The sequence below is a fragment of the Cimex lectularius genome, unplaced genomic scaffold, assembly GCF_000648675.2.
Source record: "Cimex lectularius strain Harlan isolate CLEC.00 unplaced genomic scaffold, Clec_2.1 scaffold6, whole genome shotgun sequence".
Lineage (NCBI taxonomy): Eukaryota > Metazoa > Arthropoda > Insecta > Hemiptera > Cimicidae > Cimex > Cimex lectularius.
In genome coordinates, this window is record NW_019392677.1 from 1,477,890 (window position 1) to 1,606,503 (window position 128,614).

Here is a 128,614-nt window from a genome sequence, read left to right on the forward strand (position 1 = left end):
TAGTGCTGTGACCATGAGAAAAAACGTTTCTGATCATATTCTTATACATACTAATATGTATAGGGCACACATAAAATAAAAAATAATTAGATAATTTTAATACAGATTTCAAATTTTTCAATTCATTAAAAAAAAATTTTAATCGTAAATCTTTTTAAATTTATGTATAATTATCCCCTTTGTACTTTGCTGTGTGTGGTATTTGTCATCGGGAAACCGTTAAATACGTAAATGTTTAGTTTTTCATTCAAAATTTGTTTACCTTGCCAGATATGGTTTTTAACTTAAGATTCAATAGCTTAAAATAGATTAAGTAAAATTGTGTCTTTTCTTGTACCTACTGATACCAGTAGAATGATGTAATATTAAAAAAATTGTGATTTTTCAAATATTTTCTTTTCTCGTTTTCTTGTTCGTCGTTTGAGATCTCTATAAGACGAGGATGAAATGAAAGTTTATTTTTTATCTTGATCCACTCTATTCCACAGACGTAGATAAGCAAAAACACGCTTTCATAAAATGTAGTCTTTATTTATTTATTTTTTTAACAAGGATCGATTTCGAGTGCTGCCCGCTCTCTCTCTCTTCAGATGTTATGACTTAAAAGTATAAAAAAAATCAACAAATATTAAAAATTATGTTAACACTTAATAAAAGAAACTTACGTGCCTAGTGAAAATGAAACAGTGAAGGATACAATTTACACAATATACAATATAAAATAACAATATTATCAATAAATGATAACTTAGATATCAAGATTTATATATATCATTTATAATATGAAATATTTATTAAATAACTAATAATATAAATAAGAAGAATAAATAAAGTGAACGAGACGTCACTTCATAAACAATGCTTTTATTGCAAGATTCATACATTTTTTCTTCGAATCGTTATCTCGGTTGGGCGCTATGAAAGATTCACAATGTCCATTGTTAGAACCGTGAGTGGGAGATTTGTTCAGCTCTCAGATATCTGCGACTTACAAAAGACAAGGTCGTAGATCTCCCACCAGGCCAACACCTTGTTGCCATAGATCGTTCACCTGATGCCAGCTAAAACCTTATGAAATACAAGGACGGCAGAGGGAAGTCAAGGCAAAGACGGAAAAAATGCCCGACCGAAAGTCAGAAAACAAAAGAAAGCTTTATAATCTAGAAACTCGTTGACAGATTATAAATATTATCAACTTATGTCGCATTTATCGCAGACGAAATATGAGAAAATTGTCGACACTGTTGCCAATTTCCTCGTTAAATCATTCCCAGTATCGCTGAACGGTAGCGTTTCAGGGAGAATAGAATAAAGATTAAGGAAAGATTTGCACAAACATATATAAACGTGAGAAAGAAGACTGATAAAGAGAAAACATGGATCTCCATTATATAAAATCAAGTTCGACTCTATAAGTTACTAACAATTAACAGCGGGGGGGGAGATGAAGAAATATATACAGATATAGTTGAGTTATGAATATATGTGAGTTAAGGATATATATATATATANATAGAGAGAGAGAGAGAGAGAGAGAGAGAGAGAGTGACCTGAGACGGATGGATAGAAAGTTAGATCGATGGATAGATAGATAGATACCGTCGGAGAGAGGCAGAGAGAGGGAGGGGGAAAGAGAAAGGAGTGAGTACAAGAGCAAGATAAAAGCAAAAAAAGCTTAAGTGGCAGAACGAAGTAGAGAGACTGAACCTGAAGAGAAAGAGAGAGGAGGAGGGAGAAAAGGTGAGAGAGAGAGTGAGAAAGAGAGAAAACTAAAAGTGATATTTACAAGGAAAAACAACTCAGGAAGAAAGGTCACAGCAAGCGACTAGTGCTCAACAGGTTTTACATCTACACCTAATTAATACACACTAGTTAAGCATTTAAAACACCGCATTTCAAAACATAAAATGGCAATATTACTTTTATGTTAAACACAGTTGTAACAAGGAAGGAGTTGACGTTAGTAATATCTGTCAGGTTTGGAAGTAGGCATGTATGCATAACATTTCCCTGCAATCAGACCGAAAATTCTAGCGAACTGACCTAGAGAAAAAAACAAAATGTAGAAAATGAGTGTAACATAGTTTGGCTAAGATGGCCTTGCCATTTCAGATATTGCCAGATTGGTTTGAGCTGAAGGACATCAGTGGGTACATCAAACTCAGAGCAATATAAATAAGGTTTATTTCCTGTTGACAAAAAATATCGCCTATGAATTTTCTTTTGTGAAAACGTTGCAGGTCCATAAATAAACATTAGGCAGCCTGTTGTTTAATAGTATTGATTATCTTTGTTCCTGGTATCCTCGCTCTACTTAAAGGGCGTTAATCGGTTCTGACAAGAAGTAGACAAATTTCTATTCGCTCAGTTTGTAAATGTTTAAAATGTTATGCAAAATTTATATTTGAGCCTAATATAATATATCAATTTCTTTTTAAATTTATCGTTTTTGTGAAACTTAAAAATGGTTCTTATGAATGAAAATACGAAAAAAATATTGTTGTTGTTTTTATTTGACTATTCTGTTTGTTCAGTTTTATGTTTCTTAGCTAAAATCACGATTTCCGGTCTTCTCACTGGTTAAACCTCTTAAAAAACTTATGCCATACCAACCAAGTGGGAAACAGAATAAAGCTCATGCATTACCTTTGGTGGCAGTGCAATATATTATAGTTGGTGCTTTTAGCACTTTGTGGTAGTTACGGATGGCGGTGCTATTGATTCTCAACTTTGTACTCAACAGCTTTGTAGAGAGAAGGAGATTTGCAATTAAAACGCTTCGGTCTGTTCGACCAGAATGAAACAAACTGTAGCAAGGCAAAGCTTCTTTTAAAGGTTTGACCCAGCAAATATTTGCAAAAACAATCAAAATCCTCAACTTTCCCCTAACACATATTCATACTTAATATTGTTAAAAGGTTATAAAACGTTAAAAAAGTTTATTGAAGTTACAAAGAAATTGCATGTTAAACTGTTTTTAGGAAATTGATTTTTTCAATTTAAACATTTTAAATTTTAATTTAGATATTTCATTTGCTAATTTTTCTCACTTTCTTTCTCCCTCTTTCTTTCTTTTTTACTCTTAATCTCATCTTTTCTCCTTTAATATCTCTTTCTTTTTCATACTTCTATTTTCAAGCTTTCACCTTCTCCTTATTAATTTTTCACACTCGATTTATATATCTCCTTTCATCGCTCTCTCTTTGTCACTCACTCTCTCTCTCTCTCTCTCTCTCTCTCTCTCTCTCTCTCTCTCTCTATCTATCTATCTATCTATCTATCTATCTTTTCTGCCTTAATATCTTATCTTTCTTATCTATTTTATCTTATTCTTATCATTCTTTGCTTCCTTTCTCACGATCTTTATTCCATTTTCACCCTATCTATGTTTTCACTCTCCTCCCTCTCCCTTTTCATCTCTCTCCCTATTTTACGTAATCTCAACCTCTCTTCTTAGTATCTCTTTCTTTCTCAAGCTCTCACCCTTTCTTTATTTTTTTTTTTTTACACTCGATCTCATTCATCTCTCTCCCTATCTCTATCTACCTATCTCACTTCATCTCTTTCTCTCTCTCTCGTTCTCTTTATTTTACGGAATCTCATTCTTTCTCTTTTCTACCTTAAAATGTCTTTTCTTCTCATGGTTCTTTCGACAAAATTTCCCTCTTTCCTTTCTACATTACTATCTCTAGATCATTCATTCTCACGCTTTTTTTCTCATTCTCTCTTTCTCCCTTTCTTTATTTCACCCTCGATTTATATTCATATTATTCATCACTTTCTTCTCTGTCGCTCTCTTTCTCCCTCCTTCTCTTTCTCTCTCTATCTCTCTCTCTCTCTCTCTCTCTCTCTCTATATATATATATATATATATAACTGTAACAAACAAATTGAAATGAACGAGAAGGAGGTGATGGACTTTGGAACTCGTGGGAGACAAAAGTGCTGAAAGGCTGTGGACAGGAGGCATTCCATGGGGAGACGGCGAACAAACCACCTCGAACGTAGCTGCTTCAACTTGGCTTGTGAAGAATCATCTTATGAGAAAACATCAGGAAAACAGCATTCATCGTGTGAGTTATTTCCTATTCCATATTTCCTTAATTTTATTCCTTGGGGATTGCGCATACATAAATATTATGAATTCATTTATTTTTAACAACAGTTTAAATACTTCTTAATTATATTTTAATTTTTTTAATATTGTTTCAAGAGTAATTGATTTTATTTTTTGTAAAGATTTAAGTTTGAAGATTCAATTTTAAAAGAAGGAAGAGTGTAAATATAATTTAAAAAAGAAGAAATAATTGGAGAGAATAAATTCTGTTTCCCTTACAGTGCCTTTTATTTTTAATTTTTTCCCTTTATTAAAATAATGGTATAATAAAAAAAAATTACAATTATTATTGTACTTGTTAAAATTGTATTTTAATTGTTTCATAAAAAAGACCTTAAAAGTCTAACATAACTATATATATAAAACTATATATATCTTCATCTCTCTATCTCTGTCTACCTATCCCACTTCATCAATCTCTCTCTCATTCTCTTTATTTTACGGAATATCATTCTCTAATATATCTTTTCTTCTCATGGCTCATGGTTCTTTTTTCAAAATTTCTCTTTTTCTTTTCTCCAATCCTATCCCTACCTCATTCATTCTCATGCTTTTTTCTTTTTCTTCCTTTTTCACCCTCTATCTCTTGAACACTTTCTCTATCTGTCGCTCGCTCGTCATCAGTGTGTGTAATGCATGGTAATACATATAAAAAAATAGAGAAGGAACATCGTAATAGAATTGTCAGATTTCTCCATTTGGAGAGTAGCGAGGATAGGCCGTCCAAAGTAAACGGTAACAACCAATTTATAAGTGGCTAATGCAAGATAATTGGTCCAAGATAATTTCCAATTAAAAGGGTGTCCACTAAATCGACTCTGTCCACTAGAAAATTTCTTTTCGCCGTCCCTTTATAAACCATGTAGAAGAAAAAAAAAACGGTCAAGCGCGGCGACCGTGAGCGTGGTTGTTCGAACGTACAGTAGAAAGGTGAGCAGTGAGGTGAGCAGAAAGCAAGGGTGGCCGGGTTTGTCGGTTATTTGGTGGGGAGCTCCCCACCAATCCGTCTGCGATCCCCCTCCTTCAAGCTTCACCGGTCGCTGATCCATTACGACGCTAAGTCCAGTCGAAGTTCCGTGGCGGGCGCTTTCGAACCCGGGATTTGAAGTTGTTGCCGTTTTTCGAGGACGTCACGTTGTTCAATCGTCCACCGGAACCAGATTGGAATCGAGCCGCCCTGGGCGAGCCAGTCTTACGTTCGGAGAAGCGATGCCTCACGCAGCATCCGACCAACAATCAATACCAGTACCGGCCGGCCTCTTGCCCTAGGTAACCCGCCCTTTACCTCGCTAAACAATTTACACTTTGTTCTGTCATTAATTTTGCCAAGTCGTTAAACCAGTTGTTGGATGGCGTTCAATCTCGCTGCGATGCACATCCCAAGAGTTATTTGTATATAATTTTTTCTTCTGTTGATTGAATAGGGTCAACGGTCGGGTCCCAACGAAACGGTGTCGAAATGACGCCAGTCCCAACCTCTTTCACATAATTGTCTTGATTTTTATCGTTATTTCAAGTCGCACTCCATACTTCAAAAATAACAGAATATTATCCCAATATTCTTGTTAAATTTCTATATTGTACGCTGAATCACACGCTTCTTTTTAAAATTTCTGTGGACGAGGTTTGATTACATATTTTCACTTTTATGCTAGGTCATTGTCATTAAATAGTGACAGAAAATTTCCCAATTCTGAGAAAATATTTGTTAGAACTGATTTGGTAAATAAAATTTTGGCAAATTTCGCCAATTCTTTGCGCCCTGCATATTTCACAATTATCAGGATATTATTCCAGTATAGTCTATATGTAAGGTGAATCACATGCTTCTATTTAAAATTTCTGCGAACTTGAGGTTTGACTACATTATTAATAAAACATTTACAAACGTTCATTGTTATTAAAAGCAAGTTGATAGAAAATTTCGTATTTTTTTTTTACAAAATATTAGTTATAATTGAAGTGTTGACAAATTTTGCAATCAATTCACACTCAATTCTCCAAAAATATCTGTATGCTTTTCATTTTTCTCGTCAAATTCCTAAATTTGAAGTTGATTTCACATTTTTCTTTTAAAAAGAGTACTGTGAACTTTGGTTTTGTTTACATTATTAGATACAAATTCATCAATAATCATTATTATTAAAATTTAGTATCTCTTAGAAGAGAATTGTTAGAATTTATTTGACACATGAAATTTTGACCGTTATCGCATTTAATTCATATTCGTTACTCTCAAAATATAGTACGTTTATTATTTTTATTTATTGCAATACTGCATTATAGATCGTCCTAAATTATTTTGTGTTGACATCACAATTACGAATTACTTACATTTATTCTACAAAATGTTTGGCTTGCTGACAAAAAGGAAGCTTGTGTGTTGTCATTGATATCATATTGCATAGTAGTAATATCTGTTCCGATTGCTTTTTATATCTTTATTCAATCCATAATAAATTCTTTTAGCTACTATTATAATATTATTACCATTGTGTGGTGTTTAGTGACAATGTTTATAAATCCCAGGACCTGAAGATGATCCCAATAAAGATCAAAACCTTGGCACGATAAAGAAAATGTTTTTCTAAACCCTACGTCACACCAGACCGCATCTAACGATTTCCAAATAATTATTATTGCCATTAAAATTCTACAGCATTTTTTTACGTTATTATTTGCGTAATTGGCCAATTAGGGGAAGCGAAGACGCCTAAGCTGTTCTTTTTTTTCATTTTTATGCAAATCCAGTGTCAACAAATTTTCGAAATATTGCTTAGAATAGTAGGAATTTAGCTTTAGTTTATTATTTGGGAACATTGTTGATTTAATTGGTGAATTTTGAAAGATTGGTGTATTTTTCCTTCGTCTTAATATTATATTAACATTAATTAATTAAGTTATAATTTATTAAATTTTGATACATATACTCAAAAAGGGAGAATTTGTCGTCAAACAGAAATTGTTGGCTGAGAATCTCCATGTTCAGGCTCGTTCAGTTGTGTAAAGTCACAAGGATGTTTCTTATGCAGGCAGTAGGTGGGATCAAAGGTTCTCGTATCAAACGTAGACGAAATAACTGACAGCTTAAAACATAATTCCACAACATTTATCTGTTATTTGTAGTTTGATCGTCTCAAACATCTATTATCAACGAATTTGTCTCTCAGACGCAGTCTGTCATCTTCAGGAGTTTATTATTTAATACACCAATCATGGCCACAGACTTCTCGCATACCAGTATTTCACAATTTGTAAAATTGGTGCAAATTCACTGGTGTGATGGTCAAATTATCTGTAGTTCGGCAACAAAAGAAAATAAATTCTTAACATGTTTTTTGTATTAAAAGAAGATTAATTAGCGAAAAATCGACTTGAAACTTATTTTAAATCTTAATGAATCTCGGTTTTAACTTTAAAAACTTTTATCCGATATTTTTTTCGTAATTGATCTTAGTTTTAGCATTTTTCTCAAAATTCTCATAGAATTATTTCACTGCTTTCGTGTTAATTTAGTATATCCCTAAATTTTGTACGTGCTCGCAAACTAATTTAAATGTAAAACTTTAAATCAAATTTGTCGCTTCTGATTTTTTTCGAATATCACAAAAATAGTGATAACTTTGAAACGACTCCGCGGATTTACAGGATATATTACATGAACGTACAACTTATATCTAATAGCATAAATTGAACTGGAGATATAAAATAAAATTTTCGATGGGAGTTTGTTCATTTCGTTCTTATTTTTTTCACTTATTATGACAAACATTGTAAACATGTTGATCTAATCTGAAAGAATAGAATGTCAACTTTGAACGGTTCTAATAATGTTGAAGTACAAAGAAAATCCAGAGCTACATTCAGCGAATAAATAANAATTATATTCCTTTTTAAAAAATAAACAAACAAACTCAAAATCTTCGAAACAAAATATAAAAAAATCTCAATCAAAATAATCATACAAAAAAGAATTAAAATATTTTCTTTTGCCAACCTGTTAACGATAGTTTATATGAAGTAGACTCTACGACTGCCTTCAAGCTACTACACGTTATGGCGAAAGCAGCGCTAGTTTTTCAAACTATTTGGCAAATGAACTATTTACATTTTTATATAATACAAATCGAAATAACAAATTAATAAAATTTTCTCGACTGAACAATTTAAACAAATAAAAAATAAGATTTTTTTCTAAATAAATTATTGTTTGTTTGAAAATTAATAAGGTTTACTTCATTGTTAATAATAATAATTTAACTTGAAAATTACAACATAACAAAAAGATAAACAAAAAGTCAATTGAATAAAAATTGTCGTGAATTTCATGACAGTATTTTTTGACTTTGAAAATTAGTAAATTAGTATTTAAGTGTTTTAAAGGGTGGTTAAACCGAATACGATTTTTTGTTTTTGAAATTCACGTTTTTTGACCAGTTTACTAGAAGCATGTTTTGATTTTGGTAACCACTAAGAATCATGATTGCCCCATTAACTACTCATAAATGGTACGTAGGGCAGAAAAGGGCTGAGCGCGCAGGACTTCGGAATTGGCAGCAGATGATCCTGCCGCATGTTTTCCCGTATTCCGAGATTGGGAGGGATGTGTGGGCGCCGTTCATCCTCCTGCATGGGGTTAACATCAGATAAACCAACGGAGACTCCTGAAGCTTTGTAACTTTATGTTATAAATTATACCTAACGTCTTTCCATAAAATATTTATTATTTTCTTAACCTACTTAGAATAACGAATAAACTAGGTGCCTTAATGTGCACAATAAATTTAGAAAACCACATTTAAAAAAAATTATATAAATTACTACAAAATTACTCTTTATTATTATTATTTTATATCTCTACTTCTAGCGCGAATTGAAACGAACGCTCGGACACGTGTCTAATATTTTTCAAACTAGTATCATCATAAAAAGTTCCTTTAAAATCGGGTAATCCAATGTAAATGTACTCCCCATTTAAATAGCAAATCTAGCTTTGATTGCGGCAGGGAATTTGTCCACAGTTCAGACAAGCTGGGATGTGGAAAAATCAAGGATGGGTTTTAGTGGGACAATGAACACTGTTCATTTGAAGCAATAATTGACTTACGGATATTATTGCTAATCTGATTTCATCATAAATAAAACTATACAATCATCACCCTTTTTTACTTTTTTTTAAGTGATGATGATTGATATTCTTAACACAACTGCACAGCCGAATTTATTTTTTAGGACAAGGTTTGGCTTACACAAGGTGCCTTTTTTAACTTGCGCTAGCAGAGTTTACGAATTTTTTGAACAGATATAAAAAAGTGACCAATGGTAACTCCCTTTATAATTTTGCGTAGATATAAAAAAATGAGAACCTGCATTTTTAAATATTTTTTCTGAAACTAGATTTTGCTGAAAAAAATGTGTAACACAATGCCACCAAATGTTAACAAAATTACGGAAATTTCCGGGAATCATCATAATCATTTAGACAGTTATAAATTGTATAAATAGTTATAAAATATCAGTTTTTTGTTATTACAGATACAAAGTCAAATCGTAAACACATTGCACATTCCACGATATGTATATAAATAAACTATATACATATATAATAAATAAATAAATAAATAAAAACCTCTTCTTAACAGCCTCTTATATATATAGGCATTTTTTAAAACCAGTAACAATTACTTAATAAATAATATTCTTTTTGTACATAAATATCACAGGCGTTTGACTAGAAAATTGTGTTTATCACGTTATCAGGTGGGAGCTATCACCTAATGATAACAATCATTTCCCACAATTTTTAAAAACAAGATCTTTTTCTAATACATTGATAATTCTATGTTATCACAGCCTGTTATAATATATAAATAAATAAATAAATATGTACGCAAGTATTGTTACGATCTTTTGGGAGAGACCTTATCTTTTTCTAGGATCCCACTGTACATCACACTTAAATTATTCAAATCTGTTTTTAAATTACAGGCCATGTTGTCCTGATGACTAGATATCATTTCCCTCAAAAGTCTACGTCCTGTATTTTGTTCAGAAGCCACAATTTTGACTCCATCGAAGTCAAAATTATGTTTCGTAGCGTGTGTATGTTTGGATAGTGCTGTTCCCGGCCTTTCTTCATCATTGCAATCATACTTATGTTGCCGCACCCGTTCGGATAAATATTGTTTTGTTTGGCCGTACAGTGGGACATTGTGCACATTTAATGCGATACACTACATTAGATTTTTGTAGTAGAGGTTCTTTACATTTAAGTTTTGTGTAAAAATTCTTACCTACTTTATTGTTAAATTTGTAAACAATTTTTACATTATCTATTTTTCCTTTCAACAGTTTTTTTAACTTGCTTGATGTTCCAGCTACATATGTAAGTTTCCGCTCGACAGTTATATTCTCAACCCTTGTTGCTCTTGTCTTGTTTTCCATTAATCTATTTATTAATGATCTGGGAAAACCATTGTCTATTAACATAGAGCGCACTTTTTCCTTGTTCTCACTATGGAACCGATCATCACTCAATTTCAGAGCCCTGTCCATGAGGTTAAAAACTATGTTAGATTTCATTTGAAAGGAATGGTTGGATGAGAAATGTAGCATCCTATCAGAGCTGGTTGGTTTCCAATACCAGTTAGTTATTAATTTTCCATTATCTCTAATGACAACTACGTCAAGAAAAGGAAGTTTCCCATCCCAATCAACATCTCATGAGGAAAACCAAGAAAATCGAAACTTGCGTTGAGTAAACATTATTTATGAAATGTCCTTAATTTTTTAACATTTTCAAATAATCCTAGAGCCGTCAATTTTGGATGTGTTCTCAAGTTGTGGTACTAATTTTTCTCAGAAAAAAATCTAGTTTCAGGAAATATTTAAACATGTGGTGTTCCCATTTGAAATAAAAAAGTGACGTCGATATCGACGATACTTAACGTTTGAAAAAATTTACGACCGTTTTGGAATCTGCGCAAAAATGTAAGTTCAAAAGATAAGGAAAACCTGCTGTCACATGTTGATAAAGACACCTTGTATATATAATGAGAGAAGTTGAGACAGCTGAGGTCATCGCCGGCCCTCTGCGTGTTTATTTGTAGTGTTTGTACTTCTTTTCCTGGTCTTTCACGCCTATTTTTCAACCTCAGCCATTTGAGCGTCTCAATCTGTTACTTACTTTCTATTTTTATATGGACACTAAATCGATATCCTAAAATGCTAGCCTCTCGCTTGTACCTCAGGTATATATCACCACAAACATAGACGTCTGGTCACATTCACTCCCTTAAGTACTCGCTATTCCTCGGGGCGTGGTGGAACCTATCCCATTCTCTCTAATAACTTGCTTTTACTCTGCAGATATCACACACTTTCTCCGAGCGGGGTTAAACAATCCCTTCTTTTCAGTTAATAGATGACAATCATTCCAATAAATATACACAACACCTAGTACAAACATATAAGTCTGGATTTACTCTCCCAGAGTACTCGATATTCTTAGGGGGATTTGAATTATAATCGACATAATTTTGTGTAATATTTAGTGATGTTATGTAATGATTTAAAGCATTTGATTTGAAAGTATTTGCACTCACTACTACTAATACTCTGATTAAATCTAAAAATTTTATATTATGTACATCATTGTACAAATTATTATTCATATGTTATATGAATTTGTATAATTTAAACAATGTTTGTAAATCCCAGGCCCTGAAGATGTCTCAGTAAAGATCGAAACATTGGCACGATAAAGAAAATATTTTTCTAAACCTGTATCACATCAGACCGCATCTCACCATCTCTAAAGTAATGATAGAAATAATTGTTCAATTTCTCGAAGTAATATGGATTTGTAGGAAATTTTTTGAGTTATTCAGTTTTCCCATTTAAGTAATCATTCCACTTGAAAATTAAAACGAAAGAAGATTTTACTCATTTTTTAATATTATAAAAATTATAAATTTTTATTATTATTAAACTGTTTTCTCCCTAATTATCTCACTTAATGAAATTTGTGAAAGTTCAATTTAAGAAAGTTTGTAATTAATTTTTTTATTAGTTGACATAATTATACTATATTTATAACACAATTAACTAATTATCCAAATTCTTAAATGCCAATCACGATTACAACCAGCTTCTTTATCGTTTATTTATTTTCAGGAAATATTGGCTTTTTGGATCCTATTGTTGGACTGAATTGTTGGCGGGAATTTCGTTGTTCATGCTCTCTGGGTTGTTCTACACCTCAAGGATATTTTTTGTTGTCGAGTGGGAACAACGTCTAGGTCACAAACGGTGTTGAAATGATAGCCTGTCCGAACCGTTTTATTTACCAGTTTCTATTCCAATTTGCAGAACTGTTGTTAGTGTAAAATACTACATAACTTTATTTGTCATTTATTATTATTGAAATGCCTGTTGGTGTTGTTTCACAATTATTACGTAGCTTCTCATCCGTAATACATGTAATCCTTCTTAACTTATACATTGTACTAACTCTGAGGACTAAAGTTGATGTCACCGTTAGAAAATTTGAAAAAAAAATGATGTAGCATATAATATTGTGCTCGTGCAAAAATAACGCAAGTTTAGAAAAGGCAGTCAAAATTTATTTTTCTTTTTTATAAAATTAAGAAAGTTTATTCGAAATATTTTCCGTCAAAATCTGTTCATCTTTATCAACATGTTAATAAGGCTTTTTATTCCACTGACATACAAATTTTCGACTCACAATAAAGTTTTGAAAGGAGTTTTCTGCTTCACCGCGTTCTCTAAAAATTTTATCCCTCAAGAAGTGATCAAAATGTCTACAAAAGTAGTAGTATGTTAGCGAGATGTCGGGTGAAAATGGATGGTGCGGCAGTAAAGTTGCATATCCTAAATCCTTGTTTCCGCAGGGTTGACATCGCGACATGTGGCCTGGCGTTATCGTGAAAAAGAATCGGCTCCTAATGGTTTACTTATGCTGGACAACGACCGTGCAGTTTCACTGGCATTTTGTCAATATTTTTCTGCTGTCCTAGTTTCCCCATAATTCAGCAATAGTGAACAACTCTAGCATTACATCGCCAAAGAGACACCATAACCATTTTTTGGGGTGCAGATTTGGTTTCGGGAAGTGTTTTGATGCTTCATCCTTGTCAAACCATTGTGTCCTGTTATCGTACAGAATCGTTTCTCATCGCACGTGATTATTCGATCGAGAAATTAATCATTTTGGTGGCGTAACAGAAGAGACGTGCCAATTTCAGTTTCCATTTCTTTGGGCTTAGGTTAGTTCGTGCGGTACCCACTTGTCCAACCATTTTACCAATTTGCTCCAGATGTCCAACAACGGTTGAGTGGTCAACGCTAAGCTTTTCCGGAATTTTCCGTGTTCTCTTACATGAATTTCTTTCAAAACCATGTATCATGATTATCTTCATCAACGTTTTGAATTGGTCGTCGTCCTTCCTCGACCTTCTCTGTCTTCGAGATGGAAATCTCTGAAACCATCGCTGCACCGTGCATTCGCTGCTTCCCTTCCCCCAAACTGCATTGATGTTATGCACAGTTTAGCCCGCACTTCCCCAAGTTTAAATTTGTATAAATCAATTTGACGAAAAACTGGTTTGGATATATTTAATTTCGCACGTCATCACTCTTATAAAATTCAATATAAACTAAAATGTTTTGTATAAAAGGTAATAGTTAAAAGTATTTATTATAATCCATAAACTAGATTTTCGGATTTAGCTTTGTTTGTTGTGATTGACAAACACATGGGAAAATAAAACTAATTTTCAAAACCTGCATTAATTTTGCACCAATCCAATAACCAAGAGTAGACTTGCGGTTTGCCATTCATTTCTACATTACGTAGTGTTTAGATCCAACTCTCCGTTTTTTTGCGTTCTTTGCATGTGATAAACGTATTTTTTTACTAAGGATTTGTTCAAAAATCTCACTAATGTGTTTTTAAATGACACATAATATTATGCTAATCGTCAGTTTGTATAATTCTCTGCATATAGAAAGTTCATTATTGCAAGCTTTTAAGTGATTTTTAAATGGAGATTGCCCTATTACGTAAAATAACTATAGTTTTTGACGTATTTATATGTATGAGGTTCAAATTAAACTATGCCCCTTGTTTTCGTTCTTTGCACTTCTACAGCATAAAATAGTAAAAGTTAGTTGTTTTCGTTCGAACTATAAAGATTATTTGCTAGCTGTTCAATAATTTTGAAATGTACATGCTCTCAAAGACAAAAAAAAAAAATAATCAGAAATTCAAGATTTTAATAAAAATGATTTAATTATGATGGTTTCAAAGACAAATCACGAAAACACCGGAAAATCATTTAGTTATCGTTTAAAATTTAACCATTGTTATCAATTTTTTCTATTAATTATTCATATTACTTCCTCTGGCTTTGCAGAGAGCCTTATGTCTCCTAGGCATCGAATAAACACGCGATCGGATTTCTTGCGAAAGAGTATCCCGTTCTTCTACAAAACGGTTGGAAGCTGTTCAACGTTGGAGGCGGTGAACGATTTAAAACCAGCCTCTTTATCATAATCCCATAAGTGTTCTATGAGATTCATGTCAGGAGAACGTGCTGACCAATTCATTGTAGTAATCCCTACATCCTCCAAGTAATGGGTGACAACATTTTAGTAACACATTTCTTCCGTTCTTAAAATAATAAGTAAAAAATTTATCTGCCATAGGAAACAATATCCCGTGAATATTAGAGATAATTTTCAACCTAATTACATTCTAATAAACGTATTAAATAAGTTGGTGTGATAATTTATTAACTTTAAAGATTGTTCCACTTACATAATTAATCATGTAATCAATGTGAGAACATACAGCCTTATCTCGCGCCAAGTATTATGAGCAAAATACAAGAATGAATTATTTAGGACGTACGTATAAGAAATAACGCAAATTCGCAGATATCTCGTTGAGTTTGCGGAAGAAGCCCTAGAAATAACGTTTTCCGGGATAAATCAAAATATTGTACATACACTTGCTTCCAATTTAATGAAAAAGCTCTTAACCTTACGTTAACTAGAAACGCTCATTTGTCAGGTTGAGCGATTAGTTTCATCTAAGCCTCACATCGGTTAACGGGGTAGGATTTTACACCAAACGTTTCTTTTTACTTTATTAATGATTTAAAAATGATGTACACTTCACTAAAGCTCTCCGTCGCCATTTCAATTGTCGTCGAGAATCCAAACCGATTACACGACATTTGAAAAATGGCAAAAGGAGGGAAAACTCATAAGGTGGGGTTGAGATGGGGAGTTGATGTCCGAGTGGATCGAGGTCACGATAGCTCAAGTGGTAGAGCAGCGGCTCATCTAGCCGAAGGTCGTGGGTTCGAATCCCTCTCGTGCCATTAACTTTTTTTCATCTCAACTAAAAACCTTAATTAATTGTTTCTTTTTACCTTGTTTCTCATCATTTAGTAACAATAAAAACACGTAAAACAAAACTTAATTGGAATAATAAATTTAGGGAAGAGTACAGGTAATAAAATGGAAAGTATAAAATTTCCGATCCAAGAAAGAAATGATTCACGACAGAAATATGTACTTTTTTGATAACGCTTCTAAGCCGAATTACGTGACTAATCCTTCTGTTAAACAATTTACTCGGGCGCGATAATCATTCTTTAAACTCAAAACTGATCGTTGTTCTAAAATCAAATCAAATTCTCTCACAGAAGAACACAATCGCTCTTTTCAGGAGGCAAAAAACTAGAAAACCGGGTTTATGCTACGGATCTATGAGTAAATGAATTTAAGTAAAAAAATATTTATTACAATCATATGTTTTTTTATTAAAGTAAATAATTACTATTGTTTACTTTATATATTAATGTTTTCTTAGGTACAAGCGGGTTATCGATTCAACCAGAATTTTTAGAAAATTTAAGTCGTATAAACCAACAAAATAAATATTCACAAAAAGGATTTTATTGCCCCTGACAACCAATCTTCTCATGCTCTTTGGCGACCACTTCAATTTTTTCAATTAAGGAAGTCCTTAGATTAAAAGTATAATTAATTGTTTACTTAATGTTTAGTAATAATTTCTTGAGTTGCCTGTCGTCGCCTAGGGAGAATTGGTCAGTAAAATCCTGTAAAAACTTGGTTTTTGTACTTAAATTATTTTATGTATTACTTTGTTTGTTCACTTAACACACACCAACACGCGAAAGTGATACATAAACTGCTTCTCCTCTGGAAAGAGAAAATGAGGAAGCAATATCAATAGACCATCATAAGTAGGTATTTTTTACCTTTTTGTATATTATCGATCAAAAGCTGTTAAATAAGTTTTGCTCCACATCGTTTTATAACTATAATATTTATCATTTTTGATAAGTTCAGAAAAAGCGTTTTTTTCTGTATGGTTGTTCTTTATTTACACACTGACAGTTTTTGATTGCAGTAATTATGACAATTAAAAATAATAAACCTTAAAGATTTGCTTTTCTACTGTTTTCTTTACGATTCTGCAGTCATGTTTGATAAAAACATAGTGAGAACTGAGAAAAGATTGGCCAAGATTTTTCGGCTGACTGAAGTTGACTTATGACGTCATTATGACTTCTGTTGGTGGATTATAGAATATCGAATATTCCTAAGAATAATTATTGAGAAATCGCGAGATGCGGTCTGGTGTGTTTCAGAAAAACAGTTTCTTTATCGTGCCAACGTTTCGATCTTTATTGAGATCATCTTCAGGGCTGAATAAAGATCGAAACGTTGGCACGATAAAGAAAATGTTTTTCTGAAACCTACATCACACCAGACCGCATCTCACGATTTCTGAATAATTATCGATTAACGGTCACTAATCACCACACATTCCTAAGAATGAACAATAACCGACATTACTTTGTGATCAACCCAATTCGTTTTCATTCTCTTTTGTTTTGTAAGTCTGGAAACCACAAACAGCAATTTTCTGTCCTTTCCTGATCCTCTACAAAAGATAGTAAAGGTGCTGGAGAGTTGAGAGCTTGTAGGCAGGTACTCAGTTTCAGAGAACAAATGTGTTAACTGGAGCTTAGAATTATGTGGCTTGACTTGGACACGTACAAAATAACCAGAGGCTAACGAACTGAGCAAAAGTCAGATGATACCAAGTGAAAATAAACATACAAAAATACATTATACTAAAACATAAGAAAATAAATAAATATATTATTACAAGAAATATCGGCTTAAAACAAGATTAGGTTGTTTAAGCAAGTCAAAATACCTTGTTTATATATTTTGGGTGAGTGCAGTTGTGCGAAAGTTGTATATATTGATTTTTCTCTTGTTAAATTGATTGAAACAAGATAAATATGAACAGATTTCGATGAATTAAGTACATCAGGTTTGATGCGTGATTTTATGTAATTTTATTAGGATCATAATTTTTTTAAAATCTGGACGAGACAAATAAAAGTCGCGATTACTTCCGAAGCCTTTCACAAGCAATTTTCTTCTATTTATAGCAACATAATATAAATATAGTATTGAACTATTATTTTAAAAAATCTATCAAATTTGGTTAGATGGAATCCATGAGAGATTGAGCTCTATGACAGAGTGGCTGAGTTGCTCCGTGGACGGACAAGAAGAAGAGCGGTGACAACGCATCGGACTCCCCCAAGGCAACCCCCCTTTACTCCAAAAATTAACGCATTTGTGCTGAATTAATATCACGCAGACCATCCAAACTGCATGCTACTGCCAACGTCCACACCCCTGTCAATCAGCGGGGGTACCTGCAGTGACCCGAGGCTTCCAGAGGTGCGCCCGCCGAGCCCCTCACTCCAAGAAGCTTAATACACCCCATACCCAGCTGGCTAGAGTGATCAAGATTTTGAACAATAATTTAGTGATTTGTAAGAAGGTAAACACTTGTCTTCTAGAAAGGTCACAGAATTTAACACACAATTAATCTGTACCACGGTATGGTCTTGATGAAAAAAATTCAGTTCTTACTGCCAAGCTTGCGACCTATTTTAAGGTCATCATCAGGGAAAAAACAATCGTACATATAACTGCCAATCGACATAAATAAGTTGTTAATAGGTGGTTTCAAATTTCTTTGAAGACCGACTCTGTCCCAACATTGTCAAGGACTCAATTTGTAGATGTATTTACGATTGTTTTACCTGATCATGACCTTAAAATTGGTCGCAAGCTTGGCAGTAATATTTGAATTATCTTTTCATCAAGACCATACCGTAATCGAGATTATTTTCGAGTAAAAAAGTGGTCGATACATATATCATTTAAAACATATTTCTCTCTTTACGGTGACAAATTCCCTACAGTTTTTACAAAGATCAGGTGATTCTCTAGCCATTAGGTATCCAGAGTGAACCTACAGTGCCTTATTCTCAGACGAGTTGAGTTTGTTTAGTTAAATTTGTTAAAATCAATTTGCTCGAACCGGTCCCAGGTGTGTCAAGGAATTTTCTTGGCCTAGACCTGACCTGGTTGAGAAGAACCAGGAAACAATCCTTAAATCTTGGTTCAATTATTCAACATGATTTAATGAAATTTAGACGTATTTATTGAGGTTTTCTTTACCGTCAAAATTTAATTAAAGTAGGCAATGAGAAATTTTTCGCCTGGGCCTGAATATTTTTACGCATGATTCCTCCATGAATGTTTTAACGTCAAGCTAACTGATTAACATAACTTGGACTAATTGGCCATGACCAGGTCAAATTTGTTTCAAATCGCTTGAGAAGAATCTACTCCGAGCCCAAATGTGTAATTAACCCTTTACACCGTTAACCTTTCGCCCTAGTAAAAGAGGCGTATGTCCCCGATAAGCTAGGATTCTCTAAAACAAGTTTCATTTTAGTTTATATGTACTTGATAAACACAATCTTATGACATAATATACAATTTTTGAACAATTGTATCTAACGATAAAAATGTAAGTATTAGGTAATGTACATACTTAGTGCAAACAGTGCAAACAAATTAAAACCAATATAACCTTAAATTATACGGGGTCAATTTTACCTACTAGTTTAGCAAAATTATCCCTTAATAGGCCAAATAAAGAAAGTTCACGTGGCTGAAAATCTTTCACTCAAGTTATTTTACGATGTCTGCCGGACCGGACTACGAGATAATGGACCCTTGTCAGCAGTTTTGTTATTATTGATCATCTCCTGGTCTCGTCTAAATTCACGTACCCTTTACATTCACAAAATTTTCCCACAAAAATGGTTATTAAAAAGTATATATTGAAAGAATCGCTTCTCAGACGATTGGCAAATAAAGTTCGATATTGAGAAGGGCACACAAATGACAATTGATTTACGCCAATAAAAATGCAATACGAACTAGTATACTTTATTTTAACAGTAAAATTATATCATCCTGAGTCATCTAAGGTGATCCTGGATAATTTTATGATTATCACATACAGTTTTTATAGTGTCTTACGATAATTAACTCGCATTGTGTTATAATTTTTATTGGTTATTAATTCGACAATATTTTCCAAATTGTCGTCAAGTATGACGAAATCCTTTTAGTACTAAGCTTTATCGGATTCTCTTTCAATAAACCAACGTTGTTAAAAAATTAAGCTGAAAAGTACAAATTCCTCACGGAAGAAAACATGGTTAAATCCTTAGTCAACATTACTTTTGGTTTTATGCTCTTTCGTTGATATAATTTATCATTGTTTAAATTTGCTAATTCCTTATTCCGCAACCTTTATATTTCAATTGGTATCATAAAGTACAACAAGAATGCCCAAGGAAAATATTTTAATTGGCGATCTTCTGAGGAAAGTGACACCTTCCGATTCAGGCAATTCTATTATGAGATTACAATCATGGCATTGTAATCAATAATGATCACACACAAGTTTTGAACAGCGTTATTTGGTAAATGAAAAACTTGTAAAATTGATAAAAAACCATCCTTTCGAAGTACAATGTTTACAACCTTAACGTTGATCCATTTTCTAGGTTTTGTTTTAATGATCGTTTTTATGTTATTTATAGTTTTGCCTATGATCCTATACACCCTGAATTCACTGGTGATATTTCAAGAACATAATATTTTTAAGGTATTTGGAGCTAACTATATTTTACAGGAAGTGAAATTTTATTTTTCTGCTTTTATATCCTTTTTTGACGTTTTGCATGCGTCTAGCGAAAAGTTAAACTTATATTTCACTAGAGCTTGTATTGTCATTGCCCAGGTGTTTGACAAAGTAACCTCATCTATCATAGCGACCACCACTGTGGGTTAATCAACGTGCAGAAGAAGTGTAACTTCTGTAAAACATCTTGCCTGCCAATGTATGTCTTAGGTCCCATCCTCTATATTCCCATTCCCCAATATTCTTACCGACCCAGAAACACAGCCGATGGCATGGTTATCCTCAATACTTCCAAACAACATTCTATCCTTCAATCTCACCTGCAAATATCAACTCTGGTAAGAAGCGTATGAAAGTAGTAACCAGTTTAATTTTACTCAAAAACGTATAAAATTAAAATATGATAAATTTGAAAATTCCCCACAATTACCACGTAAACGTCTGAAAAGAATGTGGATAAGAGACCTCTTAAATGAATAATCACATTTTATTAATCCAGAGCGACTGCCAATGGGTTGCTTTCTTTATAACGCCCGTAATGCCACAAACAGAAAATATTCAATCTGCTGGTTGTATATAAGAAATGTACAGTTGTTAGAAATAAATGAAGTTAAAAAAATGGCGTTAGAAAATAAACTTACCTTTTCCCAGTCTATTACCAGACAAAATCTGTACTTGCAGATGATTTAACCACGTGGTTCTTAAGAAGCAATCTAAATTAAACTGGATACAACATTTGTTTCCTGTGAGTCAAACATGCTCAAAATTTTTAAAGAACATGGACTGCGTATTGTCGTGAAGTACGTCTAAAATCGATGAGTCGACTAAACCCGGAGGGACAGGAAATACAACAGCGATTATGAAGCGGGACTTATTCTCCCTACCGAGTGTAAATGACAAGTGAAAAGATACTTTAAAATATTTCCGAGGCAGCGTCCCCGTTGAAATTTGCATTGGCTCTTTTAACCAGGCAGTTCTTGAATAGAAACAGCCCTTTTCCCGTTGAAATAAAACAATTCAGCTTACTGCGAAACTTTGCCGTGTAAAATACAAAACACAGGGGTTGAAGTCATAAAATGTACTGAATTTACATACAAACCGTTTTATTTTATTTTACAATTTTAATGTATTTAAGGACGACAGTTTAATAATTTGCAATTAAATTAATAATAATAACCATAAGATAATATATGGCAACAATTCATTAATAATCATTGGTCCTTAGCAGCATGAAGTTTTGGAAAGCTAAATGGAAAATTTAGTAACAAAATAGACGCTATAATCACAAAAACTGGTAAGGCTATATAACTGAAACCATCCTAACCGACATAAAAAGGCAGGCAGTTCATGAATGACAGACCAAAAGCAGTACTACTTACCACGAAGCAATACAAAACGATCTAAAAAAAAAAATTAAGAAGAGTAATTAAATGGATCATATCAATTAGCAGTTAGCAACCATTCTTGATCTCCCAACTTTACATAAGGCCTCCTTGGCGAGCCATCTCCGCTATAGTCGACTGACGGGATTATAGTGATGGATTGGACTAGAGGGTTGGGGTGAGCTTATCGTGGGACTTAGATAATGACAATTTGGTGGGGATTAATTAATTTACCAAGAGTATTTTGAGGTCGTTGTGGAGGGTGGTAATAGAGGAAGAAAGAGAGAGAGAGAGTGAGAGAGAAAGAGAGGGAGAATGGGAACCGTTGACTATGATTTTGAGAACAGAATTGGAAGGATAGAATTCGTAGTATTGTTAGGTTTAGCGGTCCCCCATAGTTGAACCTCTTTGTCCAAAGCGGTTTCTGCAATACAGTTTTTTGGTTTCCGTACGAGTAGTTTATAGAGACACCCGAAGCTCTTATTTAGTTCCTGTCTTTTCATTTGTATGCCTTGTTTTGTGAGTGAGTCAAGGGCCGAAGATCGGTTTTAGGGTTAGGAATGTTGATGAGAAATCATGAGGGTGTAGTTGGGACCTTTGAGGTGTAGAGGTGGTACAGGAGTACAGGAACGAACTTGTAATAGAGACTCGATTCTCACAGGTAGTTGTTTCAGCACTGAAGATGCCGAGAAGTCAGAGCATCTGACAGACCGAAACGGCGACGATAGGCAGACGAAAATGAAGAGAAACGACGAAAGGAGATTGCTAGATCAACAGGGAGACTGCTAGATGAAATCTCCCAATGGTTTTTGCTTCGAATTTTTACCATTTTGACGGCTTTACTTATCTCTCACATGTTTGACTTGTCATCTCATCTAGCCCACTATTGAACTAAAAATAACAATAATACTTTAAGAATAAGATGATCTCAATAAAGATCGAAACGTTGGCACGATAAAGAAAATGTTTTTCTGAAACCTACAACACACCAGACCGCATCTCACGATTTCTAAATAAATATCGATTAACGGTCACTAATCACCACATAATACCTTAGGTATTTTCTACCGTTAGACTACTTAATAATAATATTTTAAAAAATCAATGTTGTAACTCTAAATTCAGTATAACTGTTTAAAAAACAGTTTAAAAAAACCTTTATTGTGTGTAAGTCCTGTGAATAACTAGATAGGTATTGATGGACAATATCATAAGTAAGGAAACTTGCATAATCGTCTGTCTAAATTTGATAAATATTCAGTAAATTCAAAAAAGCCTTGAAAACTATAATTCCTAGACTTATTAACTACATACACTGTATATACACTTTTAGAAAATGTGTAACGTGACAGAGATTAAGGCCAACATTGTGTGTTGCCAAATCAGAGGGCATCGAGAAAGAATTCAATATACAAGGGGATTGCCTACAATATTTAAGATTAGTGGTGGTTGTTTTTGCAACAGTTTGTATTTGTAATGAATAAATAAATTAAGAGATGTTTTGTATTGTGACTATTAATAAAACGCATTCATTACTATTATTAATTATGTTCATTTATTAGAAATTAGATCATTGGAATTGGATTACTCATGAAACAAGTTTTAATAAATGTACAATCGACAGTTTTGAAAAATAATGAATTGTTGGTTTTTGTTTTGCGGTTGGTTCAATGAATAGGTAAATGAAATTAGTTACAATTACGACCTGAATCTATATTGTCGCTACCGCTTTCAAATAGCTAGAAAAGTTGTCAATATTTATTGCTTTTTAAAGAATCGCCAATAAATAAAGACGAGTTCTTCAGGAAGTGAATGACGTTAAGGAAGAATAAAAGCATGAAAAGTAGAAGTGAATTGTATGTGATTAGCATGAATGAAGCCGCATAATGACAGTAGTCCCTGTAATGACAGTTTTTTTGTAGTTTAGTTTGTTCGTAGAATAGGCAACCTCTCAACCTCTGACGTCCCTTTTTTGAAATAAAATATTGCAAACCTACCAGTATTTTTGTTCTAAGCATTCCATGCTGTAAATACTGGCCTCAGGACAATTTGACAATTTGTTTGTAAAATTTTACTGCAGAAACAGAACACGTTCACGGTCGATGGGGCTTGGCAAGAGATCAAGTCCAGAAGTAATTGCCGGATGGAAAAAAGAACACTATACCCTGATTTTCTGCCGCCAGTCTCAAGTCATGGCACGACTTTATTTTCGTAATTTTCTACATGAATGCTGCGCCCATGTAATACATAAAATTTAAAATGTTCTAAAAATAGTTTAATTTTTTGTAATGAGTTCCTTGAAAGTTTAAATTCATAATATACTTAGATGGAGGCCTAGAAAGATTTATAATTATACACCTTTTCTATTGCAAGTATTCATGTTCCTAATGTGGAAAAAGATGCTGTTTTGAAAAAATGGTGAAAACTGATCTGTAAGGGTTTATAATTTTAACATCATACCATTTTATCACAAGTACTCATACACATTGCATACAAAAAAACCTGGTTTTTGCACGAAAAATGGCCAATTTTTGAAATGCACATTTTCTCAGCCTTGTAAGTCAAATACCTACGCTAGGCCTCATTAAAAAAAATTACGCTGAATAAGACGACTTTTTTAAATGTTTTCCTAGCTTCAGTCATTCATCACCAAATTCACAAATTCGGGAACATATTACTTCTTGCACTTTTTACGAAAACTTCAAATTGAGATGAGGAGCCAGGAAATAGCTCTGTAGCGCGACTCCCAAGCAATCGATAGGACATTTAATAAGCTTTCTAATTGGTCACCTTTCACCTTTTTCAACCTTTTTCGAATTATTCGCAATTTTTGATGGTACATGTAAAACAAAAAACGTGCTCATGGAAAAAAGGGATCACTCTCTCTAAAGTAAGAAGGTACACGTTTATTTGTTTTACGTGTACCACCAAAAATTGCGAATAATTCTTCTAGTTGTGCATACATAATTTACAAGATGCTTGCCCTTTTCCCGTTGAAATAAAACTATTCAGCTTATTGCGAAACTTTGCCGTGTAAAATACATAACACGACAAGGGTTGAAGACATAAAATGTACTGAATTTACGTACAAACTGTTTTATCATCGGGCAAATTGGAAGGTGACCAATTGAAAGCTTATTAAAATTTTATAACGACTGCTATACGGCGCTGATTCAGGTCTACACATCCTGTTACAACGTAAAATTTTCTAATAAATAAGACCTAGTGCAGATCTGTGACTTGAAAGGCAGAGAAAATATGCATTTCCTAAGTCCATTTTTCCAGCAAAAACCGGGTGTTCGGTTTTTTAAATGATGGCCAGCGTATTTGTGTATTCTTTATGAGCAAATTTGCAATCAACGGGTGGTTTAGGTCTTTAACATTGCCCCGTGGCTTTCTCACGGGCCTAATTCGTTCCACGATTCTCTGACGGTAACAAGACTTAAGCGGATTAGCAGCGCAGGCTACGGATTATGCAGATGGCCAAACGCTTGAAGCAGGCAACTTAATATATTGAATTACAAAAGTGCTAAACACCACCCTACATGTTAAAAGCATACAAACACTCGTTTAATTTGAATATAGGTTAAGGGTAATCCGCAGGATTACGCTTTCACGGAACAGGTTGTCCTTCAATACCAATTGGTTTGTTTGGTTTGAAAATGTTCAGTTACCAATGTTGCAAGCAACGAACACACTCTCGCGCGCGCGCGCACGCACCCACACATACTTATTTTTTCCCACATCTTCACTCATTTGTAAATCATTTGCCTACGCCATTTTCTTAAGAAACAATGAAGTGGGATAAATGGTCAAGGATTTTCTAGGTCCTGCTATTCATGTCACATCACACACATGCATTGTAAAAAGTTTGACGAATAAATATGTAATTGTAACGATGAGCTGGGTTATCGACCTTCTGGAAACATGAAGTTTTTCGGAGGATCTACGGAAAAGGTCAACACAGAGAAAACAAACTTCCTTTCAGTTTCGCCGAGCTTTCGACAGTTTTTCTACTGTCATCTTCAGGGCCTGTTTTATTATCATAAAAAAAAGAAAAAAAAATTAAAAACATGAAAAAACAATTGCACAAAAATTGTGATAAAATAATTGTGCAAAAAGTGTGCACAACGTTGTGCCCACGACACTATGTTCCTTTTTATTTCCCCATTAAGGTTAAAGTAAGATATATCAAATTTCCAATTTTTGTGCAATTGTTTTTTCATGTTTTTAATTGTTGCTTTTTACATGATAATAAAGCAGGCCCTGAAGATGACAGTATAAAAACTGTCGAAAGCTCGGCGAAAACTGAAAGGAAGTTTTTTTCTCTGAGTTGACCTCTTCCGTAGATCCTCCGTTAAAACTTCAAATATGTAATTATCTTCGTCTTCAGGTCAACACATCTGTTAAAATCACCCGAAAATGGTCTTTTGAAAGAAGAAGCTTTATACGTGATACCACCACCACTATGTCTGTTTGAGACAAAAACAATTATCTTTAATAATATTCAACTACATAATTTACAAGGTTCACTATATTTCCACATCGGAAAACGTGTCAGTACCAACTATTTTGAACAAATCATAAATGTAATTTTCTTCGTGGAAAATTTTCAGTAATGAAAGGGTTGTACCATTCCCTTTTTATATCAAAAGACAAATAATAAAGACTCTTACATTTCTGTCAGTAACGACCAAGAATCAACACCCAAGTTTATTTTAAATTAAACTTTCTCTTGCAAAATAAAAATAACTTTTTTATTCCTGAATTAAAAATAAAATAGAATACCGATAGGCGATAAATTCATTCTTCAAAAGATTTGATATTAACTGTAGATATCTTTCATTTTTTATCATTAATTTATATAAACCCAAATTGCACATGCATGTACATGTGAACATACAGAGTATTGCTTATCATTCGCATTCCACTGGCAATTCCAGCTTTTGTACTTTACAGGAAGGCCTCGAGAACCACCCACTCTGGGGGTATTGGAAGTCCGGAGTCAGACCTGTCACAGCTAGGTTATTTCAGCGCCCAATGCGATCAGTTCCTAAATCCAATCCCATTTACACTATCATCACTGTGCTTAAATACTTTTTTTCTTATCTACATACCATTCACACAGTACTCCTCCTTCACCCTTTAACAACTAACCGAATAGTGGGTCCGTACTCCGTGGGATACTTAGTATTATGCCATCGAACCCCTCCAACGTTCGTTCACACTAATATTGAATCGCTACACACGCCAGGGACTCAAAACAATCATTACCATATGCAATAAAACCTTGTTTCCTTACGAATCGGAATAGAGGACCCAGATACTCGCTGCTGTGCTCAAGTACAATTCTCATATCGGGTGGGTTTCCTGCATGCTCTTCTATATCATCGAGCAACCTTTCTCTACATGCCGGGATACATAAGCGATACATTGTTTTGTATGAATAGCCAATAGTTGCTTATACGAACTTGTTTTGAATTGATTTAAACTTCTAAATAATCTATAATATACAAGAAATTGTAAAAAAAATCCGTTGCTTGGACGTCAAATATAATCTCTGTCCGTAACTCTTGTGTTCACCTTTTGTTCGTGTATTAAAAAAAAAAATATTGAAAGATTATAGGTTGTAGGGTTTGTTGATCTTTGTCTAAATTGTGTTTTATATTATTATTTTTTTTAACATAAAAATGGCAAAAATGATTCCGGCATTAATTATCATATTATGCTGTTTTCGCTGTTTTTTAAAAAAATGTTGTGCTGTAAAACAGTAATAATAATAACCCGTATATTTTAGCGGTTAAAAATGACCAGGTGAATTATTTACTAATTATTCTTTTAATCTAAGGTCTTGGTTGAGATGAAAAAGTTAGTGGCACGAGCGAATTCGAACCCAAGACCGAGTAGATCGAAGTCACGATAACTCAAGTGGTTAGCTAAGCAGCGTATTTAGCCGAAGATCATGGGTTAGAATACCGTTGAATATTAATTGGAATAATTAATTTGGCCGATTATGTCTGCTAAATTTATATGTATTAATATAATAATTAAAGAAGTAGTCACTTCCCTAACAGTTCCCCATGGCCACTTTATAAGTTGCTGAGAATCAAATCGTAATTACACGATATTTTAAAAATGGCAATTCGAAAGGTTGTAGGTTAAGATAGGACCATAGATAATTAATTGAAATAGGTAATAATAATGAACAAAATATGTTTTGGAAGGGTTTTTTTTTATTTTTGTCTGTGCGACTTTAAGAGTTAGAGTTTGTTGGGGTTGGGGGAGTAATTTTAAAAACTCGCGTTGGTTAGAGGTTGTTAAAAAGGAGTCCGTGGTCTTTCGATCGATAACGAATTAAACTGTCAACAACGAAATTAACCCTTCGGCTCTACACGACGTCTGAATTACTTAAAATTGATCTGGGCCCAAAATGAGAAAAGATGGGCTTGTACGCGACAATTTATGCCGGCCTTGATTTATGCCGGCCCTTATTGGCCAAATCGGAATTTTTGACGGAAATTGAGCGAACCCCGTCCGTCGGTTTCAGATAAATAATTGTGTTTAGAATTAATGTAAACCGGGTTGAACCGAAATTAGAAGGGAATCCAATATGTAAGAAATGTCTTGTTTACAATACTACAAAGAAAAATGTACTAACATATGTCTCTTTTTTCATTTATTTGAGTATTTTATAACTGCATATAAAATTCAACAAGCAAAAATTACGTTATTTACAATTATGTACTATACACATGCACATAACACAATATTTTATGCATATTCACATGTATGGCGTGATTGATTCGAATGGCCACTATCCAGTGAAAGTGGCCGTAATTGGCCATTATGGCGTGAGTCCACAGCTGCCTCTAGACTTGCCGAAGTTACAAAATCAGATGGTCGCGAGGCCTGCTGCGTTTCAGTCTTTTATGCGGGTTGGAACGGAGGTCGGCCGGTTGGGAATTATACTTTCTCTCTTCGAAAAAATTAATAACATGAGATATTTTTCCCTATGTTCAAAAAGCATAATCAATCAACGCTAGATAACAATTTGATCTGCTGTCAGAGGAACATGGTCCTCGTTTCGAATCCTGGACGCTGTTTACTTTAGCTATGAAGCAAACTAGTGGAATTAACAACAAAACACATGAAATGCGTTTTTTTCCAAACTTTGTGCCATAATTTTGTCATTTTTTGACCAATTTAAAATCCGATTGCATCATTGTTTCCAGCGTAAAAACCCTTCGAAATGATGTATCAGCTTATGTAGAGGTCGTATTTAAAATTTTGAGGTTTAACTGGGCCAGAGGTATCCTGTATAATTTTTATTCAAAAAAGGAAAAAGTTTGAAACGACTGAAAAATATTAAATTTGTATTTTTTGTTTTTTTGGTAGCGTCATTGGTTCAAAAGAAATTTCCCGGCCAAATAAAAAGGACACCCTCTATAATTGATACAGGGTCCGTCAAATAACGTCAAAATACGTCAGGAGGTCATGTCAAATTGGACTAAAAAGTCATTATAAATACATGAGGTATTTGACTTTTCAGATTACTTCCTTGATTCACAAGTTTGTTCTACAATGTCCTCCTAATCTCATCCAATAATGTTAATCCTACTTTAAATTTAATTAGATACTGAAACTTTTTATTTAATCTTAAGAAATCCATTGACAAAATTATTTAGACGATAAACTTTTACGAATTACCAAAGTTCTTATCTTAATTTTAAGTAAGATTCTCTTAGTTCTGTAAACACTCACAGCTATGGTACTTTCAGAAAAGAAGTCGCTCCTACAATTGCACTAAGGGGGGAGACTTTTTGCCACAAAAAGAATGTTGCTAAAAATGTATGCTTGATGAGTAAAAAACCTGGTGGAACATTCCCCACGTATGAAGCGAAAAGATCCATAGTAGGGCCATCCGCAAGACTTGGAGTATCGACAGAAGAAGTACTGTGCAGACATTGCCAGGAAGACCAGGAAACCGCGGAACCCGTTTTCTATTTTTGGGAAGACCTATGTAGGTGCAGATTCTTGCAACTAGGAGGGGAAAAACAGCAAGCAAACATCTACAGTGAGGAGCTACTGGCAAGGCTTTGGAGATTAATGAACAATCTAAAGCTGGCCAGTGAGTCATATAAACGAGCACAATATATTTAGGTCGAGGCGCAGAATGCCCTCTAGCCACCTATTGAATCCCTATCCTTATTGTTGTAATTAAATTTGCAGTATAATTAATATCTTTCAATTAATTAAGGTTTTAAGTTGAGATAAAAAAGTCAGTGTCACGAGCGGGATTCGAACCACGATATTCGGCTAGATACGCCGCTGCTCTATAACTTGAGCTATCGCGACTTCGATCCACTCGGACACTAACATCCCATCCCAACCCCACCTTTTGAACTTTCCCTCCTTTTTTGCCATTTTTCAAACTAAAATTAATAGTTGATGAAAAATGGGGCTTTATGGAAAAAGTTGTGAAAGATCGAAGTGACATGAAAAGTTAGATATCTCGAATACAATTTGGAAGCAGACTAGGGTCAAAAGGACTTTTTAGGTCCATTTGACTCGTAGAATAACTTTCTTGGGTGTGTTGGGATCGGGGTTGAAGTCCTATTTCACCGAAAAATTGAACTATTGTTTCCTCTTGATCGAGCTTTCAACCATCTATGATGAGGAAGAACGCATGGTTCTTCGAAGTAAGATAAAACTTTTCACAATAATAACCTTTTGAATTATTGACGTTTGCTCACGGGATAAGCTGTAAATGTATTTTTCTATTTTTATCATCTTTCTTCATCTCTTCTCCTTTTTTCTTCCAGAAAAGTATTTTAAATTCAGCTTGTTTTCCACACTCTCTACCGTCAAGTACGTATGTATTATTTAGTAAAATTGTTTTTATGGAAATGAGCCTCTAAAAAGAGATGAATGTTGCTTTTTTTTGTGTAAGCTGATGTCAAATTAATATCCATGTTGTGTATGATCTTTCGAATAAAATAGGAAGGAATTGCATTAATATATTGTACATCGAACCATCGATCATTGGCGGTGTTTATTCTCTCGCCTTAAGCCCTTTCCTTCGACCCGGGGCATGGACTGCCCACAGAAATAAACAGGATGAACATTCTATTCTAAAAACCTAAATGACCTGCCAGTCGATTGACCAAGGGGGGTGTTTTTCGAGATTGTGCGTCTGGAGTTCAAGGTTTCATGCGGACCTGGCGTCAGCGTGATTTCTTAGCTTGGCCACACCCATGACAACCCCTCACCCAGGTGAAATTGGAACTCTTGGCTATGTCAGTCCAAGAACTGAGCTTAAATTATTTCGGTTAAATAAACAAGCCGGAGAGGTGATTAATAAAACCTATCTTTGGGAATGTGACATTTTTTCCATTTTGTTTAAGTTTTTTAATAATGAAGTAAAGGATAAAAATTGTTCATTATTTCGAAAAACAATGCAAAAGAGATATTGTCTTGAAGTAAGGAGCGATCATTTTGGACTACCTATCCTCGTCCCTGTTTTGTATTGGCTCGTCGTGAAAGGTGAAAGGCGTGATTGTAGACGTCGACAAGTAATGTCAACACCGACATACTCCTTTCACCTTTCACGGAGCACATATAAAGAGAAAACAACTTCTTTAGTGAACAAAACCAAAAATCGAACAAACCCATTAGCGAAAATGGATAAAAGCTAATATTCCCCAAATGACCGGAAATGACCAAGCTATAATAAAACTAGCTATTTTCAAACCGAGTCCATCGTACACGGTTAATAAGGTTAATAGCTCAATTCCTTGGACAGATTGTGGTTTTGCTTAAAAAAAATGCTTAAACTATTATTATTTTCAACATTCCAATGAATAAATGTTTTTGGAAAAGAAAGAGGACCATTGCTAGGAAGAGATAGACGTCTGAAGGTGCAAGATCAATAAAAGAGAGGTGCGATTCCTTGATTAGTTAAAACAAAAGTTACTTTCGATCCACCATAGTCATCGATTCTCCAAAATTCATGTTGCAGTTGTTCGGAACCCAACTCAGAAAGGCCAGAACGAATTTCGGTACAAATCCGTTAGTAGGTAACCTCACTGAAATTTCCAATGTGACTGCTTTGTTGCTTTTTACTGATAGAGCATGATAACCTCGGCGTAAGTTTAATTATTTTCATAAGCTGCAATTTGAAGGAGTTACTGTGTACTATTTAGTTACGGCTTGCTGGAAGGCTAGCTTTAAACATTTTTACAGGTTTATTTGACTTGACCTAAGTGGTTTAATTGGCGAGTTGTACTTGGCTTTGTTGAACCGAATTTGTTTGACATTGACCAGTTCTATCATAAGATTGACCTCGTAGTAGTACTTTAACAGCTTCAACCTATCTACAAACTTTATATTCAGACTGAGCAGCAACTTCAGAGGCTAATGAATGACCGAAGAAAACAGAGAGAATAGACGACCAATACGAACAAATTTACTACATCTCATAATTGCATCTCCCAAAGAATATCTCAGTAAAATGTTAATTAAAAATTGATAACCTTGTGTGCAATTTGAGACATAATGCAAATTTTCCAATTGTGCAAAGTTAGGAAATAATTTGCGCTGGTTTTATACATCAAGAAAACATTTCATTTAGTAAATCTGTTAGTTTGGCCAATCGAAAATAAATACCACCATGATTTAATTTAATTTATCTTCCTTACGGTGTGACCGGAGTTTTAGAAGTATTTACGGCAATAGTGTGTGTTTTCCTTTCTCTTTTCTTATATTACAAAAGATAGCCTTTTCTTGTAGATTCAGCAAACTCCCTACTTGTTTTCTCCTTCTGCGGTGTTGACAGAAGTTATTAGAAGACAAATATTTAGGTTTTATCTTTTGAAAAACATAGCAAGGCGCCCTAGGAATTTCAACCAAAGAACCGAACTATCTTTTTTTAATCTATTACGAAAAAATATTAGCAGATTCATCACTGAAAATAAAATTTACGTATTATTAATAATAGAAGGTACTTCCTGTAACACGTATTCAACTAAGTAGAATAATTTAAAATTAATCTAAGTCTATTGGGTGTTATCCAATTAATAATCAAATTTTGTAATTAGCACAAATTTTTGTCACAACCACAAAATAGCGTGAGATGCATGATCCAATTTGTCATCACAAATGATATAAACCAATTATATAATCAGAAATCAATTAAAAGTACCAATTTAAATCTCTTTTACAGAAAAAAAAGATACCCGATTAAATGAAAAACGAAAAAGTCAATTTTGCATTGTTGAATTTTTTTTCAATCCGCGTACCGTGGCGTTGGACTGTCACGAAAGGCCGGAAGAGACGATAGCTCTTGAATATTGATGACCCTCTAGACCGTAACCGAAAAATATATTTTGAAACGTGTTGAAAGACAGGTATAACAAAAACATATACGACTGGAACCCACCAAGAGGGTTGTGAGAGTCTAGACCTGAGACTCTGACGTGTTCAAGCCCTGGGCAAATCCCATTAGAACGATGGCTTGAAAGTGGTTTTACACTATTTTGCACTCCTTCTTTAGAGAAAATTTTGATTTTTTATGTTTTGATGTAAAATGAAGCTTATGTACAAATCGCCAGAAAGGATTTATTATAAATCCCCGTACACTGTTGCACTTTGCAAAATAAACCAGCTTTTAGGCTATAAATCAATTCAGTAAATTGTTACACAATAAACAACAATTTATTTTTCCCCTATTTTTGCTGGTATTAGGTTTATCAGACCCGTCATTGCAGTTTCGTGAATTGTCACTTGACGACTGCTTTTTGAAGGATAGACAGTTTGTTCTCGTCGAGCCTCGCTGTTCTCTTCGGATCCACGGAAATCTGCTGGCCCTGTTTAAAGTTCTCGGCTTTTTTTTCTTCTTTTTATACCGTAACAATTGAACCTTTTCTGGTTTCTTGAAATACACAATATGTATGGGTAAAATAAGCGATTGTTGATAAAGGATATATCTAATTTCTTATATATTGAAATATTTTCAATAAACCAAAAAAAATAGTCAAAATATGGACCATTGTGATCCATTGTCAGCCCTCCTTCAGCCATTCACATATACAATGGTGGTATTGTACCTTGGGAAGGGTGTCCATGAACAAAGTGGTATTGTACCTTGGGCTGGCTGTCCATGAACAAACCAGGCCATGGATCGAAGTAAACCTAAAAATCTCGCCAAGCAATGTATAGACTCCAGAAGGTCGTGGCGATCCCGTGACGATTCTCGAACGTTTTCGTGGTTCTAACGGAAATGTAAGCAAAGGACGAGCGTTATTTTGCTGTAATTCCTTTATAGTCAACGAAAACTGGATACCGGTGATACAATTTTGCGCACGTTCATTCAAGCTATTGGTTCCTTCGTAGTTTTACTGTTTTTTTTTATATTGACCCATTGTAGCAACTGGACAAGATGTTTGACCACGATCTTTGTCCACTGGTATCGTGAATTTCCTTCTGTCCCATGTACTATTTATTGCATTTTTTTCTAGCATTTATATAGTTAATGATGACTATGACGACTAATGATGTTAGTACATTGTCGACTTTAAACTACCCAGAACGCGAGTAATTTGGTCTTGTCAATTCTCACTGTTTCGGCTTGTCCAACGTAAATGATCCTTATAATAATAAACTGAATGAATAGGAAAACCAAAATGATCTGACACGATCAAACTGAAGGTTTAACCATTTCTGGAGCTGTTAGTGGTTGAATATTTTCACTACTGTCCTAATACGATGAGAATTTCGTATACAACCGTTATCTTTCTTTTTCAATACAATTGAAAAAAAGCAAGATTTAATAAACATTAGAATAATTATATTATAAAAAGCTAAGATTGTTTAATTATTGCGAAATATTAAGTAGAATTTAAGGGTTTCCAGGCCTAGAACATATGGATTTGAGTGCATTTTTTTGTATACGCTGTTAGTACTGTTAAAGTAGAAGTAAGTATTAACAATTTAAATATTGTTGAGATTTATGTAGATAATTTTGAAACAATGTGATAAAAGCAAAACTTGGACTTTCGAACATGATAAACAGATTATTTTTTCGCAAGAAATTTAATTCACAACCGCAGTTAACTCGAAATTTAATATGTTTAATGCTTTCGGAAAAGTTGAAAATCAGTCTCGAAAATGTAAAAGCGAATGATTTTTTTTTCATCTAAAAAATTCAAAACGACGTGAAATCTCTGAGTCGTGACACACAATTGAAATCTCCGTGCGATCTGCATGTGGTTATGAACCTGTAATTTAGTTTAACGATCATTTTGGGTTTGTCTATCTTGCCGTGTTGCTCTACCAGGCATGTTTCGGCATTTCGCCATCTTTACCCTGGCCCAACACGGAAGATGGCGAAATGCTGAAACGCGTTTCACAAGACAACATAGCGAAGATAGGCCGACCGAAATCCAAGTCACCGAGTGTTGCTTAATGTACTAACTATAACCTGGGTTGAAATCGAAGAAGTCCCCGCAGCCTGGGATGGGATTTTATGCTGAACCGGCATAGGGTCACCTAAAGGGTCCGTTTTCACTCGCGGACTATTGAATTAATAAATGATCCTATGCCGTTCAGCATGAGTTCGCGATCTCGCAGACCAACACCCCATTACCAACTTTAGGTAAAGATGTACTTAATTCCTTATCCCATGTATTCTCATTCTATCAAAGCCTTGGCAAACCGAAAATTTCCAATATTTGGTGTTTTTTTTAAATTTCAGTTTAACACTATTGAAGAAGTCAAGAAGTGATAAAAGATTATTCAATAAGCCAACGCTGTAAAAGTTTAAGCTAATCGATCAATCAGCGTGATTAGACTTTGTGAGGTGTTTCATTTCACGCTTGAGTTGCGATTCGATAAAAAAAATCTAGAAAGGGGTGTGAAAAGCTCGACTTTTTTTCCATCAACGTTGGCTAGACTGTTTTCATAACGGGGAAAAACGATTAAAGTTTATCAGGGCCGTTTTAACGCCTCCTTTCAAATAGCTGACATCGTTAAACCACTAGGATCAATATCTGTATAAAGGTATAGAGATTACGACTTGATACCATTTATGGGCAAGTTAGGTGGAAAAGTGGGTAAGGCACCCGCAATAGTTTTTCTTCTAATTTCCTTGAAAATATAAAATTTGATCGTATTAATCATTTGTATTGCGCTGAAGCAGATTAAGGATGCCAAGCGAACTATATAAATAAGAACTGACTAAACTAAGTAGCAGTAATATTCTTTAACACATATCTATCCTTGTATTTCAATCATTATAAACGCCATAAAAAAATCATTTCATTTCACGGCCGTGTTGCTTTACCTCACTACACGCTCCATTTCCACGATTTAACAACAAATGTCTTAAAAAATTAAAGTGCACGTATAATTCAACATTCAGTAATCAATTAATTATAATAAATAGTAATATATAAAGGTAATATAAAAATATTAGTTACAATTAAAAAAAAAATGTCACCTGCAACTTTAGTGCAATAAATAAATTTGTTAATTTATGGTAACACATCCCCGCACTGCACACTTTCGAGCAAATCATTGAAGCAAATCCCTAGGCAATAACCGACCTATTTCCAGGTAGAGTTAATGTGGAATGTTGTAGGGAGTTTAGGTGTACATAAAGGTCATTGTGGAATATCTGATACAATTTATGTGCTTACAAGATCTGAAAGAGTGAAATTTGGAGGTCATTGTGAATGATTTTATTGGATACGTAGAGGGAGCATTAAGGATTTTTGATTTGAGAGACTAGATGCGGGATGAAATGGAATGTTTAGTTTGGCCTCAAACTTCCACTTCTTAGGTCCATATCGGATGAAATCAGTTGTTAAGGTTTAGATATGATCGTTGGTCGGGTATTATCAGTAAACATTTATAATGGTGGTTCATGTCTTGTCGTTTCAGTCGAGTGTGTGAATTCCACCTCAGTCCTTTATGAATAGAGTCCCAGGTATTCATACAATTTCAACAGTCGGTCTCGGTATGTCAGTCAGTCGTAATGAAGAGTAAAGTAGCTTTTTTTGTGTGAAGAGACTTGTGCACATTTCCTTTCGTTCACTTCGATTCTTCATTTTGCGCTACTAGTCTTCTAATGGAGTGAGTGACTTTGCAGTTAGGAGCTTATTACGTTTGGTTGGAGTGAGAAGACAGGCATGTCGTCGGTAAACGGGAAATGTCTGTGTCTGGGGAAGTAGAAATTGTCACCAGTGTATATTGCAAAAAGGATCGACCCAAGGATACTTCCTTGGGGGACTCTAGATTTTACTGGAGTATAAGAGGAAAGTGTCATCAAGGCAATACCGGTCTGTCAGATTGGTTGGGAGGTAAAATTGGGAAGAATCTTCTTGAGCTTTCACATTTAACCCGGGTGCCCTACTCAGTAGAAAGCTTGGGCTGCGTGTAGGACCTGAGCAGTACTGATTTCCCTCAAGAGAAGCGGCAATCTGTCCAACACACGGTGAATCTTTTCCACAGTCAAGCGAAGTGAGACCGTAAGGTTTCGGCATGGTAAACACTAGGGATTAATGTTTTAAGGTGAATCTGAAGGATTTGGGTTAGAATGGAAAGGAGATTGATGGGACATAGGAGCTAGAAAGTTTTTACAGTTTGTTAACAAGTTGTTGGATTTAGAAATCACTGAAAAAGAGAAGCATGCAGAGTAACCAGTTACCTATCATATTACATATTTGTTTCATATTGCATTAACTGAAGGTTAAAAAATATGAACGTTATTTGTTTTTAATGAAAATATTTGGCTTAAAGGAAAGTACAATCACAATTAATTATTGGTAAACTCAAAAAGATATTGAAACCTCATCACCATCATCATATTATTTAACAATAAAGTAGTCAAGTATCAAATTAGCTGATAATTCACGTACTTTGAGAAAAGTTATTAATGGTTTTCCTCAGGTACTTCCACGAATAAAGATTATCCGCATTCCTATTAGTATGCAGGGTTTCGTTGTTTTACACATGTTAAAGTTCAAGTTTTCATATTATTTGAGTTTTTAACCAAAATTGGATCTTTGAGAACCAGAACGACATATATTCGTTCAACATAACCAGTCAGGAATTAATCTCTATTTGAATGCGAAACAATATAAACTCTGGCACACCCGTTTTACCTTGGCACAAGGCAAGAAACGTTTCCCCATGCCATAACCCATTGTGTCGTCAAAATAGACCTCACCGTTGAAAGTTTGATGAAACGAAAACGATTCGAGTTTTTTAGAAATATTTACTCCGAGGGTGAAGTAGACTGCTCAGTCTTATAATACTTGCAGTGCTTTGCAATGTTAATTTAGAAGTGATTAATTAGCAAGCAAGATTTATGTAAATTGTTCGAGAATGATCGGCCGCAGCAGCTCACGTTCCTTAATAAAGGTTATGAATAGTCTTGACTATACTTCCAACTCTCAAGTCTCATTTTAAAATTTTTATTTAAAAAAATTAAATAAAACCTGTTTACAAACTAGAAAATAATCCATCGCAATCGATAAAATGATTAACAGTGTTTTGAATTGAGTATACTTAATATATTTATGTAATTTCATGCAATTATTATTAAATTACATACAATGTTTAATAAATACAGGGTGGTCAGCTTGCATTTACGTGACAGTTCATGTAAAGTGGAGTAGAATGCTGTATACCTTATGGTTTTATCTCAATCCTATCAAAGTTACGATTTTTTTAAATGTTTATTTAAGAAAAACACGTTTTTTTATTTAAAAAAACCTGAATTTTCTCCACTATAAAGTAAGTTTTCCAAATTGTTGAACCACTTTTAGATCTAGCACCTAATTCGTTCACTTTTGTTCTAAAAATTGCCAGTCTACTTACAAAATAACTGCATAAACATTGTGAAATTTGCGAAACGTCAATTTTGGATCAACTTCTTTAAACCGTACCTACGTTAGATTACATTTAAAAAATTTTTTTTTTACATTTTTTCTTAATAAATAGGCCCTGATGATGGCAACATAATGTTGCCGAAAGCTTGGTGATCCCAACACTTCTGTCTTTCTTTCACCTAGTAAAGACCTTAAAGAAGATATTGAACTCTACGTTTTTAAAAATGTCAAACCAGCTAAAAACGTCAACATTTTATGAGCTTTACGAGGGTCCATTCCAAACCTCGATTATTTTTGGATGGAAAATTAATGTCGGAAGTTGGGAAAACGTTATCCGTGATATTGGGGATAAAATGTATGGCACAAGAGTTAATCGAGCACGTAAATTAATAATTAGGAAACACACAAATTGTTCTTCAGAATAAGAACCGGATTAACTCTCTAATCCAAACAAATAAATTCATCCATTAATCAAATCTAACCGTTTTGTCGACCGTTGGTAATCTGAAGGTCCTATTTAAGTCTATATAACAATAAAGTTTCGATTTTATGGAAAAATTAGAGAAAAATAATAATGAAATATCCATCTGTTATTTTTATTTATTTATTTTATTATATAAGATTATTATATTTTTATATTTATCTTAACATTTTGTGGTTGGTTATTTTTGTAATAATAAAATCAGCAGTTCAGTTCAAAGCCAGCTTCTCTTCACCTGATCTATAACCATAGCATAGATGGTTATCTATTCGTTTAATCCGGAAAAGTGGCTTACCGCTTGGAAAGTTTTCAAACGCATAATTTATGGAATTTTTCGTTCCTTAAACTACGAGGCGGGTTTGTGGAAAAGTGTGCATCCAAAAAATATCTTTCTTTAGTAATTGAACGCCGTACTTCATAACGTTGGCCAGGAGCGAAAAACAATAAAGCTTCCGGCAACGTGTTTGCTTCACATCCTTCGTATTGTCTCCACCTCTTAAACCGAAGGGGAAAATTAAATTACCCTTTCTTTCAGTCGTCCGACCAATGACTTGTGGGTCAAGCTGGTTAACCCAGCCCAACAAGATTACCTTTTAAAATTACGGAATACATGGTCTCATGCGCGTTAGGATGAACAAATCAAGGTACAGATTGTTTGGAACAAATTCAAGTAATTATTCTGTGCCTTTAATTATTTACCTACTTTTAAGTTAAACAAAAAAACCGACAAATTATTTGGATATCTAGGCAAAAAACATACTTGATAATTTCTGTTTTTAATTTTTTAATTATATCAATTAATGCGCAATAGATTACGTTTTTCTAAAGCAGGGGAACACACCCGACGCAACGCAACGCGACGTATCCCGACGCGTTGTCACGTTTTGGCAGGGTTTGCACACCTGTTCTACGTCAAATGCACGCCACGTAGTCACACAGCGAGTATCACAAATCATTATCATACGTCACAACGTCTCTTTTGCATTTAATGTATTATTATGAGCAAAACAATGTAATAAATTATTAGTTGACAGGTGTTCAAACCCTGCCAAAACGTGACAAGGCGTCGGGTTACGTCGCGTTGCGTCGCGTCAGGTAAGTCCCGTTTATACCCATATTTAAATTGGTTTTGGCCATCATTCAGGAAAACTCAATGTCCTTCCCAATTTTACTTGGGAGAAATGGCGTTAGTATGGACTAAAGATGAACAAACGGAAAAATTTTGCCCTATCCAGTGGTGTGAAGCAAGGATATTCTCTGAGTGCCCTTCTTTTCGCCCTTTATAACATTGACCTTGGGAATTAGTTGGAGTATGGGGCGAAGATTTGGAACTCAATAATCGAGATTTTACTTTAGACTATCGTCGCTGATAATCCACTTGCTCTACAAAAAATTTAGACTTACTTCAAGAATATTACACTAAGTGCACATTATTGGTGAATGTGTGTGAACTTTCGAGTTTTCAAATTGGAAGCAGGTGACAAAGAACTGAGGGTTGGGCAATTAACAAGGAAAACACCGACATTGTCAGCGAGTATCAATATTGTCTATTATTGACTCCTATGCTTTCATTTAAGAAACACCAACGGCAGAAAGTAACGCCAGCAAAATTTGTCATGAGTTCAATGCTGTATTGTCTGGGTGTATGCTAAAGTTGCGACGGTACAGTGTTTGTAAGAAAGTTATTTTGGCTACTAAGTAAAACCCATGATTACATTATTCACTTGGTATCTATCTACACCATGAGCTTCCATATGAATTATATCGTAACGTTGCTAATATGGCAGATTCTTAGTGGAAACCATAAAAAGAACAGTTGTCTGTGCAAAAATTGGTAATCTAGCTGAAATGTATGTTGTTACCAATAATTTCAATCCCTTTCAACCTAAGGTGCAAGTGCGACAAAGATATTGTCCGGGTTCAAAGAGGAAAAGAAGCTTCTTTCGGTTGAAGAGCGGTGGCTTCTGAAAACTATTCATTTGGCAGTGGACTAGCTCCAAATGTGAAACGTGCCAGTCCACTAAGGGAACGTGCAATGGATTTGTACACCACAAGATGTTTGAGCTTCATAGAGAACTTGTCACGTTAAACATTAAGCCTTAAGGATACATTAAGGATTAAGGATACTGATGACTCTGATTCCTGTAGATGTTTTTGACTATGATTGCTCTTTCTTTTTTAGGTGATAGTTAAGAGAGCAGTGCCCGGTAAAGAGACATACAATTGTCCTTCATCTTCCCTTTTGAGAGATTTATAAATCTCTGAGCTTGCCTCTCACCTGCTTCTGTTCAGTGCTTTTTTTTCTCAAGCCATTTTTCCAGTTATAACTTACACTTGTCAAAAATTGTTACTTTGAAACGAATCTACAATTACAGAAAGGTCGAATATTTAATAATGTCTAACGTAATAATAATGGACAATAATGTCCAAAAATATTTAGTGATAAATGTGAATTTTTATCTTTCACTGGATATACTGAAGTACATACTTAATTATTTACTTTGTTTTCAGAATATTTTTATATATATAGAACCTTTGTTAGTTAGAGAAGGCTTTTTTTTTTTTTTACTCGAGGACATGGCTCAGTATTCAACACATTTGCATTCTTGACAATATGGGCAATTGTGATGATGAAACACTATTGAGAACTAATTTTAACTCGTCTGAAGTACACGTTTAAACTACGAATAAGCTGTTATTTCATTTAGTTTTGACTATTCCCAAATTGTGTACTTTTTAAGATTTAATCATACTTGCTCAAGTTTTTCACATATTCCCATGCTTTTTTTCGTTTTGGCGCCTTTATTGTAAGCTAACGTTCAATTTTTCGTTGGTTCGATTCTGAGTACAATAAATCGTGAGCCTGCAAATGAGAAATATTACCTTTGATAAAATAGATATAAAAGCTTCTAGCGAGGTTCTACCATGATAATCGATAGTTACTTATTGTTTAAACCATCGAAGAGAGCCCATGATTCTATTTATTCATAATATTGACTTTTTCCGGAGTGAATTAAGACTTTTTCAGTTTTTCCCTGTCCGGAAAAATCATGTTTTCACCCTTCAATGTTACAAACCCATCTAAAGATTTTGAAGTATATGTATAGTAGTATATAGTAGTATTGTATTGTACTTTGTAAAAGGAAATCCTCGTTTCAAGGAGGACTTGTTTCGAATTTAACTCTATCGGCACTCAATAACAGTGTTGAAATTGTGTTTCACAAATACTTAATGTTAAAGAGAAAATTTAGATCTGGACTGGTCTTCTCCGGATCTTAGGATTTGGGAACCTTTTCTGATTTAGGGTAATCCACTTAGCCACCCTTTCATAACCGTGTTTAGAACCAACCCTAAAGGGGACTTTTAATCAAGCCGTATTAATTTATCGAATTAGGAAAATACTGAAAGCCGGGTCGCTATTAACCGGGACCTGGCACGTCATGTTTTATATCAAGTTTCTTTCAAACAGTTTGGAATAAACCTCGTATACATTTTCATTTTAATTTTGACCGGCTGAGAATATGGTAATAACAAAGAAACTGATTTTTTCCGGGTTTAAATCAATTTAAGAGACCCCATTAATTTTTCTCTCTTGAATATTCCTCCGTTGGAACCCGTAGCCTATTTATTATCTGGTAACAAAAGGGTGACAACAGGCCTCTCCAGTCCCAATAAATCCTCGCTAATTACAGCTTTTTAAGCCTGTTAAGCTAAATAAACCAAAGTTAATTATCACAGTGCGTTCTACAAATGGGTGAAGATCAAATTTGGCTAGAGTATCAGATTCTTTCAGCGGAATCAGCTGTAAATTATATACATAAATATATTTACAGCAGTTTGCTATACAGATTCATTGATTTCTATTGATCTGGTAAAACAGGGACGCTTATCGATAATCATGTTCTCCTGGCATAAATACTTGGAAATTAGATCCTGAAAATAGAATTAAAAAAATAAAATAAAAAAACTGCCCGACTGGTCCAAATATTGATTTATATATATTTTGTTATGTTATTTGATCTAGTTATTAATAAGTATTTCCAAGCCTATCCAGCTAATGATACACTGTTGGTTGTATTCATCAATCAATTGTAGTCATGAAAAATTAACAATGGAATGATAATTTATTCAGTACGTAAAATTTTGTAAGTTTCCAGAATGTGACTAATGACTGAAGTCTAAATGATGGAGGATATGTAGATCAAAAACCTGTTGGCAATCAATGTTTCTTCATGGAAAGTTCCGATTAGTCAGTCGTTTTCTGAAAACTTTGAGTACAAATATATTTGTACACAGACGTGACTTAGACGTCGAAGAGGATGGATCACGAGATTACTTTGTTTATTTTTGTCCGAACTCGAACATCGAATGGAGCAAGGAGTTCTGGACTATTTATTATATTTGTCATATTTATTATATTTAATCCATTTTAAGTTCTTATTATATTATTTATTCTATTTATTTATAAATTATTGAGTTATAAATGTTCATGAGTGTGCGGGATCCGGGGGACGATCGTCCGGAAATATATAATGAAGAACCGATGACAACTTTTTTTTACGAGGGTTCGCAACAGCAGAGTTGAAAAAATGCCCATTTGTAAGAGTGTCGGGTTCGAATGCATGGCCGCTGGATTCGAACCCAGGACCAACGCTTAAACCGTTTCGGCCACCGACGCCCCCTCAACAGATAGAGTCCATATGTAATATTTATAGAAAGCCTTAACCAAAATGTGGGCAAAATGCATGCAATGAAAGTGGGTAGAATATAACCCAATCAAACTTCAAATATAGTAGTGCGATCATCAACATGGGCAACAAAGGAAAACCAAATACAAAGGAAAATTTAAGACATATACAGTAGCAAACGCTTTAGTCAATTTCGGTGTGTTAAAAGATCACAACTTGACGGCCTTCATTCTTCATCTATAAAAGGCAAGTGGTAAACGTAGATACGGATTTGGCGGAGAAAGAAATACTATCAGAAATTAAAACAAATATTCCCGTCAAAAGTGTAAAGAAAACAGAAAACTGATGTATTCGAAAAAGTAAAAACTAGGCCCTTGTATCGTAACGTTCGAACCTAACGATTATCGGAATGTGTATCCTTCTACGGAGTAAGATGTCGAGGTGATCCGTATATTTTCCCTGTGAGAAAATGTATGAAATTTTTTTCGCTATAATCATTTTAAAAATCTATGTCGTGCTAAAAGCAGATGTTAGGTGTGTGGACTGACGCATGGTGAAGATGAGGTCTGTTTACGCATTGTAAAACGGAGAACAGTAAGGGAAACCATAAAGCTTCGGATAGGTCTTGTCCAGAATATACAAGACTTTCCTAACATAAAAAAATGCATTTTAATTAATTAACATTTTAGTTATCATGTGGGAGGTTATTACGTTGGGAGTTGAGCTTCTCCATACTAAAATTGTCGACTGTTGTCAAACTAGGAAAAACTTCTTATATTTAAAAAAACTGAATCGATAAAAAAAATAAGATTAATTATAATTTTGTCACAATAAAATGAAAACAACTCACTTATATTTATACAAACAATTAAGTAAACAAATTAAAGCGTGATTAATTAAGAATAACGTACGTCTTATATTTTTGGATATCTTCTTTTCTTCAAGACAAAAATATAATGATTTAAAAACAAAACTTTTTGGTGGACGCCAACAGACGCAATCCGGAACAGAATGACTCTGCTTAGGGAATATATGGAACTATGTCGATATACTAAAATGCTAGCCTCTAGTTTGAACCTCAGGTGCCAACTACAGAATAGGCACAAAACATATAATAAATATATCACCGGACACATACCTAGAAGTCTGGTCGAACCCATTCCATTCTCGCCAATAACTTACTTCTACTCCCCAGACGTCACAGACTCACCCAGAGTACTCGATATTTCTCGGGGCGGGGTTAAACAACCCCCCTCCTTTCACGCCAATTTATTATATTCATGGCTATAAATTAATATAAGCACATACCCTATACAGATATAGAAGTGGTCACATTCACACCTCGAAGTATATTCCTCGAGGCGTGGCCCAAACCATTCTCGATAATAACTTACTTTTACTCTCCAAAAGTTACTCACTCACCCCAGATAACTCGAGCTTCCTCGGAGCAGGATTAAACAACCCATATTAATTATAGTCCTATGTTCCTGTTGAAGGGTTAAAACGGACTTATTCTGTAATGCAAAGTTACGGAATATCGGTGTTTAGTCAGTTTATAGGATAAGTTCAATTAAAAACGGGCATGTATAGGCTCAGAAACGACTTGACCGAAGAACCTTTCATTCCAGAAGGCCTCAGGATACAGTTGGCCAAAATGATATGATGGGTGCAGTACGTGAACTCGTACTGGAATTATTGAATTATTTGAAATATGAAAACGAAACCTTTTCAGGGTTTGCTGATACTTATTTGAACAGATGAGTAACTGACATGGTTAATTCAGTTTAGAATCGATCATTATTCATTGTTTATAAGTTTATTCTTAAAAAATTAAGAGATAGTAGTATTGATGCGTACATGACTAGTATGTGAGTGATTGTTGATGATCCATCGTTCATGCACCGTTCAACCCATTCGATTGACGTGTCGATCCGAGCTACGATGGTAAGCTGATTTTTAGTGCATTTATGAATGTAGCTCGAGGTGGAAATGATGCCCCACAAATAGGATTGTATGAAGACCGGATCACCGTCATCGTTCTTGCAGGCAGAGACGTTGGTCGCCAAAACATTAAAACATAGTTTGTCTTTAGCGCTTGAATCCAAGTTATGGAGGTTGAAGAATTGGTGGCAGTCTTCCCAAGAGCTGAGTGTCACGGCTGCCTCCGTTAGAGTCGTATTAGAATCGGCCTTTGCACTGTTCTGCCCGTAGCCGACGACGCTGAACGTCATGTTTAATGTGATGTAAGTCTGCAGGTCGTCCACCGTGTTCTTCTTGGGCAGGTTGATCGGGGCGACATTTTTCAATATATTGAAACTATCCTTCACTCTGACAACTGCCAGGTTGTAGTCGTAAATGGTCTCGCGTGCTCTGCACTCCGGGTGTAACATGATGTCCAGTATAGGGAAGTTGACCGCGTTCTGGTAACGGTCCTTGCAAAGTGCGCAGATCAAATATTCTTGGACCCTTTTACGGATTTGTATGTTCTCTTCTGCCGAAAAACATTGACAGCTGCTCAAGACGTGAAAATCGCTTATTATAGCTCCACCGCATTCGTGGTCTTTATGGGTGTAATCTGTTACGGATACGGCAAAAGGGTAAAAATCTATTTCAGTTGGAACACTCGCATATAAGCCGTTCGCAGGTGCCCTTAATACTGCACATAAAAATATTCCTGCAAAAGGCAATTGATTCATCAGTTTTTGCTGCTTTGCAGTACAAATTCACTCAAGTAGTGCGTATTATCGAGTTTGGATATTTTTAATGAAGAAAACCTGGTGACTGCTTCTTTCTCAATTTTGAAACAGCAGTAAATATCCTATAAATCATCTGTGTAATAGTGGACACATCGATAATTTCATTACGATTGAATTGCTACAATTATACATCAAAACAGCTGAGTAATAGATAGTTACTCATTTCTGGAAAATAATATACTTACATTGCGTATCATCTGTAGTTTTGTAACTGTAGAGGTGTAAAGAGAGTGCCAGTGAAATGGATTGTTTTGTTGGATTGTGTAATTGTATTTACCGGTGGTTGGCTTGTATTTAGTGGTACAATTAAAGGTTTTATGAGAAACAAATGAAAAAAATTAAGGTTGAAGTTTAAGATGGTATATTGATATAAAGTAATTGTAATTAAGAAACGAGGAATCGAGGGCTATCTACGCCAGGAGACAAAGTACAAATCGGCTAGTTCTCAAGGTGGGTCAAAACTCAAATTCTTTCTGGCACTGGCAAGGGGTGCTTGATCTTGTGAACGTTGAAGCATACAAAATTCACCTACCCGCTTGCTTACACGGGGGAAACATTATACACAATGTAGTAGACTCTCGATTAACCGAGATCCGGTTATCCGAGTTTTAGGTTAATAGAGTTAAAATTTTCAATCGATGTTTTCGGATTAAACTCTGTAAAAACCTCGGTTAACACCTAGTAATCCGATATTTTAAAAAAATTAAAAGCGCATATTAAATATGTATGTAAACTAAACTAATAAAGCCATCGTAAACCCAGTTACGATAATATCTGGTACTGGATTTCCTAGATTCTCTGTTGAGTATTCACAGACCACGTCCGTTTGTTGGAGGTAATCTTTTTCCCAAATTGCCAGATCTATTTTACGACACTTTGCCACTCAAATCACTCACCAACGTCCCATTTCAATTTTGAATTTGAAAAATGGCAAAAAGTAGAGAAAATTCGAAAGGTGGGTTGAGATGGGAAGTTGGTGTCCGAGTGGATCGAAGTCACGATAGCTCAAGTGGTAGAGCAGTGGCGTATTTAGCCGAAGATCGTGGTTTCGAATTCCGCTCGTAACACTGACTTTTTTCTCAACCAATAACTTACACAAAGATTAATTAATACAAAATAATTTATACAAAATATTACTGCCTAAAACATCTAACTTTAAAGAAACGGAGCGTGTGCTGCCTTCTTGGCGGTTGAGACGTGATTGCACAAGTTGACGACTTGAGAAAAGGCGCAAAATTGCAAAGGCGACCTGTAAACACTGGTGCTCGTAGCAACCGAAAGCGTAAACATTTGGTTCCCGTAGCAACGGGACGCGTAAACTTCGTTCCCCGTGGCAACGAGACCAAACAAATTCTAACTTAAAAAGAAAGTTACAATTTTAATTCAGACGAAAACATTCTCCAACCCAGCTTTTTAGTTTTCTATTCTTTTATGTGTTTTCTCTTTTTATTTCAGTATAAAATTAAACATTGATCAGTGTACGTAAGTGAAAATGGCTGAGCGCGAAACCAAACGAAAACAGGTTTTGATTTCAATTGAAAAAAAAAAAAAAAAAAACTGGCAATTAAACGAGCCGATGAAGGGGAGAGTTTAAGGAATATCGCTGCATTTTATGGTGTCTCAGAGACGACTGTAGGCGATTGGCGTGGGAACCGTGGAAGCATTCGCGCTACAATCGTGTTCAACACGGCCGACCGGAAGTCGATCATGCCTCCGGAGTGCCCATTGACGAATGAGGCTATCTTTTTGTGGTTCGTTCAACAGAGGAGCAAAGGAATAAGTTTTTCTGGTCCGATTATCAAAGAAAAAGCCATGATATTAGCTAAAAAATTCCCCACAGAAACTGAAAAAATTCAAGGGAGTGAAGGTTGGTTATCCCGGTGGAAAACTAGATACGGCATTCGACAGATAAACATTTCGTGAGCGGAGCTTTTTTTGGTAAATTTTTTGATTCTAGAAACGCACTTACTTTTGGTATAAATTGTTCATTGAACCATTTTCGAAAAAGGTTAGAATCCATCCAGGCACTTTTTTGATCTTTGTAAAAAACTGGCAGATCAGTGGGATTGATATTTTTTAATGCTCGTGGTTTTGCCGATTTACCTATCACCATCAAAGGTAGAAGGTGATTGCCAGAAGCGTTGGCACAAACCAAAACAGTTATTCTCTCTTTGTTTTGTTTGTTACCAGACAAATCACCCTAAAGTTTGCTGGCCAACGTCTTTGACGGTAAATTTTAAAATTTAGACCTGTTTCATCGCAGTTATAGATCCGGTCCAAACAATAATCTTCTTATGTGAAGAAAGAATTTATTTCTTCACAGAAATTTTCAGCAGCTTGTATCCAGACATCGTTGGATGATTATTTTTAAAAAATTTAAAATTATAATAAGTGTTGTGTGGTTTTCTCTTATTTCTTTTTTTTTAAACAATGTATATATATATGTATGTATGTATGTATGTATGTAAAAATAAAAGTAAAAAACATTAAAGATGGAGAAGGTGTATTAAATTATCATAACGTAGCGGGAATAGAAATCCCACAATGCTTAGTAAAAATTAAAAATAATGAAGCATTTTGTAAAATGTACAACTCAAAGGATACTAGCATTAAATTAACAATAACACCAATCGTGGTAAATAATCTAGAAGACTACGAAATTAAATCACGGCATACTGGTTCAAAAACTAATAATAATTTTAACATACTCGGAACAACAAAGAAACAAAAATTAGGTTTAGATCATGTAAACACAAACAATTTTAAACAACACTGGGAAAAAATCCGCACAGAACATATGAACACCGAAGAAAAAGAAATGATTATGAAACTGGTGGATAATGGACATATTTTATGAAGAAGGTACGCCACTTACATTTAGCAATAAAGTAAAGCACATCATACGTACAAGGGACGAAATTCCCATATATACAAAATCGTACAGATATCCTGACGTTCATAGAGAGGAAGTCAATAGACAAGTTAAAACAAAAAATTATCAGACCTTCTTATTCTGCATGGAATTCACCAATCTGGATAGTTCCAAAAAAAATTGGATATGTTTGGAAGACAGAAATGGAGAATAGTAATTCACTACCGGAAACTGAACGATAAAACAATAGATGACAAATATCAAATTCCTAACATTACTGAACTACTCGACAAATTAGGGAGATGTCAGTATTTTACCACCAAAGATTTAGCATCAGGTTTTCACTAAATCGAGTTGGATGAAAATAGCATTCAAAAAACGGCATTTTCAACAGAACAGGGCCACTATGAATTTCTTCGTAGCCCTTCGGTCTAAAAAGTAGTCTACCAACCTTTCAAAGGGCAATGGACAACATACTTCGAGGCACAAAAAATGCTATAGTATATTCAGACGATATACTAGTATTTAGTACCAGTCTTAAAGAGCACATGGAAACGTTAAAGGAAGTTTTCGAAAAACTTAGAGGTGCTAATTTTAAAATACAACCGGACAAAACGGAATGTTTAAAACACGAAGTAGATTATTTTGGTCATGTCGTTACTCCGGAAGGTGTTAAACCGAATCCAAATAAAGTACGAGCTATCCAAGAATATCCCCTTCCCAAAACAATAAGAGAAATTAAAGCATTCCTCGGTCAAGTCGGGTACTATAGGAAATTTATACCCGACTTTGCAAACATAACGAAATCCCTTACACACTATCTAAAAAAGGAGCGAAAATTAACATCAACGAACCATCTTATATTAACAGTTTCAATCTTTGTAAAAGTATATGAATGATCCAATTTTAAAATACCTCGATTTTTCTCGTCAATTCATATTAACGACCGATGTGGCGTTGGGCGCAGTTTTGTCCCAAAATTGTGATGGAAAAGAATTGCCTATAGCTTATGCTAGTAGAACTCTCTGTGAGTCTGAAACAAAATTGTCGACAATAGAACGAGAATTACTTGCAATTGTCTGGTCAACAAAATATTTTAGGCCATATTTGTTCGGTAGGAAATTTGTTATACAGATCGATAACAGACCATTACAATGGCTGTTTTCTATGAAAGAGCCGAATTCTAAATTATTACGTTGGCGACTCAAACTGGAAGAATACAATTACGAAATTAAATACAAAACAGGAAAAGAGAACAAGGTAGCTGATGCTCTTTCGAGAATAGAATTGAATTACATGAAACCGGTGACGAAGTAATAGACGAATTAATTAGAGACTTTTATTTACAAAACCCAGATCTCGAACCCGATAGATTAAATTTTGAAAACGAATCTAATGTAAATCTAGAAAATGAATCCATCGTGGTCAATGTAGATGAACTTGATGGAAATGTAGATGAAAACATCTATGATGACGATGCGACGGTATATTCCAACGGAATTGGAAATACGGTTACGAATATACCGATTATTGAGGGTCCGGTTAATTTCGGTAAAAATCAAATAATAATTTCAAAAGTCGAATTTAATCCGGCAAAACCCAAAATTATTAAGTTGTTCGGGAATTCAAAAACAAGAATAAGGGTCAAATTTTCAAAGAACGATTTCACTAATGACGTTATTAAATTTATAAAAGAATTCATCGTGCCTAAAACAGCATATTGTATTTCGAGTCAGACTTATACGAAAAATTTGCGAAAGTAATAATGGAGGTATTCACTTATTCAGAACTAAAGTTTTTTAAATGTACAGAAAAACGTATCGACGTTTTAGAGGAATCCGATATCAATGAAATTATAGAGAAATATCATATTTCAAAAACAAATCATAGGGGCATCACGGAAACGGAAAGTAGAATTAAACGTATATATTATTGGCCTAATATTAATAAGTCTGTACAGGAATTTATTAATAGATGTGAAGTATGCCTTTTAACGAAATACGATAGACAACCCCTGAATTTAAAGTACAATTTGACTGCGACACCAAGCAGACCTTTTGAGATTGTTCATATTGACACAATTACGCTAGAGAATAAAAAGTTTTTAACAATAATAGACACTTTTTCTAAATTTGCTCAAGCCTACAAAATAGAGTCGAATCAAGCCATCGAAATAGTGAATAAATTAATAAATTTTTTACATCGTACCATGTTCCAAAGCCTATTGTGTCAGATAACGGGCTGGAATTTAACAACAGTCTAGTCAGGGAATTACTATCGCTACATAGTCGAGTTGCATTTCACAACTTCTCAACACACGGAGTCAAACGGCTCTGTAAAAAGATTTCATTCTACCCTCATCGAGCATATCCGATTTTTTAATAATCAACAAGAATTCATGCATGAAGATATCGAAAACAAAGTAAATTTGGAGTATAATCACTCGCTTCACTCAGTAACAAAATTAAAACCTATTGAAATTATCAGTGGGCATTTACAGAACGAATCTATTTTTAAAATCAATTTAGAACAACAAATTTTAAGTAACTGTCAGTGATCATAAAAAGAAAATAGATTTGTTATATAAAACGATCAATGAAACTTCTTTAGCCCATAAAGAACTTATTATCGAAAAACGAAATGAAAACAGAATAGAAATACCAGAAGTAAATATACCGAACGAAGTTTTTGTGAAAGTCAAGCAAAACCAGTGTGAAAAGCATCAGCAAATAAAAACAAACGAAAAACAAGGCTATAATACAAAAAAAAAAAAAGCCAAACAGAGAATAAATACAAAAAGGAGAAAATAAAATTCATAAATAAGAATCTAAAAACTGCCGAAATCATCCCAAGTCATCACAACACAATAGACAAACTACACATATCAAACATTAAAAGACCAAGAAAATTAACAAATTCTCGCGACATTCCAGGTTCTTCCCACTCCTCTTCTGGACCATAACCAGAGGAATCAACATAATTGATATTACAAACGGCATTGGCATAATTCCTGTAAACCTTGGATTGGCAAAGTTGGAAATTTCTGAACATACTTTTATACATTATTTTAGACTAAGGGAATTGTTTAATCAATTAGATTATTTGGAAGAATTTTATAACCATGTATCGAGGATTGTCTACTCTATGAACCATGCCAGTCTACTGTTTATTGGTCAAAGCCTCAGCTTATGGAGTCTTCACATGGTATCGTCAGCGGAGACAACCCTTGGCCATAGCAACCCCTATCAATCAGCCACCCCCGGGAGCTTTATTTGGGCATGGAGGAGTTACGCCTGCACAAAACTATTAATTNTATATATATATATATATATCCAAAATAAACATCTTTTTGTGTAAAATGTGTTTTTAATTAATTTTAATTTCATTTTTTTTTTAATTCGGATTATCCGAGGTAGGTCTGGTCCCGACCACCTCGGTTGATCGAGAGTCTACTCTAATAAATATTAGAATAAAAGAGACTTTTGAAAAACTATTTGTCATTCGTTATTTTTTCAGCGTCCAAATACTGTTTAAACCATATTTTCAGGAAAAAATAACATTTTGATTTGACTTTAAAACAATTTATCGAAACGAAAGTGGTATTAGTAGGCTAATGCACTCAAAATGATTAAATTTGATGAAATTAACAAAAAAATGAATTCGCCAACACTGTTACATGTTGCACGTGGCAAGGGATTTGGCCGTTGTCTGTATAAGAATTTAACTCTTCCTTATAAAGATTTAATTCGTAGGCCAAAGGCTTCACCAGTTGCGGGCCCCGTTTTATTTATTTAACAGCTTCGACCCATGTTGAGGGAGGAAAAACCGTCGCTTTACATTCTTTCACCCTTCTAAATAGACTGGCTTTGTTGTTAGCTGTAAATATTTCTAGAAAAACAATTGGAAAACTCAGTGTTTACTCCTGAATTTAAATTGTATTTTTGTTTTTAATTTAAATTAGTTTGTTTGGTCTCGATGCGTCGGGAACGAATGTTTACGCCTCCCGTTGCTATGGAAACCAAATGTTACCTCCCACAAACGGACAAGGTCTCTGAATACCCAACACTAGACTTGGTTGTACTCGTCGCATAACAAAATCCGTAAAGAATGATTAATTACCTTTGAAATGTGGTTGCGTCATCATGTTTGCTGTTTTTTTTCTCCATCATAGAAAAATTTATGTTGTATAATGGTTATCGGATTTAAATAATTCTCCGTGACCTTTAATGACAATCTATTGAAGAGTTAATTGTTCTGACTATGCCACACGCGAAAAACACATGGCTTCACTGTCCCTGCGCAGTTACCCAGATGTTACAGTCATTAACGGATCCGCTTCATAGAGATTGGTCAGGATTACGTTTACCTAGGTTTTCGTAGTAAATGCATGTTACTGTTTATCGGAATTTCCTTGATTTAGCAGGAGGGCTCAGCCTGTCGAATGAAGGTTCTCTTGTAAAACAGGTATTAATCTACCGAAATTTTAGATTTTACATAACAATTTCTATTGGTCTGTTTATATGGATACTACAAAACACTTTAGTTATTAAAGTGTTAACTTTTATAAGTAAAACAAAACCTTTATTTTGTGCGTGCGTGTGTGTGTGAGATAGAGAGTGAGAAAAGATAAAAAAAAAGTGGGTGGAAGAAAGAAAGCGCGAGGGTGAGAGAAAAAATGAGAAGCGGAGAGAGATAAAGAGAGAGAATGAGAAAGAGGGAGATGTAAAGGGAGAGAGAATGAGAAAGAGGGAGGGCGAGATAGAAAGAGAAAGAACGAGAAGTAGAATAGAAGGGAAAGAAGGAGAGAGAGTTTTATTTAGAATAATCTAGCATAAATACCGGGGACTCGTATTTTGTTGTTTACTTCAAAGTAAATGTATTTTTATATTCGTCATAATTATACTTATTTTAATATTTTTTGTTTATTTTTACCGAGAACAGAAATTGACGAGTTTTAATTTTTTAAAAATTGTTATGATTGTTTGAAATAAAATTACTAAATCACCGGAATCATTTAGTGGTAGAATAAAATTTAACTAACATTATGATTATCTGGAGTTTTGGTGAATTTTCTTTGAAACATCATAACTATGTTTTTTATTAAAACTCGTCAATTTATCTCGTTTAATTTGCTTTGCATTAAATCAAGTGTGTTGTAATAATTCAGCAATAAAAATGTATTAGTTTGAAGTAAACAACAAAATACGAGTGTCCAAATTTTTTTTCATTGTGTATATTTTTGCATAGAAGCAAAGAACTCATTCCAAACCTTCTGTATGCATTTTTCAGTATATGCACAAAAAGAAAACAAACACCCGGGCAGTCTGTTTACTCAATAACTACAAAACCGGGTAAATTATTCACCAATATTGGCTGATCATATTGGATTAACTTAGAGCTGACGGTCTGTAAGCGAGAAAGTTGTAAAACATCCAAGTCGAAGATGAAAACATCTTAATATCGAATTGTTTGTCAAATAAAAAAGTAAAAAATACATAAATCATAATTTTGTTATTATAGTGATTAGTGTAATTATAATAATGTGTGTAATAATAAATAATCACTATAATAACAAAATTATGATTTATGTATTTTTACTTTCATTACTTCGGTTTTTTTATATATCTTTTCTTTAACGGTTTTTACAAATTCAGCCATCGATTGCTGTTAGGTGATATTTGGTTTGTAATAAAACATAAAACAGTCGACAATTTGATTGTTTAATGAAGTAACACGAGATATCTCGTGAGTTTAGAAAATACATACAATTTTATTACAATCTCAATGAAAAGATTTTTCTTATAAGGATTTATCTTATAAGTTCTTATAACTTTAGCCCGATATTTTTGACGAATTGTCTTTTCTATTTTGAATTTCATTTACAGTGTCAATGGCTTTCTTGACAAATCGATCAACCATTTACGTAACAGATCGATTTCATTTAACAATGCATTAGCAAGGAGGGTTTTTCTTTTTCTAGCCTTATTACTTCTACTTTTGTGACGGTGGTGAAAAAGCTCAAATAAATGTCGATGGGCGAGGCGGAAATAGCCTTCTAATAAATAAAAGTTCCAAAATAGTTCTCAGTCTTAACATTTGTAGTAATCGTGTCATGTTCGTAATTGTATCGGTCTTAAGCATTGCTAATAAATATATACTGTTCGTCAAAAATATCGCAACTCATAAATCTCGATATATTTTAGTTTTTGACCTTAACGTGTTCTTTATATTTATAGTAATATTATTTTTGTTACATGAGAAACACTGGGCCCAAAAGAAAGGGGTCAAGGGATCAATCACGTGTTTCGTATATTTTGGTTTGGCATTTTTACCCTTAATTTTAAAACATAAATGAGTATGAAAATAACCCGACACAGTAAACGCTCTTTAAAAAAATTAATGAATTTCTTGATGCTTTGAAGATTTTTGAATTCGTTGTCCTAGTGTTAATTATAAGCCTTCCCTATGCTGACGATGTATTCATTCTGACCACATCTTTATCCGCCTTTCAGAAACATATTGACCTTTTAAAAATTATTGCTCTCAATGGAACCTGGCAGTAAATTTTAAAGAAATCAAAATCTTTTTCGCGGAGCTGCAGGTTCTTTGGCTCTAACACCTCACCTCAAAAAAAAATAAAATAAAATAAAAATTAAAAAAAATAAAATTATTCGGCAAAATTTGCAAATCAATTCGGTCTGGTCGAACCGCTCTCAAACCCTTCTATTAATATTAAATTATTTTAAATTCTTACTTTAAATTATTAAATACTTAATATTAAATTTTAAGGTTTTTAAGGGTCGACATCACAAGTTTGGGGGATATCAGCGGTTCGATTTAGTTGAATCTTTTCAACATTTTTTAGTCGTAAATTATTTCACTTTTCTCACTTCTGCGCTCTTTCAGAATTTTGCGTTCTCTTTTCGAAGACTAATACTTTTGAGTATGGGGTGCAAATACTACTTACAAATTCTAGTATGGATCGAACATAGATAAAATATTTTTTTAAGTATTTCAGGAGATGAGAGAAATTGCATTAAAAACTTAGTACGCTAGAAATTCCATTTTGGTATTGTTATCCCCCAAGTCTTTTTCAAATTATGCAGAGACCAAAGAACTGCCATCAATTTTGTAAAAGAGGGTCTTTACCACTCAGATGAACAAAACAGCACTTGACGGAGTTAAAATGTGTTTAGATTAGACCTCAAAGTAGCGACCACTCACAAATCTTATAAATGTTCATTTGGAGTCTATGGATTTGCGATTATTTTGGTATGATCATTGATTTCACGGTGAATTTTGCCATATATATCATTAATAAAACAAAATGAATGTAATTTGACCTAGGGATAGGGATAAAAGAGGTGGCCACAAGTGCTGCACCTCGACCTGAATATATATATATTGCGCTCTCCTGTTTTTTATAACTAACTGGCCAGCTTCAGGTTGTTAATCAACCTCCATAGCTTTGCCAACGGCTCCTTAAGTGTTGCGGTTTTACCTGTCCTAGTTGCCAGAACCTTCACAGATACACAAAACGTGTTCTGCTGTCTTCCTGGCAGTATCTGCTCAGTGTTTCTTCTGCCTGTACTCCCATTCGGTGCATATGCTTTGTTAAGTGGCAATGTCCTGTCAGCAGTCCAACCAGAATCATTGTTCGGTTGCGGTTGCCTTCCAGTAATTCCTTTGTAAGTTTTGCGGATGGCCCTTCTAATCTGGTTAATAGATAGCTCCTCACTTTTGCACCACTTGTCAACCAGATTGAGGGCTTGTTGTATACGATCCATCACGATGTCTACATGGCAGCGGCCCTTTACTACTACGGCAAGGTCGTCCGCATATCCTAGAGTAAAATCCCTCTTGTTCCAGCATTTGTAGGAGTTCGTCTATCAGCGTCGTCCACAGTAGATGTGAGAGAACTCCTACTTATGGCCCCAGGAGTGATCTTTGCGAAAACTCCGCTTTGCACTGGATATGAATTAGAATATACTTGATCAACGTCGGCGTTAAAACTCTTGTCTAAAAGAAATTTAAGAAAGCGGATTCCAAGCTCCTCCAGTTTGTAAATTAAGAGACCCTCGGAGAAATCAAGGTAGATGATATCAGTTGCAATATTTAGTTGCAAAATTTTGTGCTGAGTTTGATATTTTGCACCATGTGAAACGGAACGTAGTAAGAGAAATAATGTCAATGGCCAATGATTAGTATTAATCCATAAAAAACGTTAACCTTCTCTAAATGGAATAAGCTTTTACTTCATTCCTCAATTTACCAAATATGAAAACCATAAGAATCAATTTTATTAAAATTTATGTACATATACATGTATAAATCCTTTAACGATAGAAATGCCACTATTTGTATCAAGTTACAAATAATGTTGTATCATTTTAAATTTATTTATTTGAAGGCTCCAAAAAAAAAAATGAACAAAATAAAAATGTTAAAGCGAAATCGGTAATTACACCAGGAATGGTTTGTTAATATTTAAAACTTTCGATTAGTATTACCAACAATTACTATCCTAACAACAAAAGTTTTCAGTCGTTAAACTTACCGACAAAGGGTTATTTAGGTCGAACAGTTATTTGCTATTTTCTATGTACATAAATGACGATAGTTCGTATTTAATTTCTTGCTGGACATAGTTTCATAAGGAAAACCACATTTTCACACCGCAACCGCAGAATTGATCCCCCCTTTGGATTTAATCGGAGTTGCTTAACCCGGGGCGTTCCCCGATCATAATTTTCCTAAATTATAACCCGGCGAACTCAATTTAAGTTGGACAGGGTTCCTTTCATGTTGGCGGACGATAATTTATTCGGTAACATCGTTCTATTGCATTATAGATATGGCAATACGAAATTATAAGTTTTTATAGCCCATGCTGTGCTATTCTGTTGAGTTCGTAAATTATTAAATACCTTGAATCAATTTTTCCGGAGGTTATGTTTTTTTTTTTTTGCAACTGATCGATGTGCTTTGTACGTGTGAACGTTCCTTATATGCCTTGTGTGTTTTCAAGGTAAATAGAAATAAATTATTTTAAGACAAATGGAGAATATTTAAATCTGTTTGTAGGTATGATTCACAGTACCATTTCTTGATTTTTAGTAAACCTTTTAAGATGAGTCCAGATGATCACGTGATGATCACAAATCAAGTGAATAAGATTTACCACTGATTTATTTCTCTTGAAATGAAGTTGACGTTTTAACCTAGCTCTAGTGCCTGTTGATTGAAAAGTAAGTTTTATTCTTTAAATATCAAAATTTGGCTTCTAGTTCCTTCACGTCGTTTTTTATTTTTTCATTAATTCTGAGTCAGCAGTCCTATTAGTTTTGATAAATATTGATACGATTTATCTGTCCAAATAAGTTGCGAAGTGTTTATTTTGGTTATCAAACTTCTTTTGACTCTAAGGCTTTGTTTTTGATGCGTAATATGTGCAATATATTGTGCCCTTTGAGGGCTATTGTATCCCCCATTTTGTACCTATAGCACACGGGTGAGTCCTAGTTCATCAAGAAATTTGATTAGTAGGCCCCGTTTTAGTGGTTGATTTTCTTCTACGGTTACGTTGTAATCCGAAACACTTAATCTTGCGGGCAAATGTAGCGCCAGTTTCTTAATAGGTGCGTTGGTGTCTCCTGCTCCTTTACAAAATCTGCACGTGCCATGTTGATTATTAAAATTTTCCTGAATTGCCGATTTAATATCAGTGTCCTGTTAAGAATCCTGTTAGGATTCGAAGTTTTTCCTGCTTTCTTTAAGCATTCTGCTGTTTGTTTCTTTAAATCAGTCTCTTTCCTTGTAAGGGCGTCCGATCTCGTTGCTGTTTCTCTTACATGCCCTGAGACCCAGCAGACCGTAACTTTATTCTTTTAACTATTGGGTTGTCCGGAAAATAATGCAGGATTTTAAGTTTTCNATTTTGATTAAAGAACATTGCTTTAAAGTAACTAGTTTCTTTTTTTTTGTTTAATACCAAAATCCTGCATTATTTTCCGGACAACCCAATACAATTGTTTTGTGTAGTTTTGCAATTCAGCACCATCTTTGAGCTAATGATGTTTGAGCTTAGTGATTTCATGGCTGCTTGGTTAATTGACATAATATATGATTTTGTACTATGTTCAAATTGAACTAAGTTCATATCTCACTTACCAGAACTTCAGACTGAAAGATACTGGTGTATTTTCCATGGATTCGGAGCATTTGGTACCAGGACCGAACACACAGATAGTGACATTCTCAAAGATGGAGTCGTGTTCTCTTCTATTTCTCAATAGGAATGCGTAAACTCCAAAAATATTTATCCTCTCCATTGATTCAAATCAATGTTACTAATTTGGAAAAATGTAGTGGTTAGTTTTTTCAGCAATTTAAAAAAATATACAATTTATTCGAAATGACTTTTGTTTTTGTATCTTGAGGTTAGATCTGTGCCTTCCTGGGAAAGGCTACAAACCCGCAAGATTTTTCACAGTCCAGTGAACTTGATGTAGCTATTTTACTCTTGGTTAGTAACTATCACCTTATTGACGGTAAAACTACATTCGTAGAATTTAAAGCACAACAACGCTGATTACTTTGATAATAAATAATATTTGTCTATTTATCTCTTGATTATATGTTCTAAAATTTTTGTCAATTGTCCTCAGGGAGCAATTATACGATGCTGGGAGAAGAATTCTTGGTCAATTATGAATTTAATTTAAAATAATTTTTTATTCGTGTTTAAATTACAAAACTATCGATGATTCACAGAGCTTGATAGCTTTTTTAGTGAATGTTCAGTCTGATTTATTTTCGCCTTAGAGGATTTTTCAGAGAGTTTTTCCTTGTCACTGATCGATAGTAATGATCAAAATATCATGGGGGTGGCGAATTTACGTTCTTGGAGTGCCGGCCGAAAAGGCTTTCACCCTTATTCGTTCCTCATCCGTAAATATTCTCCCCCATTATTAGGGGGATGACGCAAATACGTTTTGAGGAAAATTCCTAATGAAGATTGAACTCTTGTTTTCCTTCGTGCCGTGGTATGATTGAATATGCATTATGCCTTTTACCCCCTCTGTTTTTTGATCAAATGAGGTGTTTTCCCATCTTGGGAAGATTGAAATGGCAGCTTTGACAATAGCATAAAATTTAGTACTTAAGACTGAAATTGAATCTTCAATTTTCTTATTTGTTTGTATGTGAAAATGTATGTGCAAAATTTTTTGAAATACAATTACAACTCATTTTCCAAAAATACTTTATGAAAAGTAAAAATTCTAGTTAACAATGCTCACTTTATTAACAAAACTTCTTTATTTTTCAGATTTTGAGCTATGCTGGAATCGCCCAATTCCTGATAAAAGCCATGTGAAATAAATGTGAGTAAAATTTTTAACTAAAGATTATTTAACCACTTAAGTGGTGTGGTACACAAAATACACACATAAAATACTGATAAGGATTGGCTTTTTTTAAATTTAAATTGTATAAAGTCCAGTCATAAACAGGTTTGATAATTTACATTTTCTGTATATCCCAAAATAAACAAAATTAACATAATGTGGTAAAAGACATTATTTTGGAAAAATTGTTAAGGTAAAACCTCAAAACCTGCGCACTAACAAGGCGTTATAGAGTATTCAGTACAGATTAGACTATCAATAAAACCAGAGCACTGTCCATAGGTGGCCCTCGGAAGATTTGATTCAAAGAACGAGGGAGGTTTTACTTTTGGGCCAAAAGCCCGCGAATGTATCCGGCATGTAAGGAAGTATATGTACGAAATGTATCATCTAATTGAGGGGTGAAATTCCTGGGCTCTATATAGAGAGCGGGTTGGTAACAATATCACCCGATCGTGCTTGAATATCTGGGTCTCCTGTTCTGTTTTTGGAGGAAAAACGGTGTTTTATTGAATACAGTACTGATAGTTTTGTGTCCCTAGCGTGTGTTGGGAGTGAATGTATTTATTTGCGTGGATGTGAAGTGTGAGAGGGTCGATGGTGGAATGTTGAAGTATATACCGACCCGTCTTAGGTTAGTTATATAACAGGTGTAAAGGGTGATGGAAGGATATCAATTACCCCACCTCCTTGGATGAATAGTATGATAATAGGAAATAATTTATGTAAGAATGAGTGTGAATGGGCCGGTGGACCGGAGAGTGATAGGCTCAACTCTTCACATGTACTATGTATGAAAATGTATGTACAGACATGTGCAGATTTGAGTTTATATAAATCCAAAAAATATAACAATAAAATAACGACATCAATAAAATAATAATAACAAAAAACAGCAATGATAGATAAAAACAGAATTAACTAATGCATAAATAAATACATAAATAAATAAACTTAAAGGAGGTTTAACTTAATGAATACAAAAGAATACATGACAATTAAGTAATTTATAGTATTTGGAATGTGACTAGTAATATGATATCACAGAAATTATGCTTGCATTGGTATGCGGCTTTAGTGATATATAGGGGTTTTGGCGTTTTCAACTGGGCAACAAGGAATTAAAAAGATAATTCATAAAAGTAAAAGCGATTTTCAACTAACGTAGGTTTATCTTCAAGTGAAAACATAAAATTGGGCACATTTGAACCGGAATCATTGTGGAAGAATCTTTTGTTCTCGGTGTTTTGCCGAATAAGAACTTCTCCCAAGTGGGATATAATATAATTTTTAAAAAATTTGAGTAGACAAAAGGGGTAACCAAAAGACAGTTTGCCTTTCAAAAATAACAAAATCACAACAAATAAAAATCACAGACGATTGTCTATAGTTTCATTTTTATGCTTTGTTGTTTATTACCTCTTAGAGGAAACGAAATTCCCCTTTACCTTGGGTAGATCCTGTGCTTTTTTTTATCATTTATAATCCAAGTTGAAACAACAGTTTTCCTTGCCCACTATTGAAAAAAAAACCTCTTTGGGTCCCAAGCTTATGAAGTTAAATAAACAGTAAAATCTTTCATTTTAAGTTCATTTTAACTCTTATTTGTACTGTGTAAAGGCAAGGAGATAAAACGAAGTATCCTCTTTATGGCCAATCTCTTTAGCTAATTTGTCCACATGAGTCTTGCGTTGATTAACTAAAAAAATTGCAAACATTATTTTCTTAAATAAATTGCTGTTGTGCTACCGGCAAAATATGATTACGACAATAATTTCAGCAAATTCTTGTCTTTTACGGCTTAAATGTCGTTTTGTATTATGTTAAATAATATATCCAGCTTTACTGAGATTATCAAAGTATTAAACGCGCAAATCTATAATGTTTGTTATTTATTGTATATTTGGACCTTGGAGGTTTATCACCGATTTGCTGTCCGTGGCGTACTCTACCTAGCCCGAGTTTACATACCCCGTTGTGCGGCTGGGTCTGGGTCATCTCAGCCCACCATATAAAAATATAATCTAGCAACAAAAACACCAACCACCTAGTTTTTACACGAAAATATGGCCAACGTTGAAAACGCATATTTTCTCAGCCTTTTAGGTCACAGACCTCCTCGAGATCATATTTCAGAAAATTTTACGCTGAACAAGATGGCTTTTTAAATGTTTTCATAGCTTCAGTCATTCACCAGTAAATTCAAAAATTCGGTAATATGTTAATTTTTGCACTTTTTACGAAAACTTAAAGTTGAGCTGTTAAACCTATAGCAATCGATAAGAAATTTTAAAAAGATTTCAATTCGTCACTTTCCACGTTGCCCGATTACTCAACCGTTTTCGAATTATTCGCAATTTTTGGGCAAAAAACGTGGGTTATGTGCTCATGGAAAACACTGCTGTACTCAAATTGTTCCATCTAGGAAATTTATGAAATCCTGTCAACCCGTCCTTCTATATTCGGAAAGTAAAGGGCAAATCGCAATGAAATGCAAAGTAGCTCAGGCTTAGTAAATCTTCCTTAGCTTCTAACCATCTACTAGAACTTATTTTTTTTTTTTAATTGTTTTTCAAACTTTACTTATTTTTACCCAACAAGATTGCATATTTCACATTAGGGTTGGGCTCTTTATACAGCATGTAGTGATGAGAGTTCGCAACCCTGGTCAGTAAATTCTTTTTAAGCAATCCTTTACTAGCTGCTATTGGGTTGTCCGGAAAATAATGCAGGATTTTGGTATTAAACAAAAAAAAAGAAACTAGTTACTTTAAAGCAATGTTCTTTAATCAAAATAATTTCCCATACTCTCAATACATTTCTCCCAACGTGTTGGTAACTTATTAATTCCGTCTGAGTAGAATTCAGAATTTTTAGAATTGATAAAGTCAATAAATGCATTTTCCAGTTCCGTTTGATTTTTGAATATTATGTGTTGTAAGTAGTGGTCCAGGTGTCTAAAAAAATGGTAGTCAGTAGGCGAGAGGTCCGGAGAGTAGGGTGGGTGAGGCAAAGTTTCATAGCCAAGCTCCAATAATTTTTGTGACGTTACACGTGACACATGTGGTCGAGCGTTGTCATGCAACAAAATGGGCCCTTTCCGATTGACCAAAGAGGGCTTCATTACTGCCAATTTCTGATGCATGGTATTAATTTGGTTACAGTATGATTCAGCATTGATGGTTTCGCCAGGATTTAAGAAGCTGTAGTGTATTAAACCAAATGAAGCCCACCATACCGTAACCATTACCTTTTTTTGATGAGTTGGGGGCTTTGGAAAATGTATTGGAGCTTCTCCTTTGTCGAGCCACTGTCCAGAACGTCTAGTGTTATCGTAGAGAATCCACTTTTCGTCACATGTAACAATTCTGGCCAGAAATGGGTCATTTTTGTTTCGACAAAGAAGTGATGCACAAACATCAAAGCGCTGATTTTTTTGGCGATCGTTTAATGAGTGTGGAACCCAATTTTCGAGTTTTTTCACTTTTCCAATCGCCTTGAGGTGGTCAGCGACGGTCGTTTTACTGACTTTGAGTTGCTCTGCACCCACCACTGATCGCAGAACATCATCATTAAGAGAGGAAGGCCTTCCACGACCTTCTTCATCTTCAAGGCTGAAATCTCCCTCCCGAAATTTTTTAAACCACCTTTGCACAGTGCACTCATTAACACAACCCTCGCCCCAGACTTGGTTAATGTTTCTAGCCGTTTGGGCTCCGCTTCGGCCGAGTTTAAACTCGTAAAAGAAAATCGTACGAAATTCTCGCTTTGACATTATAAGGATGACTGAATTATTTCCAAGTAGCGGAATGCTACAGAGGTAAACAAACAATATCATTTGGAAGAGGATTAATAAGTGTTGACATTCTACAAATGAGTAATCCTGTAAACGTAAACAGAATATTTTATATAGATTTTTTTTAATGAAAACTTAAAATCCTGCATTATTTTCCGGACAACCCGATATTATCAAAACTGACTTTGACTTATTTTGGGGTTACTAAAACCGAAACTAGAGTCAAGAATAGCACTAGCAACATAATGTTTTGGTGTAAAGTCTTCCATGCCTAAGTCTTCTTTCATACTTCGTGCGCCTTAATCAGTGGTAGCATGTAGGATGGTAAAAATTATATTCGAACCGTATATTTGAAGTGAGTTATGATAATATAAGCGAATAGTGGATGTGGCTCAGTCTCTAATAAAATACTATAGATTGGGGATGAAACAAGGAAGATTAACAGTTTACGGACAAAAACCATTGAACCCTTTCCACAGCAAATATTAACTCCCAAACTTGCGAAGCGTAGTAAATTATGGAATGTTTTCTCTTACATACAATCCTAACCGTCTTTTGTTTAACTAATCAACTACAAGTCCTGCAATTTTTATTTCTTTTACGATAAAACAAACTTTTTCTCTCGCATATATATTTATAATTATCAAGTCGCGTCATTATTAGGCCGAGTTGGTTTTGTAGAAGTTAGTTCAAATTTTGAACGAGGTTCCAGTGAAATCTTCTAAGCTGGTGCAACGTCCCTGACGTGACCAGAACTAACCAATATCTTTTATACAATAAATACGCAAAGTTCATGTATTTCATGCAAACCCTTGTAAATTTTTTCAAAATTTTAGATATCACATTCTATTATGTAGCTATTATGAAACTGATTTTCTGATCTTTTTTTAGTTCAAAACAACTATAATTCATCTTATACAACATATGATAGTCCAGTCCGTTCCATTAATATTTCACAAAAAATAAGCTTTTTATACCAAGCATGTATACTTTTATATAGAAATTTTACTATTGGATCAAATGTTTTATTTCTTATTTCAATTGTCTATGATTCCTGTCCGTCTATTCTTGCTTTTTGTGTAATCCAAGAAAAGAAGTACGCCGATAAGACTAGTGTTGATACTAGTAAAATGAGTTTTTATGTGTCCACAAATAGATCTGTTATTGCAATAGCAGTTTTTCCCGCTAATCTTTTAATTTAGCGACTGACTGTTTTGCATTTCAATTAGAAAAATATTCAATAGAGAAAACAAGCCTTTTTTCATACGAATTATGAATTATCATTCTTTTCGTGCGAATCGACTTTTCGTGTCTGAATTAACCTCACCGTCGACTCAGAGCGAGACCTGTTGCCAATGTGTTGGGTCGATACTGGAAAACGCCTTTTTCCCGTCTGGAAGGAGCCGTTATATAAACATAGCAGGTCTTTTAGTTTTCAACCGAACACCGTGAAAAATAAGCGACGAAATGTTTGTTAACACCATTTTTTTAAATATAACAAAAAATGTTAGTCCAGCATGCCTAAAGTTTTGTATTCAATTAACCATATAAGTTTGATTTGAAGAAATCAAGTCAAACAATTGTCTGAATTAATCTCACAGATGGGACCAACCTATCTAGAATCAACAGACGTCTTACAAATCGTAAATAAGCGCTATTTTTAGCTGTTCCTAGGCCAGAATTAGACAACAGCAGTCTGCGGTACGGCAAGCCATTTCCGTTGAATCCATCAGTATTTTTAAATTTTTAATTTGCTCTTTTTTTTACAGTATCGTGTAATCTCTTCAGTTTTATCTAAATATATCGTCTGTTTTAATTTCACCATATATAGGATCGATATCATATCTCCAAGTAATCCTATGATTCAATTAATTATATTTATTATTGGAAAAATGAAATGTACATTCATTCTCAATGATCTTTAACCTTGGGAGTGAAATGTATGTTTTGTATAATGTTTATTTATATTTCTTCCGATTTATGTTAATTTATATTTCTTCCGATTCGGTTAGTCCAAATTTATTCATTATATTAAACCATTTATGTTTAGTGGTCTAATTGACCATATTAATAATTTCAATTAATTATTCTTTTTATTTAAAATTTATGTAAGGTTGAAAACGTTAGTTAGAGCAGGATTCGAACCTACGAACTTCTTACGTTGTTGCTCTAAGCACTTGAGCTATCGTGACCTTTATTCATTATATTGGGCAATTTGGTGTATATGGGACCTTTACCCTTAATAAAAAAGTTAGAACCTAGAACTCAACTTGTAAAACTTAAACAAGAACTGGCCTGAGTGTCGAAATGTTCAAACAATACTCTATTTTTCTGACAAGCAGATTGTTGTACTTTCCCGTGAGATCAGGCGATATAAGGACCACACTCCGTACTGATAACGCTTGGGCCGAATCAAACATAGCTAAATTATTTTCAGATCATCAACAAGATTGACTCCACAAAATGATAAACCTAACGAGAATCGCCGGCTTAACTTTGGACCTGACTTAAATATCCCTATCAAACTTCCTCTTCCAACTTTCTCAGTGAGTGACTATGTCGTGGTTTCAGTGTAAAGGATGTCATCCTGGGCAACTCTCTCCTCCTTTAAGCGTTTACTCAATCAGACATACGATACACTATTAAACAACTAACTTCTCGAAAAGCTCTAGGATATGATTTAAGTATTACACAAATATTACAAAACTACACAATCAGCATAAATGGAAATCTCTTAACACAATCTTATCTAGATATTTGGTAGTTGTAAATAACCAATAAATGAAATTTTAAAAAAATCATTCGCAATGTTAGTCTTTTTTTAAAACATTTTTTTACAACCAAACAATTGAGTTTTTCGTCGATCAGTACATTTTTACGTTATAAAAAGTGAATGGCTAGACTTGGAAAAGGTATAATGCGCCTGTGAAGTTTTCTTAATGGTTGGTTTGTCTGGGCCGTTGAGATTTCCGGCGTATTAACATTATCATGGTTCGCAAATGTTTCTTCATAACAATTTCAATTTGCGTTATCTAGACAGTTGGTAGGTTGTGGTCAAATCCGAGGCTAAACAGCTTCGACGTCTGGTCACTGAGTACCAAGGTTTGTAACCTCGTCAACTTTACCTTTATTTTGCATAGAAGTCCTATTCCTTTTGCCAGTCATGTCTTGCTACTTTTTTTAGGTATGCCTTCACTGAAACTTCCCTAACCACTATTTCTCCAATAGCAATGGGGCATTTTGTGCGACATGTAGTGCCAGTAACTTGTCGACCTTGTTGAAGCGTAGCGACCTGGTTAATGTAAACTTCAGTTTTATTTTCCTTCTTCTAATAGGTCCTATATTTTCTCTATTAATTCGGTTATTTTGGCTCTCTGTTTTTTAGATTTCAGAAAGAAATAATTCCTTAAAAATTTCTTAAACATTTATAAACAGTTTTTTCATCAAAACTTTTTTTTTTTTTTTTTTTTTTTTTTTTTTTTTTAAATTGGCCTTATGATCTTGCATATTAGCCATAGTACGAATTCTTGAGTGTTCAAATTGGGGGTTATCGGGAAAAAAGGGCCAGAGGCGTCGGTGGGAATCGTACCCACGACCGCGGCGTGAGAGTCTCTCATGCTAACCACTCGGCTACCGCGGTCCCCCAAAACCAGTTTTATGGAGGAAATTAAACATAAACATTAAATATAAGCATTTTAACAACTACTAACCCACTTTTAGTAAACTTTGAATTTAAATCGAATTTCACGAAAGGAGATATTCCTTGCAAAACATTTTAATTTAATTTAAAAAAGTGTTTTTGTCGGAAAATTTCCGTCAGTTATTGACAGATCAGGGATATAATCAAATTAGGGCAAAACGCTGACTTTTCCGTTTCTAGGAATTATTCCTGCGTCAACAGGGAAAATTGAGCACGAGCGTTGACTTGTTGCAACATTGCTTTATTACGGTTGAACAATGCGGGACATTTTGCTGTTAAAGCACCTAATCTCAATCGACCTGTTGAGTCAATTGTCCTCAAGTAAGCTTAAAGAGAATAATAAAATTTTATAGGTCGTTTTCTCCAAACCTCGATCTACTTTTCACCGCTTGTTTAGATGATTCCTCCTCAAAATAATCCTTTGATCCATAAATGATCATATCAATTATTTTAACTAATTATCCTTTTTATCTAAGGTTTTGGTTCAGATGAAAATGTTAGTGTACCGCTAATGGCACCAACGCTTCCATCTCAACCAAGGCTTTAGATAAAAATAATAATTAATTAAAATAATCCTTTAAGTTTAAAGAAATAAACACGCCAATGAAATTACTCTATGTGTAATTAAAAATTACAAACTCTGAATGCTGATAAGTTGGAAGTATATTTTAGGTCATGCTAATGAATTCCCACCTGTTAATCGTAATTTCCCTTTTTCCGTAGTCTGAATAGGGTGCGGCTGTTTCAGAGTTTCATCAATATCCATTCACTGACTTTTGAAAATCAGATTCGTATTTATTAACCAGTCCGTTTGTTTCAATGGAAACCGGTGGAATGTGTGATTCTTTTTTATATGTTTCTCCCTTATTTGAATGTACCTTCTAATTTTTAACAGGATATGGGATTAAATACGGTTTCAAGCTTTCCGGGACTTATTTTAAAAAGAGAAGCAATTGATTTAATCATAACCTCGGAAATGACGCAGATGTCTAGCATTCCATATATTTTTTATACTTTTTACTATTTTTATACCAGGCCTTCCGTTCTACTAATGCCTTAAGATCCGACTCTCGCAGGCTAGATATCATTAAAAAATTCATGGGAATGGACCCGGCTTGGTTATCAAAACTTAGACAATAAGTCTCTTGAAGCAAGTCCGTTTCTTAGAGTCCATATCAAATTTCAAATCCGCCGGCTCTTTCCAGTCAGCTAAGTTTTCCTATTACCAAGAAAATCTTCACAGAAACTTTTATATTTGACCAATTTTTCCTTTTTATTCCGGTCGATTTTATTTACTTAATATTCACAGTAATGGGCTCATTAAACTACATGACGAAAGCTCCAAGCAGCCTATTAAAATACTTAAAACATATAAAAGAGGATGATGAATGTATTTGAACGATTTGACAAGGATCCGGGTTATGTCTGGTTCTAATTCAAAAATTAACTTTCATGAGCGTTTGCTGATAATATGGTTGTAGATTAATAGTTCTATTCTATTGTTACAGATTAGAAAAACTAGAAATTCCGTTTAAAAGTACGCCTACGTACAAATGCATGCAATACTCTGAAATTTAATGCAGTCTTTGAATAGCTAGCTAATAACAGAGAACAAACGAAACACAAGACGAGTGGCAGAAAGGTAGTGACTTAATATAACAAAGGGTAAGAGTGAGAGAAAAGATAAAAAGAGGATGTGGAATAAAGAAAAGAGACAAAGTGAGAAACAGAGAGGATAAAGAAACAGAATGAGTCAGAGGGAGAGGGAGATAAAGAGAGAGAATGAGAAAGAGGGAGAGGGAGATAAAGAGAGAATAAAGGAGAGAGAGAGAGTGGGAGCGAAAGAGAAGAACAAAAAGAGTCTGTGTGAGAGGGAGAGAGAGAGTGAGAGAGAGAAAGAGTGACAAAGAGGGGCAGGCGGGAGGGCGCGCGTGCGCGTGTGTGTATGTGAGTGAGTTAGTAAGATTGAAACGAGGTGATTAAATTTTGTACATTTTCGGAAAGTTCCTACAAAAAGTATGCCATTAAGGACATTTTTGTAATTTTTTTTCTTTGTCTATGATATCCTATAAATGTAATAAATTACTTTTTCACCGAAATCTTGCTGGTCGATGCACTTGAAACGAAATATCCATCGACAGTATGGCATATAATTGTTATCACAGTCACTTATTTTCCCACGGTGGAAGCTAAAAACGTTTCATTGTTTAGGCATCAACTTGGTCTAAACACAAAAAATACTTCCCTTAATTTAAAAAAAAAGCAAAAAAAGGACTTCAAGATTTACATAATAATAGCTTCGTCTTATTCATTTTTTAAAAAGCAAAAAGATCGCAGATGATGATTTCTCCTTTCTCTTATCGCGGGAACTGGGGCTTGGTGCCAATGTTGTTTGTTTTTATCTATGTTATTTATAAAGTTAGATTGGCTGATGTTTTACGGAAGCTCCCGCAGTATATGGAACAAGGGAAGTTTTCATTATTAAGTTAACAAATATTAAATTAATTGGTCAAAGAATCGATAGCCAACAGTATTGCCTTTTTAACGTAATAATATTATTCACACAAATACGATATCAATTGATATGTAATAACATTATGGCAACATTTGAATCAGAAGTGCTAAAACCGTCATTTTCGTGATTTGAGTGTTCGTTAGACATCAATTAAATATTAGATTAATAAGAAATATTGATTTAAATTAAATTTACCTACATAGGAGTTGATTCTATATGTTTATTTTTATTCATTTATTTTGTAAAATCAATACCGATGCATTAGAAAAATAAAAGTTTNATAATTAATAATTAAATTATGTATAATATTCACGTTCATGTGTTAAAATGAGTAATATGAAACACTTATTTCATATAAGTATAGGAAACTATTAAAAGAATGTTATAATTTTTCTGGATGGCAGTTGCCAGGGAGTTGATCTAATTTGACTCAATTCTATTCTTTTTTCCGTTTCATTTAATTGTTTTTGTGAAAAGTGGTTTTTAATAAAAAAAATTACTAATAATATTTGAAAAAACCTTTTGATGAAACTTTTTTAATTGATCATCATCATTGGCTAGGACTAGGGAACAAAACATTTCTTGAAAAATAGTAATTGTTACCTATAGACAAACTTGATTGTTACTAGATGTAATAATAATTACTATACTAATTAGTAGTAGTGTATACAATGACCCTGAATATACCTATTGACGGATTGTTTCTTTAGCAAGCATGGGGGAGAAAGGATACTTGTCGAAATTGGACATTCTCGATGTTGTTGATCGAATGTAATTTGTCTGATAGGAAGTGTATTAAGTGAATTACAAACCTTGCCCTTTTAAAACCAGAAAACATTCTGATGATGCTTTTTGAAATGCATGCAACCAGTTATTTGGGAATCAATTCGAAGATTCATAAAACATTCTTACTTCTGAGGGTTGTTAAAGATTTAATTATAATTCTATTGTTTAGATTCATTTTTCCAATTTGTTCTTCCATTTTTGGAATTATATTATACTGTTAAACTAATTATTATGTTTGTCAGACAAAATAAAAGACAATATATGACCTACAATGAAATCCTTACATGACATTTTTCGTTTATAATTGCCAAAAACTTTTTTAAAGCCAATTTTAAATTATTTTAATATCATTGAAGTAATTCAATAGTACGACAATATGAAATAATTGTTTTATTGTAAAAAAAGCAAGAAGGCAGAGAAGGAATGAAAGAGCAAAAGCGCGATGGTGGGACAGAAAGTGAGAGAAAAAGAGAGAGAGAGAGTGAGAGAGAGCAAGAGAAAGAGAGAGAGAGTGTGTGAGAGAAAGAGAGAGAGAGAGAAAGAGAGAGAGAGAGAGAGAGAGAAAGAGGGAAAGAAAGATAAAAACTATGATGGAGAAAGAGAGAGTGAGTGTAAATGAAAAGGAGGGTATTATTACAATAATTTAAACATTAAAACAAGATTAGGACTAGAAGTTAATACATTTGTGTTTGAAAATATATTTTGTGCTTGTTCAAATGGACTCTTTGTGCGGAATGAAATGTTGACTGCATGGCAGAATCACAGAAATGATGTGGTCATGGAATCTTTTTATCGAATGATAGTCGTTGGAACCATGTCGACGATTGTTCACGTTATCGAACAAGCAAACGAAAAGGAAATAATAGTTCGATTTTAAAATTTCATACAGTTAACTTCAATTGACAATTTCTTTTAAAAAAAATTGCCATCACTGTAAATCGCTTTTGAGAAAAAACTTGTTTAATAAAGTTAGAAAACCAAGTTTTGTTAGTGAGACGTAAGGAGATGCAATGTCGTTCACTATTCGTGTATTCTGTGCATATTTTTTTATCAATTCACCTTTTACTTTTTCTTAAAACTATGGCTGTTGCCACTAAAAATGCTAATAAGAGGTTAATAATGTAGGTCGCAACGAGCTATCCACCCAATGTTTTGTTATACAATCCTGTAAGAATTGCTGATGAAGAAAGCATATTTTCAAATTTGGCTATACTCGATATCAAGAATTTGACGAAATCTCTGAATTTTGATGTTTTTATTTTCTCTGTTCGCTTTTTTCTCTTTTTAACGTATGATTTATTTATATTTCAATATCTTTCTTCTCTGTGCTTTGGACACGCTGTTTACTAGGATTGTAAATTAGATCAATTATCTACGTCCTTGGTTTAAAAAGAACGGCCTAACACTCAGGCAGGTAAATTTTATAACCTTGTACAATAGACTCGTTTTACAACTTTCCTTTCTTTCTATAAAGTCCTTTTAGGGCTTTTAAGAACTTCTTTAGATTGCTATTCGAGAGATCGATAGCCGCCAAGTTAACCTGAACTTAGCCTCAGATTTGAAAATAATTTGTGATTCTAATAAACAAAGCTTTTTAAGTTTGGCGAGATTGTTAATCAACCAAATTCAAATTTCGAAAACACGACCCGGACTTTCCCTCTTTTCTTTGTTGACGGTGTATGCTATACTACGCGTGAATGTTGAATCAATCAGGAGTTAATGGACGAAAATAAACAAAATAACTCTGAACACTTCTCTAAACTCAAGTATTGCAATATCCCAATATGAGCGGTTCTGGGATAGCTCTAATCTATACTACACTTTCTACCGTCGCAATTCAATCTGTGGCTTCAAAGATCCGGACCGGAGGGGCAAAACGGATGAACCCAGTGAATAAGATATCCACTATTTCTAAATCTTTTGTCATACATTTTAAGAGTTATTGTGTAACTTTCTTCTTAGGTTTAATAAATAAACAAGATAAATTTAATGCATTATATTGAAAAATATTACACAAAATAAAGGATCAGGACCTAGGTTATTTCCTTGGAGTACACCAGCGTGTACCGGGCAACTACTAATTTTGGTGCGTAATCGAGTGCATACTCTATACATTTCCATTATTTCTTAATATATTTAGGTATTGGTGGACGTTTCTACCGTAAACGTGGAACGTTAACTCAATATGTGAACTGGCCTGCCTCATAATTCTCCGGTTGAAGTGGTTCGGTAAATCATTACGGCCCAATGTAATCGGTAGACCGCCCAAACCATTCGGAGCGTCAAACTTTAGTCATTACTCATGAATATGAAACAACCATTAGTAGTAGTAAACCGTAGGTTTAACAGCGTCAGACGTAACTTCGATACTCCAACGGTAACGAATTTTCCGCTACAGAATTCTCACGGGCTACACGGCAAATTGGACATTGTTTAACTATTTGAAATACAGTCGTTTGTTTTAGATATTCGAAAATGTCGTCTAACGAATTAAGTATTTTAAGAACTTCGAAATTATTATATGCACAATAATTCTTATTATTATAACCAACATGATTATTCCAACATAACTACATATTTTTTAGGTCATAAATTTAGTTACTTGAATGTACATTATAGAACATTTACACATCCCTATAAATTATCAAGCTTTGGTGGACTAGAAAGTCGGTACAATTTTGATAATTATTTTAAACGCAAGACTTACTGTGTATTCAAATTATCTCTGGTATAATAAATATCAGTCTTCAATATTATAAGTTTATGTTACAATCCAATTAGAAGAAATAGGCCGATTAGAAAGGTTAGATAGAAACAACACTACAAATTAACCTTTTTATTAAGAGGTTGACTAAAAGAATTAGACATAATTTTAGCTTTCAAGTATAAAAACTAAAGTTTATAGTTTCAGAAATTCAGAGAGGATATAGTGGTTTTCAGTTGTTTACTATCAATTGTTTACATATTTTAATTAATTAATCCTCCACTTTTGTTTATAATGATGAGCTCCCCAATCCATTACAACTTTTTGAATATGAACATAAAAACACGTGATTTTCGCGTAATATCCCTTTATGCGTTTAAACGAGGTCATTCGGCAGTTGATTTGCTAAGGTTTCGGAAGTGAATGGAGAACGAGCCCCGAGAAAGACCTCCAACTTTAATTGACAATGATGTTCTTAAGCTTCAGGTGGAAGAAAACCACTATCAAACAGTTAGAGGACTCACAGAACAACTAAATGCTACCTTGCTACCTTGTCAAGACAGTTAAAGAACACAGGAAAAGTCAAAAAGCTTGATCTATGGATCCCTCATGAGCTCACTGAGTGACAGCAGTTAAAGCTCCTTGAGACATCATGCGTTTCGTTGCTAGCCAGGAAAAAAATCGAGCCATTTCTTGAGAGAATAATCACTTGAAATGAAAAATGGATTGTATATGTCATTAAGCGTCGGTCAGGGCAGTGGTTAAACATAAAAAAAAGTTGGTCACGAGTTAGCAAAAATGTGTAGAAAATGAAGATGAACAAAATGATTTTGTTTTTATATAGCAGTTTTACTAAAAATCTGTACCTTATAAACGGACATTTCATGTGAAACAACCCAATATAAATGACCTGATTTCCTAAAATCAATGTACTACATCAATTGGATATCCTTTCGTGTATTGTCACATTTTATGGCCAAACCAACAACTAATTAAGAATAGAATATCCGGTCATATTAGGTCATATTATGTACGTAATAAAGTCATTATGGTTTTTCTTCTGTTGTGATTCTGCCTTCAAGCTCACATCTTTGACTTACTGAAGGCAGGCAGTTTCTTGGTTCATACTTAAACTTTCCTTATTTGGACTTAGGGTTGTCTGTGTCTTTCATTACAAATTCTAATTTGTACTGAGAAAAGGCAAGGGAATATAACGAAGTATCCTCTTTACGGCCAACCTGTTTAATTAATCTGTACACATTGGGACTCGCGTTGATTAACTAAAGCAAAATTGCAAACATTATTTTCTTAAATAAATCTCTGTTGTGCTACCGGCAAAATATGATTACGAAAATAATTTCAGCAATTTCTTGACTTTATGGCGTAAATGTCGTCTTGTATTATGTTAATTGGTTTCTCGTGTTTGTAATACCGTGCTAAGATAATAATTGTGGCTTTACTGCACAAATAAAATAAAAGTATAAACATTTTGTTTACATACTTTGTAAATGTGCATATCTAAATTGCCTGTTATTTATTGCATAGGGTTGAACCTAGGGTGTCACCTCAGGGGAGTTCACCTACCCCCTTATTTGGCTAGGTCGGTATCTTCTTTAAGCCAGATGCCCTGGAGATCGAAGCTTCTTAACCATGGGGGTTAGGCTCCAGGGTCTTTGGACAGCTAGGTCATTTCAGCCACAATGCGTGGAAACTATATTCTAAACTAAAACTAATTAATTTCTATAGTACAGTCCCACAAATAAATACATTTGTACATTGTGTATTCCTTTTGTATTGTTTTCCATTATGTGTTTTCCTTCTAAGCAACGTGTAGAGATTAGTGACCGTTAATCGATAGTTATTCAGATATCGTGAGATGCGGTCGGGACCGCATCTCACGATATCTGAATAACTTCTAAGCAACCAAGAATGCGAATAAAATATTTCTGTTATTTATTTTTATTATTTATTTACAGATATTTTTTATCTCAACTAAAAACCTTAATTAATTGAAAGATATTAATTGGTCAAGCGGACCACGAAAACTAGTGAATTTCTGTTATATTCTATTAATAATTAAAGAAACCTTTTGAAATATTTTATTAAATTATAGCAAGTAACCAGTATAATTAATCATATATTATATTTTTAATAGAAATCAATCTGAACAGAATTTCTTCAATTTTTCTACTTTAAAAATAATGGAAAGTCTCATTTGCAGCTACCTTTTGGAAAATTGTTCGAAAATTTTACCTATAAAGGGATTCGTTTAAGTAATAGGATTAAATACATTTAACGTGATCATGAAAATAACCAATGTCTTTTCATGAGTAACTTACGAAAAGCTCAATCTGTCTAATGCTTATGTATTACCTCACATCCCGGATAAAATACATCATACTGAAAGTAACAGATGTCTTTTTGTCCACCCTTCTTCGTAGGTCTACAGAGGGAAACTCGGAATCCTATAAAGCTTCCATGGGATTGGAGTGAGATCTTTATGAGGGGCCATTCGCATAATTTTGGAATATGTTTAAACGGATTTAAGATAGACGCGGAAGCATAGGTTTATGATTATAAACTAGAATCGGGCCTTATTTATTTCCTTTTTTCTATACCCTTATAAAACTTTCTAAGCTTGTTTGGTTCGTGAACCTGAATGGGAAAACAATCTGAAGCGCTAAATATTTTAACAACTTAAATTAAAGCTTTTAGTTTGAACATCTCCAAAATATATAATATTAAAATAATTGATTTGTCAAATATGGACGGTTATTCAGTTAATTAGCCGTTTCCGGCCCGCTTTCCTCGCTCTTTTATTAGTTCATTGAGAACTCGCCCTTCTTCTTTGCTTGTCAAAGAAAGAAGAAAAGAAGCATCATAAAGGAAAGGATTACAAAGTGTTTGACAGTTAGAGCGTGGTAGGTTATCTTTTCTACTGTCTGTTGTTAATGAAGCAGTGTTTTCAGCTTGATGCTAATTGTTTTGACAAATTTCTAAATCATCTCTAAGTCTACTTCACAATGCTATTGTACTTAACGGCTCCACAACGGTTGCTAACCTAGTGCTAAAAGGTTTAACACTAAATCCGACGGTCAGATTAATTGAAAATAATATTATAATAACTTTTTGGCGAAGAGTTATGGGCAAATACCGGATTTTAGTAAGCTATTGTTTGGAAAAAGCCTTTTACCCGAAGGAAATGAAACCAATGCCCCTTTAAATTGGATTTTACCTTTTGTTATCCTTCCCGCTGAGAAATTGTTGCTAAACGCTTCAGGAAAAAACTCATCGAGGAGGTATTTATAATCCTACAGTATTAAATCCCTAGAGGTAAAGCCCTTGGATTAGTGATGGAAAGAGGAAATATCGAAATCATAATCCGTTTGTTCATAATCTGAGTCACGTCTCAGGATAACAGAATTATTGCACAGGCTAAAAGACGATATCTTCTAGGATTTCATTTTCCTAATGTTTATGATTTCAACACTCAAAGGGCCCGAAATACCCATTTTTACTTATTAAATAAACAGGAACCCAACGTGTTAACTGTATACTAATTATGCTTGTAACTATTAACAAAATCCAATTTTCATTCATTGGTCTTAAAATAACTTCATGATGTTCGTTAACTTATTTTCTTATCAATAATCACTAGGGCTGTTGACACGGTGCTCATTACTTGAGGATAAAGGTCCCGGGTTCGAGTGCAGTGGCCTTGCATAGATAAGAGATTTTTTTTAAAACACAGAAACACGTGGGCTGATTGGACCTCTGCTGTTGCGAACTCCCGAAAAACAAATCACGTACTCTATGTTTAAAAAGTTTAATAATTGGAAATTACATTGCTAATTATTTTAGCATAATATTTTTCTCCCAACAACTCTCATATTCTTCTTTCAGCCCAGTTCTATTTGAACATATGATAGAAGATCATCATAAAATGGCCCTCTCCTTTTGCTCGATGATTGGGGTTATTATGGGATTAACAACCTACGATCAACCTCAATAATATGGGAAGAGTGTCGTCTTTTGTTACTTCCTTATTTTTCCAGATTGGGAATCTTCTTTGTAATGTTCAAGGAATTGGACGGTAGCTAACAGTGCTAAAAGAATATGTCAATGTTAACTGGATTTTGTCGTAAGATGGTATTACGAATACCAGTCTCATCGGAGTCAAATTCTTTCAATTTTTTATATTTAACCGATAAACATGTTAAAGGATTTAATACAAAAAAACTGGAAAATTCTGTAGAAAAATGATATACAGGGTGTATCAACTTCTACACTTCACCCATTTAATTCGGAAACAATTAGCATTAGCAAAAAATGGTGTTATACCAACCCCAAGTTAATTTTGGCTAGGAATCGCGTAGTAATAACAAATTTAACATAACTTTCTCATCTAGCTGCAAAATGACACTAACTTCGATTATAGAGCTCATTTTATGCCACTTTTTCTGATAGGAAAATTTTGATACGATCGACCGTTTCTGAGTTATGCCCGACGGAAGGCGCGTGAGGGGTATGCTTTGTGTAACAGCAAGAGGCCCACCCCCTTTATTAAGAAAACGATTAAGATTAGCAAAAAATGGTCTTGTACAAACGCCAACTTAATTTTGGCTCAGAATCGCGTAGTGGTAACAGATTTAACATAACTTTCTCATCTAGCTGCCGTCGGGCATAACTCGGTATGGTCGATCCTATCAAATTTTCCTTTCAGTAAACGTGGAATAAAATACCGAATTGTATTATCAATCAATTATAAATTCATATCATTATGCTATTATCGAATTTTTACAATAAAAATATGGAATTCTCATTTAAAATAACAAAGTTAGGGTCAATCCTTTTTAAAAAAATAGTTCCTACTCACAGCAGTTGTTTTGCAACGATCCGGATTTCGAGCCCTTAGCTCATCATGAGTTTGAAGGATTTCTACAACCACGTCTCTCGACATATTTCATTTCTATTAAGTTAGTGTCATTTCCCAGCTAGAGGAGAAGGTTATGATAAATCTGTTACCACCGTGCAATTACTAGCCAACATTAACTTGGGGTTTGCTAAAATTAATCGATTCCGAATTAAATGGGTGGACTATAGAAGTTGTACTCCCTGTATATTTTTCTCTCATTTCCCTCGCGACATCTTCTTTTTATTTTTATCTCTCTCACTATTTACTTATCTTTCTATCTATCTATTTATCAATCTATCTAGTCTTCTCTGTTTTCCTTTTATTTAAAACATTTCTGTGAAGTTCCATCTTGTAATATTATATTTTATTACTCTGTTCTTTTGATTACTTCGAGATTTTGTTTCCTACCTCTTTGGTCTTGTGTCTTTTCCTTGCACGCGCCCAGATTTTACTTCTGTTGAACGAGGAGGTTTTCTACAGGAAATTTTTAGCGCTTTCGTGACCGGCTAAAAGGCCCCTCGATCGCCCAGAAAATGTCTTTGTGAGAGAACGATCCGCGGACATGCGAGGTCGGAGAGCAACAGTTTTCCCAACGCGATTTTCGCCATATCCGACCCATTCTTAGGGCCGAGCCTTGGGAAAAGTTAAGTAATACAACTCGGACTGCAGTAAATTAACCCCATTTCCTACAATTTGGAAGAATCTGCATCAACGGCTATCAGTAGTATCGCGTTTCACCCGGAAATTTCCTTGTGATTTCCTTTGCCGTATTGCATCAGGAAACAACGTTATTAGGTTTTATAAGCCTTATAAGACCAAAACAATAAAATTAACTGTCAAAGTTAAAATTCTTTTCATTATTTTCACAATTTTCATTTCTTCCACATTCGTTGGATTAAATTATTGATTATTGATCAATAATTAAATCAAAATGATACAATAGATATCAAATAAGACTGTAAGAACGTTTTTTTAAATAACTTAATTTTTTTGTTATATTACATATATCTTTATTACGGATTCTTATTCTTTCTGTCAATTTGTAACAGAAGCTCCCTTTAATTTTCTTTATTATTCTATTAAATTATGTTAAAACTTATACTAACTACATTTCTTATTTTGGTTATTTTTGTGTTACTAAATGCATTGTGCAAAAATTTTATATTTTGAGATTTCTCCGTGTGGTCTGCCATGTGATGAACCTGCAATTTGTTCATTACCGAGTATTTTGGTCTGCCTATTCTCGCTGATTGGTCTGTCAGACGCGTTTAGGCATTTAGAGCATCTTTAGTATGTCTGAAAAACTGATCTGTAAATTCCAATCGAAGATAAAAAAATGTGAGATCTCTCACATAGACAAGGAAGATGGTGAAACTCGTCGGACAGGCCAACTCAGTGAGGAAGGTCAAATCAAATTCAATTTCACTACATGAACATTCATGATGTTTGAATACACAAAGTATGATGATGTCGAAAGAAGACTTAGGAAGTGGTGGCTTTTGTTCCCCAAGCACTGCAGCTTTCTGGCTTATTGTACTTTCCTAGTTCCTTAGTTTAGTCTGTCGATTCAATTCATCAATTAATGCTAGGTCATCGACTGTCGTTAAATCGAGGTTAAAAAATTTTTATTTTTGGTGTATTAATTTCAGTGGATAACGTTAAAACAAACGTGTTCTACGAATACGACGCACCATATTCTAATTTGGTACAATTTAGCAAGATAAATCAACAAAATACTGTTTTTTGTTGTTGCATATTTTAACAAACATTCAGTAAACAAAGAATGTCAGGAAATGGTCAAAATTTGTATTTGACCTCATTCTCCTGATTTTAGCGTTATAAAACCCTTGGACACCGACTTTTACGGAAGTCGGTAAAATTCCTAGTGCAAGCTCTAACATATTTTTCAAAATCTTGTGGACCGATTTGTATGATTGATAATTCTTTGTAAAGAAATTCTCAAGTGCATTTTATAACTTTATAAAACATTAAAATCGGATTATTTCCATAAAAACAAGGTTAACTTCTGGCAAATCATTTTGAAATTTTATGCATTTTCTTATATTAATATTTTACTTTTGTATTTTAAAAAATATTATTTTCTTAATATTTTTATTTTAAAAGATACGTTCCTCTTATTTCAAATAGGCTGACATTAAAATCCTTTTAGCCGTTTCAGATATTCCGATAACGACTTCTCCAAAATCGGAAAAAATTTAGGGGCCAAAAAATCGATAAAATTAAATACGAACAAAAATTTATATTTAGGCGGCTCTGGAAGTGTTAAAACGGTGTGTTTCACGGAAATTTTACGACCTAGTTTATTGAAAAATATTTTGTTTTTATACATTTTATAGTATATTCATAGACTTTGATAGCTTTTACTATATTTTTATTGCAATCTAGATTAAAAAATTTCGTCAAATGATATATTCATATAGAGCAAGTGGAATGGCGAAATAAAAATTATTGTAAAACGGAAAATTTCGACTTTTAAAATTGTTTTTTGAAACCATGGCCTGTTGACAAGAAGTTGCGGTTATATGTCCGATATTTTGGGGTTTAGAATCACCAAAAAAGGTTTGGTCCAAATCTGCCCAAATCCAAACTTGGTCGCCCCATTGTCAGTATACTTTTTAATTATGTTTTTTAAATTTATCTATAGCTTATATTTTCCTTAAAAATGTCAATGAACAAAAAAAAGACGATTGTAAATATTTATTTTAAAAAGTGCCCTCTTTTTTGCCTCTTAGTGTTTAAACTTTTCTATTTCAAATGTCAAATTTATATTTAGATGTAACCTATTTTTTTATATCAAACCCATATAAATTTCTACATAAATTGTTAAAAAATATTTTAATATTTTGAACCTATTTATTAATCAGTGTGATAAGGGTGATCTTCATGCCCTATGGCAATACATTTATACTGTGTTAATTTCCTTTTTTTTTTTTTTTTTTTTTTTTTCAACTGTTATAGTTACCAAATTCTCCCAATTTGACTAATTTTGTTCAGAACTTACATTAATTAGTTGAATTGTTAGAGTTTTGTATTCGTTAATAAATAATTTCTCATCCAGGGCTGCATTACTTTCATTTAGTGGACGAAATTTACTGCTGTCATTTTATGGACGAAGCCCTGGGATAAATAATTTAATTCAGGTCCTGACTTACTGCGTAGCCTTTGACAAATGTTATTCGGAAGAGAAATCCTTTTTGATTGAGTTTCTGCGGTCTCAATTCCGGAGGCCCTTCGGATTCTGCGGTCGGTCCCGAGGGTTATTGACTCAATTTCGAGCACAAACTCCCTTTTACCAACTCCCCGAGCTTTCTGTGGTGTTATTTGTTAAATTAACCGCGTGCACGTGCTTTTTGGGAAAATGACAAATACCCGATATCATACTTTCCTTTAAAAAATAAATATGTAAAAAATAATAAGATTTGATTTTTTTTTATTTCATGTAAATTTTTATAACTTTGCCAATCTAGATATTAAACTATCGAAATAACAAAAACCAACTCTTTTACGTTATGTTTTTTGCTATCTTTATCGTTATCATGTAATCAAAATGTTTATTGTGCACAGAACATATTTGTTCAAGCACCGTTATTAAAGGAACATTTTTTCATGTTCATCTTAGGTCGTGGTATCATGTAAGCAATACGTTATGCGTTTGACGACAATTTACAGTTTTTAGATACACGGATAGGTACAAAACCTTTATTTAGTAAAAAGCATAGATATGATTCTTTCTAAAGAGCGAATGCAAAAAATTAAAATTGGCGGACATAATAATTGTCGTTCAAGGTAGTGGGAAAATCGCATTCTGTTACTAATTACTAAAAATGAGAAACAGTCAATGGAATGATCTCAGAACAAAATGTCAAATGTATTTAAGCAGGTGATTCGCATTGCGATATTTTATGAATGAATTGATCTAGTTGTTGATTAGTTTCCTACATGACATTCTTAATGACTAATAGAGCATAATGACCTTCGTCGACCGGGATATCACGTCCTGCCTTTAATTTACCGGCCTCGACATATGTTTAAATCTAGTTTTAATTAATTATTTTTTTACAAGTATTGGTTGAGATGAAATAGCCAGTGCCACGAGCGGGATTCGAACACACGACGTTCGGCTCAATACGCCGCTTTTTCTAACCACTTGAGCTATCATGACTTAAGTTCAAGTATGAATTATGAATATTGGATACATATATGGATTTAAATCTAATATTGATGAAACACCTGGTCTAATTGAGAAATATGTTGTCGTTTGAAATTTCGTATTTGCGAAACGAGTGTTTAATGTTTGTTTAGATTGAGAGAGGGTTTATTAAAAGTATGTTTTCTGCCGCCATTAAAATCTTCAGGTGCCTTTCTTACCGCAGTCCGTACTTATTTTCTCCAACTGCTTCCTTGTCTTTTCTAAATCGTCAATCTGGATCTGGTAGATGGACGGGTCTGACCAGGGGGATTTCAGCCCTTCGGCCAGTCGCAAGGCCATTCTCCCGTCTTTGCGTTCGGACAGAAGATCGGACTGGCTTTGGATCTTCAGGCGGTCCGCTTTACTGGAGTGAGGTGGAATCTTGACACCGGGGATCAAAGAACTACCGCACCCTGTTCTCGTGATGCCGGTGCTCGTCTTGGCCTCTTCGATATCCATGGCCTCGCCGACGTCGTCGTAGGAAATCGCAGCGGCCACGCTTGGACGACCCGCCTCGATCTCCATGTACTCGTCTGGAACGTCGATGTCCATCGGAGGATCCTTCCCTCTCTCACCGGGCCAAAACATTTCTGAAATTTCTGCAGGTTGTATTTTTCCATTTTTAATAAAAAATACGACAGAACGATCTCTTATGTACTTACAGCAATGTATGATTTGTTTGTAAATTTAGGCTTTTGATCTTAAATTCTTATGTCCTTGTATAAATATAAACCTGCTACTCCTTGCCATATGGATATTTCATAAGTGAGAAGGCCATATGGCCAAATTTGCACACAGAACTGTCCCGATTTTTGACGTTTATTAAAAGATCTTGCCCGGTTATCCATCAACAAACAGTTTTCAAACACCCTCCTTTTTTAAATAACGATAGCTCATAATTTCTCAAGGATGGACGCCTTTCTTCGAAATGTTAGATTGACCCGGACTATTTTATAGCGAAAAAACCTATCGATTTTTATGAAAGCACAAAAAATATTTATTTCCGTCATCCCAAAGTTAATATATTTAAAAATCTAAGCATCAACTACCTAATGCAATAATGGATTAGAATAACTCATTGAAAAGGCTAAATAGTAGTAGTAAGGTTGTAGATGACACACCTCACAGGCCTACAAAAACATAAAGTTCGGGCCATAAAGTCCACCCTAGTATATTGTCTATACATTACATAATTGTGTTTTCATTATATTTTTAACATCAAAGACTTTTCCAACTAAATTTTGTTGCTTAATAATTCCTAATTCCAATTGATACTAAGTTATGAAACTCAGTTTTTTTTACTTTCGAAGTAAAAGTTTGACTGGGTCTTGCCAGTTGCTTGACCCTTTCTGAACACGCAATAATTGTATGAATGATAAACCGTAGAACATCGATTTTGGAAATAACAAAAAACATAGGACAGACTTGGAAAGTCAATTATACCTATTTAAATAATCCAAAGCAGAGAGTCAGCGACAAGTCAAACGCTCAAATAGGATATATATGAAAAATATGTGCGAAAGTCCTGAAAAATAAAAACACGCAGAGGGTCGGCGATGGCCTCAGATGTTTGTCGGCGCCTAAACTTGCCACATTTTATGATTTTATATTCCAAAAGACCACACAAGAAAATCCTAGGTAGGGCCGTACGCCTTAACTAGTAGTGGAAAATGATCAATTTAGAAGAACTCTTCAAATCCCAGTTTGATAGCTTGGCTAATCGCTCAAACAGCTGGAGTGTTAACCAATATAAAAAACGTAAAGCTGGTCGACTTATGCCATGCACATCCAGAGGAGGATATTGAAACGCTAAATCAAATAAAGTTCTTAAGGAACGTCTCCAACATTTCGCCGGTGACCATTGCGGAAGAAAGAATTTAAAAAAATCCCATTTTCAGATGTAACAAAAATTGACCTCAACGACTCTCGTGGTTGGGCATATTATTACTAAGGCATACTTAAAGAAGAAATGATAAGTTCGAAAAGGCAAGTAGGCGGAGGATATATGGAGTGCCATCGGTTACAATAAGTGAACAGAATTTTTCTTTTTTAATTTCTGGTAAAATGAAAAGTATGTAATATCTAGAATGAATAGAAAATCTATTAACAAGGTTCACAGAGACAATACCAAGTGAGTCATTTTTATCCCAGCAGTGCTCTGTCTCAGCAAAAATGATAAAAGCCTTTTTTCAAAAAGAAAAACCTCAATTTTTGGAAGGACCAGCTAGGTCTCTAGATTTTAATATAAGTAAAAATGTCTGGGGACCTCTTGTCAAGGCCCTCAGTTCCACAAAACAGAAGAGATGAAGGACAGGTGACAAGAAAAATGGGAGGAACAATTTCCTTATAAATACTGTTATATGCACAGAGGTTTATTATTATTATTAAAAACTGTATAACTTTATTTAAATTATTTGTGAATCAGCTGTCTATTTCAAACAAGTTGGTGGCAGGAATGAATAAATTAGACGGTTAAACCGAGGTTTTCTCCTTGAAAACAAGAATTAATTTGGTACGTCAGGCGGAACTTTCGTCCGGTCGTCCATGCAATCCCGGTTTTATAACGTATCCCGTTTTAATTAAATTGCCTCCAGTTTTGGAGGGTGTAAAGATAGAAGGGGATCTCCCTATGGTGAATTAACCGACACGGAAATTGGTTAATTGTTTTATTTATATTTTTTATTCAACGTTGTCAGCCTGCTGTAATGAAAGACAAAGCTGCACAGATTGGCGTATCATTTTGTCCGCACTGGGAACGAAATTCATTTTCACCACGGTGAGGTCGTTAATTTTCGTTATAAGCTCATTTTCCGTTCGTTATTATCGCTTGTCGGGTCTCGTCTGACGTGGAAATACATGACCTTTTTCATAAGAGCATTATTTATTTTTCCAAGGGCATAAGCCCTGTCAGACGATGGGTTATCATCTCCCATATCTCATTTTACGTAAGAAAATCACCGCGCGCCACGTAATCGGTGCAATTTAAGCAGAGTTAGCCCATAAAATCCGACATAAAACAACATTTTCGGCTCATTCATGCTGTGGCTTATGTTGTAGTGCATTTGCAGCTAATAAGTCAATTTTATTGACTTTTTATGTTTCTAGTTTTAGCTTCTGGCACATTTGTTTATGAACGTTTTTTGAACTCGAGAAATCTCTTTTTATTAAAGATTACGGTTAAAATAGTAAATTCTTATCATGTACAACTCAATAATATTGCCCCAATTTGTTACTTTTATCACTACCAAAAAAATACAGGGAGAGAGAGAGAGAGAGAGAGAGAGAGAGAGAGAGAGAGAGAGAGATACGTGAGAGAGATAGAGAAAGGGAGCGAAGGAGAATGAAAAAAAGGAAAGAGGTGAGGGAGTTAGATAGAGGGAGAGAAGAAGAGACAGAGTCGGAAAGAAAGAGGGGGAGAGATAGAAAGAGGAAAAAGAGAGAGGTCGATAGATATAAATAGAGAAAGGATAGATAGGTAGATAGAAGGAAAGAAAAAGTGTGAGGAAGAAATAGAGAGAGAAGTAAAGTGAAAGTGAGCGAGAGAAATAGAAAGGGAGAGAGAGTAAGAGACCGAGGGAGATAGAGTAAATAATAAGATAAAAACATAATATGCAAGATATATAAATATTGTAACAACGTAAATAAAAAATTATAATTAAATTAATAAAAATTTAAAAAACGAAAACTGTAAAACTAACATATAAAACTTACAATAGTAAATACAATAGCTTGTTAACATATTTTTATTATATATATTTTATATGTTTAACGGTAAGAAAAGTGTTATTTTGAAAAATAGTATGTAATTTTGTATATTTTCGAAACTCAAGTATGATGAGGGGAGGCGGATGCCCCGAAAATCGATCTCTAATAGCAGTGTAAAAGCAGGCGGGTGTTTTCAGTTCAACAAATCCATATATAAAGGAAATGCTAGCACGGAAAAGATAATTTTAAAATGATGTTAAAATTGTGTGTCTTCGTATAAAAAAGTATATACATGTATATATTGTAGCGTTTTTTGTTTTTTTTCTTGTAAGAATAGCAAGCACACGATGTTATAATCTCTTATCTTATCATATTAGCTTTGATATAGTCAGGTGGTAATACCCAATACATTGTATTTTAAAAGACATGTTAGATTAACTACTAATATTGTTCATAATTTAATATTGTAGGCTTACGATAGGGTTGACGGCAGCTTGATCAAAATTTATCTCCTATGGCATACTTGAACATCTGCCTGGCTGCACCAAGCTAAAAAATGGACAGTGCGAGTACAGGTTGATCGGACTCTATCCATATTGGCCCAATATGGTTTCACAAAGTCGGGAAAGTTGGAAGCTGGACGTTAATAAATTGTATACATGCGTGAAATTTATCTGCATGCACCATATATAATTGAAGCACCTAATTGGGAAAACTGGCCTGATTATTAGCTTGGGGAAGTATCGTGTATCACGTATGTGTCGTTAGTTTTGTTTAATGAATAAGCTGTTCTATAAACTCACCAGCTTTAACAAATTCTAATGATATGTTGATGAATTAGAAAGTAATTGTTGAGTGCCCACAAAAAGCAGTATACGTATATCCAACCCCATAACAGCTCTCCCAGATTATTAACAAATTTCTTCAATCTTTATAAAATCAGTACTGCATGTTGTCCTGTCAAGTGTAAATTAAAAATAGTAAAGATAAAAAAACTTGTTGGATATTCCAATATTCTTTGGATCAAAAGAGCCTAAACCATTTTAAATGACCAACGAAACTACCCAGACAGACCTAAAATTCCTTTTGTCAAAGATGTAATCCACTGCAGTTATCGCCAATTTCGTACAAACCACCCAACCAACATAAATCTTCAAATAAAAAAACTTATCCTGACGTTTCCTGCAATCCTCCTAACCGACTAAAACGACCTCGGGATCTTCTTTGCAGTGATGGTGAAACAAACCTCAATTAAGTAGAGAATAACTAGGGCCCATAGGAGTATTGCCAATAGGTAATTTCTATACTGTTGTTTATTTATTTTACACACTCGCCGTTACTTGTTTCCCAATTGAAGGTAGTTTTAATATACCGTAAGTAAAAAAAGAATAAAAGACGTAAAAAAAAGGATTAAACTAGGTATTTTCCTTAGAAATAAATTGTTCTCAAGTCAATTAAAGAAATATTTGCCCGGCTTATACGAAAAAGATTATAACATTGGCTTTCATAAAACCGGTTCACCTTCTTGCCTACTTAACCTACTTAATCTAACTTTTAATCAAACATACTACTGAATAATTTAACATACACATAATTTCCTCATGCCAGTTTAAATTAAGCTGTTCGATACGTATTTTCAATTATATACAAAACTCGTGCATTAATTTATAGGCTCGTGGAGAAAGCGAAATTTATTATTTCACCCCAACTTTTGGCAAAATGTCTACATAGCTTTGAAGTTAGTACCGAAAACTTCGTCCTTTCCTATTATTCACGCAGCCAGAATGTTTACTACTGCCCTGCAAGCTCGGTTTACAACAGATTCCTCGAGTTTGTCCCTACTATTTCTCCTTTCTCCGCGATTGTTAATTTCAAAAATTTAACAGTTACTGTAATTAACTCATTTCAGTTGTAAATATTGTATTTTAACTGTAAAAACTTTTTTTTAAATTCACTTATATATTTACAACTGCACTTTAATTGTGCGATAAGCAAAAAAATAGAAATTGTTATTATATTGTGTCAAGTACAACCTTGTGTGCAAGGAGACACAAAAGGACATTTAAGGCATAAACGGCGTCCATCCAGTATTGGGAGCCGTTAGTTCACCAACAGGGTGAGATCGTGTGGCAAACGATACTTTGCCGATGTTAAGCAACTAAGTTGTCGCCTAGTCAACGTCGCTTCAGTCTCCGACGAGGATTGGCGAGTAATGTTGAGGATGACAATTCGCGGATTAAGGGTTTGAGGTATCGGCTAATTTAAACTGCTCAAAAATGTATAGTGATAGCAGAACCTGGAACTCCCAGACAGACACTCGACTCATCAGAAAACAAAACTGCAATCCAATCTTTGTTCTCTTCTAGGCGCTCGTTGCACCATATTCTCCATAGTTGCGTCGTAATACGCTGAGATCTGAGATCCACTACCAAGCCTCGTATTGGGACGTCCGTCTCTCGGAATCGGGCTAAAGCCGAGAGACCTCGCTTTGAGAAACGTCAACTGCCTCTGCGATATCCACTTGCCGGTGACCTCGATGACTCATTCTCACAGTAATATTGCCAACTTCTGGTGATGATGTCTTTCCATGGTCAAAGAAAACACAACTGGATTAAAACAGAGAAAAGATGAGAAAAGGTGTTTGTTCACAAAATGACTAATTTCATGTTTATTATCAGTCAATCCTTTATTACAAATGAGAATTAAATTTTTGTTTTTGGTTTGTATTTTCGATTTTGTTTTATCCACCTAACAAGGTTAATTTAATTAAAATTAATAGAATAAGAATAAATTACAAATATCCCTATCATTTTCGGTTAATTTAGAATGAAAATTTTTGTAACGAAATTGGACAAGATCGGATACGAATGGGATTTTTAAGTCGGTATGAATTGTACAGTTAAGGACATAAAGGGAGCATTAACTATTGTTCCAAGAATTTTAGATTGTAGGCTTTTTGGTCCCTTAAGATTGGATCGCTAGCGTTCCATAGAGTTCAATCCGTCTGTCCTTAGTAGAGCTAGCAGGGCAGAGTATAGTCTTTGTTTGTTTGTTACTTAAGTTTGGATCGCTTGTCAAGTAGTCTTTTTAGACTGAATCTTGTATTCCAATTTTTACGTCTGAATCTCCTATGGGTATACCATGTAAATCGTTTGCCGACGTCCCATTAAACTTCATTCTCCATAGGCGGATCCAGGATTCGAGTGTTATGTAAATTACGTAAAGCTGTAACGGGGTCTTTGTCGGAGGTGAGTATTGATGTATTTTCGGCAAAGGTAAAAATACAAATGTTCGGGTGAATGAGTAGATCGGACGTATAGCTTGTGTAGAAGAGGGGGCCAGAACGGTCCCCTGTGGAATTTTAGTGTCAGGAATCAATGGTAAAAACGTATTGCTCATTTAATTGCGATACGTTCAAAATAAATTACACAAAATTGACCAATTGGTTTATTTTTTATGCGCTATCTCATTTCTTTTTTGAGTCCCCCATTGCATGTGTTATACTTAACCATCCATTTCATAATAATCGGTTTTGTTTAAAAAAAATAAAAAATGAAAAATACACCTCGCTTATGCGTTCGTGTCAAGATAAGGTCGGCAAAGGGGAAAGGGTATGATATATGAGAATAGATTCCACTTGTTTGGTTTTCCGCCCTTCCTGCGGGAAATACAAGTTGGCACTGAAACTAATTGCCCACTCTAAACAGAAAATAACATGAAGAGGGATGTGATGTCCAAAAATACTAAATATACCAAGTGAAAATGTTATATGTATTGAAATGAATAAATTATTTGGTAGTTGTGGTAAAAGAAGAATCATATTAAAACCATTCTATCCGTCGTTGGTGTAAAAACACCATTATTTTCAGAATAGTAATCAAAGAAAAGCTACCCAGATACATAAGAATCTAGTATTATAGAGATATTATTTATATACAGTTGCAACCATCAAATTGTTTTATGGCTAGTAATTTCTTACTTCCTATCAGCCCAGGAAAGTACCAGATAAACAAAATTGATATAATAACAAGAACGTAATAGATTCTGTCCCCCGGTGAGCTTTTAAATTTAACTGTGCCTACCACTAACCTGGTGCTTTGTCTTGGATTTTTATGGATAAACTACTGACTTGGAATCCCTTCAGAAGACTGAAAAGACAAGAAACTAGATAGATACTTCTTGGCAATATCTGCACAGGCTTGTTTCTGCCACCCCGAATCTATACATATGCCTCCGGAGTCTGCAGTGTCCAGTCAACAGTCCAGCTATTATTTTAGTACTAGCACGTCCAAGATTTAGTAGTCTGCCGTTAGTTTTTGCGATGGTCCATTGATAAACATTTTTGCATGCCCCTATCCCGGGCTAGATTCCCATTGAGCGGAGGACTTATTATTAATCCATTGTCCAATGGATCCTCGTTTTTGGCGTTTTGGTAAGCCACAAAAGTGTTCAGAGCCTACTAACCGACGGTATTAATTATTAAAAAGGTTCTGGACTCACGATCAAAGACTTTGAAAACAATGTGGAAAAAGGATCAAATTCCCAACATCTCTAATCAGTCCGTCTAAAATTCGCCCTCAATTTATAAATGCTCCATTTTATGTTTCATTTCATAAAAACAGATGCCTTTTGTACATGACCTCATCCATTACCAACACCAACCATAAAAGATTTCATCAATCATTGAGGATTCACTATTATCTACGACAGTTATCACTTTCAATCCTACCAGAAAACTCTCTAAGACGATTGAAGCGAAAGTGACAGCGAGACCTTCACAGCCAGTGAAGAATGACGGGTTTCAGTTTGAAGAAATGTTGACATTGGGCAGCTTTTCCTACAAATTCAGCATTCATATAGAAACATTTATTTAGTACAGTATTTTTAGTTTAAATAACAAATAAATGTAATAAAAAAAGTTATTTGTTTAAACGATTCATTTGCAATAACAATTGACGTTTATATTTTGTTTGCTCTCTTTTTAGAAATAGTCACGGCAAAACTGAATGGTTCTAACGAGATTAATCTTTTTTAATTAAATAGACCTAATTAATTAATTTTAATTAATTTGCTCGCTTTCACGAGTTATTAGGTTTTTCAGATTCTCTTGGGTAAACATGCAAACATAGCATTAGACCCTATAATTACCTTAATTACAGGGAGTCATTTTATTTAAACAAATGGCGTAAATTTAATTTTGATTCATCTTAGTTCATCATTTTTCTGTTTCATGATTATAATTAATAATTGGTCAGAGCAATATAGAATTTTTTAAATAATTTTCAAATTTACTTATGTATTGGGCAAGAATGTAGAAAGGAGAAGATATTCCGTTGTTGTAACTATATATCTCCTTGAATCCTTTGCATATGACACAGCTGTACTTTCCTCTGATCCCGATCCTGCAATTGCGTCGGAGGAGCTACAGGCACACGTCTACGAATAGCCGAACGGGAGCAAACGTCGAAGAAGAAGAATTAACGAAAACAGATGCACACGTGTTACATTTACCCTCCGAAACAAAACCCTTCCAATATTCCTCAACAGCGACTGCTAGCTTGGGTTCTATTGCATATTATCACATTTAACTTGGAACCAACATATACAAAGACGCTTCGGACTTCTCTATGAACTACTTGAACGGAAATGTAACAATTTGACAAAAAAAAAACCACCATCCACCGGCACGGGTCGTATAACATCTTAGATGGGGTTGGATTGTGGAATTAGGATTGGGTTTGGGGCAGGGTTTAGGAGGTGACAGGTTCAGCTCCATATCCTCCGTACCCCTCATTCCGTCCGTTTGATTAACAGAGTACATCGGTATAAGCTTGGAAAGTCGGAGTTGTGTATTAGAGGCTATTAGAGATGCATAGTATCCCTTCATACCCTCGGCAAAGTAGTACTTGAGGATGAGTGTATAAACCCCAAACAACATTTTTTCTCAAGGATGCGATGGTGTCCACAAGATGACACTACTAAACTTTTGGTATTGGGCTTTTGTGGTGTTGGTTTTATTCGCTTTTTTAAACCATTGTTCATTGGTTTGGTATCATGTTACTGTCGGGATGGGAGTAACTACTAAATCAAACTTTCATTAAAATTTACTTCATTAGTGATCGTTAATCGATAATTATTCAGAAATCGTGAGATGCGGTCTGGTGTGATGTAGGTTTCAGAAAAACATTTTCTTTATCGTGCCAACGTTTCGATCTTTATTGAGATCATCTTCAGGGCCTGGGATTTACAAACATTGTTTACATTTAATAAATACATTTAGGATGTGGAAAAGGGAATTTATACAATGCAAAATATATTTTTTATATTCAATCAAAGTATACGATATGATCTCAATAAAGATCGAAACGTTGGCAAGATAAAGAAAATGTTTTTCTGAAGCCTACATCACACCCAACCGCATCTTACTATTTATGAATAATTTACTTCATTCTACATTTTCATTTTTGAATAATAAAACGAACCCTAATTGATAAATTGACCATTAGTAAAGTACTTTCTTGTGAGAATAAACAACTACCACAGGCAAGCATGCGCTCAACGAAGAGTTTTGTCCACTTGCTGATGGAATATCTTTCCAGGTAACAATTCCAGCCATCATTGTTGTATGTAGATAGGTATCAAAAATTTAAATACTCCAATTTGTTACAAATATGAAAATACCAGGGAATGGTTGTCAATAGAACATTTATAATTTTACTAGTGTATTATTAAGTATTTTTAATAACAGTAATTTTTGTGTCGCGAACCGAAAGTAGGTCACCAATGAAAAATGGATATTTTGTTTTTAAATTATGAGTGGTTTCAAAACAGTGTTTCTCCCTATGTTAAACCCTGGATTATGTAGGTCGTTTTGTTCGTCAGCAGATTTATTGACGGCCCGTGTCGACGAAGTTACACTTTTAAATTGCCCGCAGAAAGAAAGGAGAAAGTGGGGAAGGATCATGGTAAAACGAGGTTAGTTCAGGAATCCGTATTTTGCACGTGGATAGCAAAGTTGAAATTGAAATAATCAGTGGAAACAATCTATTTTCTTTTTTATATTTCAAGTATATTATTTATTATAATTTTTTCCCAATTATATTTCATTTAGTCTCTTGCTCGTTCCTTCGGTCATTTGGAAGTCGCCCCATATGGTAAGTAGAGTACTGCTTAAAGAAAAGACTTAGTTCATAAGTCGTTGTTTTTATCACAATATGTATTGTTTGTTCAATGTAATTAAAATTAATGACATTTTATTTTCTTCTAAGATTTTGAATGTGCTATTTGCTGAGTTATTTTAAGCTTGTATGATAGATATTCTCCTAATTGCTAATCTGTCCAGTTAGGCTTAAAATATCTCAAATTAATAGACTCTAGGGATGGTTAGGGATGATGTAAATTAATAGACTCTAGAAAATTTGCATCTTAACAAATAGTCTAAGTAATGTGCAATAACTCCAAAACTTTAGTATAATTCTAAATGCGAATATAGAGATTAATGTACCCATAATTGCAATTCAATTGCATTCATTGGAAAAAAACTATAAACTTTTTCTATACAACAAGTAGTGACTTCCAGTGATAAAGTTTTGAAACATATTTGCAAAAGAAGTTTCAAAACTTTATCACTGGAAGTCACTACTTGTTGTATAGAAAAAGTTTATAGGTTTTTTCCAATGAATGCAATTGAATTGCAATTTTGAATGATGTTGAAAATGTAAAAATAAATAGGCTGTAGGCATTTAGGTCAATAAATCTATTACCCATTTTCGGTAAAATTTGATAAAAGATTCTATTGAAAAGAGTACGTAATCCCCGACCATACATTTAGGTTTTACAACTGCCCAACAGTGCCATCGCGCGGTAGATATTGTCTTCCGCTTAAGATGGGGCAGTATTGTTCTGGGGGGTGTGAAAGGAAAATAATAAAATTTAACACGGACAAATCCAATGACATTACATTCATTCTCCGTAAAAATCCTCTATTTAATAAAAACCTCTACTGAAATAATATTTCCCTCCCAATTGCTGACAAGGTACGGTACCTCAGACTATATCAGCAAACTCTTGTGATAGACCCACCCAAATAATAATTAAACAGACAACATTTTAGCGCCTTTGTAGTTCCATCAATGAGTATTTTATCCACTCTTGGTTTTACTTTTGTAAACAGTTCCCATCTGTATAACTTTGTTACATGTTACCGTAGTTATCATGTAAAATATTTATAATGGTAAGGTAGTTCTAATGTACTGTAAAGTTAAAAAAAATTGAATAAAATAAAAGTAAAAATAAACACCAATACCTAAGACAAGACAACAAAAGTGGCTTCTCTCAAGGGCTTTCATTGAAAAGGCCAAGCCATATTTAGTGAGAAACTCAAGTTAAGTTTAATGTGTGTTCCCCGATCGCAGAATAACAACCATCACCTACTTTCTCCAAGATTTGTTGCTCAGTTTGCTTTTTTCGTCGATTTATAAGAGCGTTCTTGTCTTATACATGTTATGTCAATGTGGTTCTTGACCACCGACAGGGCTGGATCGTATTGATTATGTTGAGTAATCCATATATGTATGTTATTTTACCTGTACACTTGATTTTCAAAATAGTTCTCCTATGATGAATAGTTTATGGATTAGAACTTGAAATAATATTTAGTTTCAAATACATATAAGGAATGGATGTATTTTTTATTTTAAATTGAGTCATACGCTTTCCCGTCAATATATTGGGTTGTCCGGAAAATAATGCAGGATTTTAAGTTTTCATTAAAAAAAATCTATATAAAATATTCTGTTTACGTTTACAGGATTACTCATTTGTATGAATGTCAACACTTATTAATCCTCTTCCAAATGATATTGTTTGTTTACCTCTGTAGCATTCCGCTACTTGGAAATAATTCAGTCATCCTTATAATGTCAAAGCGAGAATTTCGTACGATTTTCTTTTACGAGTTTAAACTCGGCCGAAGCGGAGCCCAAACGGCTAGAAACATTAACCAAGTCTGGGGCGAGGGTTGTGTTAATGAGTGCACTGTGCAAAGGTGGTTTAAAAAATTTCGGGAGGGAGATTTCAGCCTTGAAGATGAAGAAGGTCGTGGAAGGCCTTCCTCTCTTAATGATGATGTTCTGCGATCAGTGGTGGAAGAAAACCCCAAAACAACTGTTCGAGAACTTGCAGAGCAACTCAAAGTCAGTAAAACGACCGTCGCTGACCACCTCAAGGCGATTGGAAAAGTGAAAAAACTCGAAAATTGGGTTCCACACTCATTAAACGATCGCCAAAAAAATCAGCGCTTTGATGTTTGTGCATCACTTCTTTGTCGAAACAAAAATGACCCATTTCTGGCCAGAATTGTTACATGTGACGAAAAGTGAATTCTCTACGATAACACTAGACGTTCTGGACAGTGGCTCGACAAAGGAGAAGCTCCAATACATTTTCCAAAGCCCCCAACTCATCAAAAAAAGGTAATGGTTACGGTATGGTGGGCTTCATTTGGTTTAATACACTACAGCTTCTTAAATCCTGGCGAAACCATCAATGCTGAATCATACTGTAACCAAATTAATACCATGCATCAGAAATTGGCAGTAATGAAGCCCTCTTTGGTCAATCGGAAAGGGCCCATTTTGTTGCATGACAACGCTCGACCACATGTGTCACGTGTAACGTCACAAAAATTATTGGAGCTTGGCTATGAAACTTTGCCTCACCCACCCTACTCTCCGGACCTCTCGCCTACTGACTACCATTTTTTTAGACACCTGGACCACTACTTACAACACATAATATTCAAAAATCAAACGGAACTGGAAAATGCATTTATTGACTTTATCAATTCTAAAAATTCTGAATTCTACTCAGACGGAATTAATAAGTTACCAACACGTTGGGAGAAATGTATTGAGAGTATGGGAAATTATTTTGATTAAAGAACATTGCTTTAAAGTAACTAGTTTCTTTTTTTTTGTTTAATACCAAAATCCTGCATTATTTTCCGGACAACCCAATAGATTGTACAATTCAGCTCACACTATTAACTCTGCAGGTTTTATTTATTTCGTTTGTGACCAAATACTGTCACGGTTTAAAGTGCCGTCTTGTCGTCACTTTATGGGGACATGCAATCCAATATGCTAATTGATAAATCGAATCTGTCGCATTATTTGTAGTCATCAGTCGTCAAAGCTCGTTAGTCGTGCGTGCTCTGCTTCCGTTTACACTTATCGAGTACCCCTGTTTTTATTCAGTTATCCTCCGATCGAGTGCCGGCGGTGATAAACTTTTCAGCCGGAATTAATTCGAATTCTGGGGGAAGATTGTAATAAACTGTAAACCTCGGGAATTCACCACAGCCCTCTTAAACGCTTTGAACGTCTGATTATTTTTCACTTGAAGTGCTCTCAAAACACCAAATTTCTCCCCAGAGCAGCTTTGTTTTTTCCCTGGCCTGTTTCGATCATCGGAAATTAAACGAGCCCGATAGACTTGTTCGAAAAACAACTGGATCTACCATCTGATGAACTGCATATTTCGATTTTTCAATATTCTAGATCCATTTTTATAACAATTATTAGTATTTATTCTGTTTGAACTTATCGATTTCAATAAACTAACGATACACTTACATAATCTATGAATGTTATTCTACTACTTTTTCTGTGCTTTCTGAGCTGCAAGCAGATATGTACCATTCCTGTATTCTGAGATCTTTTAGATAAATTGTTTGCTGAATTTAATTTTAATCAAGCTAGCCTGCTTTTATTTACCTTTGAGGTAAATAAATAGTGGACAAATAGTTTGTATAGATATGCATTTAGCTTCAATTCCGCATCCTAATTAACCGACTGCTGCTTTACAGTGAGGTGCAGCAACGAGTTCTCGGAAATCAGACCGATAAAGGCGTCGTACAAGGGAGCATTCTTGGTCCAATTCTTTATATCATCAATATTGCTGACTTAACTGCACACCACAATACTGTTATATACGCGGACGATACCGCAATTTTGTCTTCTAACTTGAATCCTACTTTCCTACCTCCAACTTCAAGAACACCCTTGAGCTTATCGAAGACTGGCGCAAAAAGTGGAAGACAAGGATGAAAAGAAAAATGTAATCAGTGTAGGTGACGTCTAATAAACGTTTTACCCCTCCACTGTACATTAAACTAAAAAGATACCGAGTTTTCACTACTTAGGACTTTACTAGACACTAGACTAGCGTGCAATTCCCAAGACTTAAGGGACAACATATTTGGACAACTATGAAGACTTCTAGGCCCGGTATCCGCTTGATAGTAAACACAAAATAACCTTATATAAGACTTCATTACGATTAAATTGGCCATGTTGTGTGAAACTGTGGTGATCTACGAAGCTATCTAACGTCCAGAACATCCAATCCTTCCAATCGAAAGTTCTCAGACAAATTGTCAAAGCTCCTTACTACGTCGTCACTATCCTCATTAACCACAATCTCCATATTCCTTTGTCAACGAAGTTTTCTTATACCCTTTCTTGCTAGATTTTATGAAAAATTTTAAATTATTTTTATTGCCTTTTGAACAATCATGCGATATCATTAAAAAAAATGCAATATTCCTGCCAATTAAGCAAGTTTGACTGTCAGCACGATATCAAAACATCTAAAGTTCAAAAACCTTTTATGAATTCTCCATGAACCGGAATGACCTTTATTCCTCAGTGAGGTTCATATATAGCAGAATATTTACATTTAATAACGATTTAATAAATCGAATCTATTTGGAACAAAAAAGGAAGTTTAATTTAAAATTTCCATTATTTGCCAAACTATGGAAGGAAAAACTAAATAAAACAAAAGTAATAGATAAATGTTTCAAAAAGATGAAATTTTGAGCGTGGAAACTCGTCACTATATCCACTTCATATAATTGACAACGAATTTTTTACCATGCGCTTAGATTTATTTAATTAAGGATTTAATTTTTAGTATATATAATAAATACAAACAATATACCGATTTTAAAAAAAACGTAATTGAAAAAAATGTATAACGAACAATAACGTTTTGAATCCTTACAACAAATAAAATCAGCCAATAGCACATTATTTAAAATTCCTTTTAAATGTATAATGATGGATAGTATCAATTTTTGTTGCACTTTGTTAACATAACTATTTTAGATGTAGAGGAATATTATTGAACATGGTGAGATTTATGTTTTGTCTGCGGAGGGATGGACGTGTAATCGTAGAAGAACAGGCCAAAATTATCGGTAATGGGTTCTGGATAGTAAAATATAATATTGATCAAAATTTTAATTAAAAGAACAATGGTTATAAAAATAAAAATCCGAACCCAGGAGGAAAGGAAAACTGTTTCTGGATAAATCAAAGCAAAATTAGACTTTCTCTGTTGTGCAGGGTTGATAATTTCCTGGCTGTTTACCCACCCCGGCCAGTTTTTAACCAACAGCCACGCCAAATTCCCTTCATTTTTACACCCTTGGATTTGCCGATCTCACAAAAAAATCATCAGAGAAATAAATACCATAATACAAGTAGATCACAGAAAAACAAAAATAAAATAAACGAAACGAATTCTGTCGATTTTCTCAATTTTTACCGTACACAAGACGATAAAAAACCAGACGATTTTTATATTTTGTAATAGTTTGGATTGCATATTTCGTTAATAATTTTGAATGTTGAAATATGTATTTTCTAATATAATGTGAAACACTTCGTACACCTTAAAAAATATGTTTTCTCTTCCCTCTTGTTGTATAACTTAAATAGAAAATTACACAATAATGTTTTCGGAATAAATTGTTAAGGGATTTCTATGGGAGTAATTAATGTTTACGTTATCCTAAGCTTATTGTAAACGCAGTCGTTGTCAATGAAGTTTGGGAAAGTTGAAGTTTCGGGAAACAGCATTCTTGCAGAAACATCGCTGAACTTGATATTGTTGATTTAGCCCATTTCACCCTGGATAAATTATTGTAAGAAATGAGTAAAAATTGTCGTCAACTGTTGTTTCATTAACTTGGTTTTTATTGCACCGGTTGTAAATTTATCGGGGACAACTTCGTGTAACATTCACAAACATTTCATAAACTTTTGTCTTCGTGCAATATAATATTGTCTGCACGGGCGTAAATTCACGCGTTCCCTCTTTACGGATTAAGATAAACCTTTAAGCGAGATAGACAGGCCCATTGGTATGAAAATAAATTTCATCATGGCATTGGTTTCATTTGTAAAAAATATACGGCAGAATTATCCAGGCCTGATATGACAATTACTAGCACGTAATGTTTATCGTTAAATAATAAAATATTTTGCTAAGGCTGAAAGTTTTAGGAAGCGGCACGAAAAGGCCGACGGTACTTTTTAGCTAAACAGAGAGATTATGCGAGCCAGATTTGATGATCTGTTAAATAAATATATAATATATGAGTTTCCAGAATGTTGGTTATTTTTTATTTATTTATTTTAACTAAACACACCATTTGTTTCTATGCCTTATATTTCAATCCCTAATGCTTTTTTTGAAGCTAAAAACTTCAAAATTTATGAGCTTTCAAACGATATATTCGAAACCTTGATCACTTGAATTTTTGATTGGCTATTTCAGTTAGAAATTGGGAAAACATGGCCCTAAACGTATTCTCGGAAGTAAATGCATGACCCAAGATTTGATCGGGTTTTTATTATGAAGAACAGTTCGTTTCTTTACTAATACATTATTTCAGAATAGATTTGTTAATTATTAATTTACATGCCCGTTCAACTCTTGTGCCATGCAATTAATTCCCGGTATATATCCCGGACTAAGCTTTCCAAATTTCTAACTGAAATTGTCCATCAAAAATTCAAAATAATCAAGGTTTCCAATAGAGCGTTGGAAAGCTCACAAATTTTAAAGCTTTTAGCAGGTTTGACATTTAAGGAAACGTAATGCAAGGGAGGTTTAAAGAAGTTGATCCAAAGTTGCCATTTAGTAAATTTCATGATGTTTGTGAAGTTATTTTGGAAGTGGACTCGCAATTTTTACAACAAAAGTAGACTAATCTGAAAGGAAATTCGGTGCTAAATTTAAAAATTGAGTCAAAAGTTACGTTAAAGTGGTGAAAATTCAGGCTTTGTGTAAAGAAACGGGTTTTTCTTAAATTAAGCTGACCATCCTGTATAAGCCTTGAAAAAATTCAATTGTATCTATCTTCTTTTCTCCGAATTTTCCCTTGCGCTATTCAACGTTTATTGGCCCATTTCCAATTTCGACCCCTTCCTTGATTTTTAAGTCGACTCGACCTCCCTGTGAAAAGTTCTTTTGGCTCTTTTCCATGGCTCCTGACATGGTCCGAACTTGGGGCTTAATTGGGAGAAAATCTGGTATACTTCACTGTTTCCTTTCGTAGCGAGGAAATGGCTTTGAGAGTCCATTCAATGAGAAATCGCGTCCTTTCATAAGGTTGTCGCCGCTCAAATATTAAAAAAAATGAGATTTATTCTTCTCAGTGAAAGAACGAAGAGCAAAATATAATTTGTTGACTACAACCAAAATACAGCGAAAAAGGGTTGTCAATTAGTCAATCACACACAAATATATTATCAAGAATGGCACAATTACGCAGAAAACAAACACTTTGTGCCCAGAAGATGATCTCAATAAAGGTCGAAACGTTGGCACGATAAAGAATATGTTTTTCTGAAACCTACGTCACACCGGACCGCATCTCACTATTTCCGAATAATTATATTAACAAGAAAGAAAGGCTTATGTTCGCATTCAACTTGTAGGTATGCAATTTTGAACCTTTTGAAATCTTTTCGGTTAGAGCGTTATGTGAAGACATGCATACATTTATTAATAAAACTCGAAACTCGCGTGCTTTTTATTTATTACCGATTATGAATTTTTACAGTTGAATTGATAAAACGTTCAGAAACCGATCCACCCACCTGTTTAACTTTATTTTAATTTTAGTTTAATTATATCTACTTATTATCTACGAAAATATTGGACTTGTAAGTTTAAACAAAAAGCATATCACATTCTCTCTTCTCTTCTTATCACTCATTTTCCTACTCTCTTTCTTTTTACTCTCAGCTGTTATTCTCATACTTTTTCTCACCGACCACTGCTGTAAAATGAATATATTCATCTATAGTATTTTGGCTTTTATCTCTCTTGCGTGTGTATATATTTAAATAATTCGTGTTGAATTAATATATTGTTTTCATGTTGTCGTTTAGAAAAATGTTTTGACATTACGACACTCTAGGCGTATAAAATTAAGTACACAATTATTTTTTCATTTCTATGTTTTCTATGTTTTTCATAACTAAAAATATGTTTTGAATGATAAGTTATCTGAGTTTCGCATATTTGCAGTATATTTACTGCCACTTAATAATTTTTTTGCATTATTATATCAATTATTAGATTAATTTCTCTTACTATAATTATAATAGTTTGATTGCTATTTTCGTATCGATTTTATGATTGAATTCAAATTTAAACCATTCGTGTGAAAAACACATTTGGTTGAACTTGAAACCTTTTTCTCGCCCGCTTATTACGCCGTTCGGTGCAATTAATTCTAAGTTGTTTTCTGCGTTAATTCATTACCATTCATACACATGGGCTGTTGTGAAAATTTCTTGGACAAGTTTTTATATCTGCCTGGTGACAGCGTGAACTAAAAGAACATTCGTGCCTAATTGCTCCAGACTTGCGTATTCTCAATTTCCTTTCGTAGAAAAACAAGTTACAAGCATATTCTCTCTCGCTTTCATGCTGTTGAAAGAAAATTTCGAATAAATTACAAACGGTATCGTACTTTCTCCTATGCATAAGTTTATGTTTCTATTTTTTTCATTTATTTCAGATCTCTTGGACATTTGTTTCAATATTCTCTCAGTTCTTTCTCAAGCCGCCCTATTGTTATAATAATTAATTAATTAATTTTTACATACGTATACCGTATTTTCTTGAATTTTATTTTATAGTTTATATATATATAAAGACCAAACAGTATATATTTATACGAAATAAATAAGTATATAAAAACACACAAATCTAAATTAAAAACTAACCTTAAAAGTGAAATTTATATGTTACAAGTTGGTACAGATAAAGCATTACCATTAATTCATCTACCTAGTTGAAACTCTATGATTGAAAGACCGAATCGCCATAATTAATGAGGCATTGACAAGACGAGCCAAGCGAGCATTACACGAGGAAGACCCATAACGCGTCATATGGTCGCCATCTATATTAACTTAACTATTAAAAATCTTTCGAGAAATTATTCAGAAATCGTGAGATGCGGTCTGGTGATCTCACGATTTCTGAATAATTATCGATTAACAGTCACTAATCACCCACTTTCGAGAAAAATTGAACAAAACTGTAACACTGCGAGGTTAGTGTACGTAGTTCTACAGACTAAAGTTTGTCGTGATAAGAAAAGTCATTAACTTGATTATAGCCAGACATGAACATCGAGTCACTGCCTTTGGCGAAGCTATTTGCAGTCCACATCACAATCATTGACAAAAAACCAAACAACTTCGGCGTACTCTAATAATTACGTATAATTGGATATTACGTACTTTCTACCATTGCCATCAGCATTACTACGAATGGTGGTCAATTGCATCTAACTCATCATAATACAGATGTTTTTGCGTTTGTTTGTCTACTGTTTAGACAAAATCTAAATGCTAATCATTTCAACATTTATTACTCAATGTATATTTTATTATCCTTCGTTATTATCGTAAATATTGAAAAATATGTACCTTTTTCTGTATTGTTTCACATTTTCTCTTTCCCTCGTTTGTGTATGTATCCACAAACAACGTGATTCAAGAAAGAATACTTGATCAAACGTACACAAATTATCTTAAAATGGAAGGATTCTAATAACATTTCCGTACTGAGGTACCGAAAATAGAATAAACTGAGTAAACACGGAGAGAAAAGAGTTATTTCTGACCGTGTTGCATGTAATTTTTAATACAGCATGTCAATCATCCCGACCCCTTTCATCGCAAAGTAGCACGAACATTCATTTCTAAGACGGCGTTCGTTATCAAATTGCCCAAAACGGTCGCATTCTTTTCGTTTTATGAACTGACAGACTGCGTGAATTCAATCGGAAGGAGCTAGAAGTTAATGAGTGAACAGTTTTTAAAGGGGTAGAAATTACAAGAAATACGGTGGGAATCGAACTTATGACCCTCGGGTCCACAAGCCGCTCGCACTACTCAGCTACCACGGTCTCATGTGGTTCATTGCATGCCATGTATTTACAAAACCAAAAATGTGTAAATATTAGTATATATATACTGACAAATTAGCTCCCAGCTCCGGGACGGGTATCAAAACCAACGCGGTATGGTAAGAAAAGTCGTTTTACAGTATTGCATGTGTAATTGAGCATAGGCGCATGTGTTCTGTCACACTGCTCATCGGTTTAAAAACATGTATAGGTAATGTGTGTAACTATACATATGTGCCAATTCTAAACCCTAACTTTGAAGCCATGTTTAATAAGTTCCAAAAGTACTTCAAAAAAATCGCAAAATTAAATAACTTACACAGGGCCCCTTGAGAAACTGAAAAAAAAGCTTTTCGTAACGCCATTAAATTTATCGATTTGAAAAAGTTTAATTGTACAGATTTTCCATGTTTCGTTTATTACTTTACCTATGTTGGTACACGTACAACTTTTCACCAGAGTAACTTTTTATTTCTTTTTGATAATTTACGCCTTTTAAAAGATCCAGGGTGTAACTAGATCCATGAGAAATTATATTTCCCTCCGCCGGCCGACGGAAAACTTTGTAATTACGAAAACACAACACCCTGCAATACCAGGTAATATTTTTTTAATTAAGGAAACTTGTCCCTGTATTGGAGTTAAGTTTACTTTTTCCCTTGCAGGACATAACAATCAATGTTTGACCTGATATTTCAGTTTTATGTCAACAAAACGCGATCTCTTTATGTCTAACGGAAGAATTTATTTTCTCCCAATTCACTAATATTAATGAAAACCTATATAAAAGTGGTTTTTGTTTAATAATACAGTAGGTCTGCAGTAAACTGCGTTTAGGAACGGAATGAACTTTCTTTGACCAACGCTAAAGGAGAGGGGATTTCACCCAAAGAAGTCCTATTCCTTTCGTGAGATTGACGGAAAATCCATTGACCTTTACGTCGAATTGCTTTGTGAAAGCTAAACTCTCAATTTAATCTGTGCGGAACATCAATGCAAATGAAACTCTGAAGGATCTGAAGGTCCGTATTTGGTGGAAACGAGACAGTTTGTTGGGTGGATTAGGTCCAAAAATTATCCCGACTAAATAAAAGACACATACGTGATATTGAACAAATATCTACCATGGAACATGCTTTAAGTCATCTCGCTGTACTTTTTGTTATTTGTGCTACAACATAAACATACCGCCAACACAATAATAAACCAAAGACACACAATCATACGACACCGCATAAATAGACATCGTATCGCACAGAGGATACGCTCTCCGAGACCTTGTAATGGAAGGCTCACAGCACCGGCCTCGTCATCTGAGGTCACGAACACAAATTCGTCAGCAAGAACACGGGGTCCATGCGATTCCAGCTGTATACGCTGCCTCGTCAGCAAAGACATGGGATCGAAGGCCACTCCTCATTGAGCCAGGTTGTAAGGCTGCCCTGTAACGGGAGTAGAGTTGAACACAGCTGAAGTAAGTTGAGTTGAGAGGTGAGCGGTCAGAGTCAAATCAGGAAAGACTGGTCAGAACATGAGATCAGCCTCCCGAGTCCGAAAGCTAGGTTCCATCGGACTTCATCCTGCAAGAAGAGCTCGCAGTGACGCCAGCAAGATCGACAACCCAGCGCGACAACAAGCCTCGCCCGTACAAACGAAGGTATACGCTAAAGAATTAGAGTAGAAGAAAATCAAACTGTGCTACACATCGCGCAAAAACGACGAACCCTCGACAGTAGAGATAAGATTGAAATTACTCCTCGCCGTACAGAAACTCAACGCAATCGTCATTAAAAAAAACACTCACAAATACTCAAATTAACAACGATTCACAAACGTCATTTACACTACATAATACATTATTCAAATTAAAAAGAAAAACCGACCAAGATAAAAGCTTAAAAGATAACTTATAAAAGAGACTCGAATAAATAAAATAAAAATATAAGATATAGCTGCTTGGCTTTCAGCCCATACGAGAATTTTTTCGTCAGTAAAAACTTTTTTTCTAAACCACTACCATTGATAGTATGTATTTGAGCTGAAAAACAAGGATGTATTTCCCTAAAGAGTTCGATTGTCATACTTTGAACTTGTACAGAAAATTCCTGTTTGTTTTGTAGCTATGTGTTTATTATATCAATGTATCCCGTTGATCATAGTCAGTCCATATTTCTACGAATCGTCTGACCAAACAATGCAGCGATGTCCAAAATGATCGGTAACGATCAAAATCTATCATAAAAACTCATTGCAAGTTCTTGGATATATCATATATTGGTTGGTTCTACTTATCATATATTGTTCTGTTGTACGTTGCAATTGTTGTGATAGGACAAAATATACACTTTTTTTGCTGTGTCAGTGTTGTAAAGCATTTAAGTTGCATATATCCGTGGCATGATGCAGGATAAAAACTTTTTACAACAAAAATAACCATGTCTGAAACGGAGGTATTTCTGTCAGCGCCTCTATTGAGGTAGATGTTTTGCCTTTTTTTAAAAGAAAACTGCACGGCCTCTCTGGAATAAATCACATTCCTTCCTTTATAGTAAGGCCCGTCTTTGTTTCAAGGGTCATATTTCAAGGGACTTGCTCTTGAAACTTTTATGAGCCTTCTGCCTGCCCCCTTACTGCCGAGGATGGAAGTATTTTGGCTTTCGCCCCTGCCTGCGTCATCATGCTGGCAAAAACCTTTTGGTTAATTGAGGACTTTTTTATATTTGTAACGTTGTTTAATGTAGTCGAGTTTATCTTGTGATTTACAGAAATTTTAATTGAAGAATTGTGACGCTATTCAGTTTAGGCGACAATCAAGCACTTGACACTCAAGTACAGCAAGCAGGTTACATAATTAGATAAACTACGTTTGAGTTCTAGCGCAAAAGAGATACAAGCTGCCGGACTTACTATTCCTGATTAGAAAAACAAAATTAAGACAATAAAAGCAATGTATAAGAAAGAACAGTAGTTTTCAAATAAAAAGTTAATAAATTTTGATTGAAACATGAAAAGTTGAATCGTGAGAACACGCCTTTAACAATATACAGGTTATATTATGGAAGTCGTTCATCTGTGAACTTCATTTAGCCCAAGCTCGACGGTCGTTCAAAGTGGAACCGGGATCATCTCTTGAACACGGTTCCAGATAAAATGAAAAACGGCAATTACTGAGTTGAACTAGATTCAGTACTTGAGTTTGAACTAAGTTGATGTAACGGGCCATAAATTATTTCATAATCCTCCTTTCTTTAATGCTGAGAGTAAAAAAATGAAATGTATGCATACTTTTATTTGTAGTCAGAAAGGTTTTTTTAAAATTAATTGTTCAATTCTCTTTGCATGTTTACAAACAGCAATCCCAAATTTTCAATATGACAATGCTGTGAGTGATGTGTGCATAAATCACCGAGGGGTTGTAATTTCTAATCCACTCCAGGTCACGACCGTGTTTCCGGTCGTGTACGAACTGTCATTAACATGGTAAACATTGCATAACTTTTTGATCAATGGAATCGTGTCTCTTCCAGAGACGTTTTGAAGCGAATTAAAATTATTAGGATGTATCAGGTTCGATTGTAACTAAAATTTCACAGTATGAAACCGATGTTTAAAAAAAGGCTAGTCAAATTTAACTGGCATGGCGAATACAGAAGACCATTCGAAGTAGCATCACAGCGGATGATCCAGACCATGGTGACAAATCGGATGACACTTCCACAAAAAGGAAAAAAATCTATAAACCAAATATTGCAGAATGGCGCCACGGTCTGTCGGATGAACAGTGACACATTACTTCCTCGGCATCCATGGCGTCATTTTATCTCGTTTCATTTCTTGCCCTTGTGTGATTACAAAAAATTTTAGCTATTTCTTCAAAATTGCTAAGCTTGTGGACACATATCCTAATTCTTTGTACTTATACAATATGGCATAGGGCCTTTCTTGACCTAACACAAACATTTAATTGCGTGTGGCATGAGGGTCTCCTGTACAAATTAATGCCATTCTGTAATTGCAGATTAGATAACTCCTTAGGGGAATATTTTATTGAAATTCCTCTTCTTAGGGCAATTTTGGTCGGTTATTATATTTTAACCTCATTCTATACAATGAGTAATAAAGAAAAACATTTGCAATGGTGCACAGATCTCAGACAGTCATGCAACTTTGCGTATGCTTCAACTCCAAATTTATCTGGGAGTGCCTAAATGACCAAATAACTCCAGGAAAACACAAGTGAGTTGTGTAAAGGTATAAGAGGAAATGAACAGGCAGTCCAACTAGCCAAAAAATGGGCAGTTTTCTCTCACCTAATGGAAGAATGGTTTGAGAAAGGAAACATCAGCACTCAAGAAAAATAACGTGTGAAGTAAGCTAACAGGTTTATAAAACTCTCCAAAAGGAAGAGGAAGGAAAACCTAACAGGTCTCTCTCTCCCACTCCCTCTCTCCTCTCTCTCTCTCTTTCTCTCTCCCTCCCTCCCACCCTCTCTCTTTCTCTCTCAGCAGGCATGAAAATTATAGGCATTATAGGCAGGGACAAAAACATGCCAACTCTGTCGGGAGTAACTAGAGATGTTCAAACATTTTCTTTGTGAATTAGTTCAGTAACCAAGCCACTTCAGTATGGTAATTCTAACACTAAGAACTGTCCTAGGTGCTCAAAGAAGCACTTAGGAATGTGTTTAGGCATGTAGAAAAAAAATGCACTTTCCAAGGTATAGTTATAATTTATAGGGGCCACAATAGATCTATTTCGCAGGTAGTAAAAGGAAAAGTTTTTATTCAACCCCACTCCAACCCTAAAAAAATTGCTATGAGTTATGTTTACGATGTTTCAGGCAATGGTGAGGTAGCAGGATGTTTGACAAAAGATGCTGCCGGCTCGTTTGGGGGCTGATACTTCTGGGAGTGGTTGGATTCATGATCTGGCGCCTTTCCGGTTGTCCAGGGCCACCTAGGACAGCGCAATTACCGGTGCTTAACTACCTTCCTCTCGTACCCAGCAATGCAACCACAGCACCTGCACCATACCAGATCCAGATCCTACCCCCAGACGACCTATCGACACTAATCAACCTTAAGGAATTCTCGTTTCTCAGCAAGTACTCTTGCAATGCTACACCGTTAGTAGCTGTTATCGTACACTCGGCTCCTAACAACATATACCACCGTCGTATGATCAGGTCTACATGGGGTAATGCCTTGGATATCGTCTTCATGGTTGGAGAGACAAATTCATCCTCTATACAGAATCAGCTTGAAGAAGAAATGAAAGAACACAGTGATATCGTTCAAGGTATATCTTTTAAATTACTTTCTGAATATACGTTTTCAATTATTCGTGTTTTACAGGTACCTTTATTGACTCATACCGTAACATGACATACAAGCATGTTATGGGCCTTAAATGGGCTACCTACCACTGTCCTGGTGCGAGGTACATACTGAAAACTGATGATGATGTGTTTGTCAACACCCCTTTCCTCCAAGCCTTCTTGAACTCTCAAGTATCACCTCTTGGTGCTAGAAGGCTTCTCCTTTGCAATGTCATGGACAGAACCATAGTCAAACGAAGCTACAGGTACTATTAGTATATTTTAAACATATTGTAACTCAATCTTTTTTCCTCCCAAATATAGATTGATAAAACTACTGTTATTGTGGATAAAAATAGTTATATTGTAGGGCCTTTTCAGGATTGGATCGGATAAAGAAACCGTAGACTTTTCGTTTTTAAACACACGCTCCTTATTTCTCTATACATAAGCACTTGTAACCAATAACCTTCTTAGAAGTGACCAATAGATTTAAGTACGTCACAGTCTGACGTCACCTTGGCGCAACTTTCAAATTTATTCTCCTACAATTTGTAGTTTTTAATTATTATGTAAAAGGTAAAATAGTTAAATATATATGATATATTAGATCCAGCAATAACTACATAACACATATTCAACAATACTCATGATTTAATATTAATTGTTTATAGATCAAAATGGCGTGTGACACCAGCAGAGTACTCAGGTAGGTGGTACCCAAAATACTGCACTGGTTGGGCTGTCCTCTATTCACCCGATGTTGCCTTCACATTGTATGCAGAAGCCCAGAAGTCCAAATACTTCTGGATCGATGATGTGCACATTACTGGCACTCTTGTCGCTAAGACTAACATTACACACACAACGCTTGGCTCCTTGGCGATCCTAGAGGAATTCACCAAGAACCTTGTCTACAGTGGGCAGACCAAGTCTGACTTTCTTTTCAGCCTCACTTCACCCAAGTACTTCAAGTACCTATGGGATATGGTTAACCACCCTCTAGTCCCTCAACAAAAACGGTAAAAACCAAATAGTGTACCTCGCTCTTTTTTTCATTTTCTTTTTTTACTGGGTTCATTTTAAAACTAGTTGAATTGTTCTTTTTTTTAAGCTTCAGGTTTTTTTAATTAACACATTATAAAAGTTTAGTATTGAGAGATCGCATGTTAAAACTTTACACAATTTGTAAACTGGTGTAAAGAAATTTACTTTTGAATTGTGATAAGCTAATGGGATCATATCTGATGATAATCTATTTCTAGTGTTATTGAATCTTTTTGTTACATTCTCATTATTACTAAAACAAAGTATGTTTAGAAATTAACATTAGATTACTTACTGGATCAAATTGAATAAAATAACACTTTTACTTAAAGTATTTAACCTCCGGTTCATTTAATAATATTTATATACATTCTAATAATAATTATTATTTTAAACAAGGCTAACTTAAGATGAAATTTATTGCACACATGTATTCAAAACTTCATTAAAGTCACAATTAATTTTAATCTTAGCTTTACACAAATAACTCTGGTAATGATCTGTAAATATTTATAGTATGATAATGCACTGCAAATTCCAAATTTTGTTGGAGGTAACAAGGCCTAAAGTTTATTTGTGGCCATTATCTATCAATTGAATCTAAATAGTCTTTAGACTAAACACCACAGAAATGAATTTTTCTAATAAATAAATATTTTTGTAATAAGTTGTCTTGTAAATCGTGATTATTTTTTTGTTCTATATTTATTATTTTGATCATGAGTAGCTTACAGAATAACTTTTTTTTTCATTCCAGTAAAAATAAAATATGGCTGTTAATGTTTTTAATGTATGAAAATAGAATAGAGGACATGCTAGCTTGACATATGAAAACAAAATATGTTGTGTTTACTTTATACATAACTAATTTTAATTCAGTCAAAAATCTCATAATAGCATAATTAGAATGTACACACTTGCCATGTAATATTGCATGTATAAAATGTAATTAATGTTCATGTGGAAATTGAAACGTTTACAAATAAATTTTCAAAATTATGTATGTTTTAGTTAATATGTATAATAAATTATGTTTTTTGTTATAAGAGTTAGTTAACTAATATTGTTTAATGAATGTATAAAATCAAGTGTATATAGTCTATTTTCTTCATGATATAGTTTTAATTATTATATGTTCTATTAAGATTCCACTTTCAGGTTTGTTGCGCATGCTATTTTTTAACTTCAATTGTTCAATATAATCCAGTTGTTTATAACTATCAATTTTCAAGTTTATTATTGATATCAACAAAGTTTAACTTTCCATTTTCATGGTCCAATTGTACAGTTTCATTCGACAGTACCAAAATTGGTGAGTGTAGTTTGTTCTATCTACCTACATACAGTATTGTTTGTAACAAATGCCAAAAGAAAAAGAAATTATTTAATCCTCAAAACTGTCTATTGGTATTGTAAATTAAAAGTTGCACAATTTGGTGCATTGGGTTTTTCTCAAAATCGTTGAATCAAGCGATATTTGTGCCAAATTTGAATATTCAAGGTATTGTACTTGTCGCTGATGTATAAACAAGTTGTCAGTAAAGGAAAATGTTATTTTTATTAAAAACAATTATTAATTGTTTCTAGTCTTTTTACTGTAGATTAAATGAGTCTGATGTTGGAATGCTCAAGTATTATTAGATTTAATCGTGCTGTCTCGGTTTAACTTTTATCTTGAGATAATTCCCTCTCAAAAGAGTTCAAAAGTTTATGAATAAATAATTTATTGTTTATTTGTGAGGATTAAAGTTGACTTATTTGGAGAGAGGGTAAAATTAATGTTAAGTGATTCTGACCAATATTTGTAGAACTGGTATTGTTATAAATATTTATTTTTTATTCTGAGTCAAAATGTCCTTAAATGTTTTATAAATTTAATAATTTTTGCTCTCAGTTAGGACAATTTTTAATAAGAATGTGTAGATATGGGATCGAAATTGATAACTCCCAAAATAAAAATTTTTATATCACCTTAGTCTTGTTTAGAAATGCAAAAGCAATCTTTCTTAAAATTCAAATATTTGTGCAATAAATTATTAACAGATTAAATAACTTTTAATGAAATAATAATTCAACTTCCAACTAAACTTTACAAAGATTACTTATCTATAATTGTATTTTCCTAATTATTTACAAAGCCTTTTTACACATTAATAATTGCAGGTTTTCTGAATTGATAAAATAGATTTATCTGATTAAATACTATATTCCAAATGGATGAGCCATTGCGGTTACTGAAATAAATAAACATCGCATCATCAGTTTATTTGTTGCTTAAATATTGGATAATTTAAGATTGCCGTTGTAAATTTTAAAATGTTCTAAACTCCTTATAAATTATACATAAATATAATATTCATACACATATAATATACTAGTAGAGAATAGCAGACTTTGATTTATCGCGTGGGAAAAAATTTAAATAAAAGCACTGTTGTATTATAAAAATTTCAGTGTCATAGTTTTAATAATACTAATTAGTAAACATTCCATTATGTGCCATTGTTATAAAGGAATGACAGAAGGAAAGTAAAAAATATACTTCAAACTGATTTTCTTTTAACTAAGAGATGGTGAAATCTAAAAAATTAAAAGTTCAATTTAATCTTTGTAATTTTTTAGCGAAGGTTTATTGTGTTCAAAAGAGAACGGCTAGATGCAAGATGTGCATATTATGCATTTTCTTGCATGATTCCGGGAAACACAAATGTTTTTATATGTAACTGCATGGGTCTTGACTTTGTGCCTTCAAGTGTGCTGGCTAAGTTCTAATGTCTATTGAAAGTGATTATATTTTTATGCATTAATCCATTTAATAAGCTAATTATATTTGAAAGAAAAAATTTAGATCTATTACTTTAAAACAAAAAACTTGTAAATTTTATTTTACAAAAAGTGTATTGTTAATAAGATGCAGAAAGGCTAGTGAAAACTAATTGCGTAATGAAAGCCTTCTGACATATTAAGTAATTAAATAATTCTATTAATATGTTTAACAAATACGTTTGCAATATGAAGAAAGTTTTATTGAATATGTATTAAAAAGAAATTATGTTCAGTCTTTATCTAAAATGTATTTAAAATACTTATTGTATTTTAGTTTTTACTAGAGTTTAAATATTGTCCTAGTTCCATACATGTTTTAAAAAAATCTAATCTTTAAACTAATTTAGAAATCTAAGAAAAGACAACATTTAAAAAAGTGTCAGTGTCAAATCAACATAACAATATAATAGAATATGAATAACTAAATAGCTTTGTACACGTTTCAGATGTTTCTTATTGACATATAAACACAACTCAAGATCTGAAATGTATAATACATGTATGTATTTAAATGTTTAAAACAATAAAAAATGGATTTCCCCACTGTGGATTTTTTATTAATTTAAAAATTCTATAATCCCTGTCAACTAGGCATCCTTTGAACCAAGTGATGCAATCTCAAAATCATCAAGGGATATACATATTCAAATATGGGTGCCTAACATCGCTAGTCATGTGTTTTAAAAAAAAACTTAAAGTAACCTAAAAGTAACCTTAATGATAACTGCATCTACAAAGGGATCTAGAGGCAGGTAGTATTGGCAAACACATAAACAAGAGATTTGTATACAAGTGTAGAGTTAGGGTCAGTGATCGCAATGGTTGACAAGGCGACATCACTGCAAGTAAAGGTCCTGCATTAAGGCCTGTACTGAAAATCACAAACCATCAAGGAAAAATATTGTACATTAGCAATACACCTATAGTCAGATATATGTTAGTGCTCAAAAATGTATGGGGATATTGCCAATTTTGTAGTATTTATTTTCTCTAGCATTTGTATTTCATTTTTATGATAAATTGTATTAAATTTATCAGGAATTATTGTTTTTTACTGAAGGAAAAGCTCATACCTCTGTGCACCTGTTAGGCTCCCTGTTAATAAGGATATCACTAATCTTATAAGGAATTTCACTCCAAAGATGTTCCAACACTGCACTCAGTTGTTGCAGGTCAACTGGCTGTGGATAGCGCCTTTAAAGACTTCTATCCTGAATGTATCCTACATTTGCTCGGTTAAAGAGAAAACAACTGGATTAAAATGGAGAAAGGACAAGAAAAGATGTTTGTTTGCAAATGAGTAATCTCCATGAACTTTAAATACACTATTAAAAATGAGGACTAACATTTGTTTGTTTTTGTTTGTATTTTCTATTTTGTTTTTCGACTATTGCTACAAGATCTCAGATACCGATTGCTCTAGCAATTGTACTCCGAATATAAAAAAAAACTTTTTAAAATTTGTGAAACATCTAAAAATACGAATAAAAATTCTAAAAAGTAAGTGTAATAACCAGTTTTGAAAATTTCACCTACCAATGAAGGTGTTGGTAGCGAGTTTGAGTACTGATGTATTTCTACTAATCTCAGATGCCGATCTCTCCAGAAATTGAACCAAAAATGAAAAACAACTTTTTAAAACTATTGAAACATCTGAAATACCTAAATTTTTGAAAAAGTAGGTGATTTTTAGAGTTCCTACTACTCATGGATGAGTTAGTTGCAACTTTGAATACTGATGTATTTGACTATTTCTACTACATCTCAGATACCGATCTCTTCAGAAATTGTACCAAAAATGAAAAATAATTTTCTAAAACTATTGGAACATCTGAAATACATAAATTTTTGAAAAAGTGGTGTTTCTAGTGGTTTTAGTTTTCCTACTACCCGTGGACGAGATAGTTGCGAGTTTTGAGTACTGATGTTTTCTACTACATCTGAGATACCGATCTCTCCAGAAATTGTACACAAAATTGAAACATTTGAAATACCTAACAATTTAAAAAACGTAGGTGTTTGTACTTGCATAGGTTTTTAGATTTCCTACTACCCAAGGATGTATTGGTAGCAAGTTTGAGTACTGATGTATTTGACTATTTCTACTAGATCTCAGATAAGGATTGCTCCAGCAATTGTACCCAAATGTACAAAACATTATAAAATTATTGAAACATTTGAAATGACTAAAAATTTCAAACAAGTAGCTATTTTCATTGGTTCATAGATTTTCACCTACCGGTGGAGGTGTTAATTGCAAGCTTGAATACTGATGTATTGCACTATTTCTACTTGGCCTCAGATACCAATCACTTCAGAAATCATACCCAAAATGTAAAAAACTTTTTAAAACTAGTGGAACACGTAAAATACTAGAAAAAGAAGGTGTTTTAACCAGTTTTTAGATTTCCTACTACCCAATACCGATTGCGCCAATAATACTATTTTTAAAAAATGAAGAAACATGTTAAAACAGGTGAAATGAAAAATATGAACAATATTCTAAAAAGTGAGTGTATTAACAGGTTTTTAAATTGCACCTACCAATGGAGGTGTTGGTGGCGAGTTTGAATACCAATGTATTTGAACATTTCTACTACATCTTAGATACCGAGTGCTCCACCAATTTTACCACAAATTTAAAAAACTTTTTAAAACTAGTGAAACATTTAAAATACAAAAAAAATTCTAAAATGTAAGTGTATTAACTAGTTTTTAAATTTTAACCCACCGGCGGAAGTGTTAGTTGCGAGTTTGGGTACTGATGCATTCGACTATTTCTACTATCTCGGATACTGATGGCTCCAGGATTTGTGCCCTAAGTGTAAAAAAACTTTGTTAAACTAGTTAAGTATCATGGATTTTCTCTCACTTTGTTTTGCACAAAATTGACCTTTTTGTATATTTTTTCTTGATATTTGTATGAATTAAAGTTTAATAAACAAAAAATAAAAACTATCTAGTTGGGAAAACACATTTTTGCAACTTCTAACCATTTTAAGATAGTTCTGTAGATAGTAGATAATGTTTTTGGAACACTACCTGTATTAAAATTTGTATTTCATTGTTACAGGCAGATAGTATTAACCAAGAGGAATATATTATCTTATTTGCCAATAATAAAATATTAATACTAACATGCTCACTAACCTGACTGCCAGCAGAGAGAGTTGATTTACCATTTGTACATCCCTCCTGTGAAAAGAAAAAACTTAGTTTAAAACAGACAAGGTACATAAATAGATGTTGTATAAATGAAATTTACCCTCTGAAGGCAACAATCCTCGCTTTAAAACAGCTACGATGAACCAGCTAACTACACACTGTTCAACACTCGCGAAACAACTTAACGCACTGTGTAAATAGCACTTTGTGAAAATGTAAAACAATGATATAAAAATGGAACAACACACTTGAAAAAAGAAAACTGAAATGTATAAAGCATACAATAAATTAAATATAATTAACACACAAAAGTTATTTGTGAGATCATACAAAAAATTGTATTAATTGTAACAGTGACCTAAAGTGACCTACAAATTTCGACAGTGGAGGCCAAGAAACCGTTTGTATTAAATAAAGTCCACTACAAACAATTAAAACTTTACCTAGTAGGGGAAAACACCAACTTTTGTAAGTTCTAACCCTTCTAAGCAGGTACTGTAATAGATAAACGTTTTATTTTTGGAACACTACCTGTATTAAAATTTGCAGATAGTATTAAACCAAAAGGATTATAGCGACTGCTGGGGCAATAATAAAATATTAATTCTAACATGCTCACTAACCTGACTGCCAGCAGAGAGAGTTGATTTACCATTTGTAAATCCCTCCTGGAAAAAGAAAAAATTAAGTTTAAATGAGAGAATAGTAGACAACTTACATAAATAGATGTTTTATAAATGAAATTTACTCTTTGAAGGCAACAGTCCTCGCCATAAAACAGCTCGATGAACCAGCTAACTTCACACTGTTCAACACTCGCGAAAAAGTTAACACACTGTTTAAATAGCACTTTGTGGAAATGTAGGAAAAAGATACAAAAACGGCACAACACCACCTAGAAAAGAAAAACATAAGAAATGTATAAAACTTAAATATATGAAATATAATTTACACTGACAATTTTTCTATCAGATTACAGTAAAATTGTATTAAATATAACTATAACTTACAAAAAGGGCAGAATATGATTTCTTGTACTAATACTAAATAGAAACTCCATATAAATAATTTTAACAAATCTTATGAAGTTTTGTTTGAACTTTCAATGGGAAAGAACTTTTGGTCAACTAATAAAATGTGCATTTTTAACAGCATTGATACAATAGCAAAGGCTACAAAACATACAATATAGTACATGTGGATATTATTGTAAAAAGAACTTATTTCAAAAGGAAATTTAAAAAAACTTTTTTGACTTAATATTGTCAAATTCTTTCGTTGAGGGTTCAAAAATCAGTTCTGGCGATAATTTTGGTGGAAAGAGCAAAGGGATTGAAATAAACAGCTCCAATTATAATTGTTTTTGTCAATAACCATTGAAATAATTTGTTCAAATTTAAAAGATAGCTAGACAGAAGTATTAGTTGGGGTGCATATTATACTGCGAGCTATTGTTTCCTCTACTATTTACTGGTACTACAACCTCCTTTACTTTTTAAATAGATATTCAACAGAAGTTTTAATTTTTTTTAAATCTTGTAATTCATCTATGAATGATCAGGTAAGAGTAGAAAAGAGTGACAGATAGCCAAAGGATATCCACCATTACATAACATCAAGTTATTTGAATTTATTCTACAATGTAAATCAGTACCCAAAGGATATCCACCATTACATAACATCAAGTTATTTGAATTTATTCTACAATGTAAATCAGTACCCAAAGGATATCCACCATTACATAACATCAAGTTATTTGAATTTATTCTACAATGTAATTCAGTTCTGATGATGACGTTAGTGGAAAGAGAAAAGCGATTGAAATAAACAGCCCCAATTATAATTGCTTTTGTTAATATTCATTGAAATAATTGTACATATTGTCTAATTAGAATAATCCATCATGTTATAAATTCTGTCCCACCTTTTTTTCAACATGTTTAAAACATCTTCAGTAAACAATTAGGGCTCTGCTTCTTTTGTCACTTGTCAACATATCTGCTGTGTTTATAAACCAACCGTCCATTTATTCCTATGGAAAGTTTGATAAAACAATAGGCAAAGTGTGATCTTCATTAGTTTTTCCATGCCAGGAATTCTCCAGGGAAATTTTACATTCACTCAAGAGAACCGAAAATTTTTGTTTTAAATCTGACTAGTTAAAAGATAAGATATAGTGAAATTGGGGAGGGGAAGAACTGGGCTAAATTTTTCATGCCAGACATAGCAGAGAATTTGTCAACCCCGTTAGGCCTATTGTTAGTCATGTGAGTACGATACCTCTTCAACTATTCAGATCGTCCTAGGGCCTCCCCTCCCAGCTAATCGATGCTCTATTTCAATTTAATCATCTTTTAACACATTTTCAGAGTCTGGGGACTGGATACTAACGTCAATTCTGAAAATTAGGACATCTGCCTTTATGTTACCCTGTTTTTCTTCCATTAATTCTAAATTTTACTCTGTACTTTGCGATTTCTAAATTTTTATGCCTTACATATGAAATAGAGTATCTGTCTGTCAACCTCATATGGCGCACTCTTAGTCGAGTGAGAATATTTACTCTTCGCCTATTCATATCCTCCAAGGGTTATATGTCAACTGAGTTCTTGATACATTTGAGCTTCTGTGCCGTTCTAGCCCACTAATTTCAATTTAATAATGTTTTTAACACATCGACTGAGGGTCGGATTGCGATGGTCAGTTCTGAAAATTGGGAGATGACCTTGCCTTAGCTAGTGCGTAAACACAGTATTAATAAATCAAGCAATAAATTAGAACTGCCATAAATACTCATTTTATTTTTTAATCCATATATGTTTAGCAGTCATAATTGACCATTATGACCCATAACCTTCAGCTCAATACACCACTGCTCTAACCACTTGAGTTATTGTGACTTCGTGAGTCGATAGCTCAAGTGGTTAGGTAGCGGTATATTGAGCTAAAGGATGTGGGTTCAAATCCCGCTCATATCACTTACTTTTTCATCTCTACCAAGATCTTAGATACAAAATGTAATTTATAAAATAACTACATGTTGCAAAAATGTACAAAAACTATATAAAACTCAAGAAATATGTAACATATATAAAAAGTTCGAAAAAATTAACCAGTTTTTAGATTTTCACCTACCTGGGGAAGTGATAGTTATGAGTTGGAGTATTAATGTATTCGACTATTGCTACTAGGTATCAGATACCGATCGCTCCAGAAATTGTACACAAAACGTAAAAAAAAGTTTTTTAATAAAGTGAACCAACCTAAAATACTTTAAAAAATATACAAAATAAGTGTTTTAAACTGTTTTTAGATTTTCACAAACTGGTGGAGTTGTTAGTTGCGAGTTTGGGTCTCGATGTATTTGACTATTGCTACTAGAGCTCAGATACTAATCTTAGGTGTCTTATTCATTCTGCAAATAGCTGCCATCGAAATCAGACAATTTTTTTAGGGCATCTCCGCCACAACCAGAAAGGAAACAAAATGGTCTCTTTCGAATTAGCTAGTTGTTTAAACAATGTCGATCGAAATTGCATTGGACGACTGATGGAACTGAAAGTAGGATTTGTGTATGAAATCCAATCATTCGATCGGATTCCTACAAAATATGGAACTGCAATAATTGTGAACACCCGTGATATTGTAATCTACTCTGGTGATTGACGAGATGAAACACCATCAGTAGTATTTCTACCAATTTCTTTTTTTTTTTTTTTTTTTTTTTTGGCTTTGCTGGCCAACCTTGAAATGTGACATTGGATGGATGATTATAAAAATTCCAACACTATTGCAATTTTTACTTCTATTAAAATTTAATTGATTTATAAACTTTTACATGTGCAATTTGAATAATTCAATCTAGAATAATTAATTGATCACTAAAAGGACTCTTGATCTTCTAGTTATCTTAAATATAACTATCTAGTTATCTTTAATATAACTAAATGAGGTCTGAGTGTTCGTTCGTGTGATCTGAATAGTGTTATCCTACTTCTTAAATAATATCACAACAATAAAATCTAATGATTATTTAGAGATCTGTCTGGTGTGATGTAGGTTTGCAAAAACATTTCCTTTATTGTGCAGAAAATGTTTTTCCTAAACCTACATCACACCAGAGTGCATCTTACGATCTCTAAATAATCATTAATTAACGGTCACTAAATACCACACATATAAAATATAATAAATTTATTTTTATAAATAAAGAGAAAAGACAATAATTGAGGGTTTAAATGAAATGTTAACATCTTAACCGTTTTAGCCGACTCGAAGAGCCAGTAGCTGAAAAGCTTTTGATCCATAATCCAAAATAAATCAATATTCGTATTACATAATAATTGAAAACTGGTCAATTGACTATTTGCAATGGAATTCGTTTTAAAAAAAGAAAGACCTAGACTTTTTTAAACTAATAAATGTAAAAAATGATAAATACTTTTCTCGAGGATGAAAACGTGATGTCGAACCGACGGCTAGGAGAGAAAGAGGACGAATGGCGGGAATATTACTTCCCAGTCACCTCACCTGCAGATAATTAATCATACAGTTTTCTCACAAATTATTTTAAATGTTGAGAAAAGTTCTAAAATAATATAAACCGAATGTTGTAACTATTTTTTTTCTAAAAAGTTTCTAAAAAATCTAATCATACTTTAGTATTTTCAGAAGATACTTGTTCAAGCTGGCAGTGATCTGATAGGCTGACGATTCTCCGTTTAGAATTTGAATATTCATTTTACTTTAAAAATAAATAATTAAATCTTAAATATTCCGTAATTTTTTGTGCTATTATTTTTAGAAAGTATTTTAAAAATGTAATATTTTTTATTTACATGGAATTGTCCTTGAATCCCCGGCCGTTTCCCGCCATTTCCAAGGACGATTCAGGCTACAACTGGCGGTTAAGACGGCTTTTTCAGGGTGAGCTTTTATTTCGGAATATTATAATTATTTTCATTAATAAAAGCTGCTTTTTCGTTGAAATCAAATAAAAATCGTTAATGAAATAATTTATCAATCATCGCCAGTTTTAAATATTGATTTGTTGGATGTATTATTTGTATTATTGCATCGGTCCAACCTCTCGCAATCGCCTGGTGACTTTGATAAAATTTCATTTTCGTTTACCAACAAATCCAATATTTTTTCAAGAGGAACAAGTCGTTTTTATTATTACATTAAATAATGACATTATTTCAATTAATTATAATTTTTATAGAACAAAGGTCATTGGTTCGAATCTTGCTCGCAATACTAAAAAAGTATAATTATCTCAATTAATTATGCGTTGTATCTAAGGCCTTGGTTGAGATAAAGCGTTAGTGTTACGAGTGGGTTTTGAACCCGCATTCTTCGGCTCAATACGCCTCTGCCTTAACCTCTTGAGATATTGACTCAAGAAGTCATGATAGATCAAGTGGTTAGAGAAGTGGCATATTGACCGATGGTTGTTTCTTCGAATCCTGCCTCCAACACTAAAAAAGTATAATTATTTCAATTAGTTACACGTTTTATCTAAGGCCTTGGTTGAGATGAAAAAGTTAGTGTCGCGAGCAATTGGGTTAGAACACAACCTTCAGCTTAATACAGTGCTGCTCTAACCACTTGAGCTATCGACTCACGAAGTCACAAAGCTCAAGTGGTTAGAGCAGTGGTGTATTGAGCTGAAGGTAATGGGTCATAATGGTCAATTATGACTGCTAAACATATATGGATTAAAAAATAAAATGAGTATTTATGGCTGTTCTAATTTATTGCTTGATTTATTAATACTGTGTTTACTCACTAGCTAAGGCAGGGTCATCTCCCAATTTTCAGAACTGACCATCGCATCCGGCCCTCAGTCGATGTGTTAAAAACATTATTAAATTGAAATTAGTGGGCTAGAACGGCACAGAAGCTCAAATGTATCAAGAGCTCAGTTGACATATAACCCTTGGAGGATATGAATAGGTGAAGAGTAAATATTCTCACTCGACTAAGAGTGCGCCATATGAGGTTGACAAACAGATACTCTATTTCATATGTAAGGCATAAAAATTTAGAAATAGCAAAGTACAGAGTAAAATTTAGAATTAATGGAAGAAAAACAGGATAACATAAAGGCAGATGTCCTAATTTTCAGAATTGACCTTAGTATCCAGTCCCCAGACTCTGGAAATGTGTTAAAAGATGATTAAATTGAAATAGAGCATCGATTAGCTGGGAGGGGAGGCCCTAGGACGATCTGAATAGTTGAAGAGGTATCGTACTCACATGACTAACAATAGGCCTAACGGGGTTGACAAATTCTCTGCTATGTCTGGCATGAAAAATTTAGCCCAGTTCTTCCCCTCCCCAATTTCACTATATCTTATCTTTTAACTAGTCAGATTTTTAAAAAAATTTTTTTGGTTCTCTTGCGTGAATGTAAAATTTCCCTGGAGAATTCCTGGCATGGAAAAACTAATGAAGATCACACTTTGCCTATTGTTTTATCAAACTTTCCATAGGAATAAATGGACGGTTGGTTTATAAACACAGCAGATATGTTGACAAGTGACAAAAGAAGCAGAGCCCAAACAAAAGAATTGTTTACTGAAGATGTTTTAAACATTTTTATTTCAATCGCTTTTCTTTTCCACTAACATCATCATCAGAACTGAATTATATTGTAGAATAAATTCAAATAACTTGATGTTATGTAATGGTGGATATCCTTTGGCTATCTGACACTCTTTTCTACTCTTACCTGATCATTTATAGATTAATTACAAGATTTTAAATAAATTAAAACTTCTTTAAATTCACTATTTTCGTGGTCCGCTTGACCAATTATACATGACAATTAATTAAGGTTTTTAGTTGAGATGAAAAAAAGTTAATGGCACAGGAGGGATTCGAACCCACGATCTTCGGCTAGATACACCGCTGCTCTACCACCTGAACTATCGTCTTAATTAATTGTCATTAAAACTTCTGTTGAATATCCATTTAAAAAGTAAAGGAGGTTGTAGTACCAGTAAATAGTAGAGGAAACAATAGCTCGCAGTATAATATGCACCCCCAACTAATACTTCTGTCTATCAATCTTTTGAATTTGAACAAATTATTTCAATGGTTATTGACAAAAACAATTATAATTGGAGCTGTTTATTTCAATCCCTTTGCTCTTTCCACCAAAATTATCACCAGAACTGATTTTTGCACCCTCAATGAAAGAATTTGACAATATTAAGTCAAAAAAGTTTTTTTAAATTTCCTTTTGAAATAAGTTCTTTTTACAATAATATCCACACCGTCTGTGTTTGTCCTTTGACCAGTAAACATCTGATTGTGCTATCGCTTCCATCCTTATTAAACCAGGGAGTATAATATAGATTTTTCATACCCAAATAATTTTCTTTTTATAATTATTTTTATATTAATTAGAAGTGTTTTATTTTATTTTTCAAATTTTGTTTTATTTTTAATTTTGTGATGGAAATCAATGAATCCATCTTAAAAACTGATCCCCCGGACAAAGGCCTATTTATAAAAACCAAAATGAAATGGTGCAGAAAATATGTTCTCATGTCCTTAGAGCCTGATCAAGAAAATATTTCGTTTAACACTTCAGTCCTTTTAAGGTCTGTTGGTTTGTCAGAAATTATGCCCCGACAATAAATGTGAAGTTTTTAAGGAACAGATCTGTCCTTCTCGACATAATCAGTGAAGAAGACTACTTCAATCTCCAAAATATCAACACCTATGAAAACTTAAAAGTAAAGTTTACATTACATCGCTCGCTGAATTTATCTAGAGGGGTTGCTTTTGCTCCTGAGTTTTATCAGAGCTAGAATCTCAAGGAGTAACTAAAGTACAAAGAGTGATGAAATCTGAAAATGGTAAACCCCTCCCTACCCCTACGTTGTTTCTCACATTTCAGAATCCTGAAATCCCTGAGAAAATTATCTTAGATTTTCTTCAAATCAAATTACGCCCGTTTAGTGCAATGTTACTCATGTTTTCGATATAGGCATTTAGGTAAATATTGCCACACCAAAAACTGTGGAAAATGTGGTGAATCGTCTCATGAAACTGCTAACTGCTCCAATAAGCCTTGTTGCATAAATTGTAATGGGTCTCATCCTGCTTATAGTAAACAATGTCCAATTTACATTACAGAAAAGAAAATAGAAAATATCCGTTAAAGTGGAAAAGTGTGTTTTATACAGGCTGAAATTTTATTCAAACAGCGCTCATCGCCTCAAGATAGATTAACTACATATGCACAAGCAGCTTCTAGTGTATCTAGTAACCCTCTACCCTCTTCTTCATCCACCACAACCTCAATTCCTCCTGTTCCCACTATTCAATCTCCTTCAAGTCAATCTTTTCAACACCCTTCCCCCTCTTCCTGCCCATCACAAAAACACACAATTGATTCCTTGATTGGTGAAATTTCAAAACTCACAAAGCTTGTTCTTTTTCTCGCAAATCAAGTACTTACATCACAACCGCCTCAACCTCAAATCAAACATATGCTTCCCATTCCTCAATCCCCACAAGATGAACTTGTCATATCTATACCCCCAAAAAGCAACTCCTGTTGTAATGGTTCCTTAAATGGTAACGCTCAGATTACAAAATTCTCAAAGAATTCAAAGTTAAATTTGGAAAATATAAGTATTAAACGACCTATCTCCCAGAGCTCGACTTTTTCAACAGCTTCAAACATAAGTAATACTGCAAATAACAAAATAAAACAACAACAAACCAACAAAATACACAGAACAAAATAGTAAATTCTTCAATACATAGTAATTTTATGATTTCCGAAATCCTTTGATTGATAGCTCTTAATTTTTATTTCGATTCAATTATTTATGTTAATATTACAATGGAATATGGATGGCCTTATATTGAAGCGAAATGAACGTCAACATTTATTATCAAAGTTTGACTGCTATATAGCTTGCTTACAGTAAACTAACCTAAAGCCCTCTGATAAAATTAACCTTAAACATTTCTCTTTATTTAGAAAGGATTGTACTGATGGCCAGATTGCTTGTGGTGGTGTCGGCCTAGTAATTAGAGATGACATACCATACTCGTAAATTGACTTAGATTCTGGACTACAAATCATAGCTGCCAGGATACTAGCCCCTCCTCAATTCACGGTTTGTTCCCTCTACCTTCCTAGAGGGGACTTAGTAACATTTGAGGAGTTATTTGTAGCTTTCAATCAACTTCCACAACCCATCATTATTCTTGGTGATTTTAACGCCCACAACTCATTATGGGGTGGGGATAAAACAAATAATTTAGGAAAGTCCGTCGAATTAATTATAGATAGATGTAACTTAAACTTATTAAATAATGGACCTCCAACACATTTTTGTTCTAGGTCCGGCAAAACTTCAGTAATAGATCTTAGTCTTGCAAGCCCAACTCTCCATCCCATTTTGAAATGGGAAAGTCTAAAAGACTCACATGGTTCTGATCATTTTCCGATTATCGTTCATACCTTTTTAAAGAAGAATCGTTATCAGGGACCTGGCACTTGGCAAATTAAAAAGGCTGATTGGTCTCTCTTTCAACACAGCATAAGCCTAAATGATTTAGATATAGATAATTCTGAAATTGACTCCTTAATTGATGACCTTAACAATAAATTTTTGGAAGGAGCAAGAGTAGCGGTCCCCCGGAATAAACAAAAAAGAATAAAGCAGGTCACAGTTCTCTGGTGGAATGAAGACTGTTGGCAAGCGACCAAAAATAGAAAAAAAATGTCTTAGTGTTTTCCTAAGACAGCCTTCCAGTGAAAATTTAGAAAATTATAATGCGGCAAAAAAGCATGCTCGACATATCATTAGAATGAGTAAAAAAATTCCTGGAGGAAGTTTTTGGAACTTACTAATTCTAATACCCCTATTTCTGTTTATTGGGACACGATAAAAAAAATTAAAGGACGCGGTTACAGCCAACTCACTACCTCCCTTAAAGATGATAACGATGGCTTCCTAAGTGAATCTAAAGAAATTGCTGATGCTTTTGCCCAACATCTTCACAAAATTTCGGCTACTTCAAACTATTCCACTATATTCAAAGAAATAAAGGCATGGCATGAAACTATCCCCTTTGTGATGCATCATGCAACCAAACCGATCCTTTGAACAAACCTTTCTCTAAAGTCGAATTCATTACAGCACTAAATTCTCGCAAAGATACTTCGCCGGGACCTGATAACATTTGCATTTCCTTCATCAAAAATCTGTCAAACAGCGATAAACAAACCGTGCTAAAAGCAATAAACAGAATTTTTGTCTCTGGTATTTTTCCTAAAATCTGGTCTACAGCTATCGCTATTCCCGTTTTTAAAAAAGGTAAACCTGCACAAGAGGGGACCAGTTATCGTTTAATATCTCTTACATGTTCCATGTGTAAGTTGGTAGAAAAAATTATTTCTAACAGGGTTCATTGGTTTTTGCGCTTTGCATATGGGTGAAAAAGAATACCCCGGCTCTTGGGGGATGTGGATGTTCACAGCCCATGCATATCCTTTTGGAGGAGCCAAAACAACATTAGTTCAGCTTCAGCGATAACATCACGCTGTTTATATAGTGCTCGTCCCTCTGCAATGCGGCTGGCCCTCCGGGCCTCCTCCTCTCTGGGGCCGTGGCCCCTCCGGTTCGCGCAGTGGGGGGGGGCTGCATTGGTTGATGCTTTAAGGCAGCTATGACCCTTAGTGGTTTTATGCCTTTAAAAAAAAAAAATAATAATAACATCCATATGTAGTATATTGTATGTTTTGTAGCCTTTGCTATTGTATCAATGCTGTTAAAAATGCACATTTTATTAGTTGACCAAAAGTTCTTTCCCGTTGAAAGTTCAAACAAAACTTCATAAGATTTGTTAAAATTATTTATATGGAGATTCTATTTAGTATTAGTACAAGAAATCATATTCTGCCCTTTTTGTAAGTTATAGTTATATTTAATACAATTTTACTGTAATCTGATAGAAAAATTGTCAGTGTAAATTATATTTCATATATTTAAGTTTTATACATTTCTTATGTTTTTCTTTTCTAGGTGGTGTTGTGCCGTTTTTGTATCTTTTTCCTACATTTCCACAAAGTGCTATTTAAACAGTGTGTTAATTTTTTCGCGAGTGTTGAACAGTGTGAAGTTAGCTGGTTCATCGAGCTGTTTTATGGCGAGGACTGTGGCCTTCAAAGAGTAAATTTCATTTATAAAACATCTATTTATGTAAGTTGTCTACTATTCTCTCATTTAAACTTAATTTTTTCTTTTTCCAGGAGGGATTTACAAATGGTAAATCAACTCTCTCTGCTGGCAGTCAGGTTAGTGAGCATGTTAGAATTAATATTTTATTATTGCCCCAGCAGCCACTATAATCCTCTTGGTTTAATACTATCTGCAAATTTTAATACAGGTAGTGTTCCAAAAATAAAACGTTTATCTATTACAGTACCTGCTTAGAAGGGTTAGAACTTACAAAAGTTGGTGTTTTCCCCTACTAGGTAAAGTTTTAATTGTTTGTAGTGGACTTTATTTAATACAAACGGTTTCTTGGCCTCCACTGTCGAAATTTGTAGGTCACTTTAGGTCACTGTTACAATTAATACAATTTTTTGTATGATCTCACAAATAACTTTTGTGTGTTAATTATATTTAATTTATTGTATGCTTTATACATTTCAGTTTTCTTTTTTCAAGGGTGTTGTTCCATTTTTATATCATTGTTTTACATTTTCACAAAGTGCTATTTACACAGTGCGTTAAGTTGTTTCGCGAGTGTTGAACAGTGTGTAGTTAGCTGGTTCATCGTAGCTGTTTTAAAGCGAGGATTGTTGCCTTCAGAGGGTAAATTTCATTTATACAACATCTATTTATGTACCTTGTCTGT

General features: G+C 34.0%; 4 protein-coding genes across 9 annotated transcripts; 2 read left to right on the forward strand and 2 right to left on the reverse strand.

The window, feature by feature from the left end:
• Nucleotides 1-3,935: 3,935 nt before the first annotated feature.
• Nucleotides 3,936-111,436, forward strand: LOC106673839 (beta-1,3-galactosyltransferase 5). 5 transcript variants are annotated; one of them, XM_014406164.2, is made up of 5 exons: nt 3,936-4,073; nt 60,668-60,722; nt 109,202-109,659; nt 109,716-109,944; nt 110,353-111,436. In XM_014406164.2, the coding sequence occupies exons 3-5, from the start codon at nt 109,221-109,223 to the stop codon at nt 110,702-110,704; spliced, it is 1,020 nt and encodes a 339-aa protein (XP_014261650.1). In that variant the 5' UTR covers nt 3,936-4,073; nt 60,668-60,722; nt 109,202-109,220; the 3' UTR covers nt 110,705-111,436. The 5 variants fall into 5 exon arrangements, with proteins under 5 accessions (XP_014261650.1, XP_014261648.1, XP_014261651.1 ...); XM_014406162.2 differs by lacking the exon at nt 3,936-4,073 and adding an exon at nt 5,150-5,386; XM_014406165.2 differs by lacking the exon at nt 3,936-4,073 and adding an exon at nt 53,782-53,802.
• LOC106673840 (coagulation factor X-like) lies at nt 45,490-47,193 on the reverse strand. The gene is made up of 2 exons (XM_014406167.2): nt 46,652-47,193; nt 45,490-46,584 (listed from the first exon to the last, which is right to left on the reverse strand). The coding sequence occupies exon 2, from the start codon at nt 46,404-46,406 to the stop codon at nt 45,519-45,521; it is 888 nt and encodes a 295-aa protein (XP_014261653.1). The 5' UTR covers nt 46,407-46,584; nt 46,652-47,193; the 3' UTR covers nt 45,490-45,518.
• Nucleotides 46,795-48,813, forward strand: LOC112126447 (jerky protein homolog-like). The gene is given in 4 exon segments (XM_024225519.1): nt 46,795-46,809; nt 46,856-46,916; nt 47,628-47,733; nt 48,020-48,813. Coding segments are annotated over 4 exon segments (552 nt in total). The 3' UTR covers nt 48,390-48,813.
• On the reverse strand, nt 83,420-84,365 carry LOC106673841. 2 transcript variants are annotated; one of them, XM_014406169.2, is made up of 2 exons: nt 84,035-84,365; nt 83,420-83,971 (listed from the first exon to the last, which is right to left on the reverse strand). In XM_014406169.2, the coding sequence occupies exon 2, from the start codon at nt 83,958-83,960 to the stop codon at nt 83,535-83,537; it is 426 nt and encodes a 141-aa protein (XP_014261655.1). In that variant the 5' UTR covers nt 83,961-83,971; nt 84,035-84,365; the 3' UTR covers nt 83,420-83,534. The 2 variants fall into 2 exon arrangements, with proteins under 2 accessions (XP_014261655.1, XP_014261654.1); XM_014406168.2 differs by having other exon boundaries at nt 83,420-83,962; nt 84,035-84,343.
• Nucleotides 111,437-128,614: the final 17,178 nt, after the last annotated feature.

Bases quoted from the DNA above. Each gene is read 5' to 3' on its own strand.
- LOC106673840 (XM_014406167.2), bottom strand. From the start codon at position 46,406: ATGAATCAATTGCCTTTTGCAGGAATATTTTTATGTGCAGTATTAAGG.
- LOC106673841 (XM_014406169.2), bottom strand. From the start codon at position 83,960: ATGTTTTGGCCCGGTGAGAGAGGGAAGGATCCTCCGATGGACATCGAC.
- LOC106673839 (XM_014406164.2), top strand. From the start codon at position 109,221: ATGTTTGACAAAAGATGCTGCCGGCTCGTTTGGGGGCTGATACTTCTG. The intron at 109,660-109,715 runs GTATATCTTTTA...CGTGTTTTACAG, and splicing joins ACACAGTGATATCGTTCAAG to GTACCTTTATTGACTCATAC. The intron at 109,945-110,352 runs GTACTATTAGTA...AATTGTTTATAG, and splicing joins ATAGTCAAACGAAGCTACAG to ATCAAAATGGCGTGTGACAC.